We start from the raw sequence: 143,576 nt of genomic DNA, 5'->3' as shown, positions 1-143,576 counted from the left end.
CTAAGACTGTACTGAAACCTACGCTTCTCCAGAATGCCTTCGAAGGTCTTCCTGGGTGATAATCCTCACTCTGGCTCATAATGAACTCAACCCAGGTTGGTGGTGAATTATTTATGTCGACAGAACCTTATAGCAGAACACCTGCTGTTCTTGCTTTTTATGTCTTTTATGAATTCATATGCCCCCTTCCAGGCTCCTATCTCCATCCTCCCTTCTGGCATGTCTCAATGTTTCAGTGCAAGAAGTTTATCAGACATCCAGAGGAGGTTTTAAGCCCATTAAAGTTTTAGTTAGGCCTACAATGACTGAGCATGTATGGAAAATGACTAGCATATCACCTATTTCCCAAACTTTCGTGCTCCTAATCCACCAGCTCTCTCTCTCTAAGATATGACAAATAAAAATGGCAAGCAATAGGATATATTGAAGTATATGAGGAAGCCATTTGGTGTAAACCTAATTCAGCCCGACCTTGTCTTTCCAAAAGGTCCTGACGTGGCCGTTGAGCATGCATTGGATATCTGCTTTAGACACTCCCTATGGCAAGAACAAAGGCCCTTGAGATACAGGTGCCACTTCCCTCCCCCTCCCAACGTTGGCATTTCCTTAAGGATTAAGCATCTTTCCTTAGGCTAGGAACTGATTGCTGGGCTCATCTGTGACCACCCAGCTCGAGACAATAGACTTGCCTCCTGCTACGCCTGCTGAGATAGCAGACCCGCTACCTGCTGTGTCCATCAAACGCTGTGCCGACAGGGCAATCTTGTGACTATTGTGGGAGGAACATTTCAATCACATGTGAAACATCCTGTTTGGGGGTATTGTATCACTCTGTATACCTCACTTCTTTGGTGGTCTTTCTTTCCTTGGGTGGGGGGGGGGGGAGGCCCCGGGCCATGGTCGTCAGATTTTAGCTCAGAATAAACTCTCCCAAATTTTCATTTACAGATTGGTTATGGATTATTTTCATCGACACATAGCTTCACAGCCTCGCTCCCAATACAGTCCTAACCTATTTGACAAAGAGATACCTTCAGTCACTCACCAGTCACCATCAGTAAGGTCAACAGGATATACTTCATGTTGATGCCTGAATCTTGTCCTGAGGAATAAAGATGTAGTGGAAACTAACAGGCACAAAGCAGGGATAGAACTTATACCCTACTTGAGGATTCTGAACAGCAGGAGAAGATGCAGGTGGGAGAACTGGGGATGAGGATTCTACAAAATTCTGTCTTCTGGAGGTCTCTCCTTCAAGTCTTGATCCTCAGTGTAAAAAACAATTCATCAGTCACACTTGCCCACTCTCTCTTGTCAGTAGGCATAGAAATCTTCTCAGTCTAACTGAAACCTGGCCTAAGGGAAGATGAGCTCCAGGGATCTGAGCTTTATCCACCTCATCTAGGGAACAGAATTCCAATGTAGGAGTCATGTGAACCTTCCATGGAGTTAAAATTCATCTCAAGTTTCTTCCTTAGCCTCTCAGTTCTTTTCACCAGTTCCTTCCCCACAATGTGTGACTAGCATCCCTCCCCCTAAATGTCCCACTGACCCCTCTCCTTTCTGAACTACTCTGATGAAGCAGAGCGCTGTCTCCACCCCTCTGTGTGACATTGACTCCCTTCCCCTTTATGCGTGTCACACCAGCCCACTCCTCCTCAGAACCGCTTCACTTGTACAGGTCACATCTCACAACCACAGACACCATTTGAAAAAAAGTTCCCAACCAATACCAATACCAGTGAATCTTGTCAGATCTCTAAATTTGTTGTTACTACACTGCCGTCTCAGACACGGTTCTCTCTCTCTCTCTTTCCTTCTCTGAAGCTGCCTTTTTCAAATTGATTTTTGGTGGCAAAATATAACAAGAATATTACTTAAATCGAAAATCAGACAGCAGAATGAGATGATAATAGATTTAGAGTCCCTATAGACCTGAGATATTCTGTGGAATGAGGCTGGGGACAGATGTCTCTGTATGTACACAGAATCTATAATAACACTAATAGATAAAGAAACTTAATGATGAGGAAATGTTGAATATGATACAGACACACACACCCCCATCCATCCATAGGATTCTAAAGTTATTTTTTCAAAGAGAAGTTTTAAGAACAATGTCCATATCAGATATCAGTATCCTAAAACAAATAGATAAAAAACAAATGGAATTTGCAAAGTAAAGGAAGCATTCAAAGGCTAAAGTAATATAAAAAGTTAGTATTGAAACAAGAAAGCCCACACTTGAAAATAGTTTGATAAGCTTGGGAAAAAGTGTGTGGGGTGGGTAGGCAGGCAAACAGGGGATGAGAAGAGAGGGTGACAAAGACAAGATGAGATAAGGATCAAGGGAGGTCCCTAAATCATGCTAGGAGTTTACCCTATAGACAGTAGGGAACTGCTGAAGAGTTTTATGAAGGAGACTAATATGATCTTATCTGTATCTCAGGAAAAAAAACAGTTCTGAGTATAAGACAGAATGTCAAGTGGAGCAACAGTAGATGGGCAAATACATTAGTTCCAGCAAGACAAGATTATGGCCTGGATAAGGATGGCAGCAGTTAAGAATGGAAAGACATGGATGGATTTTAGAGATTTCTAGAATTAGGATGAACTTTGGGATTGAGTGGTGAGAAAAAGAGAGAGATCAAACAAGTGGAAGGTAGAATTATCTCCTAAGATACGGAAAACAGGCAGAAGAATGAATTTGAAAGGCCAGAGGAGTTTAATTTTGACATGAGAAGTTTCAGAGGTCTATAGGTGATACAAACAATGGTTTCTAAGAGGCAGTCGTATATGGGGGACAGGAGATCTGGGCAAGAGATACCAATTTGAAACTCATAGACAGGTAATAGTGCCCAGTGCCAACCTCCTCCAGAAAATTTGTTGCTTTAGAGACCTTTTCCTAGATAGCAACCTTGCTTTTCTGGTCTTAGCCCTCACACTGTCAAACCAGTCCTCAAACTCCCTTCCTGGACCAAAGTCTTTCCAAAAGATTTAGGAAAAACAACTTCAGAGTAAAGTGTACCTCTTTCTCAAATTTTCACCTGTTTTAGCTAATCCTACTCCCACCATAGAAAATTTCCCACAACTCCATCCTGTCTTCAAACCTCAAGCATATTTCATATACCAGCCCTACTCCCCAGTGTACCTGTGTTCATTGTGAGGCTTTGGAAAGTATGTGCCATGTCTGTTTTTCACTTCATACTTGAGGAAATTTGTGTGTGAGAATGCATAGTTTCCCAAGATCCATGAGTGCTGGTTGATTAGCTGAAGCCTGCAGGACGTGGTTTAAAAGGTATGCATATCCACAATAAGACCTAGATTGCAATCATGTGCAATTTTGAGAAAATCACTTAAATTATCTCTGTTTCAATTCTGCCACCTACAGATCAGAAAAAAGAAAAAATTATACTAGCCTGTTTCCTCTTTTCAGGGTTGTTAGATTGGAATGAGATTATGGGCCTAAGAAAATGTAAAAGGTTAGAGTGATACAAAGTGTAATTAATTTTACACCTCAAACTAACCTGATATAACGTTACCTCTAACAAAGTCTGTAAGGAATTTAATTCAGTGCCTGGGATTCAGTAAATGCCCAACGAATGTTAGCTTTTATTTTTTTTTCTGCTTTATCTCCCCAAACCCCCCCGTACACAGTTGTATATCTTAGTTGCGGGTCCTTCCAGTTGTGGGATGCGGGACGCCGCCTCAATGTGTCCTGACTAGCGGTGCCATGTCCATGCCCAGGATCCAAACCCTGGGCCACCACAGTAGAGCACGCGAACTTAACCACTCGGCCACGGAGCCGGCCTCTGATGTTAGCTTTTAGAGTTGTGGGGGAACAGAATTTGCTATCCCAAAATGTATCTCTTTGGCTTGATTATTTTTAAGAACAAAAGACTCAGGAAGAAACTTTGACCTTCCCCCTAATTGCCTAAAAGAATTTAAGATAGAAGGCCTGTTTCAGGAAGGAGAGAATACCATAAGACATCTATAGTATAATATGAACTAGGTTTGGTAGACAGGGAGGAACCTAGCAAGGCCTCTTGGATCAAAGTCCTCTCTAGCTCTCATTATCTTTGCAAGACACAGCAAAGATTTGTTTACCAAACACTTGCTTTTCCATCTCCATGTGAATTGCCTTCATCCCCTTTGAAATCCCAAAGCACTACCCCCAATACCTTCCTTTGTCTTTAGCTGAAGATGATATTTAAGGTGGTGGCATCAGCCATTTTGGTGAGTTACTCAGTTTTCCTGGGTTTCTCCCATGTATACGTGTTATTAAATTTGTTTGATTTTCTCCTGTTATTCTGTCTCATGTCAATTTAATTCTTAGACCAGTCAGAAGACCCTGGAGGGTAGAGGAATATTTCTTCCTCCCCTACAGAGTTAACTGCTCTTTTTCTACAATTATCCAAGGATGACCAACCATAGCAGTTTATTATTGGCTGAGAAATCTTTTCATCAGGTAAAAAGTACTTAAAGGTCTTGCCTTCTGAATTGTCACCAGCATACAGTAGATCCTAGATCTAATGTAATCTAGAGTGTAAACCATTCCCCAAATGTCAAAATAACTGTTCTCTGAATGCTTTTCATCTCCATGTTTCCTTAGCTCAAAGATGGTGATCAGGACAACCAGACCAACTTGGTGATGATGACTGAGTGATGAAATAGTGATTAAAGGGAAAGATGAAGCTGGTGTAACAAAGATGGGAGGGGCTGAGGGAAAGCATATAGTAGGGGGCTCAGAGCAAACATGGGGACACTGTCTTCTTGAGCTAAGGTAGCGAATCCTGTCCCCCACAGCCCTGGCCTCAGAAACTCCATGGGGAAGATAAGTTCTGAGCCTAGAGCTCCATTTTCCACAAACAGCTGAACCACTTTTAGGGAGATGGGCTTTTAGAGACAGCAGATAGAGGGACCTGGATCCAGAAGTCTAAGGAACTGGGCTTCTTCTTTCCCTGAAAGATCCTAATAGAGGCAGAATCCCCCACCTTCCCTGTAGTAGAAGAGCCTCCATCCGTCTATCCGGAGCCCACTTTCTCCCCCCATTTATGCCCAGAGCTGCTGTCCAATCCCATTGTGTGCCCCCATACCTAACCATATCCACTGATTCTACCAGGTGTTCCTGAGGAGAAGACTGGGCTTCAAGTTCTACTCTCTGCTGATCTTCTACATCTCACAGGGAAAGATCTGGACTGCTATGAAATTTATCATCTATTTAAGTGTCATTGTTGGTATGTATCCATGACCACCTACTGTCCTATAAGGCATGGGTTAATGTAGGATGGTGTAAGATAGACATGGGATGTGCAGAGAGTGCAAAAGAAGAGTCAAGAAAAACAGTTACAATGACAACTAGGGGTCTTTCCTCTTAGTCTCCATTCAAAGGCCCTCAGGAGAGGCTGAGCCCCACCTTCCAGTGCTAAGCTATGGGTGTGTTATGGCATGAACCTGCCTTGGAGAATGCTTAACAGTGAGTTATTCCAAAATAGGGCCTCATCACCCACTGGGCAAGTCCCCATAGTCACAAAGATAGAGAGCTCATTCTGATGTCTGACGTGCCCCCATTTTCAAAAGCTTAGAAACTCAGAAGGCAGGGAATGGAGAAGGTATGAACAAAAGATCAAATGCAAGGGCCCTATCTCCTGCACTCCCTGACTTCCATGAAGTTCTTCTGACGGCCGAATTTGCCGGTGAGGCATATCCCCCCACTCCCTGACTGCCTAGGTTGCATCATAAATTAGCCATATGAGCTTGTACAAGTTAATTCATCTGTGCTTCAGTTTCTACAGTCAAAATGGGGATATTACTATCTGCAATATTGAGTCATTGTAAAGATTAAATAAATCCATGTAAAGCACTTAGAACAAGAGCTCAGTGTCTCTTATTAATACTCCATCCTTTTTCCCTTGGGATTTCTAACTGTGTGATCACACAGAGAAGGGTGTGGTGAAGTACAGACCTAGGCTTGGGGAGGATCAAGAGAAGTACTGAGGACAGCCAAAACAAGAACAGTACTTTATTTCTGTTACTAGAATCAGCCTTCCTCCCCTTTCTCCTCTAGTTTTTTTTTCAGTAATTCATTTATGAAAAACATTGCATGTTCACATTAGAAAATTTGGAAATATTAAAAAGTAGAAAAAAATAAACACCGTGCGTAATCCCACCTTTCAGCTAACACTTTGTTTGAATTTACTCACAGGATTTCTTTATTTTTTTGAATTTAAGTGGTTTATTTTTTGTTTGTTTACTTGTTTTTAGATAATTGGATTACTAGATTAAATGTACATTTTTACCATTATTTTTAACTTAAAGAAAGGTTATCATTATTTCTATTGCTGTTTAATGTTCTTTATAATACAATTTTAATATGTATAATGTTCCATTTGTTCATGTACTATTTTATTTCAAAGTCCAACATTATTGTATTGGCCATTTATGTTTCCAATGTTTAGCTATTATAAATAATGCTAAAATGATCACACTTACCATAATCTTTATCCAGATCTTGTTATTTATTTATAATGAATTCTTGGAGTTAGAATTGCTAGGTCACAGGTGACGAATCATTTACAATTCTTTACACTTATTTCTAAACTGCTTTTAAAGAAGACAGAATCAATTCACATTGCTACAAGCAGTGAATGAGAGTCTCTCTCATGGTACTTTCTTAAATTGATTATCAACATTAAACAAAAAATTATTATAAATAGATAAAATGATATGTCATTTTAATTTACATTTTTATTTGAAAAAATTGTCAAACATTTTCAAATTTTCTGGCCAATAGATTATTTCTTTAAAATTATCCATATTCCTTTTCAACTAGGAAATTGTTGATTGTCTTATATGTTCTAAGAATGTCTTATATATTAAGTATATTAATTATTTTCTCAGGGATATTTTTCTCTGCTCAGTCATCTGCGCAGAAAGAAGACCATGCTCCCTATTTGGTATACCTCAAGTCTCACTTCAACCCCTGTGTAGGTGTGCTCATCAAAAACAACTGGGTGTTGGCCCCAGCTCACTGCTACTTACCGTGAGTATTGAGCATTCCCACCCTCCAAAAGACCTCCTAATCACTCTACATCAGTAGTCTTCAAACAGAGGAAACATTTGCCTTCCAGGCAACATCTGAAGATATTTTTGGTTGTCATAATGAGGGGTGGGGAGGAGGCTGTGCTATTAACATCTATCTAGTGGGTAGAGGGCAGGGTGAGGATGCTGCTAAACATCCTACCATACACAGGAGAGTTCCCACAACAAAGCATTATGCAACCCAAAATGTCAATAGTCCACTGTTGAGGAGCCCTGCTCTATATACTATGCCTCTTCAGTCTCCCATCAGTTTTTCCAAGTTTTTTACTGGCAATATGAATACATTTTATCAGATAAGAAAACAGCAGGTAACTGATGGTGGACTCAAATTGGAAAAATTGAGAATTTTTAAAAAGAACTAACGACAAAGGTATGGATAAGTTATAGAGAAAGCACAAAGAATAGTTCAGTACCCCCAGGGTTAGTTCTAGAGAGGTGCAGTTACTACCCCTGGATCTAAAGGAGCAAGTGGAGAAAAGGGTAACAAGATGGGGGTGGAGGGCAGGGAGGAGACAGAGAGAGAGAAAGCACTGTATGGAGAGACTGCCTGATAAGAGTTGTAACTTTTGCTCAGGAGACACAGCCAACAATCAATCTGTGGCAACCCTGCAGGCAAGGAGCTCGGAGGATAAATGCCCAACCTCACTCCTCTCCCTCCAATTACCTTCTTGTGCTTCCTATTGGCCAAAACCCAATCAGAAGCCAGAGGACAAGAGAGCCTATTGATTTAATCCACATACATCACCTCACAAAGGTGCAGAGCAGGATGAAGCAGGATTGTCAGTGGATCTAATGAAGCAAACAGGAGATATCCAATACTCAGCTCATCCCTTTCTCTTACTTCTACCAGAATAAAAATGTCCAATTAGATAGGTTGGAGCTGGAGAGGATGGAAAATAATATTTCTATACCATGCATAATTTTCCTCTCCACTACATTAAGGACACAACATGAAAACACAGTGGCTAAAGGCTCCACCACTCACTGTGTGACCAAGGGCGAATTACTCTTATGTGCTTCCATTATTTCATCTGTAAAATGAGGATTAAAAATAGAACCCACCTCAAAGATATGTTGTGAGTTGTAAATGAGGTCATCTAGAATCCAGATAAAGCATTTGACATAGTACCTGGCACACTGTAACATTCAACATCAGCTTTGATGATGCTAATGATGAGGAGGAGGAGGAGGAGGATGACAGTGATTACTTCTAACCCGCTCTCTCTCCAGAAATCTGAAAGTGATGCTGGGAAATTTCAAGATCAGAATTAGAGATGGGACAGAGCAGGCAATTAACCCTGTCCAGATTATCCGTTATTGGAACTACAGCCATAGCTCCCCCCAGGATGACCTCATGCTCATCAAGCTTGCTAAGCCTGCTGTCCTCAACACCAAAGTCCAGCCCCTTCCCCTCGCCACCAGCAACGTCTGGCCAGGCACTGTCTGTCTGCTTTCAGGTTTGGACTGGAGCCATGACAACAGTGGTGAGTACACCTCCCACAGCAAATCAGTAACCCCTGAAAAGGATCACACAGGTCTGCATAGCTGAGAAGAGAGGAGAGGAGAATAGGTGGAGACCAAAGGGAGACACTACACGACTGGTCTGGCAAAAAGAGACCCTCCCAGAAGTCCAAAGCTCCTCCTTTCCCAGGGCATCTAATGCCCCACAGCCTCTTCAGGGCTTGAGCAGCTGGAGCCACCAGGCCATCTGACCCTGTACAGAGGGCACACTGTTCCTGATTGTCAGAGGCACAATTCCCATTAAAGAGGCTATGTTCCTCCCTCCCATACAGGCTCATTTTACTTGTAGAGGACACCACTGAGAGCTTGAGTCAGGTCAGCTCTTATTCCTCCAAGACTGGACACAGAGTAGAAAGAAAACTCTGCTTTTTAAAGAGACATAAAGCCTATTTCAAAATCCTTGGGATTAACTCTCATAACTGTGCACAAGATCATTTCTTTCCTTTTTCGCATTCCTTATTTTCTTCAGACACACACACAAAACACCAGTTGAAATAGAGGGTGGTAATTGGAAGGGCTAAATAACAATGGTGAACAGGAAGGTTTCTTTTATCCCTGTCTTCTCTCAGGCCGACACCCTGATTTAAGGCAGAACCTGGAGGCCCCTGTGATGTCTGATAAAGAGTGCCAGAAAACCGAACAAGGAAAAAGCCACAGAAACTCCTTATGTGTTAAATTTGCGAAAGTGTTCAGCCGAATTTTTGGGGTAATCTTTTCTCTATATTCAGCTTTCATTTATTTGTATGTGTCTAGTTAACTATTTAATCATGATATTTTAAAAAATTTGAAATCCCTTATCCCCTCATAATTTTTTGAGAATTTGTTAAGGCTGCAGCAAAGGCCTCATTGTTTCTTCAGTAATGGGCTCTCCTTGGAGGTCTTTATTCGTTAAAGGGTATCATGCAGTACCTGTAGTTAACAACACTTTTCTAGGTTGTTATTCTCATAGCTGCAAGCGAAAATGGGCATTGCTTTAAAAAAATAATTCAAATATTTCACAAATTGAAACTGGCTTCACTAGCTCAAATAAAGGAGGTTTGACTCATTTTACATGTGAGTTCTATAGAAGTTTTCTCTGACTTTCTCAAAATCACACAAGGCTAGTCACAGGAAACCTAAATCAGTGACTCAAGCTTCCTGTCTCATGATCCAGTGCTCTTTTCGTGACCCAGCAGGCTACCTCTAGGCAGGGCTCATTCAAGTTAGGGACTAGAGGGCTCCTGTGAGAAGATCTAATCATATCTCTTTCTCTCTCCTTCTTTCTGCACAATCTCTGGTAGGAGGTAGCTGTCGCTACTGTCATCTGCAAAAACAAGCTCCAGGGGATTGAGGTCGGACATTTCATGGGAGGCGATGTCGGCATCTACACGAATGTTCACAAATACATACACTGGATTGAAAGCGTCACTAAAGACAAATGAGACCCCACTACTCCCTCTGAGTCCCACTGGCTCCACCATCAACTCTACAGGCCATTACTTTCCCCGAACTCAAAATAAAATGTCCAAATAGAAATATTTGGGTGCTTCACACCAATGGCCTCTGTTTTCCTGTTTGTGCCTTTGCCCACGGATCATAGTGATGAGAAGAACCAAGAACAATACATGAAATGAGCACTTACTAAACTGTACTGGCTTATATCTATTGTCTCAGTTAATGCTCATAACAAACCTTTGAGGTTATCTTTTATCTCCACTTTTGTAAATGAGAAAAGTGAGACTAAAAGACGTTATTTAACATTATCTGTGACTGATAGATATCAGAGCCTGGAATGGAACCCCAAAATGTCAGATTCTCAATCCTATGCTCTTAGCCTCAAAATTAAAGGGGAGTCCATGGCACCCCAACATATGTTGGGTTCTATTTTCCTGCTAGCTCTCTTATCATTCAAAGGGCTTGTAGCCCTCACTTGCGGCTAAGACCTTGGGTATTGGAATAAGCTCTCCTAAGAATGGTCATACTTCATCTCACTGCTGCACTGAATGCAGCATGCTACAGGGAGAGAGCTAGTGGATGGGTAGGAATTCAAAAACAGAACTTTGGGAAAGGGTCAATCACCATAAATCGAGTCCAAAGGGAGGTCTGGCAGCTCCAGAGCAAGGTGAAGAAGTCATCCAGATCCAAGGAGTGCACAATCTCAGGGCAGCAGCAGAGCTCAAGAGGTAGAGATGGCAGAGAGAAGGTGAAGGAAGAGCAGAAATTAGATTTAGCCACAGATCATGGGATTAGCAAAGTGGAGACAGCAAGTATCAGTTCTCTGGTTGAGAACTTGGTAAAACATCTCTCCAGATGTTCCACATCTGGAAGTGATAGAGGAATTCTGGATAGCCAAGAGATGGGGGCATATAAGACAAGGATGGGTAGAGTAATCTCTGAGTAGATGAAGATTCAGGAAACAACCACACACTATCCTTGGGCAATATTTTCTATTCCCAAGGTTTAAAATACAGTCTATACTTTAGTGACTTCTGTGTTAGGCAGAATAATGGCCCCCCAAAAATGTCCACACTCTAATCCTCAGAACCCATGAATATATTACTTTACATGGAAATTCAACTTTGCAGATGCGATTATTTATGGACCTTGAGATGGGGAGGTTATCCTGGATTATCTGGGTGGAACCAATGTAATCACATGGTACCTTAAAAGTAGAAGAGGAAGGCAGAATATTTGGCCTGAGAGATGTGACAACAGAAGAGGCAGCAGAGATTCAAAGCATGAGAAGGACCTGACCTGGCGCTGCAGGCTTTGAAGATGAAAGAAGGAGGCTACAAGGCAAGGAATGCGTGAAGACTCTAGAAACTAGGAATGATCCTCAGCTACCAACTAGCAAGAAAATGGGGACTTCAGTCCTACACGCCCAAGGAATTGAATTCTGCCAACAACCACAATGAGCAAGGAAATGGATTCTCCCCAAAAAGGAATACAACCTGGAAAACACCTTGATTTTAGCCCACTGAAATCTGTCAAATTTCTGACCTACAGTACATGAAAATAATAACCTTGTCTTGATTTAAGGTGCTTATGGTAATTTGTTACAGCAGCCTTAGAAAACTAATACAACTTTTAAATCCATATTCCCTAAAGGAACTGCTTTTTATATGGGATGTAAAAACCTTCAATAGTTCCCAATTGCCCTGAGAATAAATTCTAAACTCATTAGAATGGTATCCAAGCCTCCTTGAGACCTTCCATCCACCCCATCCCATTCCCAAAATATTCTAAGTACAGTCATGCATCACAACCATGGGGATATGTTCCGAGAAATATGTCATTAGGCAATTCTGTCATTGTGCGAACATCATAGAGTATACTGAAGGGGAATAAAATTTGCCACCACAAAATGTGTCTGTTTAACATGAGGATTATTTTAGGCTGATTATTTTTAAAAAACAAAAGACTCAGGTTTTCTTATTATCTCTCCCTTAACTGCCTAAAAGAATTCAGACAAAAAAACCTGTCTCAGAAAGCGAGCCATCATCTTAGCATAACATCAATTAGGTGGTAGACAGGGAGGAACCTAGAAAAGCCTGTTTGTTGGGTTCCCCTCTGTGTTCCGTTTCCCTGTAGCCAGACAAACACTTGTTTTCTAAACGTTTTCTCCTTTTCACCTACCTGTGAATTGCTTTCCTTCCCTTTGAAGTCCCTGACTCTCCCCATCCCCAACATATTTTGTGTTTAGCTGAGGATAATATTTAAGGTGAGGGCTTCGGCCATTTTGGCAAGTTACTCAGTTTTCCTGGGTTTTTCCCATGTATACATGTTATTAAACTTTTGTTTGTTTTTCCCCTGTTAATGTATATCATGTCAATTTAATTCTTAGACCCAGCCAGAAGAACCTAAAAAGGCAGAGGAAAATTTCTTCCTCCTCTATGGTAGCTATACAAACCTAGATGGTATAGCCTACTACACACCTACGCTATATGGTACCAATCTTATGGGACCACTGTTGTATATGTGGTCTATCATTAACTGAAACTTTGTTATGTGGTGCATGACTCTCCAGCTCCTGCACATGGCATTGCTTCCTGACCCCATGAAATGCAAATCTGTGTAAAAAGGATGTCAGGGGAAATGTAAAGAAAAGGCCAACACCCTGTCTCCTTTTAAGTTGGCAACCTGGTCAAGACCTAAACTTAAAGTTAGATACATTTGAAAAAAAATGTCTTGAGCTGAAGTCAAGTCTTCAAGTCTTGGATGCAAAGGCAACAACATTCCAGGCAAAGTATCTCCTCTTCTCCCAGTGCCTATGACTTAAGCAAAGACAAATCATATCAATCAGTATCCAATCAACTCCTCTATGTTGTTTTTTTCTTCCAACTTTTTTAACCCCATTAATTAGAGTGGTGCTCTCCGGGCACAGTGACCAATAGCATGAGTTCTGGGGCTGAATCACCAACCCTATAGTTTATCTGGCTGTGGGTGCCACTTGCCTAAGTGTCAAGCTGCATCTCACAGATCTCTTTCCCCCCGTTCCTGCCTCCATTCCTGGCTCCTACATCCAAGGTTGTACTGTGTTCTCTCCTTGAAGGAAGTGTCACAAAATTTAAACTCACTATTAAGTATTTATTTTGTAATTAACAACAAGAAAATAGATATGCTTGAATTGAAAGGCAAAGTTTTATTGGTGCCTGTCTCAAAAAGGATTAGGATCATTTTAACGAAAAATAAATAAATGAAATAGTTCTATTATTTCTGTTCCATAACAGCAAGCTATTATAGTAAAAAGGAGAGAGTATAGGCTTTAGACTCATACAGGGTGTTAATTACCAGTTACATCACTTTCTGGTTGTATTCATCCCAACTGTGAAACATTAGACATAAGACATAAGGGTGGTTTTTATTATCTTTATAAATAATGCTGCCCTAAAAATTCTAGCCAATGAAATAGAAATGACAAGAAAAAGCATGAAAACATGAAACATATCAATAATTTTGCATAAGATATAGTTGCCAACTCTCTTGATTGGAAATCCCAATAGATTTTACTGGTTAAATATGGCACATACATACAAAGGAAAATTATTCAGCCTTAAAAAAAAGGAGGAGATCCTGCCATTTGCAACAACATGAATGAACCCGGAGGACGTTATGCTAAGTGAAATAAGCCAGTCACAGAAGAACAAATACTGCATGATCCCCCTTATATGAGATATCTAAAGTAGTCAAACTCATAGAAGCAGAGAATATAATAGTGATTGCCAGAGGCTGGGTGTGGGGGGAATAGGGAGTGTTTGTCCAATGGGTATAAAGTTTCAGTTGCACTAGATGAGTAAGTTCTAGAGATCTGCTGTATGACCAAGTGCCCATAGTTAACAATATGGTACTGTGCACTTTAAAATTTGTTAAGAGGGTATATCTTATGTTAACTGTTCTTACCACCAAAGAAAAAAATAAAAGCAAAACCAAAGGGACACAAGAAAACTTTGAGAGGTGTTGCTATGTCTATTACCTTAATTGTGGTGATGATATCACAGGTGTCCGCATATGCCCAATCTCATCAAATTGCATACATTATACATGTATAGTTATTTGTATATTAATTTGTTCTGGACTAACGTTTACATCCTCCAAAAATTCATACGTTGAAATCCTAAGCCCCAATTGTAGCATACCTGACAATTGGCTTTTTTGATTGCAATGTAAATGCCTGACATTAAGCTTTTGATTGCTGAGGCATACATCTTGAACAAACATATTACCAGCTACACAACTAGATAAAGAGCCAGGCCACCCCATCCATGAAGTTCCCTTTTTAGAAAGCCCTGAGTGACCTAGATAACTGACCTCTTGAGTGACCCTACTTTTCCCTCCCTGAGCTTTAATTCCCACTCTTATGTTTTAAATTTTCCAATAAACCCCCAAAACCCTAGTCACCTCCTTGGCCCTAATAAAGGCAGGACACCAGGTATAATCTCTCTCTCCCTCTGTCTCTACATGAGACCTCGCTGTGAAGCCCTTGAGCACACCCTCCAGAACCTGTGAGTAATAAACCTTGTTTTTTCAAAGTTCCCTGATGGTTGCTGCTGAGTTATATTTTGCAATTATAATAAGAACCACAAGGACTGATCCAACCACAACATTGGCTCCGGTCAGAAGAAATGTCTGTGAGCGCTGCCACAAGTAGTATGGGCCCAGATGAGTGCCCCCAGATTCCTAGCCGATAGCATCACTATCAGTAGGCTGAAACCGACACACATCACCAATGTAAGGGTATTAGGAGGTGGGGCATCTGTGAGGTCATTAGGTCATGAGGGTGAAACCCGCATGAATGAGGTTAGTACCCTTATAAAAGAGACCCTGCACAGCTCTCTAGCACTCTTTCTGCCATGTGAGGAGACAAGGAGAAAACAGCCATCTGAAAACCAAGAAATGGGATTTCACCAGACACCAGATGTTGGCTGTCCCAGACTCCAGAACTATGAGAAATGTTTGTTTTTTAAGGCACCTAGTCAATGGTAATTTGTCATAGCAGTCCAAACTAAGACTCATTATACCCCAATAAAGCTATTTAAAAATAAGACAATACAAGGGAAAATATTTTAATGACAACATTACCAAAACTATAAACACATACACATTGTGCTCTGCCTCTCTGAAGAAAAGCACAAAATTTTCTTGAAAGGCATAAGAGAAGACTTAAATCATTTCCTTCTATAACACATTTGAAACAAATACCATGTTGCTGGATAGGAAAGTTTAGCATCATAACATTACAAAAAACTTAGTAATGAAGAATAATGAGTAGTGGGGTGGCTTGCCCTGTCCTACCAAATAAGAAAACATATTTTACAGCTTGTTAATTAAAACAGTGTTACATAAGTATGTCTCTCAAGGCAGAACATGTGGCATCTTAAGAAAGAATTTGAACTTATATCTCTACATACCATTTTGGGATCTTAAACTGTAAGAAATATTAAACAAACAAAGAAATCAAAAGTTTAGGTCATTTGGCTAACATACCCATGTCTCATTCTGTGGGCTTTTCTGATTTGGGAATGAGATCTGCTCTCTTGTTTTAATTTAGGCTTGCTTTGCTCCAAGTTTTGAAGTGGATTACAAACTGTGCTGTGTTCAAATGCATGATATCTATCTTCAACGCTGCCCAGAAGCTGCTGTTTCATCAAATGATCCAATGAACAATTGTTCAGTAAAGGCAACAAGAAAGAATACCACTTGTTTAAATCAAAATGACAATTAATATGATAAAAGACAACTCAAACAGCAGTGTTTATTTGAACTGATCACCCATCAAAATTGTCAATCCTGTAGCCGCAGCCAGAGGATGACCAAAATGAAGCCTGAGAAATGAAAATCAAATTTGCAATCCTACCCGTCAGAAAATTCTCAATTCTGCAAAACAAGCGAGAACAAACCATAACCTACTCTGAAAAGAGAAGACCACAGAAGTTTCAGAATTCAGATGGAAAAAGAAACACTGAAAGCAACATTCCGTGCTCCCAAGCCAATTATAAAGTGACTGTCACACTTCCATTTAACCTAATCCCTACTCATTGCCCATTTTTAAAATCTCACCCAGAAAATATCACCAATATAATCCTAAAATCTAGCCCTTTAAAAATTCTTCTATAGGGGCCAGCCCCGTGGCTGAGTAGCTAAATTTCCACACTCTGCTTTGGCCCCCAGGGTTCAGAGGTTCAGATCCCTGGCACAGACCTACTCCACGCATCTGCCATGCTGTGGAGGCATCCCACATATAAAGTAGAGGAAGACTGGCACAAATGTTAGCTCAGGGCTAATCTTCCTCAAACAGAAAGAAAAAAAAAAGGAAGATTGGCAACAGATGTTAGCTCAGGGCAAGTCTTCCTCACCAAAAACAAAAAAACAAACTTCCGTAACTTCCCTTCTGTGCACACTGTTGATGTTCTGTTCTTAACAAAGTTTTCTCTTGCTGGTGAGATTATTAACGAATGACTTTGCTTTCAACATAGGCTTTCCTGATGAATTCTGTGTGGGTTTTAATAGCTTCCATCTAAAGCCAGGCCTCCAACCTATTCACTAGATCTCAGTCCTCTCTTCTATTTAAGAAAACCTCTGAAGCAACTTTCTCTCTCTCTCACTCCTGGATCATTCCCAACCACATACAACCATGCTGTTATTTCTCTCTCTAGATCTCATGTCCCCTGCCCTCTCCTGCTATTTCTCTCCTTTAGTTTACAGCAAACTCCTTGAAAAGCTAGTCTATTCTCACTTTCTCCAAATCCTCTCCATCCCAAACTCTTGATCCAACTGACATCTGGCTTTTGCAAAGCTTTCCCTCTAAACTGCTCTTTCTAAAGTCACCAATGACCTATATATTTCTAAATCCAAAGGTCAGTTCTCAGCTCACATTTTACTTGACATTATCAGCATCATTTGACAAAGTTATTCATTCCCTCTTCCTGGAAACAATTTCTTTACTTGGCCTCCAAGACATTATGGTCTTTTGTCTACCTCACTGGCTGCTTCTTTTCAGTTTCTTTTACTGATTTCACCAGATCTCTCTAATCTCTTAACATCAGAGTTCCCCAAGTTTTAGTCTTGGACTTCTTTTATCTATATACATCCACTTCCTTAGTGATCTATACCAGTCTTATGATTTTAAATACCATACATAATCGAACAACTCCCAAATGTATACCTCCAGTTTGCACTTTTGCCTTGACTTCCGGTGTTATATATTCATCTGTCTACTTAACATTTCTACTTTGATATCTAATAAATATCTCAAAATTAACATGTCCAAAACTGATGTCTAAGTCCTACTGCCAGATCAACCTGCTTCACCCACAGTCTTCCCCATATAAGCTGATGAGACTGGAATTTACTCAAGCCAAAAATTTTGGAGTCACTTTTGATTCCTCTCCTCTCTTATATCTCATATCCAATCTAGAGGTAAATCCTGCCAGTTCTATCTTCGAACCTGTTGACAATCTTACCACCTCTCCCTGCCTCCACGCTGCCACTCTGGTAAGCCTGGATTATTGCAATATCCTCCTAACTCATCTCCTTTCTTCTACATTTGCCTTATTAATTTTGACCTATTGTCAATACAACCTCCAAAGTGACCTTTTAAAATGTAATTCAAGTTTTGTCACTTGCCTCTGCTAAGAATCCTCCAAAGGCTCCTTATCACTCAGGATAAAAATTAAAGTCTGTACAATGGTCTATAAGACCCCTAAAAAACATGGGCCCCATTGCACCCTCTACTCCAGCCACACGGGCCTCCTTGCTCATCCTTGGACACATTAGACAGGTCTTTGCCTCAAAACTTTTGCACTTTCCCCAGATCCCCGCATAGCTACTTCTCTCACTTCCTAAAATCTTTGTTTAAATATTATTTTCTCAGTGAAGTCTTGTCTGACTACCCTATTTAAAATTAGGACCCCCCACCTCTGATGGAAGTATATTCATCTTCTGTGAAAATTTGGCAACGTATATGAAAAAACTTAGAATTATGCATATTCTCTGACTTCTACTTCTTAGAGTTTTATAAGGATGTTTGTTGTAGCACTGTAGAAAGGAAAAACTGTGAGGGAGGCAGGGCAGGTTATAAGCCATAGAGGGTTGCTTGTAAAAAAAAAAAAAAAAAGCAGTACGATCATATGCAATAATATATCTAATCATTTAAAATGATGCAGAAGAATGTGTAATAACATGAAAATTAAAGGACAAAACTCAGTTTATAAAATAGTGTATACATTATGGTTCCATTTTTGTGCCCATAGCTATTCATTCAACAATACCTACTCTTCTAAACACTGAAGATACAGCAGGAAAACAAGCAAAAAAGATCCCTGTCCTTGTGCCGTATATATTCTACTTTAGAGACACAGGTAGTTAAATAAATTTAAAAACGTATTATGTCAGAAAAGCACTATGAAAATGAAAATATAGTGGAACTGGGAACACTAAGGTGCTGAGGCAACATTTTAAATAGAGTACATATAAAGACTCATTTGACAAGGTAACCAAAACTTGCGCAGGTTCTAAGAATTCTCCTTAGGAATGCCAGGAATGTAGAAAAGGGAACTGAAAGGGAAGTGGTGTCTGCTCTCCCAGAGATATCATGATTAACATGGAATAGTGAGAATGCGGTGATCAGGGATGGGAAAGTGAGGATGGAGCATGCGTTCATGGCAAATGTAATAATAAAAGTGTGATAACATGTGGCTCCTGAGTCTGAGTGTACCTAGACAGTGATGCCAAGGACAAAAGGGCAAAAGAAGGGTAAAGGGCAAGGGGTTTCTCAGAAGTAATGATTTGGCAAATGCTCCTGTGGGGATACCAGGAAAATCCAAAGCCAGTTGATACAAAGCTACGGGCCTTGGAGTGAATGCTGCTGTCATCAGAAGTTCCTCCAACTCTTTTTCTAGTTCCTCAGAAATATCCAGAAAGTACTGAATTACAAGAACTTATTAAAGGAAAGAAAGCCTGAACTGTTGATACCTATTTTTTTTAAGTCATCTTTTACCCTATATTCAATATAAGTTCATCTCAACATGATAATATGGTAATTAAATTGATTACGCATCAGGAAAACTCCAATGAGATTAATGATCTACTCTCCTCAACATTTGCTGCACATCAGAATCACCTGGGGAACTTTAAGACATGATGCTTGGCTCCTATCTCAGAGATTCTGATTTAATTGCTGTTTGGTATGGCCTGGGCATCGGGATATTTTCTAATCTACCAAAGTGATCCTGCAAGCTTGAGATTCATTCAACCAAGATTGAGAATCTGAAATTAACTTTCACCATGAAGCTCTACTGTCTAAAGCTTTATACTACAGGCTGTAAAAGATGGTCTTTTAAAAACTCATATTTACTAATTGTTTCATACTGCCACCTAGGAACACATTAACTTTTGTGCACTGACCTTATATCCAGCTACCTTTCTAAATTAACTTATTTCCTAATATTTTGTAAATTATTGGGATTTCCTATGTAGACAATCATATCCTCTTAAAATAATGACAGTTTTATTTCTTTTTTTCCAATCCTTATGTCTTTAATATGTCTTTATCTACTATTTTATTTATCTACTAATACTAAATCTACTATTTTGGACCTTTCATATAAGTGGAATCATATAATATGTAGTCTTTTGTGATAGACTTCTTTCACTTGGCATGTTTTCAAGGTTCATCCATGTTGTAGCATATATCAGTACTTCTTTCCTTTTTATGGCTGACTAATATTCCTTTGTATGAATGTATATATATATATACATATATATTTATATATACCACATTTTGTTTATCCATTCATCAGATGGTGGACATTTAGGTTATTTCTACTTCTTGACTGTTATGAACAATGTTGCCATGAACATTCATGTGCAAGCTCTTGTATGGATATGTATTTTCATTTCTCTTGGCTGTATACCTATGAGTGGAATTGCTGGGTTTTATGGTAACTATGTGTTTAATATTTTGAGGCGCTACCAAACTGTTTTCCAAAGTGGCTGCACCAAGTTATATCCCTACCAGTAATACATTTCTCCACATCTTCATCAACATGTATTTTTGTCTTTTTTATTTTAGCTATCCCAATGGGTATGAAGTGGTAGCTCGTTGTGGCTTTGGTTTGCATTTCCCTAATGACTAAGGACGTTGACCATCTTTTCATGTGCTTGTTGGCCATTGGTATATCTTCTTTGGAAAACTACCTATTCAAACTCTCAGTCCAGTTTTTAATTGGATTGTCTTTTTACTACAGAGTTCTAAGAGTTCTTTATATATCCTGGATATAAGTCTTTTATCAGATATATTATTTGCAAATATTTTTTCCTATTCTATAGTTTGTCTTTTCACTTTCTTTATGGTGTCCCTTGAGGCACAAGAGTTTTTTAAATTGTTGAAGCCTAATTTATCTATTTTGTTGTTGCTGCTTATACTTTTGGTGTCATATCTAAGAAACCATTGCCTAAGCTAAAATCATCAAGATTTATTCCTGTAAGTTTTTTTCTAAGAGTTATGTAGTTTTAGGTATTACACTTAAGTCTACGATATATTTTTAGTCAGCTTATATACATGGGATGAGGTAAGGATCTAACTTCATCCTTTTGGATGTGGACTTCCAGTTGTCCCAGCACCATCTGTTGAAAAGACTATTTACTGTTGAATTGTTTTTAGTCAGCTTATATACATGGGATGAGGTAAGGGTCTAACTTCATCCTTCTGGATGTGGACATCCAGTTGTCCCAGCACCATCTGTTGAAAAGACTATTTACTGTTGAATTGTTTTGGCATCCTTAACGAAAATCATTTAACCACAAGTGTGAGAGTTTATTTCTGGACTCTCAATTCTTATTCATATGTCTATCGTTATGCCAATACCACATTGTCTTGGTTACTACAGCTTTATAGTAAGTCTTGAAATTTAGAAGTGTGAGTCCTCCAAATTTGTTCTTTTTCAAAATTATTTTGGTTATCATGAGTCTCCTGCAACACCATATGAATTTTTGGACCAACTTGTCAATTTCTGAAAAAAAAAAAGCCAACTGGGATTCAGATAGGGATTGTGTTGATCTGAGATCAATCTGAGGAGTACTGATATCTTAAAAATATTAAGTATTGTAATCCGTGAACATGAGATGTCTTCCCATTTATTTGGTCTTCTTTAATTTCTTTCAGTGAAGTCTTATAGTTTTCAGTGTATAAATCTTGTACTTCTGCTAAGTTTATTCCTCAGTATCTTATTCCTTATTAATGCCATTGTAAATAGAAGTGTTTTTTAAATTTCATTTTTGAAATGTTCATTGCCAGTGTACAGATATACAATTGATTTTTGTATATTGATCTTGTATCCTGTAACCTTGCTGAAGCTGTTTACTACTTCTAATAACTTTATTGTGTATTCGTTAGGATTTTCTACATACAAGATCATGTTATCAGCTTTTCTCTTTTATTAATCTATATTACCAGTGGATTTGTTACTTTATAAGTCTTTTCAAAGAACAAAATTTTGACTTTTTAATATAAGTCAGAAGAAACAAGACAAATAAGTAATTGAAGAGAATTTAATAAATGATTTATAAAGGTGTGGGCAGGGTTAAAGGAACTAGCAAGTGATGGTGAAGCACCCAGATACTTGGGAAATCACCGCCAAACCATATTCATGTGGTACTTCCATCCTATTTTCTCTATCTTTAATTATTCCTTGCCAGTGAAAATATTTAAAGTTACTGTTCCCAAAGAGTAGTATGATAATAATATTAAAGGTAAATATTTATAGCTATTGCTATGCACTAGTCACTCTTCTAAGCACTTTGCATATATTAATTCACTTAATCATCATGACAAGCTTATGACAAGCACTCCTGCTATAAAGTGATATATGTGTTCTCATAAAACTTCAAACTCTGCAAAATCATGTACAAAAAGTAAAAGAGCTTATTAGGAAAATAATGTTGAAGAAGGCTATTGAAAATCTATGTAACTTTGTAACCAAAGCACTAACTGAAATAAAAACAATGCTAATAAAGATTCTAGAAAGATACATCTCTGTTAGCCTTTGTGCTCAGCCTCAGTTCTTTGTTCATAGCTTTTAAACTGGAGCTTGTTCTTCTTTCAAAGTACAAATCTTTGAGGGCATTAATTTCTAGAGATCAGTTTCACTACAATTAAAAATCTTGGGGCCGGCCCATGGCCGAGTGGTTAAGTTCGCGTGCTCCGCTTCTGTGGCCAGGGGTTTCGCCAGTTCGGATCCTCTGTGCGGACATGGCATCACACATCGGGCCATGTTGAGGTGACGTCCCACACAGCACAATCAGAGGCACTCACAACTAGAATATACAACTATGTACTGGGGGGCTTTGGGGAAAAGAAGAACAACAAAAAAAAGAAGATTGGCAACATATGTTAACTCAGGTGCCAATCTTTAAAAAGAAAAACCTGAACGAGACTATAGCCTTATCTAACAATATACTTATTTAAAACACAGGGGGAATGTTTTCACAGCTACTTAATCTTCACTCATAATTTCGTCATTAACTCAAGATTGTGTAGAATGTAGAGGTTCTTGAAGCCACTCCACTAGCTCCCACTAAAGGAAAGCACTTCAGCAAAGTGTTCAGCTTTCTTCTTAAAATGCTCATATATTGCTAAGGCTTTCTCTCTAATTGAGAGTAAGTTGCCCCTGATAGTTTCTTTTGTCTTCAATCTACATGCTTAATTTTTTTTTATCTATTTCTCCCATTTCCTTTACTTCATTCTATCAAATTTTGTAGCACTGGCAATTATTTGTGCCAGAGACATTTTCCCACCTAGAATTATCTCCAATTATATGCAACAACGACCCCTTAATCCGGTTGTGAATATGATATAACTTTCTTTCAAAATCCTTTAGAGTTTCAAGATTTTCTTTGATTGTTAAAACATTTCAGATTTACTCAGTAACCTCATGATCATCAATCCACTAAGCCTTCATCGACATTTTTATGATTAACTTCCTGTATATAATCAATACAAAATATGCTGCTAGCCAGAAATATTTCTAAACTTTTCTTCTTGGTATTATTTGAAAATAAGAGTAAAATATTTATTAGAATAAATTGCAATGCAAAATCTTGCTCGACATTCTGCTGAGAAGTGTCACTCTGATTCTTGATCTTCTCTTTCTCTCTTACAGTTTTATAAACTTTCCTTTTGTGTTTGATATTCTTAAATTTTTCTATAATGTGCTGAAGGTTTGCCTTTCACCTTACCTGTCTTCTTTGACACCACCCTTCAAGCCTTTTAATATAGGTTTCTTTTAATCTTTCTTTTTCCTTTTCCCTTTTTTTTCTGCTTTATCTCCCCAAACGCCCCCTGTACACAGTTGTGTATCTTAGTTGCAGGTCCTTCTAGTTGTGGGATGTGGGACACCGCCTCAATGTGGCCTGACGAGCAGTGCCATGTCCGCGCCCAGGATCCGATCCCTGGGCCGCCGCAGCGGAGAGTGCGAACTTAACCACTCGGCCACGGAGCTGGCACAAATCTTTCTTTAACTCAGCGCAATTCTTGGTCATTAATTCTTCAAATATTTCATTCCTTCTGTTCATTTTTTCCATCTCCTTCTGAGACTCCACTTACATAGATAATTACCCTGTTATTTCTATGTGCCATATAGCTTTTCTTTTCCTTGCATTTTCCATCTTTCCATTGCTTCCTGATACTTTCTGAGAGAGTTCCTTGAGCTGAACTTCTAGTTCACTAATTCACAATCAGCTGAATAGAGTCTGCTGCTTAATCTAACTATTGAGTACTTTATTTCATCTAATTTAAAAACACATATTTCAGAAGCCAAAGGGGAATCAGACTCCTTAAAGCCCCAGGACCTGCCAGCTAGGGCAGGTGTGTGACCTACAATCAGCCAACAGGAGACTCTTAGCCAGGATTTTGGACCTTAGAGCTATGACTCAAAAAGATACATTCACAGAGGCAGTGACAATGTCAAAGATGCAATGCTGACAGTTGAAATATGAGCAGTGGTGCCAGCACCAGTTCCTGAAGAGTGGCTTAGTTGTGTTCTCAGTTGTATAAACTCTCTTGGTTCCCATTCTGATACTGACTTTCCACCCTTCCCAGTGATTTTATGAGCCAGCCAATTTCCTTCAATAAGTGTAGTTTCACCCTAAGTCACATGAAGTTGGACGTATGAGTTGGGATATGGGAAAAGAACAGGAAAGTTGAAGTATTAATTTCTTCCTTCTACAGAATTCAGATTCTGTAGATACTGTCATAAGTTATGGTTCAAGAAAGTAAAGTTAAAAACATAATTCCTAAAGTTATAAAATTAATGACTAGAAGAATGACAACTAAAACTAATCAAATTTAGGAGAGGGGAATGGATTTGGGGTTAAGTGAGATAATCCCCAAACTTTGCTCAATGGGATTCAAAAGTTCCAGTTCAAAGTTGATAAACCAAGTAAGAGAGGCCAAATCTTATTACTTAGAGTTGTGAAAGTAATCACTAGAAGAACAAAGACAAATGGTAAAATACTTCTATATCTGCACAGTGGGACTAATAATGGAGAATGGAACGAGAAAATGTTGCTATTTGTTTTCTACCTTTCTGTACTGTTTCAATCTTTTTTAGTCCTCCTCTAGGCTGTAGAAAGGAAGGCTAGCAATATCTACATGCATGCACACACATACACACATACACATGGATCCTGCTGCAGCTCTGAGAATGCAAACTATACGAGGTTTAATTACATAGGAATCAATTTCAAGAATACACATTTGCCTCCAGATTTGTTTTCTTGTATAAAACACAAAGCAGCTTCACACCCATCATGAGCTAAATCATGTACTAAAAAGGAAGGAAATCCAATCCCAAAAGGTCACTGGGAGAATGCAAGTATTTTGTTCCTAAGAAAAGCAAGTCATAGACTCTTCAGTCTGTCATGAGTTTGGATCTTGGCTCCCAGATATCCCACCAATATCAAACTTGAAAAATTAGTTGCTTATTTCATCTGTTTAAAATTACTCATAAACTTGAGCATTCTACATTAGAAAACATTTATTAAGTTCTTACTATGGGCTAAGTAGTGTTCGAAGCACCAGGAGCCCAGGAGAAAACAAAAACAGACACAATTCCTGCTGCCATGGATTTGACATTCTAGATGATCTCCATCCAACTCAAAGACTAGGTCAAAACTCTGACTCCAGGCTGTGGAGAGGTCAGAGTGGACAGTCAGGATGGCTAAGCGATCAAAGAGGATAAGGCTTGACCTCTTCAGGGAGCAGTGTCCCTTTTTAGAGCAAGCAAGTGCCCCTCATTCCCATCTTGCCCCACTCCAGGTCCTGGGCTTTGGAGCTTAATACAGATCATGACAGCCAACTGACTTTTGTCCTAAAAGGCAAGTCTAGGGCTCAAAGAAACTTCCAGAAACATAAGGATGTTTTGCTTTGTTTTCCAGTTAGACAACTAGACCTATTAGAGTAGAGAAATGAAAAAATTACTTGATACTTCTTCTTTTAAAAAGCTTATCTAAAATAACTAACGCTAATGGATAGGTGAAATTTCATAAAAATTAATTACCACTATACTAATTGTGCCTAATCTGTTTCCTATAATAAGAAAAACAAGACCTATACATGTAATTTAAAAATAAATGATTTATTTGCTACATAAAAACAATATAATACCTCTTTTAGCAAACATAAAGCCCCAGCCTTGACTTCTCTAATACATTAAGACAATGTACTTTGCATTGCCAAAAGAGAAATAGTATTGGTTTTTATTTCCTGTTGTCCATTTGTTGATTTGATGTCAAAGAAGGAAAATTTTAAAAGATGTTTAAGTCAACTCCCTTATAGAGAACTATCAAAAGAGTGTCTCAAAAGTCTCAAGACAAAAGTCTCAAGTCAAAAGACTCAAAAGTTGGGCCACTCCTTTCTCCCCAGATCACAGGCCCCAAGATCTCCAAGCACACATTATCTTCCACAAAATTCTCTGACAAATCTGCTTCACCCTGGGATTCTCCATGATCAATATGACAGAATGAAGAGAAGGATAGGCAGCCATGAGTGTCTCAGAGATGAAGACAGTGGTGAGATTAGCAGGAGAATACTTGGAGGTGATGGAGAAGGGGCTGGCCAGAACATAAACCATGTAAAGCACAAGGAAGCAACCCAAGGACTTCAGGACAGTGATGTGAGCCTGGGCCCGAGCATCCCTCCTACCAGCTGTATGGACCTTCATCTTCCTGTGGTGTCTATACAAAGAGACAATCAGCATCCCAGAAGAAACCAGAAACACCTTGAAAGGCACCACACTTCCTGCACTGAGATGTAAAATACACAGATAGTGCCAGTTTGAAAAGGGGTATAGAATGCTGCTGTTTCCATGGGAAGGATTGCAAGGCTTTAAGCTAATGTGGACCACAAGTCACAAACTGATCATGAGGTACCCCAGAAGGCACCAGAGACTCAGGCAATAGGCCCTCTGCTTCAGCCACAAGTAGATGGGGTGTTCAAAGGTCGTGATCTTCCTGCAGTAGAAGAATCTGAGGAAAGTGGCAAACCACAGGCTGTCCTGGCTTACCAGAACCCAGAAGACACTGAGATAGCGAAGCCAACAGCTGCTCTGGAAAAGCGGAAACAGGATTAAGTCCATGATAATCAACCACTGCAGGAGAAATCGGCAAACAGCCAGGCCCAGCACAATGAGGTTGTATGAGGACCCCTTGGATTTTCTGACCCATTCTCCAAAACTCCATACCACAAGAATTCCATTTCCAACCAGGCCTATGAGAAATTCAGCCACTGCCACCAGCATCAGCAGTCTTAGGGCAGCAATCAGCATGGCTGGGGAAGAGAGTCTCTCACTGCCATCTCTTACTGAAGGCACCACGTCAATGAATGTGTGTGGCTTCTGGTTGAGTTTCAGATCCCCTGAAGGTGATACCACACTCACGGTGAATTGTCACACTACCAAATCCAGATTTTGTCTTGTCCTTCTGTAACCTCTCCTCAAGCAGAGACTGAACAGCTCTGACCAGGAACAGAGAGTTGAGAAGTTATGAGTTCCTCTGTATTTGCATCCACATGAATGAACCTTGAGCCTAGACTCAGAGATTTGAAACAGTACCACAGACACCAACTCTCCTTCTCAAGGGTCATGCGCTAATGTCTAGACACCAGCACATAATATAATAAGACCTCTCAACAAGAAAGATCCAATCAAAACATTCTCAGGTTCTACACAGTGCCAGATATGAGTTCATACGTCTAAAAAGAAATTTTATTTTCATGAAAAGAACCTTTAACATGAAAGCCGCATAAACTCAGAAACTAAAAATATATTTCATTATTAAAGAGAGAAGTAGGAAAAGTTTGGGGAAACTAAACAGAGAACCAAAACATATTATATTTAAGTGTCAAATAATAAAAAATATAGAAAGTCAGGTATAGGAGTCATTACTGTTAATCAGGGTCTTTGAGGTCATCTTCACTTTGTGATCACTTATCCACACATACTGGACTTAGCATATTATCTCACATCAAGGTCTTAGAGGAAGGAGATGAGCTCAAAGAAGTGAAAACAGACGAGTACAGTTATGAAGAAACATCGGAAAAATGGTTCATTTATTGTCCAGATTCCAACTACCCTGGGACCAGCTCAACACAAACATGTTTATGGTAGGCTGAATTCTAAAACGGCCCCCAAGATTCCCACCCCGTGGTGGACACACCCTGAATAATCCTTGATCAGAGCTGGGACTGTGAATAAGATAGGATGTCACTTCTGTGATTAGGTTACATTATATGGCAAAGATGAAGGGCTTTTGCAGATGTAATTAAGTCCCAAATCAGTCAAGTTTGAGTTCATCAAAAAGGAGATTATCTTGGGTGGGCTGGACTTAATCACTCAAAGTCTTGGAAGAGGGACTGAGCCCTCCTGCTGGCCTTGAAGAATCCAGTTGCCACATTGTGAGATAGCCACACAGTGCGAAATTGCAAGAGGCCTCTAGATGCTGGTACTGGCCCCCATCTGACAGCCAGCAAGAAAAGGGGGACCTCAGTCCTACGACTGCAATGAACTGAATTCTGCTAATAACCAGTGAGCTTGGAAGAGCACCCTGAGCTCCAGAAAGGATGCAGCCCAGCCAACATCTTGATTGCACCTTGTGAGACCCTGCGCAGAGGGCCCAGTTAGGCTGTACCCAGACTCTTGATCCACAGAAACTGTGACATAACAAATGTGTGTCATTTTAAGCTGCTAAGTTTGTGTTGCTACACAGAAAACAGAAAAACAATACAATATTCAAACCAGGCTAGAAAGAGAAATTTGCTTAGAAAGAAGGAGAGAGGTGAGGCGAGATGCTTAGGGAGGTAGCATGGGTGTAGAGGAAAGAGTTCTGTACCAGAGGTCAGGAGCCCCAGAGTCTGGGCCCAGCACTACATCAGGTGCTCTGTGAAGACGCAGGCAAACCACTGCCCTCTCTGGGCCTCAATTGCTCTACTAATAATACAATGGGATTGTAGGACTAGATTTACAGAGTGCTTATTACGTGCCAGGCAGTGTACCACGCACAGGAACACAGCGGGGAGCAACGCACAGCCCTTGCTGCCAGGGAGCATACATTCTACATCATCTCCACCCAACTACAAGACCTGGCACCTGAAAACTCCAGCTGCAGCAGTGCAGAGGGAGAGGAGAAGGTCACAGTCTGCCACTGGCCAGAAAACCTGAATGAGGCATGAACCTCTCCAAGAGCAGGGTTTCTATGGAGACTTTCTGATAGCAGACATAACTGCCCCTCTTTCCCACCCTGCCCTACTCTAGGTCTTGGGCAGTGGAACTCCATACAGAACATGGTAGCCAACTGATGCATATTCAGAAAGCCTAGTCTGGCCTCAAAAAGAAAAAAGAATTGCCAGAAATATAAAGCTGGTCTCTGGACAGACAACTTTACTACTGGCATTAAGAAAGGCTAAACCACATAGGGAATTGAGATAATTAGTTAGTTCCAATGAGAAAACTGCTTGCCTAAAAAGTGTTTAGCAATTAATGCACAGGTTCATCTCTTATTTTAACACATTTTATTTCAAAATTATAGTTATTTTCTACTTCCTTTTATTAGGGGAGACATAGTTAGTGTATTGGCAAAGAAAATTAGATTACCTGCAGTAATTTAGAAAAACATGATACTTTCCATGCAAAACATGAAAATTCAGTTTAGACTTCCAGAGTTTATTAAAATAATGCACTTTGCATTGCTTAGAGAGCAGTAGCTCTGATTTCTATTGTTTCTCATGTTACTCTCTTATTTTATTTCAAAATCAAGGAAGAAATGAGAAGAAAAACTGAGAACAAAAACCTAATTAATCTTACACTAAATTAATTTTACTGCTGGCAATTATCTAGAGCCAGGGCTGACTAGGTCTTTCTCCCATGTCGTGGCCTCTAGGATCTCCAAGAATTGTCCACCTTCCGCAGAATTCTCCAAGTCGAATTGCTCATGACCATTATGATAGAATGGACAGAAGTATAGGCAGCGGTGAGTGTCTTAGAGACGAAACAGTGGTGAACTCAGAGAGGGAAGAGTTGGAGATGAGAGGAGAGAGCCTAACCAAGGCACAAAAAGCCACGTAAAGGAGGAAGAAGTAACTAAGGGATTTAAGTAGCTAAGGTATTTCGGTTTCAAAGACTCAGGTCTGACACTTTCACCCCAAAAATGCCCTCCCTCAACCAAGTTGCAGACCAAGTACAGCTACGTCCCTTATTCTACATCTGACATATCTCAGTGACTCAAACATTTTGTTTTCCTGTACACAGGCAGCCTTTTTCAATGCTTCCCAGAACTGTGCCTGCATTACTACAAGATGGCATCCTTCTGTAGCAGCTGTTAACCTGAGCAAACTAATTTTCCTCTTAAAGCGCTGTATCAGTCCAGAAATTCAGAAATTGAGCAGATTAAGCACATTGTTAACAAGCATGTGTAACAGGAACAAAAATTATAAATGTGCATATATTCATAGTTTTCGTGGCTTCTTTCCCCACCACCTTATGAAGGGGTGGGGTTCTTGCTCACTGGGTCGGTACCGCCTCTTGGGGACTGGAATTCAGGTATTTGGAGGGAGGAGGAAGTGCCCAACTATGTCCTCCATGGCCTGCAGGCAGCAAGGATCACAGTCTTTGAGGAAGAACATGACAAGCTTCAGCAGCATTGCTGGAGTAGAAAAGGTGAATGGAGTGAGGGGACTTGGCAGATGAAAGCAGGAGCTATTTCTGTCTGCCTCCATGAGTACAAAAATTTGGGAGGAGAGAGACGTACAATAGACAAAATTTGGGAGACCCTCTAGGAAGCAGGGCTTAATTCCCCCTCCCTTGACAGTGAGTGGACTTAGAGACTTACTTCTAAACAAGATAGTCTGGAAAAGGAAACACAGTAAATGGACAGTGGAGGGACCTGGGAGACACTGCCTTAACCAAACAATCACAGTGAACACAATGAGTGATAAGTCATGAAGATATCATGTACCCCTCATGTGACATGATGAGAAGGGCATTTCACCTCTGTTGTACTCTTCCCCAAAGGCCCATAACCTCGGTCTAACTATGAGAAAAACATCAGACAAACCCAGACTGAGGGACATTTTACAAAATGCCTGAACAGTAATCTTTAAAACTGTCAAGGTCATGAAAAAGAAGGAAAGATTGAAAAACATCACAGATAAGAAGAGACAAAGAATACTCGAGGACTAAAAGCAATGTGATATTCTAGATTGGATCCTGGAGAGAAAAAGAACAGGAGTGGGGAAAACTGGTAAAATCTGAATAAAGTCCGTAGCTTAGTTCCAGTTACTGTATCTATGCTAGTTTCTTAGTTTTAACAAATGTACCATGTTACGTGAGATATTAACATCAGGAAAATTGAGTGAGGGAAATATGAGAACTCTCTACTCCCTTTGCAAATTTTCTGTAAAATAAAGTAAAATAAAAAATTAAAACTTTACTTTTGAAAAGGTATATAAAACTCAGTTACATAAGGCTGTCTGTATAAAAATTATGTTTTTAACAATTTGAGAATTGTGTTTTTCCAGAGGAGAATGTGGTTTTCCCATAATATTACAAGATCACACTAAGAGTCAAGCAACAGAGATGGCAGAAAAGGCTTTCTGGATAGCTGCCCATCCAAAGCAAAGTACTCAAGGGTCCATGCTAGCACCAGCCCTCAACAGGACACAGACATCACGACTGGCTCCCTGGAAGGGGAATTTATAAGTCGGGCACTGTGGCCATTCATAGAAAGTTAATGTGCTTCCAAGTCAGTCTTTGCTTTTGCCTCCCAACTCAACCAGTTAGTGGTTGTGTCCTCAGATAACTCATTTAACCTCTCAGATCTTCAGGTTCCTCTTTGTAAAAATTATGATAATAACGTTTACCTCACAGGGCTATTGTGATGATAAAAGGACATATGAAATTATTTAGCCTGTACTTAGAAAATAGTATTAGCTAATTAATGTTATTTTTCTTTCCTTCCTGGGTGATTTCTCTCCATAATCACTCATTTCAATAAAGTAGGAAAGTTCCTAAAATCTGCTATTATTCACAGTAGGCAAATCTAGGATGAATTGAGTTACTGCTTCTAAAGAAAGGTGATCAGCTCTGTACGATTCCAGAATTTCTGGAAAGCAAGAATAAAGATGGGAGACTGATTATCCCAGGCCTTTAAAAACACACACAGAAGTCAAAGATATAGAGGGATAGGTGGGACTGAAAGAGAGAGATTTTCTGAGTAATATCAATATATTTACTTCTTCTTAAGATACCTGGATTCAGATTATCATTATACAGTCACTGTCCCAACTATGAAAGCAGAAAAATTGAGACAAATAATTTCCCTTTATTTAAAATAGGTCAGAAATGCTATCAAACAAGTCAAGTATGTACCTGTATTTACACACCTCATTTGCAAGCAAGCTGTGCACCCACTGAGTCAGTGACCCAGGGCCTCTTGTTCCTTCCTACTGACACAGAGTTACAGTGAGGCCTTTTCCCAGCCCATATATACCCCACCGCTATAATCCAAAGAACAATCCAGCTGTTCTGACACGATGTTACTACTGGCGCTCCCACAGAAGACTGAGTCCACACCCACCCCACTCAACTCAGGGAGGATGGTGTGCAGTCTGTGCCCCTTCTGCTGCTGTTGTCCTTACAATATTCCATCTTCAGATTCCTGCTCCTCTCTAGCCATAGTCCTACTGCCCCAGCTCAAAAATAACAAACAAACAAACAGAATTCACCTGGAGAATTGGGCAGTGCCAATACAACTCAATGCATAAGTTTATAAATAGATGACATAAATTCACCAAAAGTGTGACGCTACCGGTCCAGTGACACCTCTTGGCTGTCCACCAAATTCCATATCAGATGATGAGGTACAATCTTTTACAAAGTTGCACTTAGACTGTGTTAATTTTACTATTTGGCGCTTGCTTTTGACCTTAGGCTAGTTCCCTGGATTTTAAGATCCTTGAAGCCATCCTGGATTGGGCTTCTTTAACACTAATCACTTCCCTCCAACCAACAACTCTGGCCCTTCCCGTCTTTCCAGGACAAACCTAGAAATTCAATCCTAGAGTTTCTTGGTAGTAATAGCTCAGTAACTATCACCCAGCAAGTTGAGCACCCTTTTTCTGTACATCTGCCACAGTGTATACCTATTTCCTTTCAACTTTCTCTTCCCTCCTTCTTCTCTCCGAAACTTTTTTTCCTTTTCTTTTTGTGCTCTCTTGCTGTGCTTTAAGGATGTCTAGTGACTCCCAATGACCATTTACCCATTTGCTGAGCCCCTACCTAGGGCTCCTCAGCTAAATTAATGATATGAACCATAACGTCTTGCTTAATTTGGGGGAACTTCCCATTATATTTCAGTAGCCAATTAAACAACGTAATATCTATTATCCAGGGGTGCAACACCCATGCAAAATACAAGGCAAGCAATGCCTCAAACAAGTTCCTTTGAGAAAGTGCCTAATTTTAAAATATTAGCAGAAAAAGAAATTGGAGAATGAACTGAAATACAGGTGCTCAGAGGCCTGGAAAGTCAGATCAGCAATTACAGAAATGAAAGCCTCAGACCACTGGGAAAAGTACTAATAGAGAAAATCTTGCTGCCAAACCATAAGGTGACTCCAGCCACTATTTACTATTGAAATTCCACCATTTGTTGAAACAAAGAATCTTCTTTGCTTTTGTTTTCAGTTTACGATGTGCGAGAATAATAAGAACAGAATGTCCTGGAGGGTATAAGGCGGAAACAATCACACAAATGGATCTGGCTCCTAAATTCATCCCTACAGAAGAAGGGACATAATGGAGTAGGGCAGCAACTGAATATGGAATGTAGAGGATGAGGAAACAGATCATCAGCTTCATTGCACCCACATGAGCTTCAGTCTGGGGATTCCAAAAGCCAGTGGCATTTCTCTGCATCTTCTGTATATGTCTCCTCAAGGAATTTATTAACAAGGAAGCAGACGTCACATTAATCATGAACTGGAGAAATGAGCTCGAGACCAAAGAGGTCACCAAAAACAAGATGCCCTCATTGATGTTAAATACTGTGCTGTTTCTCCCAGTCACAAATTCAGGGACGGGTGATGTCCGTCTGAGCAAAACATACAGGAGAGTGGTGAAGGCAGAAATCAGCACACAGGCCAGCTGTAGCCTGGGGATCATTGGGGAGAGATTTCGTTTCAGCAGGAGAAACATGGAGTGTTGGAAGTTAGTAATCTTCACACAGTACAAGGCGTTGAGCAAGGTTACAGACCAGAGACTATTAGAGTCCAAAAATATCCAACACAACAGGAAAAAAGTGGGTAAGTAGACTGACCTTTCAACTTTCAGAGAGTTGATGTAGACATTATTCAGTAGAAGAATTCCCAGCATAAGAAATCTGGTGATGCCCAAGCTGAACAGGATCCTATCAGAAGAGGAGATTCTGTGGCTTTTGACCCAAGTCTTATAATTGACTACTGCAATAAACAGGTTCACAATGAGTCCTACACAGGTCAAAATTACTGAGACAATAACAGAACAGATAAAAAATATCCGAAGCATCTTTACTCATTGAGCATTCAGTAGCTGTGGTGCTGATGCTGGGAGCAGGAGAAATACTGAAATATACTAGTAGGCACCATACCCAGCCAGGAAGGACATTTCCTTTTTAATTTTCCCCAGTGTGGCAAATGAGCTATTAGTGAGCTAAGAGCCAGCTGCTTTTACTGAGATGCAAATTTCCAAGGATTGCATTACTATTTCTACATTCATATCCACTTTCCTTAGAAATGCCTAATTGAAACAGCCTAGGTGAACCTGGGAGTCCACTCCTTCAAGAGAAAGAGAGCTGGAGGGAGGAGTTATGGCAGGCTCCAAGGACTTCTAATCCAAATGATAGTGTGCCAGTACAGCATTGTTTCTGTCACTCTTTCACAGGGAATGCAACTTTTCTTCATAGCAACCCCAGAATATGGTGGGGATTTCCATGCCTCATTCCTACCCACTCCCCCTCCACCCACACATACACGGATTACCCGAATCCAACTTCTCTATCCCCTCTGTTGATGTTGCAGCCATTTTCTCCATCTGTCGTTCTGGTCATGCCAATGTTACTCTTTCATCTCTTAGCACCTACAGTGATTTACTGTTATCTAATAAATCAAGTTCAAGGACCTCACACTTCCTTGAGAAAGCCTTTTTTAATTAATTCCACCCTTTCATGATGATTTCTTTACTTTGCATTCCCTCACCAGCAATATATATGGATTTGTGCCATAATCATTTGCTGTGATCTGCTTTTGCTTGGAAAAGAAATGTCAGCCCTTTCATGAGTTTCCTTTATAGATTTGCATTTATGCTTAGATCACACATGGCTATTTCCTCTTAGGCATTTAACTGTCAATCAAACTACTCTGGTACCAGATACACAGTAATGCTTTAGTTACAGTTCTGTGTAACTTCTTGCAGAATATGAACAGATAACATTGACTTTCCTTTCCACTTATCCCAAGTCAAGAAAATCACAAACACAACTTAAGATCCTCTAGATAGCCCTGTTCATCAATAGTTGGGGAAAATTGTGAGTATTGTATAAGGCAAAAAGTGCTGGTAAGCACTGAAACTGAGAGGTGTTGGAATGTAATTTGGGGGATTTTTTGGTTTTGTTGTTTGTTTTTTCATTTATAATCCTCCTGGACCCAAACTACAGTTCAATCTCATTAAGTGTCAGAATCTGTGAACTTGGTCCAAGAAGTCAGAGAGCGCTAAAAATGAGAAGTAGTACTGTGAGACATAGAACATTGGGGCCCCTGATGGAAACTTGGAAGGTCTCATGGGCATCTGTCATGATTTGCTGTTAATTCATGTGTTAAAGTCCCCAGCAGTACACCAAAGAATAGATGTGTTTGGAGGAGACATGTGACCTTGGGAACAAGCTTTAAGCATATAATTGGACTCTAAATGCAGGGACAATTCTCATCCCCATACTTTGACCCAAGGTGCCTGGTCATAGTAGGTGAAAGCATGCTCTGGTCCCTTATCCATGAAACAACTAGACTGAAGAGTCCTAAGGCATTTAGCAATTAAAATTAATTCATTGAAAGCTAAACAAAACAAACAAGATGGCCCCTTTGGGTTTCTCAAAACTTGGACTGAAGCATTAGGTAATTCTTCCCCATGCCCTGGGACCCACTGGGGAGCTAACAGATTAGGTATTCCCCCCGGTGGATTTAGAAAACCATATCTTCTCCAAAATTGCTGAACTTCCCATCACTGCACCTTTAGCAACAGATGAGACTCTTTTTCCACTCAGATCCATGTCCCCACTCCCACCCCTAACTTTGATTAATGGCAGTCCACACATGGCTGAAGTCACATAAAAAGTCTGAGATTTTCCAAGAGTTGCCTCCAAACTTCTCTGAAATAGGAATCAAGAGGGGGTGGGGATGCCACACCTATGAATGTGATTTCACTTACTTTCAGGGAAGGTAACTGCTCTCAGCCAATGGGACTAAAACAGACTCCCACTCAGGAAATGCTACATTTTCCACCCACACTCTGGGTTCCAGTAGAATGACCAGCAGTGGTAACTTTAGTATGTTCACTGCACCATAGCTAAATCTGTTAGGTCGGGGTAGGATTTAATGGAGCCACGGTGGAAAGAGAAGGGAGGGATCCTTCAGAAGATAGCCAAAGGCACCAAGAACCATACAACAGCCAAGCCAAAATCTCTAGGAAAATTGTTATGTTCAATTAAGAGAAGAAATCCCCACACCTAAAGCAGAAGGCAGAATCAGGAACTCAGGCAAGGGCTGAAGAACCAGAAGGTCAGAGCTAGGAAGAGAAGTTGTCCAAGTGACAGAATGTAGGAACAAGTGTTCAAAAGTGGGTGAGGATGAATTCAAGAGCAGGGGTCAGGGTTAACAAAGTAGATGCCAATTGAGACAGCATGGATTTCCATAGTTAAACTGCCCTGTGCTGAAAAGAAGCACAAGTTTTTATTAATTACAAAAGTACCCATGCAGATTCCTTATATTTTACTAAATTATAAATGAATATTAAATCATTCTTTTAAGTTTCAACAGATATCTTTTTTTTATTTGTTTGTTTTTTTTGTTTTTTTTTTTTTTTTGGAGGAAGATTAGCCCTCAGCTAACTACTGCCAGTCCTCCTCTTTTTGCTGAGGAAGCCTGGCTCTGAGCTAACATCCGTGCCCATCTTCCTCTAGTTTATACGTGGGACGCCTACCACAGCATGGCTGCCAAGCAGTGCCATGTCCGCACCCGGGATCCGAACCAGCGAACCCCGGGCCGCCGAGAAGCGCAACGAGCAAACTTAACCGCTGCGCCACCGGGCCGGCCCCTCAACAGATATCTTTTTGAAAGAGAATTTTAACTTATGTCAGAATCAGGAATTTTCCTAGAAGCTTCAAAAACAAGGATCAATCTGAAAGCAAACAATGCAGACCAAAAGATATTTTATTCCTTTAATTTTAGAAATGAATATATAAATCCCAGAACAATTCTAAAATTAATTTCTGGTTACATATGACCAAATTCCAAGTAACGTAGTGATCCTTCATGCTATGTCAAAATATAACCCCTTTCACAAAACAAAACAATAATAATAATAGTAACATTTATTGGTTGGTTACTCTATGTGAAACTCTAAGCATTTTTCATGTGCTAATTCACTCATTCCTTCCAACAGCCCTATTAACAAAATACTATTATTATTCCCATTTTAAAAATCAGGAAAATAAAATAAAGAGAGGTTGAGAAACTTCCCCAAGTTCACCCAGTTCATAAGGGCTGGAGTCAGGGTTTGCACCCAGGCTATCTGGCTTCAGGGTCCACATTTTTAGCCACAAATCTCTACACCTGAGAGCCCCATTAGTGACAGAAATCCAGATTCAGAATTTCTATGTGTCCTAACTCAATATGTTCACAAGTTTGAGAATTCTTCATGATCTTAAGCAATAATATTCTCACTGGCTTGTCACCACTGTTCAGTGATAGGAAGTAAATCAACGCCCATGTAATTTTTTTAAAATAAACTTATAAAAACTGCTTAAATTATTTTTTTTATAAAACTCTGAGATTTTAAAGGCAGATATGCATCTTGGTTACTTAAAAAAAAAACACTTGGACTTCTGGCCAATCTGAAAAACTAAAAATTACTTGAAAATTTGCTTCAGCAAAATGACAAAGAATTTAAGAACTATTGAAATTGAGGTAAAATGACTTAACCACAGACTGGATTGGAACCTAGTTCTATCGAAGGGTCTTGATTTTCACTCTGCTGCTCTTGTCATTACACAGTAGATTTGTGGAAACTGCTGTCTTGTGGGAATTGCTGTTGCTGTGCAATTCACTGTCAGTTACAACAATATCTTCACCTATTATACAATATGCTGTGCTAAAATGTTGGCACACCTTGTCTCACGAATCTCTAAAACCCTGTGAGGTCAATGTCATAGTTCGCATTTCAAAACGAGGGAAGAGAGAAGCAGACAGATAATTTAAGTAATTCACCTAAGGCCACAAGTCTTGGAAAATGGACAGAACCAGAATTCAAACCCAAGACTCTGGAATTGCAATGCTTTTGCTCTTTCCCTCAAGTCCCCTACACTGTTTTATTTACATCAGCTTATCACTGTCAGTAAAAACTTTAGTTTAAAGGTAGTAATCAGCTCATTATGTCAAGCTGATAGTTATTAAAATATAACTCCATGTCTATATAGTATCAGTCCTTATTAAATTGACATTTTCCAAAGACTGTTTCACCCTCTCTGAAACAACCAGAGAAAGAGAAGTCATGTGAAGTGTCCTCAGGTGGGACAGGGCAAAACAGTAGTGTCTCTCTCTTACTGATATTACAGAACTGGTGCCCCGGAGGGTAAGGAAGAGCCCTGTAGTCTTGAGCTAGGCCGAAGGACTCCCAGGCTCCCTCCTGTGCCTTCTGCAGCTCTATGGGGAAAAGGAGCCCTTGGATCCAGACTTCAGATGACCAGGCTTACACCAGAGCATCTCCACAAACATCTGCTTCAGCTTGCTGTTTCCCAGAATGAGAATAAATGAGTGGCCAGCAGGATAAAACATTGTAATTATTTCTCCAATCATCTTAACCATCTTAGTTCCTGGTAGGAAATCACTGGCTGTTGTAATTATAAAGGCAAGAAAGTAAAGTAGGAAGAGAAAGAGGAAGGAGAGGATGATTTTGATGGCCCTCTTGTGAGCCTCAGTGCTTAGATTTCTGGCACTGGTACCATTTTTGCTGCATCTGCCACATGTGCCTTCCCAGGGAGAGGATGAGCAGAAAGTAGGAGGCCAGAGACACAATTAACGGAGGGAGGTTCCACAGAGTCCAAAGAACATGGATCAGTCCATATTCATTTCTCTTTTTAAAGTGCTCAGTCACATTCCCTGTGCCATTGATTCCACGGAAAACAGAATAAATCTTAAATCCATGGGTCAGAGACACGGCACTGCCACATGATAAGAGCAGCGCACCCAAGAGCATCCATACGACGACTCTGGAAACTCTCCACTTGAGCCAGAGGAATGTAGGGTGGGAGAAACTGGCAATTTTCAGGCAGTAGAGGACACTGAGACAGGTGGCAAGCCAAATACTCAGATGGTTTGTAAATGTCCAGGAAACATAAATAATTTGCATTACTATCCTTTCCTCACGTACTTTGGAAGAGAACACCATTAAAACACCATCAACCAAGAGAACCCACAGCAGAACGATCCTGGAGAGAGCCAGGATAGTGATGATGAAGTCAGACAAAGAGATTCTCTTGTTCTTGAACCAGCTGCTGCCATTGACCAACTCTATAAAACCATTCCCCAGCATTCCCAGAAGGAACTGAGTGGCAGATAGAACCAGAAACACCCACTCAGTGAGTCCCAACCTATCAGCTATTAGGCAGACCTGATCTTTCTTCTTTCTTTTGATGTACAATCTCCTTGCTGATTTGAAGTTTCTCTCCGTGGATCTGTCACATCTACCTGTTGTTTCACTGTACCTGTCTCTTGTCTCTGCCCAATTTAGTCTGTTGTAGAGCACAGTTTAGTGACCCCTCTCTGGCTCTCTCAGGTTAGTCTGTCCTCTTCACAGATGACATGGATTGTCAGATTCCATCTAGGATCTAAACTCAGCAGCTCTTTGCTAAAATGCAAATATAATAGTGTCCAGTGTCACACAGGGAAGGAAGAGATTTGAGTCATAAAGAAGATGGAGGATTTGGACTCAGTTTCAAAGGGAGTAGGGTTCTGAGCCACCCGGAACAGAAAGGTGTGTCACTAGAACAGTCACACAGAATCACTCAGAAGAGTGACAAGTCTCATTCCTCAGGAATGAACTCAGGGGCACAAACAGAAAGGGGGGAATTCTACCAAAAGGCACTATCAAAGTCACCCCGGAGGAAGGTTGAGTGTCACTGGTCTTAGATTAGAATTAAAAGGTATGCCCCTTAAAGTAAGCCTTACATGAGGGGCTCCAGGTTCTTCCCTAGTGAGCCATATCATATCAGTCAATTCTTAACTACCTGTATATTTGAATAACAATAATGAAATATAGCATATAAACTTCAAAATATGGATTTTTCAGAGTGCATGGCCACCGTATTGATATGCCAATAGAAGTTCAGGCTAACAGAAATCACACACAGACACCATCTGTCAACCAAAGAAGGCTAATTTATCTAAAACAATGCCTTACAAATTTTGACCATGACCAACAGCAATACTTTTTATAGTTTTATATATATTACTATATATACAAGAACATATACATGTATATATACCACAATCTAAACATATACAGATAATATATACATATTATAAGGGGAACACAAAGGTTTCACAAAACCATATTTCCCCTTTTTACATGTGTGGCACTCTAAAATTTTCTCTCTGTTCTATTTCTTTCAATGCTGCTTGCGTGTCAGAAACTTGACTTTACAACCTGCTAATGAGTTGCAATAGGAACTGTTTGGAAACACTGACGTGAAGGATGGAGAGAGAAATCAATGCCATTAAGATACAAAGCAGAGAGTTCAGCAATATTATCCAATAACAGACAGAGGGATATGCTTTTAGATCCTCTCAAAAGAATCTCACAAGAGTGCAGGTGATAAATCTGAATGAATGATACATAATCTCTTCCGGATACATGCCAAGGAGCCACTCACCTGAGCCAGGTGAACCTCATCCATCTTGGCATTGTGTGGTGTACAATATGATTACAGAGCACTACAGAATACACTTGGGCATAAACACAGTCCTCCTTAATCACCCTCAGCTTTCTCAGGCTAACTTAACCTGACCCAAATGCTTCCTGAACTCTGCTATGGAATTAGAATAAGGCCGGCTCCCAGCTGCATCTGGGAGTCCTATAACAGGACCTTAGACCAGTTGTAGGGCTGACCCTGCAACCTACCACCAACCCTGTTCAGTGTTTTTCTCATGGCTTCAGTTCTATAGATTCAGATTTTTGTTCTTGTAACAACTTTTACATCCCCTCATAAGAAGAAATACACTAATAAGATTCCTCTACCTATGTATTAGAATTATCCAATGAGGAGAAAGTTTAGAATACACAACATATCAGAATGCATTTCACATACCATTTCATGTTTGATCATACTTTTTTTACTAGCCCTATTACTTTTACCCCCTCCAAAACTAGAACTTGTACCATTTTATAAGTTGTTGTTGAGTAATTTAGGATTGACTGTAATTTTTCTTTCTCATGTTTGAGTCTTTCCCAGGACAGTGTGTTTCCATGTATACCACTTTAGCTGGTAATCAGAGTTCAGTTTCCCAAATGACTTTGTTGGATTATCATTGCCCTTATTCCATCAGGTACCACTGATGTGAATTATGTGGCCATAGTTATACCATTGCCACTTCTTAACATAAATACTAAAACTATCATACTATAACTAATATCATAGCATTAGTAATGGCTGCTTCCAAAATGGATGTTGACCATTGTCCACCAAACCAACCACATATATTCCAAGGCCAACTCTATAAAGCCTGCAGCTTTAAACATGGTTTGTTGGAGGGCTAAATACCAGAGCCGTGGTATTGGATCCGTGGATCTTTCCTCCCGGGCTGCAGGCATCTAGAAAGACTACTGAGAGATCACATTCTTGCTCTCAATCATTCTTTTGAGTGAAAGACCAAAGTAAGTGTAACAGTCAGAGCCTTGGCAGGAAACCATTGGCAAAAATGGTTAATTCTAGAAGAATTTTAAAAAAGGATTATTTACAAAAGTGTGGACAGAGTATAGGGAAATTATAAAAAGTGCAGTACCTCAGGGCTAGGAACAGTGGGGCACCATACCACCATAACACTGAGAGAGAGCACGCTGTGTGGAGGGGACCTCCTGACAGTAGCTGAGATTTTTCAGTTGGGAGAGCCTAAAGACCGTGGGCCGAAAGAACAAACCTCAAAACACAGGTCAGCAGACTAACAAGTCATTCCAATATTATCTTCTACCCTTCATTATTCTGGCACTTTCTCCACAGGGACTTAGACATCATGGTCCAGGTCTTCACATCATTCCTGCTTCTGATACTAATCTGCATGACAGCTGTGCTGATCAACATCAGCAGTTCACTCAGACTGACATCAAGACAAGTCATAGATAACATCCATTTATATCCACCAAGGTTTACTAATCTGAAGAATACAGAAGGAAATCAGCACAGTCAGGCATACACAGCAGAGAGATCAGCAATATATACAAAGGTAAGTGGATGCAGGCTTCCAAGTCCCTTAAAATCCCTACCTGGGGAATGCACAATGGCAAGTAACAAGTCTGACTAAGCCAGCATTTTGTCCTGAAGGCCCACCCTCAAACCGTATATTGATATATATATTCTGCATGTGGCCAATCTGGATGAGGTGCATCTTACCAATCTTGCTCTTATACTGTATACAGGCCCACTACCCAGCACTGTAGAGTATGGTCCACTCAGAGTGAACAAGGGCCTCTTTTATTACCTTCAGTTCCATCCCCCCAAACTGATAAAACTTTGTTTGACAAAAACAGAACAAGTGTCTGGTACCTAGATGTTTTCAATATCATGCTTCTAAGCCAACAGCACAAGCTACAGGACCTATCTTGTCATAATGTTACCCAAAAATGTCCATCCAGTATTTTCCTACCAGACACTGTGGGGAGAGACATTCCTCCAGTAGTCTCTTGTACTCCTGAACATCTTGCTGAGTGTGCTAAGTATGCAAGGCCCTGACCCTCTATACCTGTACCAATTTAGACTTCCTTCACCAGTGCATAGGAGTTTCCATTGGTCTACAACATCCTCTCTCACACTTTGTTCTATCAAATATTTTGAAACATGCCAGTGTGGAGGGATTAAAATAAAATTTCATTGTAGTTTCTGGGTTGCATTTCCTTAATTATTAATGAGGTCGACCATTTTTCATGTATCAATGGATCATTTATATTTTCATCTCTGTGAAATGCCTCTGTGTCTTTGCTCATTTTCCTACTAAGCTGCTGTTTTTTAATGCTTTGTAGGCCTTTATATATTCTAGATTGTATTTCAGTTATATTATTGCAAATATCTTCCTTCCCAGTTTAAGACTTGTCATTTTGCTTTTTTTTTTAAAGATTTTATTTTTCCTTTTTCTCCCCAAAGCCCCAAAATTGTGTATTTTTACTTGTCGGTCCCTCCAGCTGCAGCACGTGGAATGCTGCCTCAGCATGGCCTGATGAGCAGTGCCATGTCCAGGCCCAGGACTTCAACCAGTGAAACCCCAGGCCGCCAAAGCGGAGCACATGAACTTAACTACTCGGCCACGGGGCCGGCCCCGTCATTTTGCTTTCTTTATGGTGACTTTTGATAAACATAGGCTATTTTTTGTTAACTTTATTAGTATTTTCTATATTTACATTTTTGTTTAAATAAAAAGCTTCCATGCCCTAAATCATAGACGTTGTCCTGTATCTCCTTCCAAAATTTTTAAAGTTTTGCCTTTCATAGATGTCTTTAACCAAGAGTTGATTTTTGCATAAGGCTTAAGGTAGAGATCCAATTTCATTTCTTTCTGTATGAATGACTTTTCCTAGAATCATTTATTGAATAATCTACACTTTATTCACTCATCTGTAATGTCACTTTTACCAAATAGCATTTCCATATATGCATGGTCAGTTTCTGGGTTTTCTATTCTACGTCACTGTTCTATTTGTTTATTCCTACATCCACAGTATATTTCATTTATCACTATAGCTTTATATCTTTTAAAAACAAGCTTTGCCAACTGGCAGAGCAAGTCCCCATTTTATTGTTCTACTTCAGGGTTATGTTGTCTGTTCTTCGACCTTTGCTTATCAATACATCTTTAGAATCAACTTGTCCAGTTCCCCCAAAAGACTGCTGGGAATTCTTATTTGTTTTGATCTGTAACATCAATTTGAGGAGGGTTGACATCTTTACATTATTGATGCTTCCAATAAATAAACATGGTGTACCAATGTGTTTAGTCTTCCTTTAAGGTATTTCAATAAAGTTTTATGTCCTCCAGAGAGACCAAACACTTGGAAACTTCTTTCATTTTCTGATGCTCTTGTATACGGCATTTGTGTGTGTGTGTTTGAGGAAGATTGGCCCTTAGCTAACATCTGTAGCCAATTTTCCTCTTTTTGCTCAAGGATGATTGGTCCTGAGCTAATATCTATACCAATCTTCCTTGATTTTTCATGTGGGATGCTGCCACAAGGTGGCTTGACGAGTGATGCCAAGTCCGCACTGGGATCCAAACCTGCAAACTCTGGGCCACAGAAGCAGAGTGGGAGAACTTAACCACTACACCGCTGGGCCGGCCCCATATGGCATCTTCTTAAAGTTACATTTTCTTTCCTGTTGTTTGCAATTGACTTTTGTATACTGACCATATTTCCAGCAATGCTCAATTATTCATCTATAGATTCTTTTGTTTTCTATGTGATCATAGCATTTGTAACTTTGCTGCTTCTTTTCTGATCTTAATACTTTTTCTTTTCTTTCCTAATTAAGCTTGCTAGAGCCTCAGCACAAGTAGGTTGAAGAGAAGGGGTGATAAGACATCTTTGCCTTATTTCTGTTTTAAGAGAAATGCTCTACTTTCAAGAATGTTTGTGGCACACCTTTGACACCTATCCTTTGTTTTTATTTCCAAACTACAATGTCAAGATTAGCACTCGTTATTAGGGAAACTCCTTTTTTCAGTGTGTTGCCTACATATTGTTCTAGTTTCAGCTCCTAGTTTAACACTCGTCACTGGGAGATGTCGTTTTCTTCCTGCACGTCCAATGCTATGCGCTGAATTGTGTCCCCTCAAAATGCACATGTTGAAGCCCTAATCCCCAATATGACTGTATTTCAAGAGATAACTACAGTTAAATGAAGTCATAAGGGTGGGGTCCTGATATGACAGGATTAGTATTCTTCTAAAAAGATACGCCAGAAAGCTCACTCTGTCAGCACACACAAAGAGGTCATGTGAGCACGCAACGAAAAGATGGCCACTTACAAACCAGGAACATCGGCCTCACCAGAAACCAACCACGTTGGCACCTTGATCTTGGACTTGAACCTCCAGAATGGTGAGAAAATAAATGCCTGTTGTTTAAGCTACCCAGTCTGAGGTATTTTGTTATGGCAGCCTGAGCCAAGACACCAATAATGCAATAAAAACTACGTTGTCCTTAGGATCTGGTCATTTTGCAGTATGAAGCCTCCTCACTCCAGATTATCTAGTCTGCTGTAGTGCCAGGGGAAGCGTAAGGGCAATACTGCTGTTCTCATCCTAAGTGCTCCTTTGTCTAATATGATGCTGTTAATTAAGGGTCCTCATAACTATGTGATGAAAAAGTGTGCTTATATTCACTCTTTTTAAGGCTAATTGCTAAGGTTTGGGGTACATTTTATGTCGCAGTCCCCTCCCCAATTTAAAATGAGACATACATTAAAAGCCTGAAGCACTATGGGAGCAGAGATAAGATTTTACTCCTACTTGTGGTGGAAGGTCATATAAGAGAAAGGATGAATAACAAGTTGATCATGTGTACCAAGATAAAGGTAAGAATGTGTGAATTAGTAAGGATTAGGTTTAAATGCAAAGTACAAATAAGTGTCTTAAACAAGGTAGAGATTTATTTGTGTTTCTCAAAGAATTCCAGAGGCAGATTGTCAGGACAGGTATGGTGGTTCCACGGTCATCACAGATCCCAGCTTCTTCTGATTTCCATCCTGAAGATCATCTCATGGTCCAAGATAGCTACTGGAGATTCAGCCATCACATCCACATTTCAGACAAGAAAAAACCAGATGAGGATCTGGAGAAGCACAAAGGATGAGCCTCCCAACACAGTTAGATCTTTGAAGGAACTTTCCTGGAAGCACCACCAAACGACTTCTGCTTACAACCCCTTAGTTGCAAAGGAGAATAGGAATGCAGTATTTTGGCTGTTCACACTGTCACCTCCAGTAAGATACTGATTCTGTAAATGTAAAAGGGGTAATGGATATTGTGTGGTGTACTAACCACGTTTCTTATTTTCTGTATTTTATGATGCTTTGACATCTAGGGGCCTTGTAGACCCTGGGAGGGACTGCCCGCCTCCCAAGTTTAGCTAATTCCTAGCAACAGTAAATGACTTACCCAGGAACATGCCTTTGAAATGCAAACCAACCCAATCCTGAGTCTATACCCCGCGTTAGCCTCCTTTTATCAGGCTCCTGCAGTCCAGGACACTATTCCTCTGCCCAAAATCACCCTAGGGCCAGGTACCTGACAACTAGACACCACCCCTATAGTCCAGAGCCTCCTGAAAATTATTCAAACTCTCCAATCCTAAACTTGCTCAGTTTGTCTATCCTGTCTCATCTGTTCTTTCCCCATGAAAACCAGAATAAAAGCTCTGGCCCATGTTTTCCCTCAGCTCCCTCTGCCTCCTGACCTACCCTGGTGCTTCCCTGTGTGGTAGTGCATGGTGTGGTGTGGTCCTGCATGGTGTGGCGTGTGACCCCGTCCTGAGAACTGTAAGTAATACTCTTCCTTCAAAGGCAGCTGTCTCCATGTCTGACATCTTACCATACCTGAATAAAAGAAATCCCAGGTACATCATAAAACAGGCAGGCAACTGGAAATCTTTCCCACAATATGGTTTTCCACAACAGAAAGTGGGAATCCTGGCAACATTTGAAAGTTATCTCACAAAATCTGCTTACAACGTTTTGGCAGAAGAAAAAAAGTCACTCAATTTCTCTTCTGAGTTCTAGATTCATTAATTATTGCCCTGCCAAACAGAAGCCAGAAAGTCTACAATTAAACTATGTTCAAAACCAAACTCATTGTGTTTCCTCTTCTCAAATCGCTCCCACAGCCGTGTTCCTTAGTCTCAGAAACAAAGTGTCACTATCCACACAGCTGCCCAAGCAGGAGCTTCAGAATCCTCTTTTAACTGCCTTTTCTCTGACTACCCAAACCCACCCTATCACCACTAGATCCTGGGCAGGAGCTATGTGTTCTTCTTTTCAGTTCCCCTAACCCAGAGCCTAGCACAGGATCTGGCACACAATTGGTGCCCAATGAATGAATCAATGTGAATCCGAAATGCCCCTCATGTCACCTCTCATCTCCACTATACTAACCTTTTCAGGCTTGTTCAGTAGCTTCATAACTGCCTCCAGACTGTTCCCCTTCTAATCCTTCACCTGTCTTTGCTGTTCTAAAGCACAATTCTGATGAGATGTCCCTGTTTTAAAACGTTCTTGAGCTCCCCATTGCCAAAGTCATCTTCCAGCTTTCAAGGCCCTTTACTATCTAGCTCTAACCCACTTTTCACATTTTATCTTTCACTGCTTCATACACCTTTAACTTTCTGAACCTTTGCTCATGCTGTTTTCTCTGCTGAAAACTAACCGAACTATTCTCTGCTGTGCCCCACAGGACTTTATTTCTACCATGACTAGAGTGCTCCTCACACCGTATCACACTGAGCTGCACAGGTTCCTGCTTATCCTCCCGCGCAAACCCCATCATCCTAAACTGTGAGCTCCTTCAATGCAGGAGTCGGTGATATTCATCCCTATATCCTGGGCTGTATGGGTGTGTGGCACATAGCAGGTGCCCAACTGACTTTTGTGTTTAAAAAGATGCCCAGATTGCAGCTGGCCCCATGGCCGAGTGGTTAAGTTCCCGTTCCACTTTGGCAGCCCAGGGTTTCACCACTTTGGATCCTGGGCATGGACATGGCACTGTGCAACAGGCCATGCTGAGGCAGCATCCTACACTGCACAACCAAGAATATACAACTATGTACTGGGTGGCTTTGAGAACAAGAAAAGAAAAAATGATTGGCAACAGATGTCAGCTCAGGTACCAATCTTAAAAAGAAAAACAAAAGATGCCCAGATTAATTGTAAATACCCATGGAAGACTAAAAACAAACCCAAAAAAACACTACCAAAGTGGAATATGTGCTCAATAATCCATGGACGTTAGTAACAACAACAAAAAAAGTCAAGTACAATAAACTAATCTAAAGGTGACATGCTCTCACAAGGATCCCGTGAGACTTGGTGAGATGCACATGGTAACCGAAAAAGTGACATGCCTTGTTTAAAATAACCACAACTCCACAACTAGAAAGACCCACAACTAAAATATACAACTATGTACTGGAGGGATACAGGGAGAGAAAGCAGAATTAAAAAAAAGAAGATTAGCAACAGTTGTTAGCTCAGGTGTCAATCTTTAAAAGAAAAAAATAAAAAATAACCACAACAGTAACGACAGCCAATATGCATTAACCACTTTGGTCATGAAAACCCTATCAATAGCAGCAGAGCATTGTCTGATGCAGCACAGGAAGGAGGGAACACAAAGACCAGGCAGGGCTCTGCTCTGCTGTACGTAGGGTCACTAGAAGTTAGAATCAACTCAAGGGCACTAACAAATTGAGCCCTTGATTCAGATACTCTGTGCTAAGGAAGCTACATGTATTATTTTTTTGTGCTCTTCACAGCTGGTCTATAAAGTAGGCACTACTACTACCCCGTTTCACTTATAGGAAACCAAAACAACAAAAATCCAAGGCAGGGGAAATTAAGAAAGTCACCAGAGGTCACTGGCTAGTGAGTGAAGCAAGGATTCAAATCCAGGCTGTCTGACTGCACAGACTAAACTCTGAACTATCATGATGGACCATCTTTCTTCCAAATGACAGGTGGGGCAGAAAGACTAAAAAATGTCAAGAGGTACACCTGTATGGAAAAACAAGACCCTAGGGTCAAAGCATGGCAGAGAGCGAATGGATGAGGAGTAGAGAGAAAAAGAGAAGTTTCATTAATTGTGGCTGCATGATTCCATTAGCCTAAAAAGCTACACACCATCCTATCACAGACAGTGAGAGGGGACTTCAATGCCAATGACACTTGCCAAAAGTTGCGTCCTCTAGAAGGTGAGCCTGACAAATTCTTGAACAATCTTCCTGACAATTCCAACTCTCAGTAGAAAAGAAAACAATGGAGGAAACAGTGAAAGGAGCAGACACTGAACTTATTTTAACCAGTAAAGAGACACTGCCTGATAAAAAGGAAGCAAGAGGAATATGTAAAGGTAACCAGGCAGAGTAGTTAATTGTCACTTATTTTCCTGTAGGATCATCACACTGAGAATCAGAAAAAATAAGGAAGTAGCGGTATTTCTCCCTCACTCGTAATCCTCCCCACAACCAAAACCTATTATGTATTAACCTCCAGTGTGATGAGAGGCACCCTGCATGGAGCACAAAGTCAGCAGTGGGGGTTCCGGATACGTAGGGCCAACGGGGGTGGGACAGCAGCGGGAAGCAGGCAGTGGGCAGAAAGCAAAACGCAAACCACATAGCTACGTTCAAACTCCAAGTGTGCCTCTTATAAGTGGCATGACTTTCACATGTTACTGACCCTCAGTTTCAAGTTTCCTCGCCTACAAAATGGGGACAACAGTACCTTCTTCTCAGGGGAATAGTTAGATGAGATGATGATAAAAAGCACTTAGCTCAGCGCCTGGCGTGTGGTAAGTGCAGAGTAAACGTCAGCCACTAATATGATTATTATGACCTTGTAAGAGATTTCTCTACAACTCATTAACCTTGGGATTATCTCTCATTTTCTACAATGATTTCCTTGCTGTTACTCCCACCAATCTTCATGGCATATAATGCAAACCCTGACAGAAAAATAAGTAAAGCAATGCTGCCCTCATTTTCATATCAATCAATGTTTCAGTGTGATCCAACAGAACAGCAAACATTTAGCTAAGCTAAGCTGGATGGGGCAAAAAGGTAGTTGAGTAAAAGATCACGCTGCCTTCAAGAACTGCATGATCTCTTTTAGGAACAAAGAGAAACTACCATTAATTTCTCCTATCTGAGCTGCAAAGGTCAGGCTGTAACCTAGTCGGCAATGACAGGTAACCCCCAAAACAGCTGCAGAAACATGTCTTTGGTGGTTTTGGATGTCTTTGGATTAATCATCCAGTGATATTTAAGAAATGGATGACCCTCTGAGAACTGTATTGGCAGCAAACAGCAGATCTCATATGGGTTAGTCTTTAAAGTTGGTCGTTCTAGGTTGTGTACATGGATTGAGAGGTGAACGAAAAAAAGGAGGTGAATAAAATATCTAAGCATGAGATCCTAAGATGCAGATGGTGAGGAAAATACATAAAAGATTGTCTTGCTCACCTCTAGTACATGAAGCGCTACCAGCTGAAGGTGAATGATTAGAGCAAACTTGGCTTGGAAATAAAAGTTTTTTTTTCCAAAATGAGAACAGCTTTATTTTTTTATTATTATTATAAAAGATATACATGGTCAATGCTTAATAAAAAATATTAGAACATATGAAAGTGTAGAGAAATAAGGAAAATCATACATAATCCTCCCTATCCAGAGATAATCACAACATTTTGATGCTTCTCCTTCCAGACTTTTCTAGGCACATACTTGTATCAATTACTTCTTTTTCAAAAATGGGTAACACCACACATGCTGTTTGATACTTTTTAGCCCACACTTCTACATATCATACTCATCTTTCCACTTAACATGGAATCCCAAAATCAAAGTCACAAGGCAGTTTTCTGCAGGTATATTTCCGACACCACAACACAAAAAATGGAAATGCAGGACACAGAACTTGGACCAGAAGACCCCTACAGTCTGTTACTGCTGTCAGATTCCACACGTCTGCTCTCTACCCAGACCAGCTGGGAAGCAGTAGGACATTTCTCAGATGGGGCTGCCTAGGTGGGGAGGGCAGTTTCTGCTCCTGTAGTCTGACTCGTTGTGGACCTCTGGGTCTGCAGGATCATGTGCATGCTGAGGCCTCCGTGCTGAATGCTGTACTCCAAAAGCTCTGCTGCCCCAGCCTCAGAGCCTTTCAGGCAATCTTCAGTGGGAGTTTGGAGAAGAGCCCCTCAGCTTATGGAGACCCTGTAGGACACACTCTTCTGCCCCTGCACCCTGGACTCAGAATTGCTTTGGGTTGGTCATTAAGCACCATATTATTTTCCCAAAGCACAGATTCATCACCTTGTTTAAACAAGAATACTAATCCACATAACTTCTCACAACTTTTAAAAATTATAAAAATAGCTTTGCTGAGGAAAGAAAGCAAGCATTGCTCAAAAGATAAATTTTATCTACTCTAAACAATTTTGCTTAAGGAATGTGGCATAAAGGCATGAGGACTATATCACCAGTCTCATGTGCGAACTCAGAGAGCAGAGTTTCTATGCTGCTTAGCGTCCCAGCTGCAGAAAAAAAGATGGCTGATATGAGGAAATGGCAATCAATTTGAAACTGTTCCTGGGCAGAGAGGATAAGCTAAGGAATGCCATCTTTCCTTAACCAAACTGCACTATAAGTTCAAAAAGCTGCTCAAGTGTGCAGAAAATACCTTAAAAGAGAAAGTCAAGGGTCCACAACATAGCATGTGAATTCTGAATTCTGAACCTGTTCAAGTCTAGCATGACCTAAGCTACAGTTAGCACCAACTCGCAGGCACAAGGGACAGGACACGCAGCCTGGGGCACAAATACACAGGCTGAGCCAGAGGGCAAGCTGGAGCCAAGCGGCCCCAAGAAAATAAGCAACTTCTACAATTTGAACCGGACAACCTGCTCAGCAGCAGCCAACCTCTAAAACACTGCAGCAAACTAGCAGGCAGACCAGTGGAGAACTGATGCAAACTTTCAAAAGTAAAACCTGCAATGAAAAACTGAGTCTATTTTATGCAATCTTTATTAATAAATTATAATAAACTCTGCAATTTTCAGAATCTTATAACAGAAGTAACTGTGTGTACACAATGGTCTGTATGTGTATGTTCATCAAGAGACCATGTGGACAAATAAAAGGAAACGTCATACCTGAGGCTCTAACCTAGGGAGGCAATGTCAAAGATTGTTTAGGGGACTCCCCCAAGGGCTCTGGATGAGGCTAAAAGGATAGAGAATAGGGGCTGAGAAAGACAGAGAACAGTGGAACCAAAGCCTCTGTGTCATCACCTGGAGATGAAGTGTTTTATCCCTAGTTATATTTTAGGTCTTTACTGCTGGTAAACTCCATTTCATAAATGCTCCTAGTGAAAGTTTCCGAAAACAAAAGGCGTGAAGAAAGTAGGTTAGTCCCGAAGCCATGTAGGTTAGATACAAACCACTGTTCAGCAACTCCCTTCAATTTGAGCTAAAGCTTAATATCCCACTGAGATCACTCACATGTCAACATTTACCAAGTGTCTCTTCTGTGCCGAGCACTGGTTAAGGTGCAGGTACACAGAGCAGACACAGTCCTTGCCTTCTAGTATACAGAGCAAACAGACAAGAAAATCAGTATTTACAACAGTGGGATAAATGCCTGACATAAAGTGATCTTCAATAAATACTGAGTGGCTGAGTCAATACTATAATAGAAGTGCACATGAAAAACAAGGGGTCTTCTTACTACGCGCATTTATCCCTTTGCCATGACACGGATGAACCTGAAAGTTCACTATGTTATACACTTGTACACAGAATCCATCCTTAAAAGAATAACCAACTAGTGAAACAGACAAGTGCTATCAATGTTTATGAGACGAAAAGGCACGGGGAGCAACAGTTAGGAGAAATATTATCACTCATTTTATATAAAAGACTATTTTAATGTTTGTCCTTAGAAGCTATAAAGACTATACATGATTGGGAAATGAGACTATACCAAACAATGGCCAAAGAAGATCATCCACTCTATGCCTTCTCTTTTGTCTGGTCACTCAGAAATATAATATTATCTGTAAAAAAGAAAGCCAAAATATAAATATTATTTTCAGAACTCTTTCTCCATCCCATTTAATCATTCCCCTCTAATACATACACACTTCAGTGCTGTTAACTAAAGGGATTTTAGACAAGTCCTCAAAATATTCAATATCTCTTGCTATGTTCATGAGAGGTACACACAATAGGCACAAATGGAGCTAAAAGCTGGGTTTCAGCTGTTTGTCAACAATTCAGACCTTGTTAGAAGAGGTGGGATATCTCATGTCTTCCCTGAAGACAGTTAAGGTCTTCTCAGCAATAACTTCCTACAAAAGAACTAGTCACAAATTTCGATGCTTGCAATGCTCAGATGCCACAGCAGAGGACCAAGGCATAGTACTCCATATGCTGGAGATACGCAGGGAGGACAGGGTTCAACATGTGGCCCCCTCAGCAAAGACACATTTATTTGTGTTTTTAAGTAACTCTGAACACTGATACAGAAGACATTTTATTTTTAAATTTTAAAACAGAATGACTTTTATATACTCATTCTTCGGAAAATTTTTACTAATCGTATTACAGAAAGAACATTTTCATCCAAGAACATCAGACATTGACCTTAAAATGCTGTCCTAGACAGAGTTAGTTTAGGATGAGCAAAAGAAAAGAACTAAGTAGTACTTCCTGTTTAATTCCAAAAGTCCAGATCCTTCTAACTTTAGAATTATTCCAAAAGTGGTTACTATATAATGAAAGAATATTTGTTCATGACTATAGTCTTCTAAAAATAGAATATTTTGGTACAGAATGTTATTTCAGAGGACAGTATTAGAATTAATATCACTGTGTAAAAAGGCAAGAGTGCCATCCACTGGTCATTATTTTTAAGTTACAGACACGATACGTAGGAGGAAAAAGTACGCCCAATAAGAAACTATTTAAACACTATTTCCTTCAATTCGAATGTCACTAAAGATCTATTCATTTTTACTATTAGCCATAAGCCTATGTTAAGGATCCAATCACCCATGCTAGTGAATACTAGTGACAAGAAAAAAGCAAACATCAAATAAGCTGAAATTGCTTCTATTTGACTTGGTTCATAACTCACACAACGGAAAGTTTGCCCATAATTTGGTTTATAATGGAATATGGAATTTTTAAGTGCTTCACAAATACACAATTGATAAAGATTTTTAAACATTCATTATTTTATTAGAAAGCTTAGTTTTGCACTACTGAAATCATAGGTGTAGTTCTATACCTCATACAGGTCCGGAAAAAAATTTTTTAACAAATAGATATCTCTGGAGGCAAGGCCCAAGGAAGTACAGGATGCAGGAAATGATTTGTTGTGAGGATCTTGAGAATTATGAAAGGAAAGTAGAAAGAATCTCATCTAAGGTTTGATAATGAGGATAGAAAGATACCTATGTCAGTTTTCAAGGTCAATATACTTTCAAACAAATTTGTAAGAAAATATATATGATTATTATTTACAACCAATTAGAATTTGTCAATATGTTCTAGTCGTTAAGACACGAACTCTGGAGCAAGGGAAAAGAGAAAGATAAAAGGACAATCTGTCAATTAAAAGAGACTGAAGTTCTCAGACTTCTAGCCTCCAGAATTGTGAGAAAATAAATTTCTGTTGTTTAAAAAAAAATAAGACAGAGACTCAAGACAAATATAAACCATGTGATATCTGGTAAAAAAAAAAAAATTAACATTAATTTTTTTTTTTGCTGAGGAAGATTCACTCTGAGCTAACATCCGTTACCAATCTTCCTCCTTTTTTTTGTTTGAGGAAGATTAGCCCTGAGCTAACATATCTGTCAATCCTCCTCCACTTTATACATGGGTCGCTGCCACAGCATGGCTGACAAGTGGTGTATACACGATCCACACCCGGGATCCGAACCAGCAAACCCAGGCCATCAAAGCAGACTGGGCTGAACTTAACCACTACAGAACAGGGCCAGCTCCCAAACATTAATTTCTTAACATTAGCTGTGATAATAGCACCGTAATGTTCTAAAAAGGAGTCCACATCCTTCAGAGATACCTACTGAAATATTTATGGATGATATAACATAATGTCTGGTGTGATTCACTTCAAAATAATCCAGGTGGAGGAAAAGTGGCAAGTGGCAAAGATGAAATATTATTGGTCATCAGCTAATAACTGTTGAAGCTAAATGATGGAGTCTTTTTTTTTATTTTTCTCTACTTTTGTATATGCTTGACATTTTCATAAAAAAACAATTTAATTTTTAAATGATACCTAATTTTGGCATATCTTACAAGTTCGTAAACATCGAGACATTACTATAATAAAATATCTTTCATTATATCTACTTGTTTATAAAAAAGGTTTTTCAGTGTTTATATCCTAAAAACAAACAAAAGCACAGAATTAATGTTTAATAACTGTCTTATTTTAGCAAATTACCCAAGAGGTAAAAAGAAAAGAAAAGTACCATCTATCCTATTAAATGATGCATTTTCAACAAAATTTTAGTTTTAAATATTAAAGTTATTTTGGTCAATTATGTACTAAAAATAACTGTAACGATAACAATCAAGAAGAAACGCAACATTTAGAGCCCTGTCACAGAATTTTTAAAAATACTAAATTTCTATTTAAGTGTGCGCTTTTCTTAAAAATATAATAGGACAGATAAAAGATAAAATACTATATTAAGATACACTTCTCAAGAGAAAATGGAATGGAAAAACAAGTTCAGAGAAACAGAAGTAATGTAAAATTTCTAAATCTGGAAGAGTTTGTTCATGTATTTATTTTTAAATGATGGGTATCAGATTGCTATGGTATTTGGATCTATTAATACATTTAAGAGTAACATTTCTATACTTAAAAAAAAATTTAATGTCAACTTAAAGATGTCAAAAGGGGTATTACTGTTTTCAAAATTCTTGTGGAATTTTCAAAGAAGTGTGAAAACTTTGCTCTGGGGGATATCTTCTTAACCTTCTTTAAGCTTTGTATGTCCACCTTTCTGAAGCTGTTTTATATTTTGTTTAATGAAAATAGGAATTTAAAACAAAATCCAGCACCACACAGGTTCTGAATAAACCTGCACAAGAGTCTATGCCACTCGCCTCAGTGTACCTCTATCTCGGCACATGCTTCGCCCTGTTGAGGCCACGTCATTCAAAGACACTGGATTAAAGTTTTTCTAACTCCAAACAATCAGTTCTGGCACAGACAGTTCAATTTATACTCTACTCAAAAGTTACATGTGAACTAAAACTGTTAGTGTAAGAGACAATTTTCCAAAGGAATAGATAAGTGTAAAAGCTCTTAGCAAGTCCACAAACGACACTCAGAATTCTCCTGGTGAGTTGCCTTACAATCTCATTAGCATCAGTACTCACAGCCCCAGTTAGCTACTTACAACACAGCCAAGCTTTGAAAGAAGGAAAGGCCGGGGGAGACACGGGACGGGACGGACAACAGCTGTTATCACAAGGTTCTTACCAGCTATAATTGTTGTTGCTTGTCGTCTCACATTATTTTTATCCGTGTATTCACCATAGTCTACTTTTCCTTCCACATAAATTCGAGACCTGATATAAACAAAATTTACAGTTTTCGGTCTGGAGATTCTAATGTGCTTGAGAATATTATTCAGAGTGAGGTCAGAGGCAGTATGAGAATACACTAAAGATGAAATATATAATCATACATAACCTCATTTTCGCTACCATTTCTCAAAGTTCAGAATTAAGGATACTGAAAGAGAACGTACACACAGACTTGACACATCTAGGTAAACAGGACAATGTTTTCATCCTTGAGCCGACTGTAATCCTTACAGAAGTTACAAAAAACAGAAAACTGTTCAAAATCTTAAGCCAAAATTTTTTTTAAAAAGCAAACTTATGACCATGAAAATGGACGGGCAACCTAGCGGCATCCTTTAAATCTCTAGGATTGATTTCCAATGTGTCGTTTTCTTTAATCTTTGATTTTGGACTCCCTGACAGATTTGTTGATTTTCACTTATCTTTCAATCCCTTTCTATAGTGAAGTTCATGAACTTATTCTCAGGGGACTTAGATTATTAAAATAGACACTTTCAGCTTAGCATTTCAGCCAGAGTTAATTACTAAAACTATTTCTGCACTATCTAGAAGGCTAAGCTAGATGAAAACCATAACTCTGACCCTTTAAAGGACAGAAAATGACAATGGCACCAGTTTTAAGAGTCCACCACCACTAAAAAAGTGCAATACAGAAAGCAGACAAAACTGGTAAAATGATTGGGTGCCGAAGGGAATATACACACATAGATTCATCAATTAGTAGGTGAAATTACATTAGATATTTTCCTTGAAAATTCCTGTATGTGTTTATATATGTGTCTATGCACATATTCACACATACATACATAGAGGACAATGGAGGTATGCATAAAAGTATGCCGTTATTGAAAGGAAATAGATTTTTGTCATTGCTATTATTTTTCATGAAATATGTTTTATTTCTATAAAACAAGTACCTTTCTAAATATATTAACCAGGAATACAACTGCTGTTAAACACACCCTTTTGTCCTTCTGTGGGTTTGGAAAAGATACTTTTTATAATCAATCCAAGCATTCCAAAATGCAACTACTAAGCCTATATAAAAATACAAAATAACAGTTGTGAATATTACCATAATACCTCACTGTGTCAGGCCAAAGACTTTCCAGATCCTCCACAAAGGACATCATGTGGACACCAAGAGGCAAGACACCGGCCGTCAGAAGCCCGGCCACGGCGACCTGAGAACTCCTAACAGCATGTGTTGCACCTGCTCACATGGCACTCAGTGTACTTCGCCTTCTTTCTCGCCTCATCTGCTTCTATTTACATATGTGCCTTATTTGCCCTAAATTATAAGTTCTAAACCACATTTTATACATCTTTGAATTGGCCACACATGGCAACAGACCATGCATATAGTATTAAGCACCAAATAAATACCTCTTGAGTTAATATAGAGTAATTAGCAGCACTCAGGGATAAAGGAGTTATACATATTCCATGAGAACACCTGTTAAAGTTTTTCAAACTGTTCAATCTGTAAGATCCTTCCTTCCTCCACTTACCCCTTTTTTACATACTGATATGCCACGTCTCTGAGGCCTGGCCGAAATACTGAAATTCTGTGCCACGTTGTCTTTTGACTAACATCACCTAAATCACAAGAACAGGAAACGTGGTTACAAATGCCAGCAGACAAAACAAACGCCAAAGGACAACATGCCCAGCAAAACCAATGTTACAATTTCTAAGAGAACAGAATAGAATTGGAGAAGAAAGATCCTTTCCAAAAGTAACTTATCTCTACTTAGATAATTGACAAAAAATGTCTATTTACTGCCGATAAAATTAAAACCCCATTCTTTCATACTCACCCATTTGGTATGCTTCACTTTCTCCCGATCGCCACATCTCATTCGTTGCTAGAGAAAATATTGTGACTGGGTTTTTTCCTTCCACCTGTCTCATGACAGGGTCCTGACCTACTCGCCCAAGTAACTGTACACGATTCAGAGCTGAAATGCAATGTGTAGATACAATGAGACCAAGAGAAATGTCCAGAAGAGGAACAGCTACAAATACTACTTTAACTTCAATCTTGGCAGTAAGCAAAACCCAAGTTCTAGAAGATCAGAAAATAAGTTGAAGGGGTGAATAAAGGGAGGCTGGGAGGGAAAAAGAGGGTTGGCAGAAAAGGAGAAAATATTCATAGAGAAAATATTCATTCAAAGCAGCCCCACAAAGCAAACATTAAACTCTTTATCATTCTATTGTAAATTCTTCTTTAAAACATCCTTTTTTTAAAAAAGGAAAAAAAGTCTGGTTAAAAGAACAAATTCAAGATCTGAAAATCTTGATAAAGATACAAGCTTTCACATTCACTCTCTCAGCCAAACAGCACACAAGCTTGGAAGACTTGGATAACCAAATACAACTCCAGAAAATTCTATGGCAGGAAAATGACAACAAGAGTGAGTAAAAGCTGACTGCTAAGGAAGAAGGCCCAATTTATAACAGGCCCCTGGAAGCCTGATGGGGCAAGGCCAAGATCTGAGAGGCAAATTATATGCCAAAGGCAGGCATGATTAATAGCTTATAACCCAACCAGCGCACCTCTTTGGCAACACATTTGAGAATATTAGCACACTGCTATAAATACCATACTTTAAATTTGGAAATTACTACTTACATCTTTCAAGAACCAAGCTACTAGCTATTTCAGATTCATGTCTTACAAATTGATGAAGTACCTAAAGTGGAACAAATGAGGAAAATGGCTTTAATTTTTAGGGAAAGGCAAATGCAAACAGAAGACCCACACACATCTGGTCACCATCTAGACAGTACCCCTACAGCAGCCATCCACAGAAGACCAGAGAGGCACTTCCCATGTTCCCCCATTACGCAATGCCAGAGGGACCATGCAAACACTTAAGGGCAGCCTACTGCAGAAGCCCGAAGGTACAAAGGAGGTACTAGAGTATACCTACAAAAGTCCATTTATGGGCCTCTCCTAGCTCTTTCATGGGAACCCTCCTGATTATGGTGTTTCTGTGTTTGCTCACAAAAGGGAAAATTAAATATATACTGGAAAATTCACACTTTTGATAGATGAAAGAAAAAAGTCTAAGATAAACAAATATGGTCCTTTGATAAAGTACAGAGATATAACTGTCCAAATCAGTCAGGGAAAAGCAGCCACAGCCACATAATAGCAGCACTCAGTGATAATAACAGCTGTCATTACTGAATACTAGCTAGGGGCTTTATCTCTTACCAATTAACTCTCAGAATAAATCTATAAACCAAGTAAAATTATCGCCACTTTAGAAATGAGACAAATGAAGTTCAGAAAGATTAAGTAACTTGCCCAAGATTCTACAAGAAATAAGTGGCAAGTCATGCCTAGAACCCAGGGCCGTAAGACACCAAGGCTGTTTCTTTTCCCACTGCCCTCTGCTGCCTCCTTCAAGACATTCTGTTCAAGGGCTACTGCCAAGATGTGAGTATGCATCACTCAGCGCATCACTCAGCACATCGCTGGATTAAGAGTTGAGAGAGCTAACTCTTACATGTGTCAAGTGGCAGCAATGTTTAAATAAAAAGCAGACGTCCACCAATCAATGAACTCCCATTCTCAGGGTACTGTTGGCTATGGAATTCTATCACTATGTTTTGGGACAGAGGGTGGGTAAGAAAATAAAGATGTGAGTTACAATATACTTAAAAATCTAACTGCTAACTACTACCTGTGTCATGATTCTAGAAAAGTACTAATTTGAGTGCTCAGATGAGCCAGGGCCCATAAGTTTTATAGAATAATAATATGTCTCATTTGGGGCATACAAAAATCAAGACCTACTGGAGAAGTAGAAACAGGGAAAGAATTTAGTTGGGATAATTTTTTAATTAAATTTTTAACTCTTTTACATCAGGTTTTAAAGATATCAACACGGCAGTATTAGGATAGTAGTCATTTCTCCATGTTTCACATTTCAACACATAAATAAACATGTTAAAAAATAAGTTAAAAGGTTAAAATGGGGATCCAAGAATACAGGGTCAATTCTACAGTAGAGACGGGGAGATAAGAACAGGTTTCACAGAGGAATTGATTCTTCATTAGTTTTAATAGGATGGGGAGCAGGGGAGAGCTGTTACAAAGGAGAATCTACAGAACTTGGTGCCCAAATGTGGCAAGTGAAGAAAAGGGTGGTCTAGACTGGCTCAAGGCTGGCTAGAGTGACTGGAGAGATGAGGACTCAAATTGGGTGGAATGAGAAGGAATTTTGCACATAGTAAATTGGTGGTCATGCTGAGACTTAAGCTGTTCTCCTGAGTAGAGGGAAATTGTGTGGTGGGGGAGACAACATAGGAGGTAGATGGTCAGAAAAGGAACCACCCGCCTTATGGAAAACGCTAGAACATTAATTCTCCTAGTCTTTAGATCACTAAAGACTTTAAATGCCCTCTAGATGACCCAAATGCAAGTAACACGTTTTAAAAAGCAATGACTCCCATCATGTGAATAAACTAGGAAATTTTTGTTTTAGTGAGCATTATTTACACAAGTAAAATCTGTCCCCAACCCTCCATATCAAATGAGTATACACACGGTGGGTGGTCTCAACCGTCTTTTGCCTCTGCAGTTAAAAGCCCAAAGAAATCTGATCACTATGGCTGATGATAATAAATCTCAGCACTAAGATGGAAAAGTGATTACCTGTAATACAGGTCTTCGAAACATGGCTTCTATTTTCTTTTCTTACAACCTAATCTTTATCTTTCCTGAAGAAAAAAAAGAGAGAAAGATAAATACTACATCTTATAGCAAGTGCACAACTCACTAGTCCTAAATTCCTAAGATGATTTTTCTCCAACCCACCCTGGGACCAAAATACATCAACCTCCCTTAACATTTGAGAAGGATCCTCTCTTCCTAAAAAGACCCTCACACCCGTATGTCTTTTTGATCCCCCTTAACTTCCTCTTCCTCCAACCTATACAAAAACTTATGATTCTGAGTTATTCCCATTTCCACTCCATTGTCTTCCCATATTTCATTAACATGAAAGCTCCCTTAGGGCAGGGATTTTTGTCTGATTTATTCACTGCCACATCCATTGCTTCTAAAACACACAATAAGGGCTCAATAAATACTAGAGTATCATCAAGGCATTCAAATCTGAAACTTGCTGCTGCGAAAATTACTGCCTCCGTGCCCGTTAGCAAAGACCAAGGAGATCCCTGGGCTCGCCAGCCTCACCGCCGGGATGCGCGGGCGCCCTTTCTCAAAGGTGGAGCTCCCAAGCAACAACGTGGAGGGCTGGGAGGTGGGAGGAAACCGCGCTCCGCACCGGTGAGAAGAGAGGGGACAGACACCTACACAGCACCACCTTCCGACCCACGCAGGGCCGCACGCACACGGAGCTCAGCACTCCAGACCTCACCCTCCCTCACCTGACGCTCTAGCACGAACAGCCTTGAGGGCGGGATCACTTCCGGGTACAGCCGGGAGGCAAGACTCGCGAGAGGAAGGAGAAAACGGAAAGTCCGCGGCGTGCGGCGTAGAAACGCTGCCGGCCAGCGCCGCGGGAAACACGCCCCCTTAACGCGGTAGTTCCGGGAGCCTGTTTCCAGGCGGGAGCAGATGGGTCAACGCCGCCAAGTGGTGAGTGGGACTTATTTCAAGTTTCTAATGAAATGAAATTATTTGATGAGGTTCCCAGCCGCGCCCGGGAGAGGGCGAGGTAGGTCAAACGAAGGACAGCTCCGCCGCTGGGAAAAACTGGAAGAGTCCAGGCCTTCTGAAGCTGTAAGAAAACCAGAGAGAGGAGCAAGGAAAGAGCTGAGCGCGCAAAATTTAAAATCAAGATAAATAATATTTTAGTGGAATATTCTAAAAAGTCAAAATTAATGCAAAAAATCCATGATGAGCAAAAAATTAAATTTTTAATTAAATACTAGATCCAAGCCATGTAGGATCCTGAGACACAAGGGAAAATATGTGTCCCTACATGTTTTTAGGTATTTAGAAAATTCTTTTCCCGATATTAAAGTACTTGAAGAAATGTCGAAAATTTGAAAAGTAGGTGTATGAAAACTCATAACATTGTTTTAACTTTAAATATTTTACTTATACCAAAAACAGAATTTGTTATAATTTTACTTTCCTGGCTTTAATGGAAGTAAACTGATCAATAATATTTTAAAAATCTACTGTTTTATCTTATTTCCAATTACAAGAATTGCCACGTCTGACAATTTTTCTTGACCAAGGGGCAATCTTAAGTAATTTTAATTAACTTCAGCTAACTTTGTCTTTATTTAAAACTCTGATATTTTGTTCATGGGGATTTTTTCATTAATTTTACTGTTTTTTAAGCATTGCATTAAAGTATCATTAATCTTGATTGCTGGGTTTCTGGCATCCCTTAAATTTTGCCTCATTCACCCTAATCCTGGCCCTGGTAAGAAAGAGGGATATGGAGCCCCACAGATTGCAGAATACAGGCCAGAGGGGACCTCCCCAGGCCTTTCCATTTCCTGGTTCTGGCACTGTCTGGCTTCTAAGTCATTCTAGATCATTCTAAGATGCAAATCTCTTCCTCAGGACCCTATTTAAAACCCTTCAATGACCCATTCTTGCCCTTAGAGGAAAAAATATGAGCTACGTAACATGGTTTCCAACACACACCTTATCCCACCTCCTAAAAGTCTGACTTACTAGTTGGTATATTTCTGGATGCTTCTGTTTTACTTCCAGCTTCACAGTGTTTAGTTCCTGAAACATACCATGTTGTACTGCAGTCAGGCCTTTCACAGGTGTTAATCATCCCACATCCCACCCATGCACGATGTTACTACTGTTGGTGCCCTCCAACGATTTCCTATTTAAAAATCCTACTTCCACTTGAGATGTTGACTCGAATGAAAAACTAAATTCATCCTTTCCTTCAAAGCCAACTTCTCCCTTCTAAGCTCCTTGTTTGTTTTAATGGTACTAAGAGTCTCCCAGTCTTGAACTTTGGAATCATCTTTAAAAGTTTTCCCTGATCATCTACATCCATTCGTGCGTACCCAATCCCTTGGCCCTAAAAGTTCTTTCTTCGTTATGCCGCTAATCTCTCCCTCTCCTTTCTACTCACAAATACTTTGGAGTGAGGTGTGCAGAAAAGGTTGTTTAGAAAAAAAAAAGTAGAAAGCACCATGCAAATTGAAACTAGACACACCTTGGATGAACTCTCATAACTTTATAAATAACATCTTAGGGAAGAATCTGGGCTAATCTGAGTTCTCTCTCAGTCAGGAATTACCAATACACGCTCTCCCTAGACTGTTGGCTGGAGAAAGTTGCAAGTGCTGCTACTCTCCTATTTCTTCTTTGACAAAGAAAAGCATACTAAAATGCACAAAATTTTATAATGTATAATGTCAAGGAAAAACCAAATTAAAGCATTCTCTTATCAAATAGATCCTCCTTCCCAGCACAGCAAATACTTCAGCGTGGCTTTGCTCTCACTGCCATAAGCATCCGAAATGCCCTTTCTCCATACTTTGAAAAGTCTCTACTCCAATAGTCCTTCCTTTCTCTGTCCCCCCATTTCACTTTTTTTTTTTTTTTTTTTTTTTTTAAAGATTTTATTTTTTCCTTTTTCTCCCCAAAGCCCCCTGGTACATAGTTGTATATTCTTCGTTGTCGGTCCTTCTAGTTGTGGCATGTGGGACGCTGCCTCAGCGTGGTTTGATGAGCAGTGCCATGTCCGCACCCAGGATTCGAACCAACGAAACACTGGGCCTCCTGCAGTGGAGCGCGTGAACTTAACCGCTCGGCCACGGGGCCAGCCCCCCATTTCACTTTCTTTACACACTCAATCTATCTTATATTAGAATTTAAATGCCCATGAAGGAGCCTCCTCTTCCCCATTGATTGTGAGCTCTTAAAGGACAGGGACCTTATTGTGAATATCCAATTGGCAATTATGCTTTAGAACAAGAACAGGTTTTAGAAGGACCCAGACCACAGGCCAGAACAAAGAAATACTCAAATAGGCCTGAAATTAAAAGATTAAAAAAAAAAAAAAGAATCAAGGACCTGAAAGAGCGGCTGAAATGTATTTTTGTACTAAGCATACCCTTCTCAAGAGTTTACAGTTTGCATGTTGGTGAGGAAGTCCTGAAACCTCTCCATAGTGTCATGTACCCATACACACACTTTAACGTAGTCAGAAACTTTCTGTAGTTTGTCCATGGACCCAGAAAAGGTCTTCTCAATGCTGAGAAGTCGTGACAGACAGCAACGAGGCTTTAATCATCTACCATTATCCCTGGCAGTAGTGGAATAATTCAGGAGTTTCATGCTTTGCAAAGCTAAGAGACACGTCCATCATATATGCCCAGGGCCACAAAGGTATCTTTGGCCTTGCCTTTTTTTCCTCCTAAATTAAAAGAAAGACTCAGCTATAGGGATTAAGTGGTAAAGACCAGGGTTGGAAATGCTTTATCACAGATAGGAAGCTTTACAATTTTGTTGCTGTAAAAAAAACATTTTTTATGTATTTTAATTTGCTTTTAAATCAGTTTTTCCTCGAGTCTCATAACTGTTGGAAAATTACAGCACTTATCACCTAAACTGATTAATAGCATCTATTTTAAATTGATCCAAAAGCAAGTTATTATGGCTACTTTTTATTGTTGTTAAACTAAAATCAACCTGACGATTTTTATGTAATTCAAGATTAAAATTATTGTACATAGAGAAAAAGTCCTAATTGTTTAAGATGAAGTGTTGACATTTATCTTTCAGTGTTAATCTTTCTACAGCTTTAGATAAATGGCTTCTCTAAATTGGTACATGTGTTAGAGCTTAGCAAAGCACAATAGTATTTCTTTAAGATTTAACTCAAGGTTATCTGTTGGCACCTGTCAGTGTTCGTGTTTAAGACACATCTATAGAAAAGCAACATATTTATCTCCTAAAGTATTAAAATTTAACTTCTTTAACATTGCCAGCCCAATGATGTTAATATTTTGATAGTTTGATATTTAATACTTCCCAAGTTGTGATCTCAGTACAGAAATAGAACTTCATGACTGAGGATGGAGCTTCTCACTGAGGCAATGGGTAAAGTTCTAACTGAAATGGATGGGATTAAATCCGGAGCCCAGTGAAGACCCAGACCCTCTCACTCAACAGAATCTGTGTAGCTGCATGCTCTTTTGGTGACTTCCTGCTACCATGGAGCCCAGCAGAGAGGGAGGGAGAGAAACCAATAGTCTGGCACCAGGTCCATTAAGGTGCTGGGTAGGCTTTCAGGAACATGATAGAGAAGGGTCATAGACCCTAATAGTATTAGTTGTCAATACCTGAGAAGACATGTATAACCAAAGAATTTTTGTCTATACATTTGCATACTCTTTATACCTGTTTATAAATCACAAATTGTGATTGACCATAAACTGTATTGCAAGGGACATGGCTGAGGGGGGAGAGGTGAGAGATAAATTAACTGTATTAAAACCTTGAGTAAAGACTAGTTTTAAAAAATGGCAACGGACAATACAGAGCACTATACCCCACTTAATTGCATGGAAAGAATTGCTACTCCAAGACAGAAGAAAGAATAGTATGATGGTTTATTCAATTAAAACAAATTTCCTAATTTGCTTTTAAAAATTAAGGGAAAAGAAGAAACTAAGGCAGCAAAAAAGCCTACAAACAGGCTACCTTCATTAATATGACACAACTAGAAGTTATAAAATGCCTTTATGACCAACATTATTTTGTATCATAGCCTGGCCATTATTAGCTTTTGGGCCTGTGAAGCTGGTCTTGAAGGCAAGACCTGTTAGTACCAACCCACCAAATTCTCTCACCTATCTATTCATGAAATGGTTTCCAACATAAATTTCTCATTCTTTGTCAGTTACATATTACAAAGAAGAGTGCTTTATCCATGTCTGGCTTTGGACAAGATAAAAACCTTTATTTACAAATATTCTGTTCCTTTAAAAATATACACAGAGAAGAGGATTTGGATAAAATATGATAAAAATCACAGGAAATGAAGCCAAATTCTGATAAAATCAAGGAGAAATTGGTGACACCCAGAAAATCAAAACCAATCATAACAGTTACAAGAGGATCAAGGCAAGTAGACTGCAGGAGAACAGCCACATCAAATCTCCCTCGGACCCACTACCCAGAGTCTTTGTTCCATAAGTCAATAGCCAGCTCAGAAATTTCAAGTTATGTGTAGTCTTATTTCTACCCACCTCACATAATGGATTCACTCATTTAATAAATACAATATCAGAGAAAGGGGTTGTCTCCATTGAGAAACTATAGTAGGAAAGCCACTTGCTTGAAGTGGCTGAGAATTCTCTCAGGAATCCATTGTATAACCTGGGAAGCATTGTTGAAATCCAAGCACATTTTCTTGTCAACTGTTACCTCAACTCAAAACAAAATTGTATTCCTTTCTATGCACAGGGAGAGTCTCTGGGATCCTTGGTAGGTAAATCAGCTCCAGCAACGTCTTAGTCCACAGGCTGCACGGAGGGCTGCTTCCTTCCCTTCTTTCAGTTCACAGGCCCGTGCTTTCCTGTTGTGCATCAGTAGATGTAGGAAGTGAACAAACTGTTGATAAGTGACATTAGGAAAATAACAATAGAGAAGAGAAATGGCCCCCAATTATTGTACCTGGGACCATTGCTAAGAGGAGGCCTTAACAGGACATTCGCTATAAATGCTAAATTAGGAGTGGCTTTTGAAATCTTTGGGCAGTCAAATTGGTTAATCTTTACATTTCCAAGAGAAAGGCTGATATAGTCAATATCTATTTCTGGAAGCTATAAGGTAAAAAGTGGGATCGTGTGAAATGAGTTCTTATGGGGAAGACGTCCCACAAGTGAAGCTTGAAGACTTCGCGCTCTTTCTTCCCACCAGACGTTTAGTGCTTCTTGATCCTGTCGGGGTCCCAGGGTCACCAGGACTTTCTTGGGGGGACTGGGCCTGCTGGGCTTCTCTCAATTCCCTGGCAATGAAAGAGGAAAAATGTATGTTACTTGATCCTAAATTAGGGATAACATTTATGATCAAAACTAACATATAAATAGATTTTTCTTTTTATTTCACTGTTTCTAGAAATAAGCCTGAGCTGTACACAGAATAGAAAATTAGCTCCTACGATTGTCTTAAAAAATGGCTGGCACACACCTACAACTACACATGGAAGTTTCAGTTTCCTAAATTCTACTAACTGGGGCATAAATGGTCTTTAAAATTAAAAAAAAAAAAAAAGAGAAAAGGGACCAACTCTACAGACTATATATGAAAGCTACAGGGGTCCGTGAAGCACCACCCATGAGTCAAATCTGGCCTGCCACCTGTTTTTGTAAATGAAGTCTTATTGGAACTCAGCCATGCCCATTCGTTTATATATTGTCTATGGCTCCTTTCACATCACTACAGCAGAGTTGAGTTGTTGCAGCAAAGATTATATGGCCCACAAACCATAAATATTTATTGTCTAGCTCTTTACAAAAAAGTTTGCCAATCCCTGGTCTACACGATTTCAAGAAGGCATCTGCTCCATCTCTGTGATGGGTGCTCATTACTGGTAATGGCTGATGACAGTCACCTGTGCCTCCATAGCTGGCTTCACAGAATGTACACACCACACCTTAAGAAATACTTATATTATGACAACATATATATATAAGTACTTGTATTTTGTTTCTTAGCTGGGAAAATGGGATCCAAAACTAGAGCAAAAAAATATTAAATTGCTTCTTAGGAAGAATTACCTAACTAAAGGCTTAGAATCTCCACAACTCATTACCAAGAAATCATTTTGGGGATTTTTCAAGTTAGTCATTCTAAGATAGCTTGCGTATCCAAGAGAAGTTGGACTTCTAAGCTTATTTTAGACAAGGACCATTTTTCATCTCCTTCTTTTATATTGTCAACAGTGCACAGCGTGTGTAATAATCACTTAAAAATGCTTTGAGAACTCTGCTCAAACATCACTGCCTGAATCTTTATACAAACCCCACCCCATTCTAATTAATTAGTTCCTATTCATTCCCATTTGTTTAATGAAGGAATAGATTAATAAGTAGATGCATGCATGAATACAAGCTTACATGAATAAGTAATAAGACTGCTTCCTTTGGCTTGGAAAAATATCTATTCCTCTAAACATGTACCAAGACAGTGTCTCTGCCTGACCCTGAAATTTAATGGATTTCTAAAATTGGTCTCTTCCCACCTTTACTATGGTTGGCTTGCGTTGGGTGATCATCTACCAGTTACCTGAATACCTGTTGTCACTCAGAATCCTGCTGTTTTCTTTATTAGTTGTATTTTCTTGTATTCCTCACTTTGCTTCCTTTGCATTAACTGGAATTTTCTCTGTCAAGCAGTCTAGTCACAGAGCCTCCAGACCCATGGTACAAAGGGACTCATGTGGCTAGTCTCTTTGTGGGCCTATGTATTATGTATTATAATGTTGGGTGCTACTTGAATCCATAGAGAAGACACACGAGACCAGTCATATCACTGTGAGTAGAACTCAAATAGATTCTTTCTCGACTCAGCATCCAAAATCTACCTTTCCAGTGTGGCTGTCTTGAACTTTTCCAAGTTAAGCTGCTGCCGGAGCTCTTCAGCTTTCCCCAGGGAGGGACGGAGAACTCGACTTCTGGCCAGAGCTGCTGCAGAAGGTCTCTCCCCTGGGTCAGGATGGATCATGTTCTGATGTTGTAGGACCAAAAGGGAAGAATTAGAAGCTTCAGTGTTGGGAAAATCTCCCCACCCAAGCCAACTCCAACCCAGCATCTGCTGGTGGATTTTGAGAAACTCTGCTTCTCCTTTGTGCTGAGGGAAGAAATAAATGAAAACTTAGCTCCACCTGAGACAGGAATATCATCCCTTTCTGGTAGCATGAGTCATCTGTACCTTTGACTTGCCATTAAGTATCATATTTTAGAGCTAGTTGGATGACTAACTAGTCTAGTGCCTTAATTTTAAACAGGGAGAAACTGAGGTCCTGAGATAAAAAGTGACTTGTCCAAGTCATTAACATGGCCAAGACTAAAACTCGTTACCCAACTCCTAGTTCAGCTTACTTTCTACCACAACATGCTCCTTTTTCACTTAAAATTAATTAAGGATACCCAACCATGACAGTATTCCTACATAACTTATCTTCAGGTAGAGGATGTCTGTAACCTAAAATGACTTGAATATGGTAGAAAATACCTAATTATATATAGCAATTAGCTGTGTCATATAAAGAAGAAAACACTGAATCTTCCATTTAGCGACCAATGTTCAGAGCCAGCTCTTCCATTGACTGCGTATCCTTGAGTGAGCCACTTAACTTTACTGAAACTCAGTTTCCCTTTCCTGATATTTGGGATAGCAATATTCACCTTCTGGACTGTTGTGAGAATTAAATGAATTAACATAAATGTATTACCTAGCACAGGGCCAGCATTGAGGTTCTCGATGAGTATCAACTAAATCTAAGAGCAATTTACACATAGAAATAGGTGATTAGACTATGAACAAAAGACCACCATGAGGAAGGGTTTGGCTTCTTTCAGGAAAGCAGAAGTGAGAAAGAAGGACAAGTTTGTGACTAAATTTGAAGTTTTCGGGTAAAGTGTGAAACTCTAGTCTTCAAGGGAGTAGATATTTCTAAAGCTATTTTACAGATCCTGTTCCTGAAGCCATGAGGTAAGTCTTACATATACATTTTGTCATCTTAGTATGATTCTAAGCTTCTCGACAGTGTGGGTTTTTTGTACCTCTGTTTCAATGTAATACCTACCTTTCCTCGTCCCTACACATCCTCAGATATCATTGAGTACAAGCAACACATACATTCCTGAATTGACAGTAGGCCTTTCTTCCGATAGCTCAAAAGATTGGTGGTACTATCAATAAAGTAGCTTATACTTTATTCTATACACTCTAAATTCAGTTTTTTTAGTGATATCATCACTGTTACCATTGACAATAGTTAAAATCCTGAAATAGGAACAAAAAGACAAGGTTTGACTTTGGAGATAATCAGTTATCAAAGGTGAAATACAAGTCAGAGAACTGCTCTGAGCCTCGGTTTCCCCAACTGCCCACCTTACAGGGTTGTTAGGAAGGGCAAATGAAGAAATGCAACAGGATTTTTGAACTATAACATAAAAGATTTTTATGATATTCTCTAAGTTTCCTTGAGAAGCTTTCCATCTTTCCTGTGTCTTTCCTGGGCTTGCTAGTCATGATTCCTTTTTCCTTCCATCTGTGGCAGGCCCAACATCTCCATTTCCCTTTCCCCACCTACTTGCAATGACATTTAAAAAAAAAAATAGACATTTCCATCTTCTCTTTATCTCATAAGAAACATCACCTTGAGTAGACCGCAAAACTCTTCCGAGAGCTCCTGAGGAATGTCCGGAAGGTTGCCCTGACGGATATGATGCCATGCAGCGCCATTGGTGGGTAACGACTCTGCTCCTGCAGCCACTGCAATTGTTAATCCCAGGGCAAATATGTCTGCTTTGGGAAGGTGCTGATAATCCTTCAAAACAGAAGACAGGAGGCAAGTTAGTTTGCCAAGTGAAGTGAGTGTAGACTGAAATATAACTGGTAGGAGAGGTTCATTTGGGTCTGTATGAGCTTAAACAGACACAGTGGGCAAGGGCACATCCACTGTAGTTAGTGGTTTATTTCTAGAGAAGATAGAGGATAGAGCACAAATCCATCTGATTAACACTGCTGTGCCCTGAAGGATCTAAGGCAGGCTCTTAGTGCCATTTTGCTCTGTCGTGCTCAAATAGGCTTGAAGCATAGATTGGCTGACCACAGACAGGAAAGACTCATTTTTTTCTGGATTGTCACCCTGGAGGAAGTTATATCTTTCCTAGGCCTGACTCCACAGACTTCCTGTAAGGTGGCCAATTAACTAAAGGTCATTTCAATGATAAGAACTGGTAGTACTATCAGGAGGTTACTAAGATGATAAAGATGGGTTGGACCAATAAAGGCTTCCTTCCTACTAGGCAATCCATAAGTTTGGAATTCTAAGAAATACTAGAAACAGTAAAGACCCTTTACAAAGAACAGTACAAACATTGATTAGAACAGTACAAACATTGATTAATCCATGATCGAGCCAGCTTCCCTCATGCTTTTACGGAAAAATTTCTCTATCTTTGGTCTCCATTCTGAATAGGAAAGGGATAATATAAACTTAAATTATAAATATATACTTTTAATTTCTTGCACTGTGAACCTTCATTTGAGAGTCAAAAGTTTCAGTGGATTATAAAATAGTCTTCATTTCCCTAATCTGTACCTCTTGCAAAATCTCATTAGCCAGGAAGCGACTATCTCCCTCTTCCACTTTAGGTTTACTTATTGATGTCACATGACCCAAGTCACCTGAAAGAAGAAAAAACAAATAGAGCTCTTTAAAAGTATGTCTTTCTTAAAACTGGAATAAATGAAGTCATCTGTATGAATTCTATAGGATAATAGTATACAGGTCAGGGTATAAGACAGACTCACCAATTTTATACATCACATTGGCAGAGAGAAACCAATCAGCTTCATTTTCAATCTCTTCTGGAACTACAGGCGAGTCACTTTGCATCTTATGGCAAATGAAGATGTTGCCTGAAAAAATACAGAACTGACGTAACTAATGATTCCTAAACTTTTGGATTCCTAAGAATCCAAAGATTCCTTTCTGTATTTGATATTCAGCTACCCTCCTTTGCTCCTCCTCTGTGTGCCTGTAACAAGACTACCAAGGGTTATTTTCTTCCATGGAACCTCTCACACTACTTATGAACAGCTCAGTGATTGATAATACCTATTCAAGTGAAACTGATCTTGTACTCCATCCTCTGAAGAGGCTGGTGGCCTCAAAACAAAGAAATAAGCAAAAAACACAGAACAACGTTTCCTTGGGTTTTGCATTAATGAGTGCCAAAAACATTCATTTCTGCTCACTTTGATCAGTGCTGAGTACAGCATTAGTCATAAACACAGGATGTAGCCAATTTGCTGTTACTTATCTATGCAGTAAATTAAATACCTGGTTTTATACTTTGGCTTCACTATCTGTGGAAGAGTCTTCTCTCTCTCTGTCCCCTGGGCCCGGGGAGAAATGGTTAAAGCTGTTTAACTGAAATTTTTTAGGAGAAACAAATGAAAGGGATTCTGCTATCAAACAGCGTCTTTGACACTTGAAAGACACATAGACACAGATTCTGACAATGGTGAGGAAAGAACGAAATATGGCCAGAAAATAGAGGGGAGTGGTACTGACTAGGTTTGATGTCCAGGTGCACCATGCCAGAGCTGTGGATGTACTTCAGCCCGAGGGAAATCTGTAGAAGGATGTCCTTGAGTTTTGGCTCTTGGAAATGATTGCCGGACTTTGTGTTTTCAGATATAGCAGCCTGCAAGCTCCCACCTGGGAAGGAACAACAAAGAGTAGCCCCACAGAATGAGAGAAAAGGTATGAGTCTTATACATTAAAGCATAGTAAATATCCAATAAATTCCTTGTGAATGGACTCAGTCCAACAAGTCTAGATTACTTCAGTGTCGGTGCAAAACATAGTATCTGTCACCTATCTATACCACTGACATGTTGGAAAGAAGAATTACAGGGCTTTCAAAGAGGAAGAGAAAATGTCATGTCCCAGGTATCCGATATGTGGCCCCATTGCCTTGAGGATGCCCCAACAAACATGTTAAAGGCTTTACCCAATTATTAACCAGAAGGGCAATTAGGCCTTGTCATATAGCTTCTATTGGTATTGATGATTAATTCCATGTCAGAGTCAAGCTAGTAATTATAGGCCATTAGTAATTTTAATGTAATTGATTCAAAGTCTAATTCCACTAAAAATGTATCATGAAATAAGAACATTTAATGATTGCTGCCCAAGGAAAATATAAAACCTCAATATATACCTGAATCCTATTTGAGCCACAATATTTGTACATCAACTGTAGGCTCTTGGTTTATCATTGTTATCAATAAAAAATAAGATCTGAGTTCATCTGACTACCTGATCTTGGATGCCCCTGTCCTAGGGCAGTAGAACGCTTCCACACCCTTTACTCATTAACTAGCATTCACTGGCAGCCTCTTCAGTCACCCTCGAGAGCCCTGGGTCTCCCTGCAGTTGTAAGGCCCATGGCTCCACCCTTCAAGTATGCATCAGAACAACAGGACCCGAGATGGCAACAGCACTTTTTAGGATATCCATATTTTAAAACATCCTATATAAAACTAAGATTCATCTGTCATGTTAAAATCATTAAATTCAGAAAGGAGAAGAATTCAGCCCCTTTAGAAACATAAAGAGGGCTAAAGTAAAGGTTTTTTCTGAGAAATCTTCTTAGAAAAGAATTTGTGTACTTTAGATGACATTAATTAGAAAGGAAGAAAAAGTATATTGGCACTTGTTAAAAACGAAGTCACCACAAGACAGGCTGCAGGTGAGGGTAGGAGGTGTGACAGGAGGAGGAGGCCTGCGTCCCGGCCCCATGTCCACTGGAACTCGTTTCCATACTAGCCTGGGTGTTCCTTTAGGGCAGGGCCTGCATCTTGTTCATCTTCACTTCCCCAAGGTCTGGCATGTAATAAATGTTATCTGAACTGACTGTCTATCCTGGCAACAGAGGGAAGAGAAACACTGAACCAAGGATCCCCTAAAGGGTATGGAAGAAGGAAGCATCTGGGGGTACTGGAGAACGCTTTATTATGTTCTTTTAGATTGTAAGCAGAGATATTTCTAATCCCCTGAAGAGCTACAGGTATTTAGTAAGGGTAACTAGACCAGTGCTAGCAACACTTTTAAATACCTAGAAGCCCTGTAGGTAAGATGAAAGTTAGCCAAGTAATAATGAACAATGGTAGAAGTTACTGAAAGTACTCGTTTATGCCAAGGTATTAAAATATCCTTATTTTGCTACAGCTAACGCTGATTGTCCACCTTATAGAAGAGCATAATTAACTGTTTACTAAATAATGTTAACAAAGAAGTAGGTGCTTATAGACATAGCAATACTGAATGAACTGTAAGCTTCATCCCTGCTCATGTCATCCCGCTACCCTGGAGCCGTAACTCCACAGGGCAACGTACCGCCTAGAGACGGCTGCTGTAACTGCCAGCATTGCACCCTAGGAGGAAACAATCAGTTCCTGGGCAGCTCTTTTCAAACCATCTTTCTGAGATAAGCTGCTAACTTCCTTCCTTTAGATAAAATAAAGGTACTATCTCCACTTGGCACACGCACAAAAAAAACATACAAAAATGTATCTGTGTTTTCCTGTCTGCTCGTTAGGCCAAACAGATACCAAAACAAATAAATAGCAAATACCTTCTAACAATAAAATGTAAAAAGCAAACAATTCAGTAGGATATTTTGTTGATACATTCGTATTCTCACAATCTTGATTTTATGTTGCCAACTCAACACAAACATATTTTTCTGTCAGTCAAGTCGTTCCTTGTTTGTTTGATGGAAAAATATAACCAGTCTTTATGGTGTTCCACAGAGGATGCCGACTTCTGGATGTCACATCACTCAAACAAATGTGAGAGCCACCATTCTAGGGGAGAATGTTCTGTAAAACTTCAGCGACAGAAGACATCACAAGAAAATACTGCCTTTCGGAAGAGATTAATCATCCCATCCTGCATTGGTTAGGATCTTGGTTGCAGAATCAACCTACTAATGGAAAACCTTCATGTTTCTGAAGCTGACCCAGAGGTGACTCATAGGAGATCTTAGCAAAGGTGGGTGCGGAGGGAACATTGGATTTACTCAGGGCTCGGGAGGGACAGTGGGGATATTAGATGACGGCTAGTTTCTGGTAGTTGTGATGCAAGTTATCTGAATCATCTCATTTACAATCTGAGTTAAAACCATAACTGTACATGTTCTAGCCTGACTACCATGACAGACGGGGTGCACAGGGGTGAGGGTGGGCGTGAAGAGACAGGGCTTGAGGAGGGAGAGGGGCAAAGGAAGGGATGCAGGGGGAAGGAGTAGAAGGAATGAGGTACTGGCTACTCTGCTTCCTTACAGATACTTTGGACTTGTTATCCTTTATTTAGAGCCACAGGGCAGTTTCAACATGGACTATCCATAAATACAAACAAGACAAGTTATAACAGCATGATTTTCCTTGATCAGTTCATATTCAAAAGGTTCAGTGTATGTGAATTACATTTTGATAAATCAAAGTAACATTTTAATTGGCAAGTACTCAGTGAAGTTAGTGGATCATCATGGTGAACAGACAATGATTTCCCATAATCTGTCACATCAAGTCCAAAATCCACTGCCTGGCTTTCAAGACCCTCTGTAGTCTTCCCACACTTTACCTGGCTGATCTTGTTTCCTGCTCTAGGGGTCACGTCAGTCCTGTTAATCTCCTTACTGTCTGCTAGGTCAGACCCATTCCCACTACCATGCCCTTTGCCTGCATGCTCTTCCCCTAACTGGCTATCTTCCCGCTACTTTCCTAAACTCGAATAATCCTCCTCAAGTTCTCATTGAAGTCTGACCTCCTTTATGAGATTTTCTTGCGTTACTCTAATAACAACTATTACTGAGTTCTTACTATGTTTCGGGTATTGACACTATGCTAGCACAATGCTAGCATTTGACATGGAGTGTTGCTAATTCTCAAACTACTCCCTTGAGTAAATATTACTGTCTCTTAGCTCAGTGAGATTAAGTGACATCCCGGTGTTCATACAGCTGGTGAGTGGCAGAGCTGGGTTTTGAGCCCAGGTCTGCCCACCTTTAAAGCCCAGGCCTGCCCACCTTTAAAGCCCAGGCCCGTTCCACTACACTGTGCTGCGTTGCTCACATTCATCTTCTCTGAACACTTTTTATCCATAGCATACCATTTGGCTTCACACCCAATTGTCCCTTGTGGATTCACTGTAGCAAATGGAATGCTCCTTGAAGATAAGGACTTACCTTATCTCACTCTACAGTATTTCTCACCCTAGAGCTTAATATAATGTCAAGCCTATAGAAGGTATTCAAGTATCAAAAGGAAAAAAATTGAAATCTTTACATTGCCTCAAATCAGGTTAAAATTAGCTTTACTTTACTTTATTAATTTTTGTTTGATATTATATTTGTTTGTAGCTAAAAGTCATGGAAATAAAACCAATCTTCCTTATAGAGAGAGGGAGGGGAAAAATAGGATCTCTCAGGTTGCGGTAAGAGGGAATTACGAAGAGAAAATGACTAAGAAAAGTTTCAATCTCTCAATCATAAGTATAAGGAAAGGGTCTGGGTTTTTTTTTTCAGAGAGAATATTAGAAAAAGGGATTTGGGATGAGCTTCTAGAGAAAAAAACCCCACAAGTTCACTGATCACTGATCACTGTCCTCAGAAGCCAGGCTGAACATACACCCTCAGAGCTATCGAGTGGTTACGAAAATTGCTCAAAGGCAGACTGTACTGTTAGAGAAACGCCGAGTGGGTGCATGTGTGTGGAGGGTTCGGGGGAAGGATGCTCTCACCCATTATTACTGCGGCTAGAATATGGATTGCTACTCCTAAAACAATGGCAAGATTCTATTAATTTGGTAGCACTTTCTACTTTACCTCTGAATACTTTGATGAAAAATATTTCCACGAACAACACATAACTGTTGTTGTGTCAACTCCTTAATCATAGATTAGAAATGTTAAACCAAAGGACCACTCTTTGTGATTTAAATAGCCCAGAAAAAGTTTTACCGATTACTGTGTATGTATCGTCCTGAAGGACCCAGGAGAATAGATCTGAAGCCACTAAGTTTCAGTTCCAGCTCCCCAACCCCATGCCCTTACTCTGGTGAGAACACTAAAGCTCAAAGGTAAGAAGCAACAAGAAGCATGAACAATCCCCAAACTCAGGAATCCACTTGAAAATTAATTAAAAAGTTGTCTGTATAAGTTTTCTGCCCCCTCCCCCAAAATGGTAGTGACTATGGCTTGCATCTTTTAGAATACCTGGCAAATGGTAAAAGGATGATTTACCATTCAAACCACTAGGGTAAAAGTTTTCTAAGTATTAACTAAATTATGAAGAGGGTGATAGCTTCTATGCATCAGCTACACACCAGCTTTGAAAGAAATATGTAATAGCATAAACCTGAAATTCCTTTTCAACTGGATTCATTTTCTCCAGCTCTCTGCTTCCAAGAAAGACTGTAGTACAGACTTTTTAGGTATTTCTCTGCTATACCTGGCATAAACTACAAAGAGGAAGCAAAGATTCTTTTTTCTGAAAACTTAAAAGTTCATCTCCCTCTCTGTAGATATTAATCCACATACTTACCATTGCAGTATTCATTCTGAATGATCATGTGGTCATCTTCTGCCCATGCGGAATAGTAACGTACCACATGGGGGTGATGCCCAAGCACTGCATGAGCATAAACTTCATGCAAAGCCAAATTCCTGAGAGACAGAAAAGCATTGAAAAAACTGAATCCAGATAATATACATAAAACTGTTTTTGAAAGACAAGATATGAGGCATTATTAACAACGGCAGAACACTTATTGTGTGCTCACTGCTTGCTTACTATTTTATCTCATTTATGTCTTACTTCTCTCATTATTACTTTCTCTCATAATTACTCAGTAAGATACAGTGGCAAAGACAAATGCTTTAGAAAGCTCAGTGACTGCCCCAAGGCCAAGCTAGTAATAGTAGACCTAAGATCAGAACCCTGCTCATCCTGATACCAAAGACCAGGGTTTTTGCTTGAACATGGCATATGTAAAGAGGAATCTTAGGTGGTTACTACTCAACAGCAAACATGCTTTGGGTCTTAATTTCACCATATCACAATCAAAAAACCTTGATGGGCTTAAGTAAAAGCCTACTTGATTGTGGATATTGTGACGTGTGGATATGAAGGCTAGACAGACAGAGTCAATATTAAACTCAGCCAATGTGATGCAGTCACACGGAAGCCTGGGAGAGAGATCTGTTATGGAGTAGGAAATCCAACTCAAGAAAAGCCAAATATAGTACTTGATGAATTTCAGTACAAAAATGAAGAATTCCAAAGTCTGTAATTTCAGATTCAGCAAGCATCGTATTCTCACAGTTCATAAAAAGCTGTAGGTGAATCTGAAAATATTTGTTTTCCTTGTGAGAAGGAAAAACTTCTGAACGAGTACTTCTGGGAATGAAATTTAAATTTTTGTTAATTTTTCCTTGCTTGTAGCTTTGAAACTAAACTATTGAATTTATTATTAATACCAAGTAGAGATAAACCAGTGAGTTAACAGTAACTTCCTACTTGGCATTATTTCTGATGAACTAAACAGGCACCAGAAGATTATTCCATAAATCTCTTCATTAAAAGAAAGCATAAGATCAGTAGGAAAAGCCATGAGAACTGAGAAAAAACAAAACATGATCTGAAATGATCATGGTATATTTTGGGAAATATCTATGATCTGGAAAACTCAGGTTATGAATGTGACAACATACAACGGAAGGGAGGAGTGACTAAAAAAAGTAGCAAATGGTATTTTTTTAAATGACATCAGTGCTATTATTTAAAATATCTTGGCAACAGACAACTTTCTAAATCCGTTTGTATTTCTAGTACATTTCAAAGATACTCACTCATTTGATAATCCTGCGAAAGATTTTGTAGAGCGTTTTATTGCATAAACACATCCATCCAGCCTCTTAATGCACTTGTAGACTGTACCAAATTCTCCAACCCCAATTTTTTCTACCTCCAAGAATTCTTTTTCATAGCGGGAAGCCATGTTGGTTTCTCGTAGAACACATCTCTGAAATATTTAATAAAAAGTTAAAATAACTTCCTAACATATTGTGAGCAATAAAATCGAGGAATATTATATTCCCAAATTTCTCTAAGTTTTCAAAAATACTTTCAAGGCAAATCCATTGGATTCTGTCTGTGTCAGTATTCATGGTAGTAAGACCCTCCCCAATTGCTAACTACTTTCTCTGTACTCTTTATAACCTTCCATACAACTCTGTACTGACATTTCTCTTTTCTGTATTCTACGTCTTTTTCTATATTATTTCCTTCGTCTGGCTATACTCTTCTTCTCTATATGTTCCTAGAGGGGACACATCTACTCACAGCCAGAGCTACTGTGCTCAGCCAAAAGAGTGACTAGGATCTGGATGGAACATATTTTAAAAAAAAAAGAAAGAAAAAGACGACACTTCCCTTTGACTCTTGTCTACCTGCCTCACACTCTGGCTGTTAATGTTTTTATCTCAAGTTGAATTAACATACTTGTTTTCACTTTGCTTCCTCAAAAATCTTAGTCTGGAAAACAAAATCATCAAATTGATATTTTCAGCTTATGTGCTCAGGTATAGCGACTTCTCCCCCTCCTGGCCAACTAGCAACATCACTCATTGCCCAGCTAGTAAATAACCCCAGGCAAATCACTGAACTCCTTTATCAGTTTTCTCACCTGTAAAACGAGGATCATAGCAATTCTTCCTCGGGGTTCTTTTAAATATTCCATGAGAAAATATGTGTGGGTGAACGTATGGGTGTGAGTGTGTGTAGTTTAGTTCAATGCCAAGCACATAGTAAATTCTCAGTAAATGGTAGCTATGATGACAAAAATCTCCATAAATTTACATGAATCTCAATCCAAGCTGATTTATCTCTACAAAGTCATCTTTTCCCAATGTCCCCATTAGCAAGAATTTTTTCATCTAATTTTGAGTTTAAAAAAATCTTGACTCTTACTAGCTCTTCTTTTTCAACATGCAATTCCAATCAGTCTTCATCGGCAAGATCTATACTTTTGACTGCCCTTAGCCATTCTCCAATTGTTTCCTCCACATCTGGATTTGCTATAGCTACCAGCCCTCTCTCCATCACCTCTAATAGTAAGAATTATTTTTGCAAATTGATACTGTAGAATCAAACACACCTAATTGTTTCCCACAAGGAATCTGAACTTCTGCTCAGAGGCCTCAAGGCGTTCTACCAACTACTCACCCACCACCTTCCCATCCTCATCTCGGACACCAAATAAGCCAGCTTACCATCCACGTCACTCCTCTCCCTCCTCCCCTCCTCCCTTTGCACACTGAACGTAGGCATGTTTTCATGATATTATAAACATCTTAACAGCAATTTAATATTCCACAAACTTTAAACTGTAATTTACTTGGACATTCTTCTAATATTGGACATTTAGTATGCCTTTTTTGTTTGTTTGTTTTACTACACAGTTAAGGCTGCAATAAACATCTCTGGTGATAGTATTTACAGTATTATTTTCTTAGGTTAATTATCAAATGAGGGATACTAGATCAAAGATTGTGAGCATTATTTAAAAAATCAATAGATATTGACACATTTAAGAGCTAAAATCTTATATATAAACTACTGGCTTTATGCCATTTTTCTCTGTTCTGTTTTTCCATGTTTGGACTTTAAATATCTTGATTTTCCTTCAATTTTATACCCCATGAGTATAGAATTTTTTCCCAAATCAAAGGTAGAAGCAGAGGCCGGCCCGGTGGTGCAGCAGTTAAGTTTGCACGTTCTGCTTCGGCAGCCCAGGGTGTGCCGGTTCAGATCTCGGGTGTGGACATGGCACTGCTTGGCAAGCCATGCTGTGGCAGGCATCCCACATATAAAGTAGAGGAAGATGGGCACAGATGTTAGCTCAGGGCCAGTCTTCCTCAGCAAAAAGAGGAGGATTGACAGCAGATGTTAGCTCAGGGCTAATCTTCCTCAAAAAAAAAAAAGAAGCAGCAATAGCTTTTAATTTAAAAACACTTCAAGGTAATGACTCAGCAATATACACATCAGACACTGAAAAAGAAACAGCTAGCTAAGAATATAGACCCTGGTGGGAGTCCAGATAAATTCAGCTGCAAAGCATATCTGAAAATCTACAAAGTGGGGGGTGGGGGCGGTGGGGACGGTGGAGGGGTTGGTAAAGGGAGAGAAAGGGAGAGAGGGAGAGACAGATAGACAGACACAATAAGAAGAAATGACTATGTCATGACGGCTGAGCCAAAGAACTATGCTCACCTTGGCAGGCAGCCCTTGTTCTACCTTGCCTTCCTCTGGACTAGCTTCCTCACTTTAAAAAAAAAAAAAAATGATGTCAATGTATTATCAATGTATGTAGGACTTACTGAGCCTGATACTATGCTAGGTTCTGGGGCTGTAAGAGTACATAAGACAACTCCTTCCCCTCTTCAATTTATATTTGCGGACAAGGATAAAAAGAAAATTTTAATGTAAGATATCAAGGGATACCATAGACAGAACCCAATTACTTATTTCAAGAGTGAAAGTCTTTCTCAAAGGAGAGGGTATGTAAGTTAAGATTCCAAGAAGGAGTAGGAGCCAGCTGAGGGAAAGGTGTGGGGTTTTAGTCAAATAGAACATGTGCTGAGAAGTGGAGGCAGGAGAGTGCACAGGACACAGGTGAACCTGCAGGTGGAGCAAAGTGCTCTTCACCACCACACATGCAACATCCCCCTCCGACACGTGCCTCCCCCAGAGCCTGACTGTGTCAGGTCACAGGTAAACTAAAGGAGAGCAGACTGAGCTCTAACCCTGGCTAAGATATTTTCAATAAGCTGAATTCTCTGACAAACGGCCTTTTTGGCATGAGCAGTTGCATTCTGGATCTTTAAGTAGGATTTCAATTTTGAGATCAGCCAGCTGTAGGCTTTTCTTCTGAAGTACAGGGTAGAAATGGCAAATGGAGGACATTACACTTCTGGAAATAAATTGATCCTGGACATTCGTGACTTAAATTTAATATTACATTCTAATACTTTATAAAATAACAATAGAATAAATAGGAGAGAAAAATATCCTCTCAGAAACACTAAGTGATGTTACTCAAGTGTCACCACTTTCATTGCCAAGAATTTAAATTAGCTTTCTTTTCCGGCTAGCTTGAGAGGTGAAACCATTAATTCTGATGGTTTACAAAGAATCCTAAGAACTAAAACCAGTAGAATTCTTGGTAACCATGTGGTCTGGTGTCCTTGTGCTGAAGTCCTGTTTACTTAAGATCCAGGAGATAGTGTTGAGAAAACCTTTTCTGGCCACAAGGCTGGTGAATACAGTCATTGATTCTGAAAGAAACAACTCAGCGTAACATATTAAATGCCCTGCAAACTTCAGCTTGTTAGTTGTGCATTTGTTTTGCTGAGTGCACATGAGCCCAAATGACCGGCCGGTTTTAGAGGTGCTGCCATTCTACAAAAAAGAACCCCTGAGGAGCTATAGTAAAGAAATGCCCCTGAGTAATACACATGATCCTTACTGGATGATTTCTACCATTCACTGCCTTTGTGGAATAGTGCACTTTGGCTTTCCACTTTTAGCACCTCTGAAAGCAACACTATCTTTGTCTCTTCAGCCAGTCTTCCTTCACCTGCAGAGAAGTTCAAATCCTAGAGCTCTCTAGCTCTCATCACCAGTCACATGAACTAGACTCAAAACGACAATGTACTCTTTGAAGTGTGAACTACAGCTTCTCCAACTGCTAGCCTCATATCAACCAGAGGAGATCCCTTGAATGCAATTCCATAGCCCATTCAACTTCCTAAGGGAAGTCAGAGGTCTGTTGCTTACTCTGTCCTGTTCTTTTATAGAGAAGGCAACTTATGGTACGCTTCAGAAGGGAAAGACGCTAGAATCTCTATGACACAGCAGGTTAAACCCAATATTGACATTTAGGAAGGAGGGAATATGTAAACATGTTATCAATTTCATTCGAATAGAGTTTTTCTTCCTAATCTTATTTTAACACTCTCCCTTCCACTTGACCATAGTAAGATCAGTTCTCAAAAGTCACAGGCAACAGCCTACTTACAGATCTCCTCGGGTTTTCCTCTTGCCACTGGATTGAAGGAATTGTTTTCTATAGGACTCCGGCGTGAAGGGATTAATATTGACCAGAGCTGATGAAGTCATCTCATCTGTGAAGGGAACAGGTGTGAGCCTCAAATGCTTAGAGCCTTTGGAGGGGAGTTTCCCTGTTGAAGAAATCACCGACTGGCTTAGCCGGCCCTGAATGAGGATGACAAAAGGCAGATCAGAATGGGGTTAGTTAAAAAAAGAAGTTCCATATATCAGTTAGCTAGTTAATATTTGAACCAAAGAACATTATTGCTGAAAGGGGCCTTAGAGGTTATCTGGTTCAGTGCAAACTAGTGGCATTGTAACTGGTCCTCCTGTGAAAAATACAGCTTCCCAGTCTACCTCTAGATAGAGTAATTCATGGGATCAACACCCATGCTTTTGTTAAGCTACACCCTCTTCACCTAAGCAATTCTGATGACCAGCTATGGAAACCACCAATTCTAGTCCTACCTCCAACTTTTTAAAGATGACATTTAAGCTTAGACAAATGAAAATGACTCTAGAAGACCTGGTCCTTATGTTCACAGAGTATACACTTTAACTTCCCCTTAATTAATCAGTCAAATATTTGTTTCGTGCCCACAAAGTAGCTGATGCTGGGCTAGATGCTGAGGGGCACAGAGGTGAATTCTAGCTCTTAAGGAATGCACAGTCCATTAGTCAGCAGTTCATCAATGTTTCAGAAATAACCACTTGTAAGGGAAAGATTTCATAGACTATCTAAACATAAAAGTTGTTTCCAATTTCACTTAAAATGTAGCACCAAATGAGAAGAGCTCCAAGAAGTGGGGTAAAGATATTGAAAGTAATACTCTATGCACTTAAGATTCAAGGCTTTGCAGTGGCCATAACTGGCATACCAATAAATAGGAAAATGTGTAAGACTTACCACTCCAAGTGGGGTACAGTGAGAGAACATAGGCCTAAAACTTGGCCAGAATTAAACCAAAGGGCAGAGGGGAGAGGTCAAAGACAGAGAATTCTGATGAGACAGCAGAATGCTATTATGACCTGAGTGTTAGAGGCCAGAGGAATAGCTGTGCTACAGGTGGTCAGGAATACAGCGGTAGACACGGGGGCTGTGATATGACCTCATAGCATAATCATCGTACTGTGAGGCTCTTTCTAAAAGGATTCTCCTGTTTTAGTAGTCTCTGCCTATGACTTTTCAGTGTAGAAGCAAAAGCTAGATTACAACATGATTCACTACATAAAAATGTAATTAAAGAACGTGAGGCTACAAAGAATGAACATTGAACTTATAAATACTAAATGACTGATATAAGCAGAAATGAAGGAAGCTATAGAGTACACACAGTAGCCTAACATTTTTTTTTAAGTGAAGAAGATGTGTCACTTCCAGAGTCAAGAGTTTTACATCTTAGAGTTTATAGGGTGAACAGCCCCGGGGCTATGTCAGACAAAGCCATCAAGGACAAACTGACAATTTTCCTGTAAGTTTATTACAGGAAATTTATTTATTACAAGGGCTGAAATAAAACAGTACTATATAATATTTCTCAGTTGTCACTGTAATTCAGGAAATGAGTTTAGAATTATAGTAAATCATCCTCTGAGAAACAGGTTCTTGTGATGATTATCACATGGAAGGTTAAATGCTTGTATCACATAGGAAACAGTGGAGCACCCACACCTGGAATGCCACATGTCATCCTGGTTGCCACACCTCAAGGACAACAAAGAGAGCCTAGAAAATTGTCAGATAAAAGGGAGGAAACGTATTCATAAGAGGACAGACAATATGAGAATTCCTAGTCTGGAAATAAGAAGGCTGATAGATTTTGTGAGCTCCACTTATATTATAGGGAAGGATATTCGTTGTATTAATATGGATTTTGGGGCTGGCCCAGTGGTGCAGCAGTTAAGTTCACACATTCTGCTTTGGCAGCCCAGGGTCCACTGGTTTGGATCCCGGCTGCGGACATGGCACCATTCATCAAGCCATGCTGTGGCAGGTGTCCCACATATAAAGTAAAGGAAGATGGGCATGGATGTTAGCTCAGGGCCAGTCTTCCTCAGCAAAAAGAGGAGGCTTGGCAGCAGATATTAGCTCAGGGCTGATCTTCCTCAAAAAAAAAATATATATATGGATTTTATTGCCAGAATAGTAGAATTATGAGTAATCCTTTTGAAACCTAAAAGAACATAGTTTGGGACAAGACTTTTGAAAGGAATTTCATAAGGGTAAAGCAAATTGAAAATTTCTGGGAAGATGACCAGGTTGAGAGTATAAATATATTCCAGAGAGTGTAGTTAATTCCTAAGTAACAGCTCTATTACAGATGACTGGGAGAGAGAAAGGAAACTGAGGGAATAGCTCCTTGACTCTAAGATGGTGAGAGGAGAAGGCAGCAACCTCCCACTGAGAGAGAACATCATAGTGTCTCCAGACTGGGAAAGACTTTAAAGGCCCAGTCAGTACAATTAGGCCCCTGATGCTTGAATCCCTTCTACCATGTTCCTACCAAGTGGTCATTTAGCCACAGGGACCTTACTACCTCCTAAGGAAGCTTTTCTATCTCTAGATAATTCTGCTAGGAAGTACTTCTGGTGCCCTGAAGTCGTTTCACGTGATTTCTGGTCCTATCCCCCGGGCAAGCCTGAACCAAGCCAATCCTTCTTTCTCTGCATCCTTGTCTTTGGCATAAGATCTCCAATTATCATTGCCCTGTCCTCTCTCCTCTAACCTGATCCAAACTATGTTCTTCATAAAGTATGTACTTTCTCAGTTGCATTTTCAGTTTCCCTTACAAGGTCTGTTCTCTTCCTGTCCCTCAAATCTTGGCATTTCCAGGATTCCTAACTTGGACCACTTCTCTTCTTATTCTAGCGGTCAAGCTACATGAACGTATCCACGTCCACGGCTTCAACAACTTCCTAAATGCTGATGATATCCAAATATAGATCTCCAACTTAGACTGTCTTCCTGCACTCCAGACCCATTTATCCAATGATTTACACAACGTTTCTGCTTTCTCCAAACCTGTACATACTCTAGTGTCACCTATCTTGATTCAGGCTACCATTTAGGCAAACAAACAAAAAGCCTCAGAGTCACCCTAGATCCCTCCTTTCCCCTGAGCCCCTCCATCGAGTCAGTTGCCAATTCCAAAACATCTCTCAATCTACTGCTGTCCACCACTGTCCTAGTTCAGGACCCCTCCTTTCTCAGCAGATCTATTGTGAATACCACCCTGCCTCCACTATCTCTGCCACTCCATTCCGTCCTTCATATTGAAGGTGATGTTTCAAAAACACCCCTGCTCAAAACCATTTAAACAGCTCTCAGCACCTTCAGGAGGAAATCTTGATCCACCTCCTGCCTACCCACTCTGGCCTCACTGCCTGCACTCTCTCGTGTCCAGAGCCCTGTCACACGGAATAACTTGCAGGTTTCCAGGTGTAGCACAATCTTTCCCCTCCAGAACTTGTAGACACTTGTCCCTTGCCTTGAGTTCTCATTCCCTTCTTCTTTGTCTGGCGAACTCCAACTCATTCTATAAGACTTCTCTCAAACATTGCCTTCTTTGGAAGGGTTTCCCTGATATCATGAGACTTAATTCCTAATTCTTTCTCATCATGCTCTACACTTCTCTAGCATAACTGCTCTGAACTTTAATTATTGTTTAAGTTGTCTTTTAATCTTTATTTTGGGGGCACTTTTTGAAGGCAGTAAGTGGGTGTGCCAGCAGAGGTCTGCCAGTATATCAAGATGTTAAGTTTTAAATGAATAAATGAAATACACAAACCATGTCATGCTCAGAGCCACATTCTCTCAGCCCAGTCTCCACTTAATTTTCAAATATCAAATCCATACCAACTTCCACTGCCCTTCATATGCTTCCTTCCCTGTTATTTCTTTCCTGATCACTCCACTGAGAAGCAATCAGCTCAGCGAACTCTGACCACTCTTAAAACGCCTATCACATGGTGTCTCTAGGCACATCTCCCCTCTCTCAGAGAGTGTGCCTTATGCTCCTTGCCCACAGTGGATTCTCAAAAAATAAATGGATGATTGATTGGTTGGCATTGGGACCATTGAAAAACCCACAGATGTACACGTGAGCATATTAAAGTATTTTTCTATGATTCAGACAAGAAGCTTAGTAGTTCCTGGGAGATGTGGTGCCCAACTCAGCAGGTACTAAAGTGACCTGCTGACAGTGACTGTGCTGCAATCAGAAGCACAGATGTTATGATGATGATCTTAAGTACCTCAAGCTGAGCCGACAGAAAGCAGAGCTAATACCAATCCTAAGGCTCACACACCAGTCTATTAGAGGTAACCCTGCCCCAACCCTGGCTTTAATAACGTGAAAGATGTAATAGGAAACCAATCGCAACAAGAATAAAGGAATATGCTAACTATTCAGGACCTTTGCGTATTTGCCATCCTCAGCTTACAAAGAAGTATCAACAAGTGACCTCTTTGCTCACATATAATAAAAGAGTCTGTACTTCACTAGACCAAGGAGGGAAGAGGACTTCCTTCTGGGAAGAGAAGCAGCAAAGAGATATAAATAGGTTCAAAGAATGAATGTGAACATTCTTATATTAGGAAATGTTAGTAAATAATCATATAGAAATACAGCCAGTTGGCTTAATGCAAAGAACAATAGACTAAGACCAAAAGATCAGGGTTCTAGTCCTGTCTCTGCCATTGGCTGACCTAAAAGCCAGCTTCTCTGGAGACCTTGGTTTTCTCATATGTAGAGCTCTGCATGGGTTGGGCTCCACATCTCAATTTTCCTTCCAGTTCCAATGTCTTAACCAGGAAATTTTTTCCCTGCCCAAGACATATTTGTGGCCTATATAGTCGCTGGCACTAGTGGTTTTGAGAAGACAGCTGGCAAGACATTTAATTCTGTTTTCTGGTGACTTTAAACTTCATTTTCACCAATGAATATGTAATTGAGCATATATGCAGCCTGTGAGGCCGATCTATCATATACACATAAATGACTGAGTCCTCTTTATCAGCTGAACTGAAGGAACACAGATCTTGGCAACCTGGTCCCTCTTCCCCGACAACTTACTTACTTTGGGAGTGAAGGGACTCTCACAGTGTGGCACCTTGCTCCTGGAGTCTGGCTGTGCTGGTGTTTCAGGACATTTGAGAGAGTCTGACACTGGAGTCTTCAACACCTGATCTGGACTCACTTTGTCTCTTTCCTGAAGTGTGTGGAGTTCCTCTACGTTACTAAGGGGAGTCCTGGGAGGTGTAAACTTTGCCTCTGAATCCTGAACTTCAGACTTCTCTGGGGTTTGGCTCTGGGCCTCCCTGCTGTCTTGTGCTTCCTTCTGCCCTTCCTTCTCACTCTCTTCTTCACAATAGGCAAGTTCCTGCTTCAGTTCTTTGTTAATATTGCTGTCAGCCATCTCAGCTAAAGAGCTTTACAACACAGGCAAGAAGGCCAATCAGAAGGGCACACTATGGAGCTGCAGAAGTGAGGAGACAGCAACGTAAGCTGGCAAGGCCCACGATTTCAGCCTGCCTTTCCCTCTGCCCACCAACAGCTACGTGGAGGCACGCTGTTCGTTTTCTCCCTTAAGTACCACATGGCTTTAAGAGCGCAGCTTATCCTTATTTCCATTCTAATTAAAGAAAGCTCCAGTAACTCCTTGAGCAATTAAATCCAATTTATGTGTAGAACTCTTCTGGATATCCCTTATAGTCTCCCTGAACCCATGTGTTACAAAAGACTAGTGAGATAGTTGGCCTCCTTTAATTTAGCATGGTTTTAAAAATACCCACTAGCCAATTTGGAAACAAGTCCATTATTGGGAAGAAATTATTTTCAGTCTTTCACATCTACCATCTAGAAATACCACCCTCTCCTCTCTTCCACTCCCCACCTACCCAATGGCTAACGGCAGTTAAATAGAATTCAGCATCACCTGGCTATCATAATGATCCTTAAACAGCCTCTAACACATCTTGGCTGGAGTTCATCTCCCTAATAGAGATGCACCTTAGATCTTTGCCAGACACACCTGCCCTAATTCAGGCACCACCGCTCTCCCCCTACACACACATACCCGCCTACCCCAAGGTATTAGCAGTTAAAGCTTTTAGAGATTGGCACAAAGTTTTAAATAAACTGACAAAAGAAAGGCTAGAAAGATCAGCACCACATAGAAGCAGATATGTATCACTTATAAACGGCCATTACTTTGGCCCCAAATGTCTTATTTTTTAAAATATGTTTTCTTACTGTTTAAATATCTTTAAACACGTTATTCAGTTTCTTTCTCAGAGAGCCCCCATGAGAAGGGTAAAAAACTCTCTGAAGAAAAAAAAGCCACCCCTATCACTTTATAGGAGAACTCATGTGAAAGGCAGTCCATGAAAAAGGAAAATGATATACAATATCCTCCCTGGAGACTCTGGAGGTACTGGACAAGAGGAATTATTTACATGATAAACATGGGCCCCAAGAGAGAGACGTGCTGAGGATGAGTTTGATCTTGCCTGATACAAGTTCAGTTTCCCTTCTCTTGATAGTCTTTGGTTACCCACTGCCTGTCACCCCTCTTCCATTTTCTCTCTCTTCACCAATCCCTCCACCCCTTTCTCCTCTCTCACTTTTTTCCCATTCCCAATCTAAACTCATGAGGAGGTTAATCCAAATAAAAACTAACTGAGGGGATGTGAAAGTATTTTTTCAGCTAAGAGCTTCTGCTCCAGCTTTTTGTAGGTGTGCACACCACCCTATCCTCCGCTTGCCCTCCTTTATCCCCTCCTGCCCTCACAAACTTTCCCAAATCTTTCAACAGGGGATAAAATACTGTTCACAGCATGCAGTAGCTCCCTGCTTACTTCTGTCAGAGGTTCAGCATCCCACATGGGCCAAGGACAAGAGAGTCATCCACAGGGAAAGGACGACTTAGAGGTTACCAGTAAAGAAATTACTATTAACTGAGTTTCTGGGCTTGGGAGTGAGTTTCTTGTTCACAAATCGGCAGCCATGTGATATAATTCTTTTGCTACAGCCTTGGTGTTAATCAGTTTTCCATCACAGGCCATGGCTTGTCATTCTCGCCTCTCCAGGCCAGCTGGAGGCTGGCTCTGCCCTCAAGCAGGGTGGGACTAACCCGAGTGTATCACAGACATGCAGGCAGGGCACAGGGGCTAGTTTATTGGGTGTTACCCTGGCAGATCCGGTTGTTTCTTTACCATCAGCCCTGCCTTCTCCCTCTGCCTTGTTAGAATTCCCAATTGCCCTTATTTATCTCTACACTGTTTGCCTAGGGAGGCAACTATGCTGTTGTAATGGTTTAGATCTCATGTTATCAGCAGTGGTTCTCTTAGAAATTTGCACCATTCACCTTCCATGTATTGCCCCTGAGCGGATGATTGCGGCTGAGCCTTCATAATAAGAAAAGGTATAATAACAAGTCCAAAAAAGATACTCCCAATTTGGAAAATAAAATAAAGATAATTGAGGAGTTGCTGACATTGATGGCCCAAGGGGATCTCTGGAGGCGCACATTTTGCCTCTGGCCCACAGCCTCACTATTTTTGGTGTCATGCTTTACTCTGTGTTCTTAGTCTCTTTACATTATGAAAAATTCCCTCTTTGCTTCAGCGCATCTTAATACCTTGGGCATCCATGCCAGGCAAAAAGTGTCACATCATAGTTGAGATGAAGTATCAGAAGGGGAACCCATGTAATCTGTGGCAATAAGAGGAAAAGGGGGGTATTTTTCCCCTAATACCCGACACATATTGGGTCATTTTTGAATGGTCTTGGGGAAATAAAATTAATATACCTCAGGGTTTTTTACTTTTTTTTTTAAAGATTGGCACCTGAGCTAACAACTGTTGCCAATCTTCTTTTTTTTTCTGCTTTATCTCCCCAAACCCCCCCGTACACAGTTGTATATCTTAGTTGCATGTCCTTCTAGTTGTGGGATGTGGGACACCGCCTCAACATGGCCTGATGAGCGGTGCCATGTCCGCGCCCAGGATTTGAACCCTGGGCCGCCGCAGCAGAGCATGTGAACTTAACCACTCGGCCACGGAGCCGGCCCCTAATATATCTCAGTTTTGTTTAAAATACTCAGTATTTGACTTTTTAAAACTTTGAATATTTTTCTTATTGTAGCAGGGGTTGCTGCACTGGGGGAAAGCAATGTTCCCAGGAGTAAGATGTGCAAGGAGGAAGCCAGCTTTGCATCTCAGGGCTGAGTTCCTTAAACCGTGTGTTGAGGGTAGCTCTCCTCCTGCAGACACTGATGAGGATTTTAGGCTGGTTAATTTTAAAACTGCAGATGAGAAGCAGGCTCCGGGGAGTGGAGTTTGCTCGCCCTTTGTTGGGAGGCATTTACATTTGTAGGGGTTGCCTCCCTCTCTGTGCCAGGAAGAAGGGAGATGACCTTGTCTCTGGAAGCTCTTAATCAATGCCAAAGGCAAGAACTTAAGTTGGTTACTGTCTGGCAACCTCATGTAACTGATTTAGGGTGGTGGCTTCTGGCCTTTACTTAATCCGATTTGATTCTTATCTAAGAGTTGTGGGACCACCCAATGGCCAGACCCCACCTGCACTGATACCATTTTAACTTTTTTTCATGTTCTTTCCTTTGTCTTGTAAAGAGATGGCTCACATACCTATGCCTTAAATTTAGCCTTACTCTCTACCCATGTTTGCAGCAGAAGTGGCGGCAGCAGCACCTCCTCCTGCCCGTGGGCCCTGTCCCCACGCAGCAGCTCTGACTGCCCATGGGTCCTGTCCCCATGCTATTCCACACTATTCTCTAAATAAAAGAGTACTACTACCAGATCTTGAGAGTCCAAGAATTCTTTCTTTCAACTCCTCGGCTCACCGACCCCGCATCAACACTGCTGAGTGACGAGAAAGTTCCTAGACTCAGAGCTCCCCTCTGACCAAACCTAGGTTCTGAGGCCTTTGAAACACTGATGGTAAGGACAGAAGCAGGAAAATCCAACTATTCAAATCGGTTTTGCAAGAGATGGAAACTTACATTCACCTTTGGGGTAGACTGTTCCTTTGCCAAAGTAAAGCTAAGCCCACGGAAAATGAGATATTTGTTTGAGAGTCTGTTGCTTCTAAGAAGGACATGCTAGCCTGAGTGTCCTCTCAGTCAGGAGAACCATAAAAAATGGTTGAACAAGCCAAGATGAAGCTCTACCACATTATTAAGGTTGAGTCATTCCAGTCTCTGAAAAGAATACTGACGTTGGATTATGGTATGTTTGATGGCACTGCTGCATTGGGAACCATTGGGGGGGCTGGTTTCCTAAGCTAGAAATGGACCTTTTTACTGTTAGGCTTCCTGGGAAGCTGGCAGATTCTAGCACAGGAAGTGAAGACTTGAAGAGGGCTTAGGATGAAAGTGACTCTCTGGGCCTCCAGACTGTTGGGCCTGGACTCTGAAGTCCCGAGACAAACTTGAGGGAACTCCAGGGTGGTAGAGAAGAAAAGTTGGCCTTTATCACCAGAACGTGCCCCGCAGAGACAACAGTGCCCTGCTCAGGGTTCTCAGACAAGGGCCTGCGGGCCTCGTCAACATGTGAACAAGTCACCTCCAGCCCAGAGGAAACTAGAGCACCAGGCAATGATATCTCTAAGGTCCCCGCCTGCTTCAACCCTGTATTATTCCTTGTCCTTATTTTGCTCAGTCTCTCATCACAGCCAGAAGTGTCGCTTCAACCCCACAGGGGAAAGTTTGCAGTAACGTAGAGAAAAGCTGGATATGTTCATCACCAACATATCATTGCCAGCTCCCTGGACAGACCCATCAGCAGTGGTGACAGTGAGCAGGTGCAGATTGGTGCAGCTGCCCTGGGCATGGACCACTGCAGCAGGGGTCTCAGGTGCTCCTGACTCCTAACAGCTCTCTTCCTATGACGAGCGTGGTCAGCAAAGCCAGGAGCCTTGAAGGGGACTGTCTCCTGATCTCCTCCCACCACCAAGAGAGCGTGCACAGAAGCAGTCACCTGTCACAGTGAATTTAGTGATAATTATATAAATCATTAACAGTAATCATTAACACTACTTTATATTTGGCCACCACATCTCTCCTCTCAAAGTGCTTGCACCTCTGTGTCTACCGAGTGGCATTGCTAGCAGAACAGAATTCCAAGGAAAGATTGTGGGCCACGTAAGGTAAAGCCTGGAGGTCATTTTAAAGCCTAGGAGTCTATCATTAATACTTTTCTTGTTTGTTTTGCTTTTTCTTGTGGAAATGTTCAAACCTACCAAAAGTAGAGAAAATATAGTATAGTGAGTCCTAATATACCAATACGTAGCTTCAAACATTATGGGCAGTTTTACAATCTTGTTTCATTTATATCTGCAACTTTGTTGGGGTGGGAGCTGGGGTATTTTAAAGCAAATCTCTGATAACATGTCCTTTCAGCCATGAATACTTCAGTGCCGTTAGTAAAACCCTTAGATCAATCTATTAATTTGAAATCTATTATAAATCTATGTGATAAATAAATCAGATTCTAGTGAATGCTTCTGTTGCCAAAGTTTCCCATTTGCTAGAACTAGAGGATATTCATCAAAATAGCTGTTATAACAGACACACTACTTGTCCACTCAGAAGACACAGTATTCTTCTTAGGACCGGAACAGAGTTCTAGCCTGATATCCCAGTAATTTAGAGATTGCTGATGTACTGCCCATACTTTAAGGAGCAGATTTTTTAAAACTCCTGTAGACTCATTAGTCTGATCTTTCCTCTATTAGCCACAGTTGGGAGAATCTATATGGCATTTGGCCATTCCCAGATTCTGTAAAGTTAGAGCAGGTAATGGGCTGCCTCTGTGACTTAGTCCAAGGCCAGAACCGCAGGCACAGAGATGAGACCTCTGTCTCTGTCTCTTTCTCTCTCTCGCTCTCTCTCACACACACACACACACTCTCTCTCTCTCACTGCTTTAATAGGAAGAAATTAGTAGCGATGGAAAAGACTCCTTCTAAGAGCTGGATCTGTTGTTCCTCAATCTTGACTTACCCTCTCTGCTCCAAGGGGTGGGCTCTGGAAGTCACAAGTAGTTTGGTCAAACATCAGCGTCTTCTTCATACTGCTAATCAATTACAAGATCCCCACAGTGAAGTTTTACCTTCATAAAATGAAACAAAACAAAGCAAACTTTTAAGGATTTTTTAAAGTGTGATAAAGAATTAAAGCTCTTCCAATAAAAGTAACCTCCAGAAGTTCTAAAGACAGAAACTGTCAAAAGTGGTTGTCTCTAAGGAGAGAGAGTGGGAATGGGGGTTGGAGGAGAAGAAATTGCTCCTCATTATATGTCCTGCATGCAATTTGATTATTTAATCTTTGCCATGGATATCTACTTATTAAAATGTTTAAAATAATGTCTAAAAATCAAGTGAATGAATATATACATATGTGTATTTTTTAAACTGGTCCATAAAGTGCCTCAATCACTTCGCTCACTCACCTTCATCTCTTGACCTCTAAACTCTGGACGTCCCTGGGCTCAGTCCCCTAGACTTTTCTCTGTCCTGTTCTGTACACTCACTTGCTTGGAGTATTGTCCAGCCCATAGCTTTAAACCCTGTCTGTAATCTGCTGACCTCTGAATTCATATCTGCATCACAGTCCTGTCTCTTGAACTTCAGATGTGCAGCTGCCCAGTCAAATCTCCCTCTGGATGTGCACCAGGCATCTCAATTTTAGCATGTCTGAAACCAAACTCCTGATCTTTCCTATCAAACCCACTCCTGCTGCAATTTTTTCATTTCTTGGTAAATGGAAACATGCCAAAAATCTGTGAGTAATCATTCACTACTCTGTTTCTCTGCAACCCTGCATCCAATCTGTGAGAAATCCTTTCAGTTCTATTATTATCTCTTACCTGGAGGCAACAGCCTCCTCCTAATGGCATCCCCTGCTTTCCTCCTGGTCTTTCTGCAGCCTGTTTCCATCCAGTATCCAAAGGGATCCTTTTCAAAGGATCCTGTGCTCAGATCCTGCAGGACCTCCCATTTCACACACAACCTGTCTGCCTCCTGCCATTCCCCCTCGTTCATTCTGCTCTGGTCTCTTCACTGTTCCTCCAGATGCCAAAATCTTTCCTCACACGCCTCACTCACCCTGTCGCTTCCTCCAGGTGGCTGCTTACAGGTCACAGACTGGAGAGATCTTCCCTGACAACTTCAGATAGTACCATCCTCATTCTCTGGCCCCTTACCCTGTTTCATATTTCTTCACAGCACTTATCACTACATCATATATCATATATTTAATGGCTCATTTTTAAAATTGTCTGTTTCCCCTGTGCCATCCCCAGTAGAATCTGGATCCCATGAGTACAGGGACTTAACTTTTGTCTGATGCTGTATTTCCATTACCTGGAATAGGGCTTGTCACACAGTAGGTGCTGTGAATCAAAGTGCATGCTGTGCATTCTGTCTGTCCCCATGATGGACACTACTGCAGAATGGATACCTTTTATGAGGTTTCAAGTTTTTAATATTCAACTCTAGTGCAAATTTCAGAGGCCTAAAAGGGAGGGATGTGTTGATTTTAAATAACTTAGTTTTGTTTTTTGGGGTTTTTTTTGGTGAGGAAGATTGTCTCTGAGCTAATATCCGTGCCAGTCTTCCTCTATTTTATATATGGGACACTGCCCCAGTATGTTGATGAGCAGTGTGTAGGTGCATGCCCAGGATCTGAACCCCAGGTCACCAAAGCAGAGCTCACAAACTTAACCACTACCCAATGGGGCCGGCCCCAAGAATTACATATTTACTGAAGAAGAATCAATGTCTTTATATCACTAAGCCAATTTATTCTCTCTGCCAGGTAGGAATAGGTGGCCCTGCTTCCATGATCAATCTGCATAATTAGTTAACCAAGGCAAATCCTAGTGGTCCAGACAGGAGTCCAGACTGTGGGACAAGCTGAGGTGTAATGGGTGAAATTAAGTCAGTGAGTGGAAGACATGAAGAAACGAATCTTCCTAATGGTCTGAGGAGTATCTGCACCCTTATCTGGCCCATGAACTTAAGTCCTGCAGTCAAATACTGAAAGGACCCAAAGCCCAGAGACATCCTGGGGTATCCGATCTGTTCCAGACTTCCAACTTCCTAACATTTATTTTATACATTAGACCACACTGGCTATAATGTCAGTCCCGTCTGCATTGGTATTTCCCTTCACTCTTCCCAAATCATCTGTGCTGCAGGCACTTGTTGGTGTAACCCACGTTGAAAGCACAGTAAATACCACAGAGGCTGTGCTCAGGTTGAGCCACAAATGGTGTAGGGATTAATAAAATGGAATGTGTATTCAAAATTACTAAGTTATTGGGGCTGGCCCCATGGCCGAGTGGTTAAGTTTGTGTGCTCCACTTCAGTGGCCCAGAGTTTTGCCAGTTTGGATCCTGGGCGTGGACATGGCACCACTCGTCAGGCCATGCTGAAGCGGTGTCTCACATAGCACAACCAGAAGGACCTGCAACTAGAATATACAACTATGTACTGGGGGGCTTTGGGAAGAAGAAGAAGGAAAAAAAAGAAGATTGGCAACAGAGGTAAGCTCAGGTGTCAACCTTAAAGAAAAAAACGTAATTCTCATGCAGTTTGAATGAAAAAAACTCACATTTTTTTGAAACTGGATAAAATGACTTTAAATGTCACATGGAAAACTGTGAGAAATAGCTGAAGATGTAAAAAAAAAAAAAAGAGTAAAGAAAAAAGACTACCTCTCCTAGAAATCAAACTTGAAATTATATATATATATATGAAATATATATATGTAATTAGTGTAGTACTAGTGTAAGTATAAACAGGTCAATGGCAAAGAATGATAGATTAATAAATGTCAGTAATATAATATTGTACTTTAAAGGGGAATCATAAATCATTTTTCAATAAAAAAATTTAGAGTCTCACTTCATCATCTCACATATCAATATAAACACTGAACAGATTATGTGGAAAATGAATCTATAAATAACTAGAAGAAAATAAAAGTGAATGTTGGTCAAATTTCTGGGTGGGACCCAACTTTCTAAATGTCAAAGCAACATAAGAAATCGCAGAAAGTTTGACTACATAAAATTTAGAACATCTATATTTCATAAAGCAATTAAGCAGCATTGAAACCACACATAAATTGGAAATGATATAACAAGAAGCATGCCAGACGAAAGGTTAATATTCATACTGCATAAAGAACTCATGCAAATTGATAACAAGAGCATGAAGACCCCAAAGGATCAGTGAGCAAAAGGTATCATGAAAAGACAACGGACTGAAGAGGAAGCATAAATCACCAACACGTATTTTGAAATCATGATCAGATTCACTCAAAAAACATTAACTTAAAACAAAAATGCCATTTTCACCTAACAAATTGGCAAAAAATATTTTAAATGGCAATATCTAACTGGGACAAGAGTGAAATGAAATTGATGCCCTTACACACTTGTGAATCAACAATTTGCCAATCAAGAACCTGAAAGAACATGAATACGTTTTAACCCCGTATTGCCACTCTTGGCAATCTGTCATAAGTCAGCAACCTGATTGGCTGATGGTGCTTGCCCTGCCCGTCACCCCTTCTTCTGTATTTCATATCTTGCCTGGTAGCTGCCTCCTCTGCTCAGCTGTAAGCCTGTGAGAAGGGATGTCTGTCTTTTTCACAGCTGCCCCAGTACTGTGCACAGGGCTTGGCATGTAATAGGTACCTAGTGTTAGTTCAGAGTGAAATTTGGCCAACACTTTAGGCCCAAGAAACACGGGAAAGCCTTGATTGTCCAACAATGAGAGGAAGAATGGTTAAGTAAATTTTCCAACATAACATACAATGGAAACCATTAAAATGCATATAAAAAGTTTCTAATAGGATGGCATAGCATTCATGGTATGATGCTAAGGAAAAAAGGGAATATAAAATTGATATACAGTATGATTTCAACATACGAACACAGACTAGAAAAACATCTAAATCTAACATCTATTTCAAAATATACCATTATTTTTACATGCTACTAAGAATAAAAAATCTCCAAGACAGGGAGTCTGATATGATACCCCATATACAACTGCCAAATAAACCTTCCACGCAGAGAGGGCCAGGCGAGGAAACTTGCTTGTCTCAACTTTGTCACTGGGTGGAGGGAGGAAAAAAGTCACCTGAGAATTTGAACTATAAGCCAGTGTTCACGCTAGCTTGTATTTTGAATTCACACTACCAAAGAACCTCAAGCAGAGAACTTAACTCAAAATAGTCTCAGGTTGGTGTTGCCTCCAGACGGCTGACAAGAGCAAACACCAATCTCTTCTGTGAGAACTTGACCTCAGTGGGGCTGGCACTGATTATGAGTTGCCATAGTAATGTTAAATGAAAAATTTTGCATCCTAGAATTGATGAAATAGGCTAAGCAAAATCTTAACAGTAGCCAACTCAGTGATGAGATTATAGATCAAAAATACTTTTTTATAATGCATTTTATATACATTATACTTTTACATAAATAATGCAGGTATATTTTTTATAATGTATTTTATATAATGTAGATATTTATTATTTTGGAAAGTAAAATAATTTTTTTATTTTAAAATTTAGACATATGGGGTTCTAGGGGAACTCATTTAAAAATATAACGTTATCCTGGCATCTCTGAATGTGATTGCCTCTTCATTCCTTCTTGCCCTTCACAGTAGTTCCCCATCAGAGCTATTCTAATAGCTAAATTCAGTTAGTTGCCTTCCTATCATCTTGGGAAATTCAGTAGACACAGAAACGATAAATCCAATGGTCAGATATAGAGCCTCTTTCAGACTGTGAATGTCTAAGAGGGGTTTCATCACCATCGTTAACATTTGTGAGCACCTCCTATGTGCAAGATACTAGGTTAAACCTGGCAAGAGGGGCCAGTTGTACAGAGGTCTACGTCTCTACTTTCGTTTGCTTGGGTGAAAAATATTTATTGAGTACCTGTTATGCAAGGCACTAGGAATCTGAAGATAGATGTGGTGGCTGGTGAGCTAAAACACACACATAAATGAAGACTGGAAAAGGCTTTTAGGATTCGGACATTTCAGTCTTCTGTTTATATAGCAAATTGATTTTGATTGGGACGGAGATTATGAGTTTATTTCCTGGTATATATACAGCTTGAAGGTATTAAACTAGGGGGTGTGTGTGTGGTGGGGGGGGGGGAGTTCACTCAAAAGGAAGTCAGTCCTTCAGGGGAGAAAAGAGAAAAGTGAGACCTAAAGCTGATGGCTTTGGAAATTGATTAAGGATGTTCTATTAGCCTCCATTTATATTTTAACATAACACTTTGAATGCCTCAACCATTGGGGTAAATCTAGTAGCTGAGTAATCAGAGGAGGTGGGAATGAGAAATAGGCATAGCCGTTAAAATAGTGAGAAGGAATGAGATGAGGAGAAAGACTTGTTCAGATATCCAATTCATCCAAGGTTCAGGAAGTCCTGGCAGTTTGCCTGTTCCCAGAAAAACCCAGTGGATTTATGCACTAGGTGTTAGCCAGGGGACATTTATGAAGATTCATATCCCATGTGCCAGACATGCGATGATATAATTTAATCTCTCTTCCCAAGGAGATAATCAATGACTGCCCAAGGCTGCTGCTTCCAGCCCAAAATCTATGATATAACAATAAAGAATCTATTTATGCAGCATTGTACCCTAAAGAATCGGGACTGCTTTGATCTTTTATACATTTAGTTCAACCCCCTCCTGGCAACGGCGAGTGACCATCCATCATCTCTGAAGACTTAGTCACTGAAATGGATGGGGAGCCCCAGGCAGGGTCCAGGAAGGCCAGGGCCAGGGCACTATCCAGCTTACTCAAGGGCACACCAGACCGGGTTGTACATATACAACGACTCCAGGCCAGACACCAAGTTCACAGCTTCAGGAGACCAGGCCACATCTCAAACCCAAACAACGCCCTGCAGCCAGGGCTCCCCACTTCTGCTTCACTTCCCAGCACAGCGGTAGCACTGGCCACACACCCAGCATTATGTAATACGTATCCGTCACGGCCCATATGACCAGGGGACTTTCAGAAATAATGGGTGGCGTATAAAAATCCACAGTGGTCCAGTTATCCCACCGAATCCTAGGTGAGAAGGCATCTCAACCCAGGCACAGGTAGATCCAGGTGGATGCGCGTCCTTTCACCACACGTTTTCTATACACGAGAACACACACGCATCCCTGAATCCCAAATAAGGCACGCAGTTCCGCGAAACCTGCTGGGAGGACGCCTTCCCGGCGCGAGCTGAAAGTCGGCTCCGGGGGCGGGGCGGCCCGGCGCAGGTGCGGGCCGTGGGGCGCGGAGGCGCGGCGCGAGCGCGGAGCCCGGCGGCCGGCCGGCGAGGGGAGTTCCCGCAGCCCGCCCCTGCGCCCGCCCCTCGCCGCCCGCGGCTCCTCCTCGCTTCGCCATGGTGGAGCGGGGAGACGCAGCGCCGCTGCTGCGCTGGGCCGAGGGCCCCGCCGTCTCCCCGCCGCAGGCCCCGGAGCTGCAGGCTGGAGGCCGGGGCTGGGGCAGCGGCGGGGGCGGCCGGTCGGCCGCAGAGCCGCCGAGGCGGCGGGAGCGCGAGGAGCTGGGTCCCTCCGAGGTGCTGCTGCAGCCCGGGCGCCTAGAGCTGGGCGACGTGGAGGAGGACCAGGTGGTGGCCGTGTTCGTGGTCACCTTCGATCCCCGCTCGGGTGAGAGCCGCTCGGGGACCTGGGGCGGGGAGAGGGTCCCCCCTACCCCTGGGCTTCGGGGGCGGCGGGGGAGGGGCTCGCTGTGCGCGTATCCGCACCCACACACCTGCACCCCACCCCGCCGGCTGGCTCCCGGGGAGACTGCAGAGTGCCCTCGCCAGGTCTGGGCGCGGGACCCGTGGCTTTGTTCCCTGCGCCCTCCGACCGCCCTCTCCTGTCCGTCCCGCTGCTTCTCAGCAGATCCGCCTTCCGCGCGCCCATCCTCAGCCGTGTTTGCACTTCTCCGACGATGGAGGATCCTGTTTGTGGCCGCGGGCACGCCAGCTTTTGTTTTGTTTTCTTGTTTGGCTAAAAGGTTTTTTCCATAAAGAGGAGGAACGACCCCCGAGTGGACTCCTTCTGAAACAGATTGTCCTAAGCTTCAGGTTCTCCGCTTCCCCGCCCTCGCTCCCCGCCTCCCTGCGCGGTAACTTTCCAAGCGGCCAAGTTCACTTTCTCTGACAGCATTATTTTGAGGAATTAATGCTGGGAGCATTAAGGGATGGGACTGAGGGATTAAGCTGGAGACGGATTAAAGGAGAAGCCTCCTCAGGTAGTCTTTTTGCGCTATGTTTGGAGAATTAAAAGGTTGTCTCACATAATCTGTAGCCTAACCGCCTAATAAGAAAGATGTGCGTTTTAGCGGTGAGAGACTTCATGGGGGTTCAAAAGCCAGGGAGCAAGCATGCGCTCTCGGAAGCCTCAGGTGGCCCGGGAGGGCGTGAAGAGCTGCTCTGCTCTCAGTGTTGGAGGACGGAGAGCTGTGTTCGTGGTTCTGGGCCTTAAGAAAACCCAAGTGTGTCTTTCTGTCCGCACCTCCAGTGCGGTTGCTGGAATGTGGAGTGCCTATTAGTGAAGGAAAATATTCTGCTTCTTTCTGGAGGTCCCTTCCTGGTCCTCCAAGGATGAGGGTAGAACCCGGTCAGACAGCCATCCGGAAAAACTTGATGGACTGCCATGGCAAGAGGAAAAGGTGTTAGGGTCCTGAGTTGGGCATTCAGCTGTGGCGGAAGATGGGTGCCCAGGCCCTAGTTAAGGATAATTTACCTTGGCTCGGGGCTTGTAAACCAGCAAGCCTCAGAAGAAAAATCCACGATTTGTGGGAAGGAGAGTAGGCCTTTCTGACTCTTGTCTAGTCCTTGGCCCCGTCCCAATGGCTTTCAAACTTTTTTGACTGTGACTCACCATATGAAATTAATTTTACATCCCAACCAATATGCTCACATACGTACATATGTAACTGAACGAGAAGTTTCACGAAGTAGTATTAACCCCTTCTACATATAGTGCTTACTGGTATTTTCTATTTTTAAAAAACTTTTATGCTTATCACATAGGCTGGTTGACTCACCTGTGGTTGGGCCTCCCACATACCAGTAGTTTGAAAAATTACATTCTTTTTTGACCAAAGTAACCCTTACTGCTAGACAAAAACAGATACTCTGTAACTAATAATATTCCTTATACCCTACCCCATCACCTACAAGTAAATAGATGCAAGCATGAGATTGCTTCTGGGAAGTGTTGAACGGTAACTGGAAGAAATGGAACATTAACAGGGCCTGATTTAGCAGTGGTAGCTCTGGCGGCAGAGTCTAGGGAAGGGAAGGAGAAAAGAGAATCTTACACTAACCGCAGATGGAATTGATAAAATTGAAAAGCTCCACAGAGCTGGGACCCTCCCCTGCCTTCTCAGTCACAGCTGGTGAGCATGGTGTTTTGGGTTTGTGTATATGGAGTGTGTGTGTGTGAAAGGTTTTCAGATGAAGGTGAGTGTGGAAAGGACGGATTGTAAGTGATACTTAGACACTTTGTGCAGGCGTTTTACTGTAATGGTGTTTCACTTAATTCTAATCATTATTCTATAATTTGATTGTTTGTACCAGAGCAAACAGACCAGGGACGACTGACTAGTTTTGAAATATTAACCAGCCAATGAATACTTGACTCTAAGTCCAGTGGTGTTTCTAGCATACTACACTGCCTGAACCTCTGCCTCCTAACTTTTCATCATTACTGTCTCTAGGGACTAGAGGGGAAGGAGAGGAGAGGGAGGGAGAAAGAGTGTGTGTTTTTAACTTTGGTTGATGGTTTTGTTTTGTTTGTGTTTTTTTGGAAAGCTGTTGTTTCCTGCCTATAAACTTTATTTCTCTTCTGTCATCTATCCCAGTCCAAAATGGCACTTTGCATCCTGTAAAAATATTCTGATAGTACCTATATAAAGTAAAAATTACATGATACATCTGCTAAAAGTAGAAGATGGAATGAATAAGTGAATGCTCCTGAGGTTCCCGTGCCTCAAAGGTTAGCGCTAGGACCAGGGCCTTAGTGAGCTCCGGTGAGTCCGCTGTGAGAGGCTGAGGACATCATGGTCTGGAGAGGTGAGATGCAGGCCCTCGGTTGCCTGGTGGGCTGGAGACATCACCAGGCCAGACTTAGGCCTCCTGGTTTTAGCTGTGTCTTCCTCACTCTACCAGTGAGCCGGATCTGCTCTATGTTACTGTTTAATCTTGGTCCACTAAGACTTTTGCCCTTCTTTAGCCTGTGTTTCCAAAAGTCATTAAAGGAATACTGCCTTTTTTTTTTTTTAATCAAAATCAGAGCATATCACAGAAGTTTATTAGTATGTGGGAGAAATTGTCTAGAGTTTCTCTGTCTTGCTTGCCTGCCTATCCATTCCCCCGTGTCTCTCCTGTCTGTGTCCTCTGTTTTCTTCCCTAGGCACTCCTTCCTTCTCCCCAAACCTCCCCTGTTATTACCTGCCCAGGCCACAGATATGTCATTCATCTCCCCACCTAGTGTAGATACCCAAATCAGTGTGTGCAGGGGAGAGAATGGAGGAGGAGAGAAACCACAGCTCTGGCCCACCTGTAAGGTGTGAGTTGCCTATGTGGTGAAAGTGGACGTAAGAGGGAATATGGGGAGTAGTGGATGCTTGTTAGAGGGTGTGTGGGGGGGTCATATGTGCGCACATTTGGGAGGAATGTGCTCAGTGATTCTCAGACTGGTTTATGGGAATAAGAGAGTAATTCTTCTTTAATATCTTTGGATACAAGTTTTGGGTTGGGTTTTCCAGGAAGAGTCAGAAAAAGGCAGAGACATAAAGAATGTTATTTTCTTTGGACTCATGGTTTGAAAATTATGGTTGTTGGATCTACAAATGGCATGAGGATCAGGGGTTCAGGTTCAAGAGAGGTAGAGACTTACACACGTTCACACTCTCTCTCTTACACTCACACACTCAGTCTTGATCTGGAGCAGAGAGTCCTTAGGATGGTGGTGCTGGCCATCTGGGCTACAAAGCTGCTATTGAAACCAGGCCCAGATGCTGACTACGCGAGCTGGCTGGGAGAGGTTGGCAGCCAGAATATTGCTTTTTCATTGTGTTCAACCCATTGTTTAGAGCCTCGATTTTTAATTTTTATTTTGTTCTTTGGGTTTCTAGTAGAATTTCTTTACTTTTCTCTGCTTAATTAAGGGAAAAGGTATTGTCACACTTGGAAATCAGCCTACTTGTCCCTCCCCTGTCTGTAAAGGTGACATAGCTGTCTCACCATGTGACTGAGGACTCGCGTGTGGGCCTGAGGCACATAAAGCTTTGGACCTACCATGAATGACACCTGTGAATCTGCCTCATTGGCCTGTTTCTTTATAAGAGATTCAATTTAAACTGCTACAGTTTCCCCAGAGTTACTTTGTGGGTGTCTGGGAGAAATTCCTACGCTCTGTGTGTTTGTATTGGGGTGGCTCAAGAGGGAGGGAAGTGGTTAAGGGGAGGAGAACCTGCTGAGGCTTTAAGATTTCTCTCCTTTTGTTCTTCCTGATTAGGGATAAATTACTACCTATTCTCCCTCAACCTCTTACCAGTGCCCAAATTACATCTAAACACCTATTTAATTTAGTGCATCTAAATAATGCTCCTATGTTTATATCAAATGAATGTATTGAAAATCACACACACTAATTTTGATCTCCATACACTCTCCATATAGTCAATGAAATACAAGCATTTTCTTTTAAACAATGGGGATGATGGTGGCACAGCGAGAGTAGGCTAGGCGCGGTGTCTGAGGCATGACTTGGAGTGCTGCCCGGGTCATCTGACTCGTGCAAATAATAAAAGGCTCCAGGTATGGGTGGGAAAGTGACCACGTAGAAGGAGAATGGAAAATTTGGAGCTTAATTTTGAGATGCAAAGGGCACTCCTAAAAATGGCCAGCTCAAACAGAGGCAAAGAGAAGACCCGTTCTGCTGGGCAACAGAAGAAAGTCTCTTGGGATGATTGACTCTGCCATGTCCTTTCTCTGTAGTTTCCATCAGATGTCAGTGGACTACAGTTGTGGTTAATTTCATTAATCCCACATTGGCAAAATCTTTCCCAGGCTGTTTGGTGATTCACCTGCTTGCGGTTTTCAGGGAGAAGTCAGTCTGTGGCCATCTGCTGTGAATTCTGTTTCTTCTCTTAAATTCTATGGAGAGTGAGGTAGGAGTGGGAATCCTAACCCCCAGCAGTTGCTGAGTGCCCACTCTGGGCCAGGAACTGTGTTTGGGCTCAAGAACTTTGCCTCTAGTCCTTTGCACCACCTTGGCTGCAGTGATGAGAAAAACAGAGGCACAGAGCCATTCAGTCATCTTAAATCGCAGAGCAGGGAGGGGCAGAGCCCAGAGTCGAGCCCGGCTGCCTGCCTCCCGTGCCTGCACTCCCTCCCCACCACGCCACTGCCCAGGGTAAAACGATATGGGGCCTGTGAAATGGAAGTTTTTTCCCATGTAAAATTAATGCATTGGAATTCAGCCATGGATTGGCATATGGCTGACTTGAAATCGCCAAGATTAATTTCTTCCTGCCTCAGGTTTCTTCATACTGACTCTCTTCCTTTGCTTTGGATACACCCTCATCCTAGTGGTTTTAAGACTATTTAAAACTACTTAATACCAAAAAGTCAAGCGATATGGGCTGTTAACTTTTCTGGTGTTGGAGTCTGAACTAAATAATCTTCTGAGGTTTCTTCCATCTCTGGGGTTTGGTGGCCTCCCTCAGAGGTGCTTATATAGAAATGGGAGACAGGCAGCCCCCTACATGGGTAGGATAGAGTGTATCTCACTTGATATAGAAGCTTATAAACATCAGCTCTGGGGACCCCTCACATACACAGCTGCCTGGCTGGCCTTCGCAACCAAGGAGTGCAAGGTTCAGACCATCTGCATCTACAACCAGGCTCAGCATTGCCCTCTGGCTTCCCCTGGGTAAGTGAGCCACCAATCCAGTCATCTGTCGGTCTAGGGTCCTTTAAACAAGCACGTATTTGCCTTTGCATGAGCCCAGCACCTGGCACTGTGCTACCAGGGTACGTTCCACTAATATTTCTTGAGACTGGCTGAAGGTACACAGTGCAGACTGCCACATTTGTGCCTCGTGAGGTCCTGTGGACACTCCTCATAAGTTGTCTCTGCAGCTGGAGGCTAGGCAGGGCCTGTAGGTAACTGTGATAGGCCCAAGGTGTGGCCCAAGAAGAGAGAGGATGTGTGGATGGAAGGAGAGAAAAAGGAAATAAGGCACTGGTCAGTGTTGACTCCTCTCTCCGTGACTGACTGCCCCTGGGCTGGGCCCTTCTGTTGATGCCTTCCAGGCCCCAGCTCCCTGGCTGAGTTTCTGAAGTGTGGGGAGCGTATTTGGAAGAGCAAAGGGCTTAGAGTGTGACGACTGAGCCTGGATAAGGAGCGTTCGGTGTGAGGTTTTTCTGGCATTAAATGGCTTGCCACCAAGGATTGTTATATTTGCAAAGTCATTTTCCTTTAAGCCTCTACAAGTTTCATATGTAAACTGGTTTCCAATTTTTTAAAATAGTGGAATATTTCTGTTAAAGGATGACCTTCAGCCATGATGCCTCTTAGTTCCCGTATTTATAGCACATTGCCTCAGTTATTTTTGCTTTTGCACAATCCTGTATGCTTAACCTTTTTTTTCACATCTTCATTATTTTCAATTGTGTTCCTCAATTTGTATGTTGAAATTTTTTAAACCTCAAAGAAGTTGGAAGAATAGTACAGTGAAAATCTATGTATCTTTCACTTGAGTTCCCATTTGTTGACATTTTGCCATATTTGCTCTATCCTTATACAGTCAGTTCTGCTAAAATACAAAATATGCGTTTTTAAAAATCACTGTGCTAGGGGCTGACCCAGTTGCGTAGTGGTTAAGTTCGCATGCTTTGCTTCAGCAGCCTGGGGTTCACAGGTTCTGATCCTGGGCGCGGACCTAGCAGCACTTGTCAAGCCATGCTGTGGTGGCATTCCACATAAAATAGAGGAAGATTGGCACAGATGTTAGGTCAGCGACAATCTTCTCAAGCAAAAAAGGGAAGATTGGCAACAGATGGTAGCTCAGGGCCAATCTTCCTCACCAAAAAAAAAAAAAAATCACCATGCTGTGAAAATCATGCAGTAAAAGTCACTGGGCTTATGGGAAAATTGAGGTAAGGGGCCCAACACTCAAAACTTTATCAGTGACACATTTAAAAAAGATAAGGACATAACACAAATGGTAGGACAGTTTGTAATGTATGTACTCATATGTGTTAGATGGTTAAAAAAGACATAAACACTCAAAATATGGCACTTTATCTTAAAAAAGACCTGAGATTTGCATATGAAGGTGGGTGTTGGAAGGGTTGACCTTGTGAGTTAGTGTGAAGTGGGGGAAGAAAGTCTCTGTGAACTTGGATGGAAAGTAATAGCACTAGAAGTGATAGGCGTGGCTCATAATGCGCCGGGTGACTCAGGTCACCCACAGATGTTTGAGGGGTGTCTGTGGGGGGGGGGCTCCGTTCAGTGGGGTGCAGTTTCCTGCATTCACAGTGTGAACCTTGTGATCCAAATCATGCCTCAGTAGACATGAAATTCCCTATCATCGAATTGTTCCCTGATATATCAATTGCTCTGGAACAAATTCAGCCAGTGTTATAGCAGAACTGACTACCTATAGATGTACTTTTCTTTTTTTTGCTGAACTATTTGAAAGTAAGTTGCAAACATCATGACATTTCATTTCTAAATACGTCTGTATAAATCTCCTAAGAATAAGGCCATTTTCTTATATAACCACATATCATTTACTACCCCCGGGGTAATTAACCCAGGTTAATTCTTCTATTAGCTTTTTTTAATTAATAATTTTATTTTTTGAGCAATTTCAGGTTTACAGAAAAATGAGCAGAAAGTACAGAGAATTCTCACATACCACCTTCCGTCTCCCTTACACAGCTTCCCCTATTACTAACATCTTGTATTAGAATATGTGATATATTTGTTACAAATGATGAACCAATTTTGATACATTATTATTAACTAAAGTCCATAGTTTCCGTTAAGGTTACCCCTTTGTGTTGTACGTTCTATGGGTTTTGAAAAATGCACAATGCTATTTATTCACCATAACAGTACCATACAGAATAGTTTTATTGCCCTAAAAATCCTCTGTGCTCCACCTATTCATCCTTCCTTACACTCTGATCTTTCTTCTATCTCTGTACTTTTTCCTTTTCCAGAATGTCACATAGTTGGAATTACATAGTATATAAGCTTTTGAGACTGGCTTCTCTCACTTAGCAATATGCGCGTATGGTTCCTCCATGTCTTTTCATAGCTTGATAGCTCATTTCTATTTATTGCTGAATAGTATTTCATTTTATGGATATCCCACAGTTTGTTTATTCGTTCACCTATCAAAGGACATCTTGGTTGCTTCCAGTTTTTGGCAATTATAAATAAAGCTACTATAAACATTTATACGCAAGCTTTTGTATGGACGTGTTTTAAACTCATTGGATAAATACGAAGGAGCAGGATTGCTGGGAAGGTATGTGTAATTTTTTAAGAAATGGCCACACTGTCTTCCAAGGTGGCTGTACCATTTTGCATTCGTACCAGCAATGAATGAGAGTTCCCGTTGCTCCACATCCTCATCAGCATTTGGTGTTTTCTGTGTTTTGGATTTTGACCATTCTAATAGATGCATAGTGGTATCTTGTTTTAATTTGCAGGTCCCTGGTGACATGTGATGTTGAGCATGTTTTCATATGCTCATTTGCCATCTATGTATCTTCTTTGGTGACATGTGCGTTCAGATCTTTTGTCCGTTTTTTAAATTGGGTTGTCTTCTTAATGTTGAGTTTTAAGAGTTCTTTGTGCATTTTAGATATAAGCCTTTATCAGATATGTTTTTGCACATGTTTTCTCCCCGTGTGAGACTTGTATTTTTATACTCTTAATAGTGTCTTTCACAGATCAGAAGTTTTTCATTTTAATGAAGTACACCTTACTGATTTTTTCCTTCATGGACTGGGCTTTTGGTGTTGTATCTAAAAACTTGTTCTAAACACAAGGTCACCTAGATTTTCTCCTATGTTATCTTCTGGGAGTTTTTTTACATTTAAGTATACTATTTATACTGTGTTAATTTTTGTGAAAAGTGTAAGATCTCTGTCTTGATTCATTTTTTTGCCTGTGAATGTCTAGTTTTTCCAGCACCATTTGTTGAAAAAACTATCTTTGCTCTGTTGTATGGCTTTTGCTCTTTTGGCAAAGATGAGTTGACTGTATTTGTGTGGGTCTATTTCTGGGCTCTCTATTCTGTTCCACGGACCTGTTTGTCTAATCTTTCACCAATACCACACTGTCTTGATTACTGTAGTTTTATAGTAAATCTTAGAATTGGGTGGTATCAGTCCTCCAACTTCATCTTCAGTATTGTGTTGGCTATTTGGGGGCTTTTGCCTTTCCATGTAAACTTTAGAGTTAATTTGGCAACATCCCCAAAATAACTTGCCAAGATTTTGATTGAGATTGCATTGACTCAATAGCATAAGCAAATGTGACATTCCCTATGCTCAGATTGTTCCCTAGTGTATCAGTTGTGTTGACACAAACTCAGCAAGCATTATATCAGAACTGATTGTATTAGATATACTTTTTTTTCCCTGAGCTATTTGAAAGTAAATGCAGACAGGTAGATACTTCACTCCTCAACACTTGAGTATGAACTTCCTAAGAAGGAGGACACTTTCCTACATAACCACAATATCATTATGCCTAGAATAATTAGTATTAATTCATCAGTTTTAAAAAACTTGCTTGTCCGCAATAAAAACGTTTTTTCTCTTCTTTTTTTTTTTTTGAATGCCCATACTGTTCTGTGTGAGGCACTGTGCTCTGTTGGAATGTGAAGATAAACAAGAAAAGTCCCTGCCTTTACGAAGTTTGGTATCCTGGGGAGACAGACATCTAAGACGATTATATTAGGCTGGGATGAGGGCCATAGTAGCTTTTATCTACTTCCCTTTCATTCAAGGAGTGCGTCAGCGGAAATGTTTTTCCTGTAGGAGAAAGATAACTATTCCCAGAGTGGTGTTCTGGAGCCAGTGCTCCATTCCATGATTTGCCAGCCTGACCCTGATGGACCTTTCTTCCCATCCCAGAATGGCTTGCATCCATCTAGAAGTGAAGATTGTAACTCAGAGGATGTCATTCACTCCATCTGAGTCTTTTGGTTTCTGTACAATGAGGGCTGGCCAGGCGCAGAGGGAGAAGGAGGAAGGCTTTGAGAACCAGGCTTGGGAATGGGGACTTTATCCTACACGTCAGCTCTATTAAGTGGGATGTGGGGTTAGCCATAAATACAAGAGACCCAAGTTAACTGTGGCTTAATCAAGATAGGAGTTTATTTCTTTTTAATGTAACAGTTAGGAGATAGTTGGCCCAGGGCTAGAATGCTGGCTCAGATCCATGAGGTCATCCAGGGGCCTAGACTCCTGTTGGCTATTGCTCTGTCATCCCCTCCATGATATGTAGGCTGATGCCCTCACCTTCATGATTCAGGACAGCTTGTCACCGCATCCACATTCCTGGCAGCAGGGTGGAGGAAGGGGCAACATACTCCTTCCCTTTAAGGCACATGTTGAAACTACATACCTCACTTCTGTCCACATCTCATGGGCCAGAAGTTACTCATACTCAAGAAAGTATGGAGAAACATCATCATCGTTTGGAAGGCCATGCGCCAAGCTAAAAATAGGAGGTTCTATTCCCTATAAGAAAGGAAGAGTGGATACTAACAGTTAACTTGCATCCCCTTATATACTAGCATTTCTAAAAAAAGATATGCCATTTATAAAATTGGTCCCTTAAGAGGCTCCTTAAAATAGGTTTAGTGACCAAATAATTTTGGCTACATTTAGTATTGATCTCATAAAGATTCACAATGCACAGATTCACATATTAAAGGCTTTAAGAAGTTGTGCAATAAAGAAATGTGTCTTTCTTTATTTAACCTAAACAAAGGTTGTTTGGCCAAAATCCCATTTTAAAATTTTGTTTTAGTTTTTTCCGAAGCCCTACTGACATAAGCTTTGGGAAACACTGCTTCGGGAATTATGGAAGGTTCCTTAGTTTGCAGTGATGCAAACATTATTACACCAGTTCTGCTCCTAGGGATGTAGGCAACAGATGTATGCATATTGTGGCAGTTAAGGTTTAATCAAAGAAACAGAATCATAAAGGAGAAACATAAAGGGATTTATTTACAGGGATTCGATCCTGCACAATTGTGGGAGCCCATTAGACAGTCCATGTAAGGCTGTTGTCTTTGTTTCTGATGATGGAGCTTGAAGTCTGCTGGATAGCAGTTTTGGGGGAAGAGAGTAAGCGTGGGAAGAAGGAGAACAAGCTGAAACTCATGAGGGTGGATGGGAACCCTGGGTCAGTCTGTCATTGCCTCCAGCTTTAATGGTGTGGGTGTCCCTATGAAGCTGATGCCCTTCATTATGGAGCTAAGCATACACATGGCTTAGGAGTCAGAGAAACTGAAAGAGGATCCAGAAGAAAGTGGATCCAGCATCAGCAGGTCTGACTACCATGTGCCCACCCCAACCCCAGTGTGGTGAGCCTGCAGATTAACAACAGGGCACATAAGCTGCTGGATGCTCCTGCGTCGACCTTCCAATGTAAACACAATATGGCTTCTGCTTCGCTTCCACCTTCCCTGTCTCAACTGGAAACATACAAGAAGGGAATTCTGAGAAACATAGCCCGGCCTGCCTAGGTCGATGTATTGCAGAGCCACCACACGTGTGGTCAGAGATGGCAAGGATTCTTTACAGCAGTGCTGTTTGTAATAGCCTCAATTTGGAAGTAAGCTAAATGTTTATCAACAGTTAAGTAGATAAATAACCCGTGTTACATGCATTATGGAAATGATAAATGAATGAACTGTTGGTACATGGATCAACATGGATGAATCTTGCAAAAAATATTGAGCAAAAGAAGACAGACACAAAAGAATGTGAACTATGATTGCATTTATGTAAATTTCAAAAACAGCAAAGCTAATTTATGTTGTTAGAAGTCAGGATAATAGTTACCTTCAGAGAGTTAATGCCTTGCAAGGGGGCACAAGAGAGCCTTCTGATGTGTGGATAGTGTTCTGCTTCATATCTGGATGCTGGTCACACAGGTCTGTGCATGTTGGGGAAATTCATTGAGCCGTACAGTGTCTTTGTGCACTTTTCTCTTGTACAAAGTTTGGGTGTGTTTTAATAAGTTATTAAGTAGTCATGGACAGGCTGGCTTGGAGGAAAGAAACTAAGTTAGAACTTTGAACCCAGCATGGGGGTGGTGCTAGGAGAAACAAGGCAGCAGATACTGAAGAGGCAGGTTAGGTGAGTGAGCAGAGGAGAGTCGACCTGAGGGTCACAGCAGCTCCGTCCCTTACCTAGGCTGGCCATCTGTTGCCGTCATGAAGGGTTAGGATCACGTATACAGAGGCCCAAGCAGGGGCTCTGGGCCCTGGGGCTTAGCAGAGTCACCTGCAGGGCATGAGAAGGGGATGGTGATCCTGTAGGTCTGGGGTAGACCTCGGCACCTTTTTAACTTCTGTAGGTGTCCTGGTGCCCTCCACAGAACGTGGATGGGAAGGAGAAAGACAGGAACGTGGGGGAACTCGGTGCTCAGACCCTTACCCTTGTCCCCGAGCGCACCCTTCTCTCAGAGTGCAGCTTTCTCTTGTCTTTAACCATGACATACACAACATTATTCTAGCCTTTCTGTTTTATAAAATCTTAATTCCCTTTTTCATGCTTTTTGTTTTAGCTCATTGCTTGGTTGGTCGGATTCATGATTCCTCTCTAGAAAACAAACTGTTTGCAAGTGGTTTAGGCTGTTGAATATGGGATTGGAGACTCCTACGATGTCTGCTGTGTTTGGAGACTAGATTGTGTGTAGGTAGACAGAATATGCAATTCCTCTGATGCCCCGAACAATTATCTGAAAGCATTGTTGTCTGGGATTATTCATGTTATTTCTAATGCCTAGGAAATTAGGATTTGGAGCGTTGATAAATTTGTTCTAAAATAAAATCTCACAAGTAGCTTACTATTTTTAGTTTGAGAAATTTTGAATATGTGTGAAAATAGAATATATAGAATATATATATATATATATAATATATATAGAATATAGTGTTCTCTCACATCTCCAGGTAACACTGCTATTGTGTGATTCTCCCTTAGTCTGATGGGTGCTTGTCACTGCTACGTTCTAAACTCCCATGTTATCCTCTGTCATAACATTTACCCCTGGAACTGTAATCACTGATCTCCTTGTTTATCTCTTTATCTCTGAAATCTAATCTCTTTGAGATCAGGGACTATGTCTTATTTGACTTTGTAGCTCCAACATCTAGCTCAGTAGAAACTCAGTAATTAATGATGAGTGAATGAGCCCCAAAATTCTCAGGCAAAGAACTGATGGCTGACTTCGAGAAGGACCTCATTTGGGGAGAGAGGAGAAAGAGGTAGGGAAGGAAGCAGAGCTCCATTGATCAAAGAAATGGGAAGAGAACGCAAATAGTGTTCTCTATCATGAGAATCAAGGAAAAAGAGGAGAAATTTTTGAGGAATTATCAAATCCCAGAAAGAGGTCAATGAGAATGCGAATTAAAAAGAGTTTGGAGTTCATCAAAGTCATTAGTGACTGTAGAAAGATGAGAAGGAAGCAAGATCTCAACGGGTTGCGGAGAGAATATGAGATGAGGAAATGGGGTAGAGGGTAAGAAACATGCACACAGAAGTGAGGCTGTGACAGAAAGGATATTTGGAAATGGCCAAGCAGAATGGCAGAACCAAAGATGACCTCCTCTCTAGAAAGGAGAACTGTGTGCGTCTGAAGTCAGAGATTGGAAGTTCCCTTAATGCCCATCGCCTGGTCTTCTAGAGTAACTCAGGGATTCTGCCAGCATTTGGGTGATGGATGAGATGAGTCGCTTGAGCATCTTGGTGGTGGAGGCAGCCGTACGTTTAGTGAGAAACCATGTGCGCTCAGCCCTGCACTAAGCCCTTTTCTTTGAATGGTTTTGTTTCTTTTAACTTGATTGCTCCATTTCCCACAGGGAACATGGTGGAATGGTGCTTACCTCAAGATATTGACCTTGAAGGCGTCGAGTTCAAGTCCATGGCCAGTGGGTCCCATAAAATTCAGTCTGATTTCATGTGAGTACTTCTGAATGTAAGTCTTCTCTGTACCATTCCTCTCCCTTCAAACTTTCCCCAGACCATAAGGGCTCTTAGCAGGGCTTGTCAGGAGCCATGTGAAAATGCCAGGAGCTGTGTGTAAATGCTCTGGAAATATATATATAGTTTTGTGTTTTTATATCAATTTTCAAGGAAGAAATTCATTAGCTTTTATTAGGTTCTCTATGGTTTTCATGACCCAAAAAAGTTAAGAACTCGTACCATAGAGGTTCTGTCTCTTTGTAAGAAATTATTGCACCTCACTTGAGGTTTGGCTTTAATGAAATGATGGAGCTTCAGTTCAGTTTGGATTAGCTTAAGACATTTATATGCTAAAACTTGAAATTCTAACTTTAAGTCAGGCCAGTTTATAGTCCTGTGTAATTAAGATTCTTATGAGGAGGAGCAAAGGGAACGAATGCAAAGGTAATGAGGTCATCTTCTCGCTTGGCTGGAACCATGACTGATACAAGTGTGGGAAAGGGGAAGGAAGTAAAGTGACAGCTCTGGTCATATGCTCTAGTAAAAATATCAGAGACTCAGGAAGTGAGGAAAGAACCAACACTGTTTATGCTAATAAAACAGAGTACTGATTCTAGATGGCCCTGAAGATGAATCTTTGTTCTGGTTCTCCCATCAAGTCATTGCTGTTATGCTGGAGAGAAGGGATGAATCCATGGTCGTGGGCAATTGAGCAGCAAGCTTGCCAGGGATCAAGTCCTGGCTCCAGCTGGATGACGCTGGGCGAGTTCCATAATTTCTTTGAGGCTTGGTTGTCTCATCTGTGAGGTTGGGTGGCTGGAGCTAATTGTTCCCCTGAGATTCTAAAAAATTTATTTTCAGGCTGAGCTTTCTCATGTAGAGCACTGGACACAGTCATTTCTTTTGTTTGGGACTGCATCTCAAAGGAGGAAACAGAGCAAAACAAAATTGTTCTCTCTGATTTCAGCCACACTACATATTTGATCTATTTTAGCTATTTCCGAAAGGGGCCCTTCTTTGGCCTGGCCTGCTTCGCCAACATGCCTGTGGAAAGCGAGCTGGAGCGTGGCGCGCGTATGAAGTCTGTGGGCATCCTCTCACCATCCTACACCCTGCTTTACCGGTACATGCACTTCTTGGAGAACCAAGTTCGGTACGTGGCTTATAGACACGTGCAGGAGGCAATGGGGGTCTGCCAGTTGGTGCGTATGTGATGAGCCCTCAGAGATAAAGGTTGCCTGCCAGAACACCAGATGCCTTTCCAAGAACACCTGTGGCCATGTTTCATGCCTCAGGTGGTGGTCTTTTTGTTTCAGCCAGTGTCCTGCACAATGATTCTTCACACTGTACTGGAAGCTGGGGTAGATTTTACTTTCAGTTTATATTATCATCAATTTTGTTTTATTAAATAATTTGTTGACATGTATGTGAGCTTTGTTTACCCTAAAGCCACAATAATTACCTCCTTGCCCCGGATAGGTAGACAGATGCCAAATTTTTTAACCTAATCATTTATTATTTGGGGCAATTGTTATTTGGGGTAATAGGAAGGGAATTTTTAACAGAAGCAACAAAACTGTGAGTTATTTCATATTTTTTTCATTATGCAAGTAATTTAATTTCATTTCAGATTTTGAGGGAGAAAGCTATCTCTAATCCCTGAAGCAATGGGAAAATTTTAGCACATTTGCCTCTTTTCTGGTGTACGTGTGTGTACTTTAAAAAATATATACTTGGCATCATACTGTATACACACTTTTATAGCCTATACTTTTAAAATTTATCATTTTAATTTTTTATATAACATAATCTTTCTTGATCATCATCTTTGAAAGAACATGAAATTTATTGTTTGTGGAAAAAAGAAACCATGTTTGCTATTTTAAAATTTATATAAAAATACAAATGAATTTTAAAATTCCTCCCTGGGGCCAGCCCAGTGGTGCAGTGGTTAAGTTTGCACATTCCGCTTCGGCAGCCCGGGGTTCACCAGTTCGGAGCACGGTTGCGGACATGGCACCGCTTGGCAAAAGCCATGCTGTGGTAGGCGTCCCACATATAAAGTAGAAGATGATGGGCATGGATGTTAGCTCAGGGGCCAGTCTTCCTCAGCAAAAAGAGGAAGATTGGCAGCAGATGTTAGCTCAGGGCTGATCTTCCTCAAAAACAAACAAACAAAGAAACAAAAAATTCCTCCCAAATATTAACCCTCAGAGGGATATCCTTTGTCAATATTCAGTGAATCCCATTCTAATATAGAAATAATTTTACAAAAATAGGATTAATATTTTATGAGGATTTAATTTTTGTCAGATAGGCTAGTTTGAAATATATAAAATTTCATTTTACTTATATGTGTCAGAGGAAAAGAGTAAATGAAACTGAAGGAATTTTCAAACTTTGAGTGAGTATTTTCTCACTATGAGGTCTATTATTTCTTGAAATATTTCTCCAAAGTTAAGAAAAAAGGTTTTATAAAATATGGTGTCAGTCTTATTTTTATTGAGAAATAACATGTATACAGTAAAGTGCACAAATATTTGTGTAGATATCATTGGTGCTTTTAAGATGTGTTTCAACTGTAGACAGAGTCTATGATCTTATACTTCCTCCTAGCACCTCTTCCCTCTTCGTATCTCAATTATTACATATTGCTAGATTTATTACATTTAGTTCTGTAATCATAATTCCCACTGTTCTTAAGTCTCAATTATGTATTTATGACCACATCCCGGTCTTAACTGTGGCTTGCTGCATTCCTGATTCCCGATTTATTTCTTGGTTGGTTGGATTTTGCCATCAAGCACTACCCCTCACCCCCACCCCCCATGAAAGGGTCGTGTGTGCTGCCTTCCCTGAAAGTTTGCATGCTTAATAATGTTGGTCTGTTACCTTTGCCCTTGGCTGGGTATAAAGCTCTTCAGTCTTTCTTCCTTCCTCTCAGGATGCTATAAACATTGCTCTGCTGTCTTCTGATATTGGTTGTTTCAGAGAAGTCTCTTCTGTGTGGCTCCCTGTAGATTCTTTCTTTATCTGTGATGTTTCTAAACTTTTCTTCTGGGATGATTTCTCCCTTTTGATCTATAGATATGCCTTTCATTTTTAATCTCAAGAACGGTTCCTTCTATAATCAAATATACAACTTTTCCATTCCGTCCTTTCCCTTCTTCAGGAGTACCAGTTATGTATATGTTTTCTCTCGATTGTCCTCTGTGTTTACCATTTTGATGAGTATTTTAATAGCTCTGTAATGCTACAGCTGTCCCATAAGTTTACTTAATTATTCCCTATGGTTGGACATTTAGCATGTTTCTAATTTTTTTTTAACTGCTCCTCTACATTTTGGAGCTGTGGTGAACAGCTTCATACATATATCTTTTTCTGTATTTGAAATATTTCCTTAGTTTTATGACTCAGAAGTAAAGTCATGGAGTAAAAAAAGAACATTTTTATTGGTATCTTGACATTTTTTAAAAAATTACTCCTTTTGAAAAAATTAATTTCCCAAGTAGGCAATACATTCTCATGGTTCAAAAACCAAAAATTAAAAGGAGGTATTATATTAGTTAGGGTCCTGGCTAAGGGCAGTAACAGAGGCCCCAAGATACAATGGCTCAAATAAGATAGAAGATTCTTTCTCTCTCAAGTAACAGTCTAGAATAGGCAGGTGGTCAGGGGGGTAGCCTGCTGTTCCACACAATCATTCAGGGACCCACACTTCTTCTCTCTTATTATTCTGCCATACCCTGAGAGTGTTTTTTCGTATTCTAAGATGTTCTTCTCAAGTGTTCAAAGCTGCTCACCACTACTATGTCTGCATTCCAGCCCGTAGGGATGAGGGAAAGACCCAGAAGTTGCATACATCACTTGTCATATTCCACTGTCAAGTTCTCAATCACAAAGACACACCTAACAGCAAAGGAGACTGGGATAGGTAGTCTCCAGGTGGGTCACCCTGTGACCGGTTAAAATTCTAGGGCTTCTGTCATAAACAGGAAAAAGAGACAAATGGATTTTGGAAAAAAATTAGCAGCCTCTGCTTCAGTTTGCCCCTCTGACCACCTAGGTATCCATGTGTACTCCTCTTCCCATACAGAGAGGACGTTCCTCTCACCCCAAAAGAGGCATCATAGAGGCTCGTCCAGTTAACGCCTCCAGTCTAAAATCCAGGATTTCTGTGTATGTGAAGCAGTCCTTTTCAGTAGATCAGCACTTGATTCTCCTTATCCTGAAAACCTGTAAAGGAATAGACAAGTCGATCCACTCCCCACCTCCCTAATGCAATACAGAAGGTAGAGTAGGAACCACAATACAGACTCCTATTTGGAAAAGGGAAAAATGAGAAATGCAAGCAGTCATTAGTCCATGACAAGAATGGAATTCTGTTGAGCAGAGATTGCCAAGACTCCTTATCCTAGCAGAGCAGTATGCTCCTTGGCTAAACCTTGGTTTTACTCTCTGGAATCCCCTTATCCATTTTCCTCCATGGCTCCTGGCTTTGCCTTCTAGGAGGTTCTTTATCCATTGCCTGCCATAAGCACTTCTGAAGCAGACACTGAAGAACATGCGCTTCTTGAGGCTGCATAGCTTTAGAACATGTTTCCTGCTGGTGTAGGTTTGGGAGTCTAGTGGTTTTTTAAGGGTTGAGAAGTCACAGCCATTTATAGACTGGGCATGTGACAATATGGAGCCTTCTAAAACAAAATAGGCTTCTGATTTGTTTGCTTCCAGTCAGTTCCGTTTAAAAGTATCCACTGCCAAAGACCTCTTTTGAGTCTTAATTTTTAAGTCAGTGGACTGTATTCTTGGCCTATCCATCTTTTCCTCATTTTAATGGTAACCACCTTGAGGCTGTACCCTAAGATTGATCTTTACAAATGGGGTGACTCCCATGTCTGGCCAAGAATACTTGACTGGAGAATGGAGGCTTTGAGAGAAATTTTTATGTCCTGCTTTGAGGGTACAAAAGCAGTTGGCTTTTCCAGTCGCATGGGGTTTCAGATGATTGAGGTCTCAACTAATTTATACTGCAGAACTCAGAACACATGCCCTGAGGCTCTATTTCTTCCATTTCTCCTTGTCAACTGGCCAGTTCTTGCCTATTTTCATCTTACTCTTGTGGTAGCCCATTAAAAATAAGGAGCAGTCAATGTTCTCTTTATAACTGCTTCCCCTAAAGTTAGAAGTTCAGATGACATGGGACCTATCTTCCAAGTTATTGAAGTTCTAGCAGATTTTTTGCTATAATATAACTAGGGTTACCAGCTTTCTAGTCTGCAGTTTCTATTTTCTTCTTCTTCTTCTTCCCAAAGCCCCCCAGCACATAGTTGTGTATTCTTGCTTGTAGGTCCCTCTGGTTGTGCCATGTGGGACACCGCCTCAGCATGGTCTGATAAGCAGTGCCGTGTCCGCACCCAGGATCTCAACTGGTGAAACCCTGGACCAAAAAAGTGGAGCACGCGAACTTAGCCACTTGGCCACGGGCCAGCCCCCTGCAATTTCTGTTTTCTTACCACCTTCCCTTGCCAGCTGCTAAGTTAATGACACAATGTGGTTTTTGATGCTGTAGTAACTCATTTCTAGGTATCATTTTCTGCTTTAGCTAAAGTATAGGCTGAATCAGTGTAACAAAGAGACCCAAAATACAGTGACTTAAACACGATAGAAGTACAGCTTTTCTAGCGTGACGTCCCAGAAGGAGAGCAGCAGTCCACTGTGGTAGGTGGCTCTGTCCTATTGGGTCATCCTGGGACCCAAGTCTTTCTGTCTTGTATTCTGCCATCTCCTAGAGTATTGTCTTCATCCATATGGTAGAATCTGACTCATCATTACCATGTCATGTTCCAGCCTGCAGGAAGGGGAAAGACAGGAATCCCAGAAGTTGAACACATCGCTTCTGCTCACATGCCATTGTCTAGTTCTTTGTTATTAGCCATACCTCACAGCAGGAGAGTCTGGGAAATGTGGTCCTTAACTGGGTGAACATTTGACCAGCTCAAATTGGAAGGTTCTATTACTAAAGGAAGAAGAGAGTGGCAGTATCTACCACTGGCATAAAATGAAAAGTCTGTACCCAGTTCCCACTTCGATCCATTAATCCAGTAATCACTGTTAATTTCTCATATATCTTTCCAAAGTTTGTGTATATGTATATATAAATACCAATATATATTCTTATTTCCTCCCTTTTCATACAAAAGGTAGCAATGTTATACATGGTTTGTACCTTGCCTTTTCCATTCAACAGTGTATCTGGGAAATCTTCTCACATCAGTACATGGAGAGCTGCTTCGTTGTTTCTTACAGTTGTGTTATGTGCCCTGTATAGAAGAACCATGCTTTCTTTATCAAGGCCCCTCTTGATAGACATTTGGTTGTTTCCAGTCTTTTGCTATTACAGATAATGCTCACTGAATACCCATGAACAAGTATCATTTCACACATGAGCAGAATATGTGTACATTAGATTTCCAGAAATAAAATTGGTGGTTCAGAGGGTATATATATTTGTAATTTTAATAGGTGTTTTCAGATCGCTTTCCACAGAGATTGTGCTGTTATGCATGCCCAACAGTAATGCAGGAGAATACTGTTTCCTCACAACGTTGCCAGCACAAAAAAACTTCTGTATTTTTGGCAATATGGCTAACACATGGTACACAAGTATAGTTTTAATTTGCATTTTTCTTACGAGTGAGGTTGAGCACCTTTATGTCTGTTGGAAGCATCTGCCTCTTCTGTGAACTGCTTCTAGCCTTTGCTACTTTTTTTTGGTTGTTGATCTTTTCATGTTAATTTCTAGGAGTTCTTTGTATAATAGGGAAATTTGTTCATGGTGATATAAATTGAAAATATTTTTCCACTTTGTCATTTCTCTTTTAACATCACTTGTTTGTTATGCAGCTGGTTTTCTTCATTGAATTCATTAATCTTCTTTTGACTTTTAGATTTTGAGTCATAGCTAGAACGGTTTTCCAGCTTGGTTATTAGAGGGCTCGGGGTAACGTGAGAGAAGGGACTTGCATGAAAGGGTTTGAGGAAGAGAAAGAAGCAGAGTAAAGTGAGCCCAGATCTGGGCAGGGATAGTACCTGACTGCAGCAGTGACTTTTATATAAATAGACTTGATTTCTGAAAACACCAGATCTGTGGTTTATATTCATTGCTTCTCATATCCCAAATTTATTTATTAGGATTTCATCCACAACTGTTGACTTCAATATCTCTCTAGTGAGAGAGTCCTTTCTATGACTATTTCTTTTTAATCAGAAGGTATTGGAGAACCACTTTATAACTTAAGAAAATAAATTAGAAAAAGGTAGAGTGTTATAAAATAAAAGGGATTTAAAACACATAACCACATTTTTGGACCTTGCTTAGATCATGGTTCAAACAACCAACTGTAAAACAGCATTTTGGGGCTAGTTGGTATAATTTGAACGTGGACTGGGTATTAGTTTATATTAAGGCATCATTATTAATATTGTGAGCAAGATAATGGCATGGTGGTTATGTTATTTTTTAAATAGACTTTATTAGAGATGCATATCAAGTGTTTAAGGGGAAAATTTTATGATATGAGGTTTGCTTCAAAACGTTTTGTGAAAAGTGTGGGTGTGGTATAGATGTATTGATAAAATATTAGTCATTGTTGAAGCTAAGTGATGAACACATTGGGTTCATTATTCTCTTCTTTCTACTTTTTGTGTATGTTTGAAAATTTCCATAATGAAAAGTTAGAAAAGACGAAATATAAAATTAACATATAGTTATTGTAGAAAACTTTGAAAAATAGAAAAAAGCTCAAAGAAAAAAAAAGAACATGATGCCCACCAGCCAGACTTATCTGTTAACATTTATATCCTTCTAATCTTTTTCCCATGTATAAATATGTGCATATACATTAATTAAAAAAAAAACGAATACTGAGGTGATTCAATATCTAAATTTTCTAAATTGGTGTCTTAACCTTCCAGTATATCATGAATAATAGTCCTCAACATCATTTCAGTGATTTCACATCATTTCAATATGTGGATGTATCACAATTTAACTATTTCACTGTTATTGGGCATTTAGATTGTTATTTTCACCACTGTAAACATGAGCATCCTTGTGGGTAAATGATTGTTCATATCCATAAACAGTTCTTTAGGCTACATTCCTAGAGATGGAGTCATTGGGTCAGAGGGTATATACAGTGTACAATTTGGTACATATTGCAAGTGATCCTTCAGAAGGGTGGTACCATTTTGTGCCTGCCCCAGCAGTAAATGAGAATGCCTGTTTTTCCGTACTTGCAAAGCTAGAAGACAGACTGGTTTGGACCAATAATGAATACACGGGAACGATGAAGCAGGGATGTGGTAGGGGAAAGTGGGGTTAGTTGTGGTGGGCATCTGCATGGTCACATAAGCGTCTGTTGTATCAGTGAAGGGGCTGTGGGCTTACGGAGAATCCAGTGTCTGGCCCTGCAGGGGAATCCTCTATCTGCCTGTGAAGCCTGTAGCTCCAGATCAATAGTATATATTGTGTCAGTTATTCTCTAGCTTTTACAGTTTTCATAGTTTGTCTTGGACAGTTTCCATAATCTATTGAATCTTGGCCTACATTTCAGTGTGGTGGTTTTTTAATCTATACATCCTTATGGATAAGATCACCAGGAAGGTCTCTTTTTGCATCATCTTTGAAGACCAGCTTATCTTCCGGCACCCTAGGCCTTGTTTCAATGCCTTTTCATTTATCTTAGCTTTGTGGTTTGATGATCAGTCTTGTTTATTGCAAAATCTACAGTGTGTTTACATTTGAGGCTTTCATACAACAGTTGCTTAACATGTATCCAGGAACTGCCAATTTATATTTATGTCTATGTTCGTAGTCGATATTCCCTATTATTGCCTTGTTCCGTCCCATCAGTCAGTGATATCTTAGGCTGTCAGAGGACAGGATCCTGAAACTAGCTTTTTGAACTTAATTGTATTCATTATTTTGTCTTAATCAAACTTTCATCAATTTGACACACATCCGTGCAGAGGTTCTGAAATCTGCCGTCTTCTCAGAATAGTCAAATACAGCATAGCCACCATGGACTTCCCATCTGGCACATGAACATTTGTAAGAGTGAAAGAAATGATGAAGCACACATACCCCCATAGTCACATGACTGCCTTCTTGTGCAAAGCTTATAACAGAATGTATAGGAACCCCCAAATTAGAGAGCTGCCGTTCAGAGAGGAACTGACTTTAGTAATCATTTTTTGGATGTAGTTGATGTTGATTTTTTTCTTTTTAAAATGTAAATTTGCTTGAAGGTCTTTTCCGGGGCTTGCCCTGAATCTTCCCCATTTACCTGCTGTTTCTGAGCCCTCACCGTGGGCCTGGCTGGACGCTGTAGGATAGCTCGGAAGGAAGGAACCTAACGTTCTGTGAGGGACTGAAATGTGTCACAAACTGTCTGAGGCACTTTTCTACTTTATTTCATTTTTACCTCAAAATAATATTGAGGTGGTACTATTTGCATTTTAAGGAGAGAGAAAATGGTGGATTTTGAAAAGGTTAGCAACTTGCCTGAGATCTCACAGTGAAGAAGTGGCAGCCTTGACATCCGGAAGTCTAAGTCGCTCTGGAGTGGAGGTGGCTGGAGAGCCCCTGGCTGCCCGTTGGAATATGAAAATCTTGAATCTGAGCAGTTTGTGTTAGCGTTTGGAGCAAGCCAAAAATGCCAGGTTGAAGGGATTGCCTGTTGTAGTCGTCCCAGGACCAACCATAATCAGAGATGCCTCCCGTTGCTCAATAAAGCTGTATTTTTATTTTTTTTTATTGTAATACGATGGAAATTGTAGGGCACCAAGAAAACAAAAATAGTGCCTTTTACTAATCCCTATGTTAGTTTCCTAGGGCTGCAACAACAAAGTACCAAAAACTGGGTGACTTAGAACAACAGAGATGTATTTTCTCACAGGCTGGACGCCTGGAATCAGGGTGTCAGCAGGCTTGGTTCCTCTGAGGCTGTGAGGGAGACCGTGTCTGTCTGCTGACTTCTGGGGGTTTGCTGGCCATCTTTGCTGTTCCTTGGCTTATAGATGAATCACTCACATCTCTGCCTTCATCTTTACATGACGTTCTCCGTGTCTGTGTGTCCAAATTTCCCCCTTTTTTCATATTGGATTAGGGGCCACCCTACTACTTCATTTTAACTTGATGACTTCTGTAAAGACCCTATCTCCAAATAAGGTCACATTCTGCGGTACTGGGGTTTAGGCCTCCAGTATATCTTTTGCGGGGGACACAATTCAACCCATAATGCCCCCATTAAACATAGTGTCAAACAGTCCCCACAGCGCTCCCGTGCTTGACTCGAGGGTGGTGGGATTCTCCAAATGGCCCAGAGTCTCAATGTGGCTTTCTTGGCTTTGGGGTCAGTTGACCGGGCTATCCACAGCCAAGTCTCTGCCAGCCGAGCAGGGTGGGAGTGGGAAGAGAAGAGACTGAGCTTTTTTCTTGCTTCATTGGTGCAAAAATTGTGAGCCCTTAGTGACACCCAGTAATAGTTGTTTTCCCTTATTTGAGACATTGAGAGGTAAGCTTCCTCTTATTCTTTTATAACAACAAAGAAAGCAAGCAAGCATGATTTCTAAACAAAGAGCAGCTTTAAGCAGGGAATTCGTGATCTTCAAAGTTATCCCTTCTCACAGCCCAGAGCCCTTCTCTGGGAAGCGCACAGAGTCTTTAGCATACCTTACTCAAGAACAATAGACATTAGTCATAGTCTGTTAATTCCGCCTGTTTCCCATGAGAAGGAGAATGTGTTCCATGGCGCTGTCAGGGAGTCTGCGAGTCTATGTTTGAGCTTTTCCTAAGGATCTTCTGCAACACCAAGAGAGGCATCCTGGGCAGCCTCAAAAAGGGGGTCTTTTAGTTTATCAGGCCCTTTGCCCCTGAGTGTTAGTCCTTGTCGGGGTGGGGGGAGGGAGTGGCATAGCTTTGGCCAGAGCTGTTCTCACTGGACACATATGTGTGTGTTGTGCAGACACCAGCTGGAGACGCCGGGACATTACTCTCATCTGGCTGCATTCTATGAGGACAAGAAAGGGGTGCTCCATGCTGGTCCCGGGAGAGGCGGCAGCCTGCCCCCTGTCTACTGGCTGCCTTCCATCCACCGGTACATGTACCCTGAGATGAAGGTGAGGTCAGCCATACTCTCACACAGTCCTGGACTTTTGTCTGGGTGCAGTAGTTGTTGATTATTTTTTTTAATTAATAAGGAATTTATGTCTTGGGCTTATGCCCAAAGTCTGGTTTTGATAGGATAGGATTGTAACCTAAGCGTTTGGGTTCTTTTAAAACATAAGGCAAGTTACCTTTTTATGCTTTCTAGACACTTCTATAGTCATGGAGCAGTGCCATATTGATAGGCCAGTTGTGGTAAACTTCTAAGGCGGAAGAAGTGGGTTTGGTTCTCTTGATTGCTTCAGATATTTTAAAGCCAGACATTTGAACTAAAGATGAAGAGTTTGAGGAGCAGGTATAATATTTCTTAGTTACAATAATCTTTATATGCCTCTATTGTGTATTTTTTTTCTGAAGTACTTTGCCTTTATACTGGAATATGTTTGTTTACAGTTAACAAAACATCCGGCCAAGTGTTAGGTGTTGGAAGGGTATGAAGATGAGTATGAACTTGAACAACCTCCTCCCCCTCCTCTCCCCCCACCCCCTCCCCCTCCCCACTCCCCTCCCCCTCCTCTTCCTCATCCACCTGTAGGTGGTCACAAGATAATTCATTGGAAACCCCAGGCTCCCTGGTAGAGAAACTATGCCATGAGTTTAAGGGAGAACTCTGGAAAGCCATCTTGGAAGAGAAGTTGCTTCCTGAAGGATTTGGCTAGGCGGAAAGTGAGGGATGCTAATTCCAGATGGAGGGAAGGCGTGAGCAATAGCAGGAGCCGTGGTCTGTCACTTTCTCAGCACCTTCTGTGAGTTAGGCATCCTGCTAGCTATTTGTACCTATTGCAGCACTCTTAAAAGTAAGGTTTTTTAAATCTCTGTGTTGCAGAAAAACCAGCTGAGGTTTATAAAGGTTCAGTTAATTGCTTAAGGCCTTATAGCCAGTAGGAGGTAGAGCCAGGATTTAAACACAGGACTGGTGCCAAGGCCAGTGCGCACTCCTTGCCCCACTCCACTGCCTTTGTGGAGAGGTAGACGTGAGAAAGCACAAGGCTGGTTCACGGGACATAAGCAGACTAGGTTGGGATTGACTTTTTATGTCACCTGACCAGGAGAGAAAAGATTGGAAAAATAGATTGTAATCAGATTGTGGAGAACCTTAAATACTGGACCATGGAATTTGAAACCTAATGAGTATCAGTTAGGTTCTTGTCAGGAAAACTCATACTGTGTTAGATATTTCAGACTAATTCAATACTGGGAATCAGTAATACGGAAATTGGAAGACTGAAGGAGCAAAAAAGGAGCAAGGTAAAATATATATGTTAGTAAATATAGACAGTGGCTACCAGCCTATTATTAGTTATCTATTGCTGCATTACAAAGTACTCCCAATTAATGGTTTCAAACAGTGTATATTTATTATCTCACAGTTTCTGTGAGTCAGGAATCCAGGCATGGTGGCTTTTGCTTCATCAAAGCCAGCAAGTCATAAAGTTTGTTGGCAAGATGGAAGTCAAAATCCTTTGTAACCTAACCGTGGAAGTGACAGTGCTGCTATGTTGTCGTATTCTGTTGGTTAGAAGCAAGTTACTCAAGGGGAAGAGGGGATTACATAAGTCTGTAAATACCAAGAGGTGAGGAGCAGTGGGGATTAGAGGCTGCCTGCCACACACTCTAGGGCTCGAGTAACAAGGAGGGAGAGGTGACATTATCAAAACAACACGGGCTTGGAAGAGGGGCCCTGCACAGCGGTGTCTCAGCCTGCTTAGGGAGGCACTTGTACCTGGTGATGCTAGACCCTCTGAAGGAGTGGGGCTCAGCTGGTGCTGGGGCTCCTAGGAAAAGCTGGAGGCTAGAAACTGAAGAGAATTTCTCCTTCCTTCTTCTTGCCTTCCAGTCTCCCGTCATTGCCTCCCACAGGGAGAACCTCACCAGAAGCCAGCTGGCATGGGAGCCCAGGAAATGTAGCTGGAAGATTTCCCAGCCCCGTGGCATGCGCTGAGAGGCAATAATTAAGGAACGGTCAGAGGGTCATTAGGGCGACTCTGGGCTTGTGTTGACCGAACCCTGCTCTGTCTCTCCCCTCCTAACTCAGACCCATTTTTTCCCTCTGACTCAAGTTGCTGCTGAGCTAATTCAAACCCACAGGGAGCTGACCAGCCTCTGACCTGGGTGTCCCTGGATTCCTCTCCCCAAAAGACCAAGGAGGAGAGACAGAGGGCAAAACAGTAAAATCGCCGTCTGCTTTTGCCTTCTTGAGGGCAGCTCATTAGCATACATGTTAAACCCTGGGAGAGGCAAGGAAAAGGATCTTTAATGGGCTATAGATAGAAGTATGAACGATCTTCTTTTTAAAACACAATTTTTTAGCACATATCAAAATTAAAAATAACATGTACCCTTTGATCCAGCAGTCCCACTCATTAGGATCCATCCTTTATCTGCAAACCACCAGAGTTTCCTGATATCTGTATAAGAATATTTAAGTCAGCATTGTTCAGAGTGTTAAACAATTAGAATGCCCCGTATATTATACGGCCATTATGAATATGAACTAGAACATAAGTAGTTGACATGGAAACTACCAGGAAGTGTTCTATGTGAGAATAGCAAAGTGCAGAAAGCTGTATCTGATATGATCACACTTTCGTAAAGTAATCACAGCCTCAGGTATCGACAGAGAGAGAGATACACGTACATGCGTACAAGAACATGGGGAAATCTGGATGGGTGTATGCTAGGTTGTTAATACATCTGTTACCTGGGGGCGAGGTAAGGTTTGGAGGGGCAAGGCTTTACATGTGTGAAGAAAGGAAGGGCCAGGAAAAAAAATGACAGCAGTAAAACTGTGGTATACATGATATGATTCCATTGGTCATTTATGGAATATCACATATATGTACATATAAAGAAATTTCTATGTAAGCTTTCTATTGAAATATAATATTTGTAGCAACAAGTTGAAAAACCTCAAGTGTATAGTTCAGTGAGTTTTCACAAAGTGAACACAAGTATAAAGAAAATTTTAAAAGGAGTAAGTTTTTGAAGTAGAGGTCAGATCTAAGACTATTCCAGAGGGAAAAACCTGGGGAGGGGGAGGAAGGAAGAATGGAACCCTCTCTGGGAGGCCCAACAATGGCTGGTAAATGCTCTCCCAGAGAAATGGGAAAGTGGGGGAAAGTCAGCGTTGGAGGTGGAGCCCCAGGAGCGGATGGATTCCCCCCAGGAAGCAGGGGGCAGGTGGAAGGCAAGGGACGAAGAGTGAACCCGAGGGCTGTGCCAGCAGTGGTTGGGGCATAAGAAGAGCACAGAGGACCTGACATAAAAGGCGGGAGGGAAGACCAAGCTCGGGACTGTACACATCAGGAAAAGAGTTTTCTGTGAAAGCTACAGTCGAACAAGGCTGTGAAAGGGAAATCGATTACAATGAAAGCCAAGGAAGTGTCTGTTGCATTGTGCAGTTGGACAGGTCAGGCAGTCGCTGTGGCTGCCTCTTTCAGAAGACAGTAGGTTTCCCTCACTGGGGCTGCTTTCTTGGCACAGGCCCAGCACTGCAATCACTTGTGGTTCCCAGGAAGTGGCATGTCGTCTCTTATCTCCAGGCCTTTGCACATGCTGGTCCCTCAGCCAAGAACAGCATCCCTCCAGGTCATCCTTTTTGTCGAAGCTGACATCACTGCCTCCAGGAAGTCTTCATCTCTCCCAGAATTGGGTCAGGCACACTCCTGCAGCCGCTGCCCCTCTCCCATCATGGCTCTCGGTCTGAGGCTTAATTGCTGGTGCACCTGTTTCTCCCACTAGCCTGTAAACTACACGAGGGCAGGGCCTGGGTCTCTCTGTTCATTGTTGGAACTAGACTACTAACCTAGCACGGTGCTTGGCACAAAGTAAGCACATGAGAGATATTTCTTGCGTGAATGCATCCATGTGTCCGTCAGTGATGAATAAATAAGATCAGAATTAAGGATTGATCATTCGTTTAGGATTCCAGGGCCCAGGACACATTTGGACAAGGGCTTCGTGCAGTAGGAGCACATGTGCAGGGCTCGAAGACTACAGAGGGGAGGCCGGGAAGAGCCTGGATGGGCAGTGGCTCCCTCTCCTACCTTGCTGCTGTTTGACTTTCATGAAAGATTGTGACTGGAGGGATCTGACCGGATGTAGTCGCTTGGTGCCTCTCCTGGAGATTTGGGATGTGGTGGCAGAAGGGCACAGGCAGGAACCCTCAGGGGAGGGCAGCCTTGCTGGTGGCATGAGGCAAGTGAAAGGCCCCGGTGCAGGGGTGATGCAGGGAAAGGGAAGTCCTCTCCCTGGTAGTTCAGGACGCTGCGCCTGGCAGAGCGCTGAGGCCCAGGGCTGCCTCAAGGCTTAGGTGTGGGTACCTCTGAGGACTCTCAGGTGTTAAACTCAGCAGGTGGCCTTGGTGTTGGCATCACTCTTTAGAAGTGCTCTCGCCTGTGTCCCTAATGGGTGGTGAGCACTGTTCTGACACTTTAGCATGGAAGTGACCTTCCAGAGCACTCACAGGGCACCTGGCTTGAAGCCTTTGTTTCATTAGCGACAGTAGTGGCTGCTGCATGTGGGCTCTTCCTACGAGCTAAGTATTTCATGTTTATCCTCAGGTGGTCCTTCTAGCTTTATGAGGGATGTGATGCTCTCTCCTTTTTACAGTTGAAGAGAGTGAACTGGAAACATTGGCCAACTTTCCTGAGGCTGCCCTGTTGGTAAATGGCAGAGCCAGGATTGGAATTCAGCTTTTCCTGGGTCAGAGGTCATGCCTTTAACCCCTAGGACATCCCTTGGCTCAGGGCTCCTAGGAGGCAGCCTCAGGGTTGCAGGCTCCTGCATTCAGCGTGGAAGGAAGGGTAGTTAGAGTTGAAGTGTGTGGGTTTATTGTGCCTGTAGGCCCCATGGGGGCTTCTGCTGTAACCTGTGCAGACGCCTCGCACAGTAACTGGGTGCCTATACATTTGGGATCTAACCTGGGGCTGTTTGCTCCTCATTTTATTCCTTCCAGTGCTCAGTAATGTTTCGAGTTGCATTTTCTCACTGAGATGTACTGTCACTTCAGAGATGCTTTTGCTTCCGACTTTTAAGAAGTTGTGTTCAGGGCTGGCCTGGCAGTGTAGTGGCTAAGTTAACGTACTCCACTTTGGTGGCCCAAGGTTTGCAGGTTCAGATCCCAGGTGCGGACCTGTGCACTGCTCATCAAGCCATGCTGTGGCAGCATCCCACATGAAAGAGAGGAAGGTTGGCACAGATGATAGCTCAGGGCCAATCTTCCTCACACACAAAAACAGGTTGAGTTTCTTTCCTCTGCACCTCTCTCCCGAGTGAAGTAGGTAATGGTCCCTAAACTCAAACTCCAGTGTATCAGGGGAGCTGCTGAATTACAGAAATCTAGTTGAAAGGTAAGACTTTTAAAGTGAAAAATATCATTTTGTGTGGAAGTAACCATCCCTTAATGTAGCTGTTTGGTTGGACTTTGGATTTTGGGGGGAGCGCTGGTCAGCACACACCTGTATTGAATATTTTTTGCAGTGATGTTTCTAACAAGCTAGTCCTCCTTCCCTCCGCCTCTACTCCCGTTTTATTTTTTCAGATCACGCACCCGGCTGGCTGCATGTCTCAGTTTATTAAGTTCTTTGGAGAACAGATCCTCATCCTTTGGAAATTTGCCTTACTTCGAAAGCGCATTTTGATATTTTCTCCGCCTCCTGTGGGCGTTGTATGCTATCGAGGTAACTAGAAGCCAGAGTCGGGGGTTCTTCCTAAGTTCCCTGGAACAGAAACTGCTTGAGTCCTTCCGTTGTCAACCAAGTTCAGAAGAGTCTGGGCTATTATCAAGGGGATCGTGGGCTCTAAGCCTGTGAGTGACATGGTCGGATTTGTGTTTTAGTGTGTAGACTCTGGTGGCAATATAGAAGATGGATTAGGGGACAAATCAGTAGTCGGCTCAGAGATCACGGACTGGATGACAGCAGAGAAGATGGAGTCTAGATATATTTAAGAGAGAAACTTCACAAAATTTGGTGTCTGTTTGGGTTGTAAGGTTCTGCTGTGTGAAGTGATGGAGAAAGTGTCTAGGGTGACAGGGATGGTGGGGCCACCAGACAGGGGACCGAGGAGGAGTAGGTGGGGGTGTGATAGAGTTAACTTTGGACACAGGGGGCGAGTGTTGCCTGTGAGGCCTTCGCAAGATGTACACCAGCCACCGCTGTGTTGGGTCAGGACCTTGGGGGGAAAGTTGAGCTGGGGATAGAGATTTGAGAGTGGCATACAGACGGTGCCCACAACCGTGGGAGAGAGTGAGTGAGGAGAGGTGTGCCGGTGTTTAAGATGCAGGCGCAGGAGGCGAACAATAAAGGTGGAAGACAGGGGAGACTGAGGTGGAACAGTCAGAAGAAGGGAGGGAACTGAAAGATGCAAGGGTTACAGCAGGCAAGGGTTGCGAGGAGGAGGAACGTCAGCAGTGCCAACCCTAAGCAAGACCAGGTGAGATGAAGGCAGACATGTCCATTAGATTTGGTGAGACGTTGTTGGTCTGACCTTGAGGAGGTCAGGTTCTGCTGTGGGAGCTGAAAGGCTGGTCCCCCCACCCCATCTCCTCAGAATGCCAGGACCACTTGGTGACCCAAGTACCAGGACAGCACAAAGCAAAGCCCTCAACAATGTCCTTGGAGAGGACTCAGGGGGGCTGGCCCGCAGGCTTCATGGGAGGGGGACTGGGAGGGGCAGACACTTCTCTCACCTCCTATGTCCCCCACAGTGTACTGCTGCTGCTGCCTGGCCAACGTCTCCCTGCCTGGCATCGGGGGCACCATTCCTGAGTCCAAGCCTTTCTTCTATGTGAACGTGGCTGACATCGAGAGCCTGGAGGTAGAGGTGTCCTATGTGGCCTGTGAGTACGGGGCCCTCCCTGCAGCCTGCCCACATGTCCCTGCCCCGAGTACATTTGACGACTGCTGGGAGCCGTGCTCTGGCCGCCCAGCTCCCCAAGGGCCCGTCTCCTCCTCCTCTCAGATGCGGGGCTCCCCGGACCCCCTGGTTCCCCGGTGGGGTCAGGATGGTGCCCTTCAGTGACAGCCTCTGGGTTCCTGCCTTCTGAGCCTTGGGTCTCACAGGCACCACAGAGAAGATTTTCGAGGAGAAGCGGGAACTGTACGACGTGTACGTGGATAACCAGAATGTGAAGACGCACCACGACCACCTGCAGCCCCTGCTGAAGATCAACAGTGCTGACCGGGAGAAGTACCGGCGGCTCAACGAGCAGAGGTGGGGAGCCCGCGTGTGTGCCAGTGCGGGGCTGGGTGCGGCGAGGCCCACCCGCGCTGGGAGAGAGCTGTCCCCAGGGTGCTGCCATTCTCAGCACGGCCGGGGGTCTCTGTAAAGCTGTCTGTCCCCCCTTCCCTCACGGCACGTTGCTGCCAGTTGGCCTGCTGCCCGGGAGATGGGAAATGAAGGGAAGCCCTGCGCTGAACAAGCCGGCCTTCCGGCGTATTGTCCTGATAGGAGGGTAGCAAACGTGCATGGGGCAACCTCTTTCTGATGCAGCCCAAGGAGAACAAGCATTTACTGAGCACCTACATTGTTTGGATCCCTGTATTGAGAACTTAGTTATGCGTTGTCTCTTGTAATTCTCCGTAATTTGGTTATCCTGTGAGATAAATGGTATCGTTTGGTTTTAACGGTGAAATAAATGGTATCATCATCATCCTTATCTTTTGGGCAAATAGGAAGGATTGTCTCTCCTGGGATTACTGTACAGAGGGGCAGAACTGGCCCTGGACTCCACGGGTTTGACTCCAAGCTCTGTTCCTTCCTGTCCCTTCTTGCCCTGCCTTTGGATGGGGGTCCTGCTCTGGGCCACCCTCCTTCCTGGGAGATGGGGGGCCTGTTGCAGATGCCTGACCGAGGCCCTGGCCTATGAGTGGGGCCCTGTAGCTGTGCCAGGGTCTGATGGCGATCCCCTCCACAGGCAGATGCTGCTGTATTCCCAGGAAGTGGAAGAAGACTACAACCCTTGTGAAGAGGACCTCTTTGTGCTGTAAGTCAGCCCGGGGCAGTGGGTGTGGGGCCTCCCTGAGGATATCTTGGCCCAGCTGCTGTAGCCTGGATCCTCCCGTGTCACCCGCTGCAGTCCAGGCATGTCCTTTATTGCTGCCAAGGGCACTTAGAGCTGGGCTCCATACAGGGCCAGCTGCAAGCCCAGAAATGCTGACAGGGGACCCAGGGAGTTAAGGACAGAAGCAGCAAAGGTTATTAAGAGAAAATAGGAGTCCTCATGTTGGTGTTCCTGTTGGGCATGTCCATCCAGATGTCCACGGCACAGAAGCTCTGTCTGTCTGGATTCAAGGGCTTCTCATCCATTGCTTCCTTTGAATAGAGCAGTTCCTTGCACTGAGTAGTATGGGATAATCTGAAAATTTAAGTCTCGAACCTAATGAAATCTCTTTCCCCAGATCTCTTGGTGGTCAGGGTGGGAGTCATGGCCTTTGTACCTCACAGCATTGAATTCATTCAGTAAGCAGCTGTGTGAACAGTGCTCAGTGATAAGAACAGAATTGTAATTTGAACGGAAACAATCCTCCCAGCTTCCAGTTTGTCTCCCCGCCTCCTGTGCTGGGCTGGGGGTAGGGAGTAGCACTTCCCATTAGAACCGTTTCTGGCTTTGATCTTGAAAACGTAATGTTGACATTTCAACAAAGTGCAGTACTTTGGTTGTGAGAAAGTGTACTTTCTGATGCGTACATGCTGTTTAGATGTAAAGCATTTGGGCACTGGGCAGAGAGCCAGCAGTCTCACCAAGGTTTGACACACTCCATTGTCCTGAAACTGCTGAGCATCCAGAGCTTTGGGCCCTGGGCGCCTCTGCTGAATCCGCCTTTGAGAGGTCTGTGGAACACAGCGGAAAAGTCTAGACAGTGAATGCCTTTTCTGAATATGGTTTGTATATTCATATAGTAACATAAATCAGTGACAGTTAAATCGTGCTCTGTGTGTAATTTTCCATAAAGTAATCAAAGGCAAACACTCAAGGACGATGGTGAGCTGTGGCAGTATCAGGGCCTCCAGCTGGGCCCCGTGTCTCGTCACCCTTGACGTCCCCCTCTGCTGGCCTCAGAACATCCGGTGCCTGCCCGCTCTGAGCTCCGCCTTTTCAGTGTGGACGGTCATGGTCCGCCTGTGCGCCGGCTCAGGGGCCGCGGTGCCCATTCAGAGCCCTCCTGTATCTCAAAGGCTCGCCTCCTGCTGCCGGCCCTAGTGATCTGTCTGGGATTTTAAAGATGAATTTCACTTTCTCACTTGAACCTTAGAACTGCATTGTCAGCTTTTTTTTTTTTTTTCTAACTTCCCCTATGACTAAGCAGAAAGGGAGGAACCCACTACGATGGGAGCCTCTCCCTGAGGCTGTGCTTAAACCCCTAGGAACCTCTCGACAGGGAAATAGAAATAGATTTTTGGCAGTCAGGCCATCACTTGCTTGGGGATTTTGCTAATCATACTGTGATTAAATACCAGTGGTTTCTTTGCCAACCTTAGTAGCACTGGAATAATCCTTTGTTTGATCCTGTTTTCTTCTTTGAAAAGGTGTTTTTGAAAGCATTTGAAAGTCTATTGAAACAGTGTAGCTTTGGTTCCTCGTGTGTGGATTATTTGGTGAGCTTTTTTGTCTTTTCTCCCCTCCGTTTCCTGCGTCTTGTGAATGCAGGTTTTTCCTAGAACAAAACAACCGGATATTTCAGACTTTGCTGGAGGTGTCTGCCAGTCAAGACAAAACTCTGACCGCCGAGCACGCCCGGGGCATGGGTCTAGACCCCCAAGGAGACCGGAGCTTTCTCATGGACCTGCTGGAGGCCTATGGCATCGATGTCATGTTGGTCATTGACAACCCCTGTTGCCCATAGGAAGAGTGAGCAAGGACTGGTGAGCCGCCTCACGTGGGGAGTTCACCCCAGGCCCCAGACGGCCTCCTTTTTTATTAAGTTGACACACAGGAATATTGTTTATACTTTCCGACAACTGTAATTTTTGCAATCTCCTCTTTTCCCTTCCTCCCTGGAGGTAAGATGAGGTCACCTTCGTTCTGTGTCCGGCTTTGCTAGGATGTTGGAAGCCGCCACTTTCTCCAAGAGCTGCTTCCTGGTTTGGTCTTAGGAGTTTTCAAAGTAGATTCTCTCATCTCCTTACTGACTGACTTGAGGGGATGTGGCAACGACCATATATCACTAGGAGTGGGACGAGCTCTGGAGACCCTGGGGTGAACTGTTCAGAAGGTCTGTATGGTCTGTGTCCCTTGCTGTACTCAAGAATGAGAAGTCTGTCTGTCTGGTGTGGCCTTGGATGCTCATCCGCCTGAAGGCGGAAGCTAAACCAGATGACTTTCAAGGTTTTTATCAGTTCTGGGAGTCCAGTCTTGGGATCAAATCCCTTTTCCTGTTTATTCGGGCAAATCTATGTCTTCTCTGTTCACGAGTAGAGACCTCAGAGGGAAAAAGGATGTTTCTGACACCAAGTAGGAGCTTCTCTAAGGACAGGATGACAGGGAAAAGTTGCTTATCAGTCAGCTGAAAACTAGAATTCTAGAATGAGGCCTTGAAGCTTTCCTCAAAGTAAGTTAATGGTGGCCAGTCGACTTAGTATTCCTCTTTCTCTGAATCTCCGCCTCTTGGGATAGGTTGGAGAATTCCTAACGGCCAGTGGTGGCCCTGGAGCTTGCAAGCAAATTCCTTTACAACTTAGTCTCCTTTAAGGGCTAACCATCCTCTGGGTATTTTTAAAGAGAGGCATCTGTTGCCACAAAAGGCAGAGTGGTTGAGGTTCTAGCAGGATAGAGACGAAGATGTTTCTTTATCCAGCAGAGTTCTCTGGAGGCGTTGCTAGCAGAGCCTCTGGATCAAAACAAAGATTTGTGCATGCCGTGACCTAGCAAGGATCTGAGCTGGTTCACCCGGGGGTTGGAGCATGTTAACAAGACTATGCCAGTTTTGAGCCCTCACAGACTTTTCCTTAGCAAAGATGACATTCCTTGAGCTCAGTAATTGGAGCCAGACACATAACAGATTTGTTGGAGAGCAAATTTGATAGTGCCTTCACTCAGGAAAGTAGTCAGGAAGCCCTGGGTGTCAGTGATGAATTTGTCTGCTTTCCTCTGGAATGTTCTGGTCTGGGACAGCTCCTGTCTCTCCCTGTCTCTTCTCTTTGGCTGGGTTTTGGGTGGATGCCAGTTCAGTGAGACAGCAATTATTTGTTAACCATAGGAAGCCAACTCCTGTGAGTAGAGTTAAGCTCTTTTGGGCCATAATTTAGGATTTTGACTTGGGATACTGGGTTATTGGTGACAAATAATTTGTTCCCCTTCACTCTGCCTGCCCAGCTCTGTTATCGGAATAGCCATCAATGTATCCAGGTCTTTGACCGGGTTCCAGCCAGGCTAACGTACACAGAAGGGAGAAAGAACTTTCAAATGGATGGGTCACATGTCTTAAGACTAGGTTTTTAGAGCTTATTCCTTTATTCAAAAATATTTTCACTGTAGCTCCTTGATAGGGAATTCAGGACTAAAGAAATTCATGTCTAGAAATGTGAACAGACTGATTAATCAAGGCAGCGTCTTTTATGTAAATACATAAGTAAGTTTGGGCATTAAAATGTAAACCATACAACTAATACATTTTTCTCCTCTGCAGTGTGGGTTTAGCCATCATTTCAATAATATATATGTTTACAAAAGAAAAAAATCTGTTTTGAAGCTGACGCTTCCCCACCATTTTTCTTGAAGAGTAACCGTCTCTTGCTCCTGGAGAAGGAGCGGCCTTTCTAACTTGGGTCAAGTAAGGGTACTTTCAGTGCCCGTAGGTTCAAGGTTTTCTAAGTTGGGGGTTAGGTGGTCAGAGGCAGGGGAAGGGGTGAAAGGGAAGGTCAGATTCTCTTGGAGGACACAGGCAGACCCTCTTTCTGTGGAACTGGGGAATTTGTTGGAAGAATGCTCTTTTTATGCACTTTTGTTTATTCACAGTCTTTCTGCATGCGACCGCTTCTGTTCTGTGGTCTAACTGCTAGCTCAGCAGTGCTGATGTAAAGGTAGTGGGGTGAAAATGAGGTTCCTGTGTTTCCCTTTGAATGGTGGCTCAGGGGTCCTGGGTTTTTTACTCCATCCTGTTGTAGGCAGCTGTCTGGCGTCTTGGTGCGTTCCCTGACACACTGCAGAGGGCTGGGGTGTGGGTGCCCCAGAAGGGAATGTACCTGTGAGGCAGTGCCATGTCCTAGGTCATCTGGAGCCTGGGCTCAGCTGACCCCAAAGCAGAACTTCTCCCGCCTCCCTGTATTCCTTTTAAGAGGGAACCCAAGGACTCAGTCCTTCCCTACATTGCCAGCTTCCTCGTGGGACCAGCACTCTTGTGCAGCGCCGCCTCTGCTTGGCCTAACAGCATGCTCGCTGGCTCTGTAGTTACCGTTGTTGCTGTTTATCGTCCCTCAAGTATTTCTTGCTTGGATTGTGATATGGAGCCTCTTGCTTCCGAGGTCACCTTTCGAAGATCTGCTTTGTATCCGACTCTGCTCCTGCCCCCTACCTTCTCCTCAATATCTCAAGTGAGCAGCACGGCCAGTGTCGTTTGCTGTCACTTCTCTGAAAGGGGAATTTGTTTGTGAAGTAGCAGGCAGGAATCCCTGCACAGTGACAGCTGAAGCTAGAAGCCACAAGGACCTGCTTTTCTGTCCGTGCTGAAATGTTTTCTGAGAAACCATCTGCTTTTGTTTGGAAGACATTGGTGAATGTCCCTATTCCCTGTCTTCTAGGTCGGTAAGCTCTGCGTTACCAGTGACATTATTAGCACTGACCTTTCAGAGCAGGGTTGGAAACCTTGACTGAGGTGGCCTTCTGCTCCTCTCTCGTGGGACCTCATCCCCTCCTGCCTCAGCTGGCTTGCTCCTTCTGGGGCACTTTCACCTGATCTAGTGCCATGCTGTGAGCCATGTGCTGATCAGTGGTTCCTGGGATCCTTGAGGCTGCCCTGTCATCCTTGAATCAGGAGAACGTCCAGATGGCAAGATTCCTTGTGGGTCCTGGAGTCTAGGCTTGGGCTTTGTTGATGTTCAGTAATATATGACAATGGCCTGTTAAAGTGGACTTCTTTCAATTTTGCAGGCTTGGCAGATGGTAATATTCAGCCTTGGGGACAATGTGCAGTTGTGCTCTGGCTTAGGACACTTTCTTCAGAAGGAGTCAGATAGGTAGGGCTTATTTCCTACCAGACCAAAAAGTATGGACCAAATAATTTGTTAAGAATTAGCTTTGGCTTCAGTCAAGCCTGAAGGCCTTCTCGGGCCTGGTGTAGACCCATCCAATGTAAGTGTCCACCTGGGTCCCTGGACAGTCCTCAGTCAATCACTGCAGTGAATTAGAAGGCATTTGCCTCCCTCTCCATCATCCGTTGTGACATCTCTTCTTCCATTTGGCTGGGGAGGGGAAGCTGAACTCATTGATATATTGATAGAAATAATTCAGCATAGGAATTTGCATCTGTAACTTACCTTGTTTTGTTCCATGTGAAAATCAAGGTGGGAAATATAAGTGTAGCACAGAGTGCGGATAATTCTAAATACCACGTGTGAAGACTCATTTATCAGTGTAACTACCTATGATATGTTAGCTGGAAGATAAAGGTAAAGATAAATTAAATCCTAGCTGAATCACTGTTTTTCATTCTGGTGGCTCTGAGGATGAACTTGGTATTTATCTTGATACACTGAAAGCCCTTCAAACACCATAAAAAGATGAGATTATTCACCTTTAAACTGAGGCCCTTATGTAAAGGGCAATCATGAATTAACCTTTTAATGATAGTACAGCAACCGTTTTTGTTTTTTTTTTTTTAATGAAACTGCGTAGTCCACGGAATGGATAGAGATGCTTTTTCCAGCCCCAGTGCGGATCACACTTGCACAGGGAAACGGGTAGGGGAGGGTGGTGCTGAATAAAATGATAAGACAAAGTTCAGCGTGACAGGGAACTTTGTGACGACAGTTCTAAACGGGCAAAAAAGTTAATATGGGGAGCAAGATGTCATACATGGGCCTTATCTCCCTGTTAGGTTCCTGGCTAGTGAGCTCGGCATCCGTGAACAGTCCGCCCTCACACCTTCCCCCTGCCCTTCTCAGTTCTGCCCTGTGCCCTGCAGTAAGGACCCTGCACACCAGTGGCCGACCTTGGCAGGCCCAGTCCTGGCTGGCCCTACTCATTTCAGGAAAACTCTGTTCTCATTCAGGTGGGGGAAGAGAAGGAGTGGAGGCCTCCTGTTACTCCCAAGTCATGGATTTTTAATATTCCATTTTTGTTACTAATATACCTCTGTTTCCAGGAGCTATTGGAGCGCTGAGTATTGTGGGAAAAGGCTAACTGTGAAATAAGTTAATGTTTTTCTTATAAGAAATGGAAGTTTATTTTTATATCGATATTACTGTGTGTTGAATTGAGTATGCAGATGTTGAAAAGAAAGGAGATTTCAAAACTATAATCCTAGAAGAAATGGGCAGTTTTGGAATTTGGAAGCAACTGAGACCCCATGAAAGTTTTATTATTTAAATGCTTTGGAGAGTGAATAAGTAGACTGTGCTGTGAAATCCTAGCAGCGATGTTAGGAGATAAAGTTTGACAGTCCTAGGGAGGACAATAGACAGTCACCAACTTTAAATAAAACTCTTGGCCAAAGGGGGTAAATGTGAGAATGCTGATTATGAGGCCTTTTAACTGGTGGAGTGGGAGGCTGTTTTATAACTAGCACTTTAACTCATTTTTGGAGCTGGAATACAGGGGCAGTTGGATGAAACTGCACATTTAGAAAGGAAATAAGAATTTTCTAGTGCTATATAGAAAAATGATGGAGAACTAAAGCCCTGCTTTCATCTTTTTAGAGTTTATTCTAGAAGCTCAGTATAGCAGGGCTTTTAGAGGTAATAGGGTCTAAACTCAGAAAATTTATTTAATTACTAGAGGAGAAGGGTAAGTGTGAATTCCTTGCTGGGGGCAAAATGCGTCTTTAGAGTAATGATACATTTTCTCTGCTGTCTGAGGACGGCTGAGGAGGGCGGGGGTGGGCTGGGGGCTTAGAAAATAGCCAGGGATGAGCCACAAAATGAGAAATCCACACCGAGGTCACTGAGTTAGCTGACTGCTAATATATTTGACATTAGAGTGAAAACTTCCTTTGGCCAAAGTAAACAAAGATAAAAGTATAAAAAATTTTGAAGCTGGCATCAGGAAAAGAGTTTCAGTCCAGTGTGCCCACGAAGACCGAAAGTGCTGCAGGTGGAGGTTCTGGGCTTTTGAACAGACCAGGTGGGACACGTTAGGGGTGTAGAGTAGAGGAAAACAAAATTAACCTCCTTATTTACACCACACCTGTTGGCTAAATTTTTCATAGGTTTAGGAAATAAAATTTTTTGAAAAAGAAATAGTTGTAGCCTTGGAAAAACGGTTTTCCTATTCTTTCCAAGTTCAGATCAGCATAGTCTGCCCGTCGCCTTCTATGTCAAACTCCCATTTCATTAACACCCAGCATAGGAGCTATAGCAATAAGAGACACTGAGTCTATTTTTGTTTCACGTCTTTACTGCCTAGTATGAAATTAGTAAGATAGCTGATAAATTTTACCCTGAATGCTATACATACAGGTATGTGGTTCTCTCTCTCTTTTCAGTGGTGATCATTTTAAAGGCCTAAAGAAAGCTGGGGTTAATCCTGAAGCTAAGAGTAAATGTTTCTTGAATTGATTTTGTTCTGTGGTACAAATAACATCTGTGTATATCATATCTGTATATATCTGAACCAAGTTGTGTGCAGAGAGGTTGATATAACTATATTTACAGAAAACAATTTTTACAATTAAAATTCACATTTTAACGTGAACATGTGTGCTGCAGTCCTTTACTAGTCCAAGAAACGTGGTTTGTAGGAAGGGATGCTGGCCCAGTGCATGAGCAGAACCCGGGGGCTGAATGCCAACCTCACTCACAGTGGTGATGGTGGAAACCGGAGAGCTGGTGCCTACTCTCCTAGAGGCTGTGGTCTGGGATAAACGTTCTCCAGGTTAATGGAAACCAAAGTTGGGAATAAGCTGCCATCCAGAAAAGCTAGGACTAGGCAAACATACCCACTAAAGTTTTATTTCACTTTTAACCTTTTGGGGAGTTATTTTAAGGCAGTATAGAGTAAATTCCTAATAAATATTGTTGGATCTGTGTTCAAAGCTAGCTTGCTACTTCCCAAGCTACATGACCATATAATAATACCTACTTCCTAGGGTGATTGTGAGAACAGAATAAGTCAGCTGCTTGTGTAAAGCAGGGCACAGAGTAATTATAACTAACTATGTGTGCAAACTGCTATGGGGTTAAACAAAGGGCTTTATATTAAACTACTTAATAGAAAACGTCTACCTTTTTTTTTTAAATTTTTTAGCTGAGGAAGATTGGCCCTGAGCTAACATCTGTGCCAGTCCTCCTCTAATTTGTATGTGGGCCGCCACCACAGAATGCCCACCACCGAGTGGTGTATGTCCATGCCTGGGAACTGAACCTGGGCTGCTGAAGCAGAGCGTGCCAAACTTAACCACTATGCCATGGGGCTCGCCTCATCTGCTGTATTTTTAATAGAAATCATCTTAGCTTTCAAGTGAAATTAGTCTGACAGAAGGTTTGTACTAAATGGGAGGCAGGGGGCTCAGGTTCTCCTTGGATGCCTCAGCATTCTGGGTTTGATGGACAAGGATCACACTGTCATGGCCACATCAAGTGTCCTGTATGTGAACATTGTATGGAAGGACAATGGAAAGAACAAGGCAATAGACAATAAGGAAACCACATTCTCACAGGAAATAGTCTGAATCAAGAAAAAACTTGAACCAGGCACATTTATATTTAAAAATGAATAAATATTAATCTGGGTTAAACATCCTTCCCCAGCATATGTTCTGTCATCTTGACAGGAGGATTAGAATCATGAAATAAACAAACATACACACATGCTGGCAGCCTCTCGAGGAAGAAGCCGGATTCTGTGCTGGTCCTTTACACTCTGTTATGGAACCGAGACACGCTGCATCCTCTCGGCTCATGGAGAAACTTGATTTTCTTACGCCACAGAAGCCCCTCTCCCCTCAGGGGCAGTGTGGAGCGATCCTTACACTGCGTGTTTGGACTCACCTGGTACTTTTTTTTTTGGCAGAGCACAGCTCTTAACACCACTCTGAAGAATACAGAGCTCAGTAGGTCAGCCTTACTTTTTGGGCTCTCCATTCATGGGCTCTTTGTAGCTGCTTTATAATCCTTTAAAGCGCTGGTCTTCACCCTTCGGGGTATGCATGGCCACAGGTGTGCGTACTGTCCTAAAACAGACCTGCCTGGGGCTGAGCCTGGAGCTAGGGCCTGCCAGCTCTCCTTCCCTGCTCCTCCCTGTGCCCATCCCCTTCCTCGCTACAGAAAGGCAGAGGTTTCAGCCGGCTTACTTAGGGGCACTGCCCTCTGGGCTATAAAAACCTCTGGGCATCAAACAAGAGAAAACGGCGATGGTCCTATTAAAATTAAATGACTATAATGCCTGGCTAACAAATCCTTAGTTTCTAGTTCTCTGCTTTCAACAAACTAAAGGA

At 41.5% G+C, this 143,576-nt stretch overlaps 7 protein-coding genes across 25 annotated transcripts; 2 read left to right on the top strand and 5 right to left on the bottom strand.

The window, feature by feature from the left end:
• The first annotated feature begins 6,516 nt into the window (after positions 1–6,516).
• Positions 6,517–12,989, top strand: PRSS37 (serine protease 37). Its single transcript, XM_014859219.3, has 4 exons — positions 6,517–7,042; positions 8,332–8,585; positions 9,192–9,328; positions 9,903–12,989. The coding sequence occupies exons 1-4, from the start codon at positions 6,864–6,866 to the stop codon at positions 10,041–10,043; spliced, it is 711 nt and encodes a 236-aa protein (XP_014714705.2). The 5' UTR covers positions 6,517–6,863; the 3' UTR covers positions 10,044–12,989.
• A 13,032-nt stretch (positions 12,990–26,021) lies between these two features.
• On the bottom strand, positions 26,022–26,921 carry TAS2R5 (taste 2 receptor member 5). The gene is given in 1 exon segment (XM_014859192.3): positions 26,022–26,921. A coding segment is annotated over 1 exon segment (900 nt).
• A 6,348-nt stretch (positions 26,922–33,269) lies between these two features.
• On the bottom strand, positions 33,270–34,190 carry TAS2R4 (taste 2 receptor member 4). The gene has a single exon (XM_014859193.3). It carries the CDS (start codon positions 34,188–34,190, stop codon positions 33,270–33,272), a length of 921 nt encoding a protein of 306 aa, XP_014714679.3.
• A 4,274-nt stretch (positions 34,191–38,464) lies between these two features.
• Positions 38,465–39,701, bottom strand: TAS2R3 (taste 2 receptor member 3; the record flags this gene model as incomplete). The annotated part of the gene is given in 2 exon segments (XM_014859194.3): positions 38,465–38,899; positions 38,901–39,701. Coding segments are annotated over 2 exon segments (1,104 nt in total), but the record flags the coding sequence as incomplete, so codon positions are not given.
• Positions 39,702–45,782: 6,081 nt separating this feature from the next.
• On the bottom strand, positions 45,783–62,047 carry SSBP1 (single stranded DNA binding protein 1). 17 transcript variants are annotated; one of them, XM_014859225.3, is made up of 8 exons: positions 61,961–62,047; positions 61,224–61,288; positions 59,190–59,250; positions 58,375–58,515; positions 58,066–58,153; positions 56,448–56,536; positions 52,902–52,974; positions 45,783–46,151 (listed from the first exon to the last, which is right to left on the bottom strand). In XM_014859225.3, exons 2-7 carry the CDS (start codon positions 61,245–61,247, stop codon positions 52,931–52,933), a joined length of 447 nt encoding a protein of 148 aa, XP_014714711.1. In that variant the 5' UTR covers positions 61,248–61,288; positions 61,961–62,047; the 3' UTR covers positions 45,783–46,151; positions 52,902–52,930. The 17 variants fall into 17 exon arrangements, with proteins under 17 accessions (XP_014714711.1, XP_014714710.1, XP_044629145.1 ...); XM_014859224.3 differs by having other exon boundaries at positions 45,783–45,931; XM_044773210.2 differs by having other exon boundaries at positions 45,783–45,928.
• Positions 62,048–66,118: 4,071 nt separating this feature from the next.
• On the bottom strand, positions 66,119–94,687 carry WEE2 (WEE2 oocyte meiosis inhibiting kinase). Of its 2 annotated transcripts, none has more exons than XM_070514810.1 (11): positions 94,473–94,687; positions 83,416–83,612; positions 81,609–81,660; positions 79,187–79,359; positions 77,880–78,001; positions 72,841–72,987; positions 72,075–72,182; positions 71,863–71,948; positions 70,915–71,085; positions 69,115–69,257; positions 66,119–67,536 (listed from the first exon to the last, which is right to left on the bottom strand). In XM_070514810.1, exons 1-11 carry the CDS (start codon positions 94,539–94,541, stop codon positions 67,389–67,391), a joined length of 1,416 nt encoding a protein of 471 aa, XP_070370911.1. In that variant the 5' UTR covers positions 94,542–94,687; the 3' UTR covers positions 66,119–67,388. The 2 variants fall into 2 exon arrangements, with proteins under 2 accessions (XP_070370911.1, XP_044627915.1); XM_044771980.2 differs by lacking the exon at positions 94,473–94,687 and adding an exon at positions 88,527–88,953 and having other exon boundaries at positions 66,463–67,536.
• Positions 94,688–100,801: 6,114 nt separating this feature from the next.
• DENND11 (DENN domain containing 11) lies at positions 100,802–141,835 on the top strand. Of its 2 annotated transcripts, XM_014859195.3 has the most exons (9): positions 100,805–101,175; positions 114,656–114,755; positions 115,753–115,911; positions 125,786–125,939; positions 131,528–131,666; positions 132,695–132,826; positions 133,050–133,200; positions 133,904–133,972; positions 135,638–141,835. In XM_014859195.3, the coding sequence occupies exons 1-9, from the start codon at positions 100,908–100,910 to the stop codon at positions 135,831–135,833; spliced, it is 1,368 nt and encodes a 455-aa protein (XP_014714681.2). In that variant the 5' UTR covers positions 100,805–100,907; the 3' UTR covers positions 135,834–141,835. The 2 variants fall into 2 exon arrangements, with proteins under 2 accessions (XP_070370887.1, XP_014714681.2); XM_070514786.1 differs by lacking the exon at positions 115,753–115,911 and having other exon boundaries at positions 100,802–101,175.
• The last annotated feature ends 1,741 nt before the right edge of the window (positions 141,836–143,576 follow it).

The sequence above is a fragment of the Equus asinus genome, chromosome 1 (assembly GCF_041296235.1).
Source record: "Equus asinus isolate D_3611 breed Donkey chromosome 1, EquAss-T2T_v2, whole genome shotgun sequence".
NCBI classification, from domain to species: Eukaryota; Metazoa; Chordata; class Mammalia; order Perissodactyla; family Equidae; genus Equus; species Equus asinus.
Note: the sequence above shows the minus strand (reverse complement) of the source record. Positions and strands in the feature narration are given on the sequence as shown.

Excerpts from the sequence above, each read along its gene's own strand:
- PRSS37 (XM_014859219.3), top strand. The coding sequence starts at position 6,864 with ATGTCTTATATATTAAGTATATTAATTATTTTCTCAGGGATATTTTTC. Across the intron at positions 8,586-9,191 it reads CTGGAGCCATGACAACAGTG|GCCGACACCCTGATTTAAGG; the intron begins GTGAGTACACCT and ends GTCTTCTCTCAG. Across the intron at positions 9,329-9,902 it reads TGTTCAGCCGAATTTTTGGG|GAGGTAGCTGTCGCTACTGT; the intron begins GTAATCTTTTCT and ends AATCTCTGGTAG.
- TAS2R4 (XM_014859193.3), bottom strand. The coding sequence starts at position 34,190 with ATGCTTCGGATATTTTTTATCTGTTCTGTTATTGTCTCAGTAATTTTG.
- SSBP1 (XM_044772948.2), bottom strand. The coding sequence starts at position 61,247 with ATGTTTCGAAGACCTGTATTACAG. Across the intron at positions 59,251-61,223 it reads TTCGAAGACCTGTATTACAG|GTACTTCATCAATTTGTAAG; the intron begins GTAATCACTTTT and ends GTTCCACTTTAG. Across the intron at positions 56,537-58,065 it reads TATCAGTATGTAAAAAAGGG|GTCTCGAATTTATGTGGAAG; the intron begins GTAAGTGGAGGA and ends TGTTTATATCAG.
- WEE2 (XM_044771980.2), bottom strand. The coding sequence starts at position 88,865 with ATGGCTGACAGCAATATTAACAAAGAACTGAAGCAGGAACTTGCCTAT. Across the intron at positions 79,360-81,608 it reads AACAAGGGCTGCCTGCCAAG|AGATGTGTTCTACGAGAAAC; the intron begins GTGAGCATAGTT and ends TAAATATTTCAG. Across the intron at positions 69,258-70,914 it reads AGTTTTGCGGTCTACTCAAG|AACATGATCCATCCTGACCC; the intron begins GTGATGTTTCTT and ends CTACAACATCAG.
- DENND11 (XM_014859195.3), top strand. The coding sequence starts at position 100,908 with ATGGTGGAGCGGGGAGACGCAGCGCCGCTGCTGCGCTGGGCCGAGGGC. Across the intron at positions 114,756-115,752 it reads AAAATTCAGTCTGATTTCAT|CTATTTCCGAAAGGGGCCCT; the intron begins GTGAGTACTTCT and ends GATCTATTTTAG. Across the intron at positions 132,827-133,049 it reads AGAGGTGTCCTATGTGGCCT|GCACCACAGAGAAGATTTTC; the intron begins GTGAGTACGGGG and ends TGGGTCTCACAG.